Source organism: Stenella coeruleoalba (genome assembly GCF_951394435.1).
Source record: "Stenella coeruleoalba genome assembly, chromosome: 13".
Lineage (NCBI taxonomy): Eukaryota > Metazoa > Chordata > Mammalia > Artiodactyla > Delphinidae > Stenella > Stenella coeruleoalba.
The window spans coordinates 54,788,011-54,909,906 of record NC_137159.1 but is presented as its reverse complement, the minus strand read 5'-3'; the positions used below and the strand labels follow the sequence as shown (position 1 = coordinate 54,909,906).

General features: G+C 42.1%; 4 protein-coding genes across 6 annotated transcripts in view; 2 read left to right on the top strand and 2 right to left on the bottom strand.

Annotated features, from left to right (window-relative positions):
- Positions 1 to 1,220: 1,220 nt before the first annotated feature.
- Positions 1,221 to 46,409, top strand: DYNC2LI1 (dynein cytoplasmic 2 light intermediate chain 1). The gene is made up of 13 exons (XM_079941183.1): positions 1,221 to 1,330; positions 3,212 to 3,329; positions 23,651 to 23,685; positions 25,018 to 25,087; positions 27,235 to 27,323; positions 31,293 to 31,479; positions 32,412 to 32,480; positions 33,069 to 33,146; positions 36,781 to 36,857; positions 37,456 to 37,526; positions 42,717 to 42,814; positions 43,219 to 43,311; positions 46,116 to 46,409. The coding sequence occupies exons 1-13, from the start codon at positions 1,323 to 1,325 to the stop codon at positions 46,176 to 46,178; spliced, it is 1,056 nt and encodes a 351-aa protein (XP_079797309.1). The 5' UTR covers positions 1,221 to 1,322; the 3' UTR covers positions 46,179 to 46,409.
- Positions 46,410 to 56,124: 9,715 nt separating this feature from the next.
- ABCG5 (ATP binding cassette subfamily G member 5) lies at positions 56,125 to 89,079 on the bottom strand. 2 transcript variants are annotated; one of them, XM_079940135.1, is made up of 13 exons: positions 88,804 to 89,079; positions 87,998 to 88,119; positions 82,042 to 82,178; positions 81,860 to 81,958; positions 77,607 to 77,739; positions 75,887 to 76,026; positions 74,999 to 75,128; positions 73,986 to 74,199; positions 73,698 to 73,903; positions 72,745 to 72,883; positions 67,466 to 67,651; positions 57,446 to 57,558; positions 56,125 to 56,173 (listed from the first exon to the last, which is right to left on the bottom strand). In XM_079940135.1, the coding sequence occupies exons 1-13, from the start codon at positions 88,947 to 88,949 to the stop codon at positions 56,160 to 56,162; spliced, it is 1,779 nt and encodes a 592-aa protein (XP_079796261.1). In that variant the 5' UTR covers positions 88,950 to 89,079; the 3' UTR covers positions 56,125 to 56,159. The 2 variants fall into 2 exon arrangements, with proteins under 2 accessions (XP_079796261.1, XP_079796260.1); XM_079940134.1 differs by lacking the exon at positions 56,125 to 56,173 and adding an exon at positions 56,211 to 56,642.
- Positions 89,080 to 89,328: 249 nt separating this feature from the next.
- On the top strand, positions 89,329 to 107,151 carry ABCG8 (ATP binding cassette subfamily G member 8; the record flags this gene model as incomplete). Of its 2 annotated transcripts, XM_079940800.1 has the most annotated exons (13): positions 89,329 to 89,391; positions 93,956 to 94,057; positions 95,643 to 95,793; positions 99,336 to 99,574; positions 100,039 to 100,171; positions 100,262 to 100,531; positions 102,788 to 102,950; positions 103,039 to 103,122; positions 104,004 to 104,203; positions 104,631 to 104,707; positions 105,383 to 105,650; positions 106,625 to 106,752; positions 106,839 to 107,151. In XM_079940800.1, 13 exons carry the CDS (start codon positions 89,329 to 89,331, stop codon positions 106,974 to 106,976), a joined length of 2,016 nt encoding a protein of 671 aa, XP_079796926.1. In that variant the 3' UTR covers positions 106,977 to 107,151. The 2 variants fall into 2 exon arrangements, with proteins under 2 accessions (XP_079796926.1, XP_079796925.1); XM_079940799.1 differs by lacking the exon at positions 89,329 to 89,391 and having other exon boundaries at positions 93,495 to 94,057.
- Positions 107,152 to 116,657: 9,506 nt separating this feature from the next.
- LRPPRC (leucine rich pentatricopeptide repeat containing) overlaps positions 116,658 to 121,896 on the bottom strand; it is a 106,461-nt gene continuing 101,222 nt past the window's right edge. The window contains exons 37-38 of the mRNA XM_079940860.1: positions 121,075 to 121,217; positions 116,658 to 118,954 (exon numbers count right to left, since the gene is read on the bottom strand). Coding sequence (XP_079796986.1) covers positions 118,898 to 118,954; positions 121,075 to 121,217 — 200 coding nt within the window. The 3' untranslated portion in view covers positions 116,658 to 118,897. The remainder of the gene's footprint in view (positions 118,955 to 121,074; positions 121,218 to 121,896) is intronic.

The window sequence follows — 121,896 nt, the reverse complement described above, 5'->3', positions numbered from 1 at the left end:
AATTCATTACAATTTGTCCCACATCAGTTTGTGAGTTTATAGGCAATGCTGATTCAATGATGGATGTATCAGCCTCACTTGCTACCATCCTTTCTCCATTGAAGTCCATTACTTCCCTTCCTATGTGCAACTGTAGTCTCCTATGTCTCCAAAATGCACCTACGTGTTGGGAGAATTTTGTCCCCAAAGATTTTATCTGAAGTGAATGCCTTTTATTTCCTATGAACCATCTGCTTCATTTCCTTGTGTTTGTTTCTTCAAAGTTGGTGATCAGCAGCTTACCTCACCATAATAACAAGTATTAAGCACTTATAATGTTTCAGACACACATAAGTTATGTTTTACATGTATTTATCTCATTTAAAACTCATAATTTTCCCCTGCTTTACAGGATCGGACACTAAGGCTCAGAGAAATTGACTTATTTTCCATTGTGGCAATGTGGCAACTTAGCTAGTTTGACTGAGTCCCGACTTCGATCTAAGTTTGTCTTATTCCAAAGCCCACATTCTTGAACATTACAACATAGAGACTAAGCCAAATGGCAGAACAGTAGAGGAACAGTTTCTCCTTCAGTCAATCAAAACAGATCAAATACTGTCACTGCCATGAATGTTTCACCAACTCCTTGAGGCATAATTAGTCACTTGTTCTAATATAAATTGTTTGTACCTCTCTGCAATAGCTTATATCTCTGGCTTCCTTTGGGTTATTATAATTAGTTGTGTGTGTCATATAGTAATAATGTTTTTTATTGATTTGGAGATAAAGTAAATGAAGTATTATGGAGATGCATTTGCTTTATTAACTTATTAATAAATGATGTGCTATTGCATAAAACCTGAAACAACCAAACAAGCAGAGAGTTGGAAAATACTAAAATCGTAAATATTCTTTGCCTCTAGTAAATCACTAGAAAACAGCTCAGGAGATTGTTTCGTTCTCCATTCTCAATTCACTGCTATTGGGGAGAGAAAAGTAATTGAAGAGAGAGAGACCCCTGGCATATAAATAGTCGGTACTCAGTGGAATACTTTTAAAATAAAAGAACCCTTCCAGCCCAGAGTTTTTAGGTCCCAGATTTATTACCACTTGTCGCCTCTCTCTCCCACCCTAACGGATGAAGCTGAGACGCTCGAAAAGAACGCCGAAAACTACATTTCCCATGATGCCCCTCTTCTATACGCAACCTTTACTGGTGACGTCGCTACCATAGCAACCCACGAGCCAGCACTAAGCCGGCCTCGCGCAGAGCTCGCGGTCCCGCTGATTCTAGGCTGGACCCTACGCGGAGACCACGACAGTGGGGCGGCCGAGCCACGATGCCCAGGTATCCCTGCAACCCTGCTTGCACCTGGCTTATGCTCCCCTCGAGAGCCTCCCTTCTTTCCCAGCCCAGCCAGGAAGGGGTGGAGATGGGGGAGGGGTGGAGGGAGAGGCCGCTGCGGGTATATTTGGGGAGAGGAGATCCTCGCGGGACCCGTTGGTGGAAGAAAATTGTGAGTTCGTCCTCTTTGCAATTCCTGTCTTGTTGGTCAAGGATCCGTAGGCACTATCCTTGAGAGTGTGGATTCTGCCGAAAGCAAGTAGAAAAGTTCCCCAGGTGGAAAAGTTAAGAGATTTTGAAAGATCATTCAACTCCAATTATTCACTTTTTCAATAAGAGTTTCTCGAGGGTTAGGGAATGTTCTAGGAACAGTTTCAGGCGGTGAACCAGACCACAGGCCACTTCCTCAGGGACCTCGGCTCCGGGTGCAGGAGTTCACGACAACAATAAATGAGCCTAACTTGTGAAGGCACTGTGAAGAATGTAAGATCATATATAAACGGGCAGCAGGGGTGGGGGTGGGATTTTAATCACCTATCAAATACATTTTAGCTCTTCAGTTCTATGATGTCTATTTTAGTTGCTGTTCTCAAGGTCATACCTAAACCTTCTCTAAACGACTTATAAGGACATCAGGAGAGATGAGTCCTGGAGTCCATCACAGAGCAGGAAAGTCTGTTTTTCTCACATGGTGGATGGGCGGTGTGACCTCTGTTGAGTTTATGAACCTTAAGCTTCCCATCACGGTTTAATTGGTTACAACACCTCCTTCTCTCTTTTCTGCTGGGAACTTGGAAAGAAGATAATCACAATAATGAAGAAATAGTGTGTAATTGAAGAGCAAACAGGCCCGGACTGAGTTCTTAGGGGCTCACCTGTGAAATAAATGTGTGAATTTTAGTGCAGACATTTAGGGACACCTGTTTTGCTCTTTTCTAACCCCTTTTTTTCATTCCTGGTTCTTGAATAATAATGATTATAAACACTCACTGATTTCAGGTGATTATGTATAGGCCAGGCCCTAACCTAAATGAATTATCACATTTGAACAGTCATGGCAATCCTATGATGTTGGTATTCTTTTTTATCAGCATTTTAGAGGTGAAGAAACAGGTAAGCCTGGGGACTAGCACAGCAGCTTTCATATATTAGGCGCTCAAGAAATACTTGTTGACTTAATAAAGCAATGAAGGATCCAGAGAGGTTAGGTAATTTGCTCAAGTTGCCATACTCTATGTAGAAAGTAGTAGATTCGAGCTTGTAACACATCAAATCTTTCTCATGTATTTTTAGTTCAATACTCCATAATTCATTTAGGCTTTACTTTAAAAAAAAGATATAATCTTATTTGTATAAAATTATATGAGTGTGTAGAGAGGTAAATGAAAAGATGATTTTCAAAAGTGATTTTAGGTGATTTTCCCCCTTTTTTATATTTTAAAAAAGGAATCTTGAGCCAAAAAATATATAATTTAAAAAACAAAGCCAAAAACTTTCAGGGGGCAAAGATTATGTGATACACTGGCTTTACACATTCCCCCTTTTCCTAGATGTTGGTGGTTTTCAAGTTGTGCGTTTCCAAAAGTCATTGTACATTCATGTGTGTCTGAGACGCTAACACACACAGCTTTCAGCCTTGCCCGGAAGCCCCCAAATCAGACAACCTCAAATCCTGGCAATAAAGACTCTGCTTATCATTTTCTGCTTCAATCTAGTACAAAGAGAATGACTAATCCTCCGAAGTTTTACCAGTAAATTGTCCCCCCCAAATGATGTTGATTTGTTTTATAAATCTGACTGAAATAAATTTTCTTTGGGCTGGAAAGAAATTTTTGAAAGGATTCTTTTTTGTCTCTCTGAATTTTGGTTTTCTGCCTCATATAGTGAAACTCTCTGGGAAATCGCAACAGCTGAAGTGGAAAAACGGGGAAGTAATGGAAGTGAAGGCAATGGAGTTGAAACTGGAGAAAAGTCTGTTTTCTTCATTGGCAGTAAAAACGGGGTAATGCATTTTTTCCTACTTTTTTTTTTCCCCAAGTATTGTAATGATTTAACAACCAGTGGTAAAATTTATTGTAATACTTTGATAAAAATTTAGGTACTTCAACCCTTTAACCAGATGACCAATCTCCGGCCTGCTGGTTACATTGGATCTGGTTGGGCCCTCCTCACAGGTGGGTAGGGACTAACACCCAGCCTTTCTCTTCTTTTCAAGCGGTGTGTCCTGACCTGGGCCACAGCAGCCCAGAGGAAGGGGCATGTGTTTCTGACTAGACAGCCCAGAGGAGTTATCTTTTCCCAGTTTGCACAGTCACCATAAATATTGATACTATTCTGATGGTCATATTTATAGGTAACTTGTACAGCTGAAACAAGCATATAGATAATAAAAACATGAACCATATAGAGTATAATATGTTTAACTTTCACTGTCTTAAACTAGTGTCACAGAAATAAAAGGAACCTTGAAGATATCTACTCTTCTTTTTTTTTTTTTTTTTTGGTGGTACGCGGGCCTCTTACCGTTGTGGCCTTTCCCGTTGCGGAGCATAGGCTCCGGATGCGCAGGCTCAGCGGCCATGGCTCACGGGCCCAGCCGCTCCGCGGCATGTGGGATCTTCCTGGACTGGGGCATGAACCTGTGTCCCCTGCATCGGCAGGCAGACTCTCAACCACTGCGCCACCAGGGAAACCCTACTCTTCTTTTTTTTTTAAGGCAATATACTGTTTTTTTTTAAATAAATTTATTTATTTTATTTTTGGCTGCGTTGGGTCTTTGTTGCTGTGTGCGAGCTTTCTTTAGTTGCGGTGAGTGGGGACTACTCTTCATTGTGGTACACGGGCTTCTCCTTGTAGTGCATGGGCTTCCCACTGCAGTGGCTTCTCTTGTTGTGGATCATGGGGCTATAGAGCACAGGCTCAGTAGTTGTGGCACACAGGCTCAGTAGTTGTGGCGCACGGGCTTAACTGCTCCGCGGCATGTGGGATCTTCCTGGACCAGGGCTCAAACCCATGTCCCCTGCATTGGCAGGGGGATTCTTAACCACTGTGCCACCAGGGAAGCCCTAGTCTACTCTTCTGCAATAGGGGTTCTTACTCTGGGATCCATGGAGGTACTTCTTGGGGTCTGTGAACTCCCTAGAAATGTATGCAGAATTGTGTGTGATTGTGCACTGGTGCTTTTTTTTTTTTATGAGAAATTAGATTCCCCCAGGGTTCTAGTCACTGTAAACAGTGGTTGTATGGTCTAGGTTTGAATATTTCCAACAATGGGGGTGTTCTCTTTTACAAGGCAGGCTGTTTCCGTTTTTGTTTCTAGAAAATCCTAGTTACAAAGCCTAGTTGCTGGAAAATTGCAGTCTGTTTCATTGTAACATCCACCCCTTGGTTTGAATTCTGACCTGTAAAAGTATGAGAGTAAGTCTAATTTTACTCTTCTACTTGTTAAACCTTCAGATATTTAAAAATTACCCTTCTAATAGTTCTGGCAACCACCTTGTCTCCCTGAGTCTTTCTCTTTCGGCTTTAACGTTTCTTTCAGCCATGCCTCTGTGTCAGGGACTCTATATCAGTCAGTCATGGATTGTCTTATCTGCGGTGATTCTAATGTGTATTTCTCAGGATGGAACAGAATTTTTGAGGTTTTCCTTAACAACTGTAGAAGGTTTAGACACTGTTCGTGTCATGGACTCTACACGTCATGGATTATCTATCTGTTATAATCCTAGTAACTCAACTGGAATTATTCTAATGTGAAATTCTCAGGATAAAACAGAATTTTTCAGGTTTTGCTTACCTACTGTCAACTAGAGCAGGTCTGCCAGCTTCTCTGTTGCCAGATGCCGTGTTCCTGTTACTATACAGAAAAATATTAGTAATCACATAACCCTGCTCACTAAGTTTGAGCTTGGGGTCTGCAAGCCTTTTTCATTTATGATGTTGTTTTGTCCTTAATTTTATTAGACTGGATCTTTTGTTACAGTCTGTTTTTATTGTTATCTTAAATTACTTTTATTAAAGTAATTCATGTATGTGGTTTAAGAACTTAAAGACTATCAAAAGATAAATGAACTTATTTACAAAACAGAAATAGACTCACAGACATAGAAAACAAACTTGTGCAGACTTCCCTGGCTGTCCAGTGTTTAAGACTTCTCCTTCCAGGGCAGGGGGTGCCGGTTCGATCCCTAATCCGGAACTAAGATCCCACATGCCTCGCGGCCAAAAAACCAAAACATAAAACAGAAGCAATATTGTAACAAATTCAATAAAGACTTTAAAAATGGTCCACATCAAAAAAATCTTTAAAGAAAAACGAAAACAGGGCTTCCCTGGTGGCGCAGTGGTTGAGAGTCCGCCTGCCGATGCAGGGGACATGGGTTCGTGACCCGGTCCAGAAAGATCCCACATGCTGCGGAGCGGCTGGGCCCGTGAGCCATGGCCGCTGAGCCTGCGCTTCCGGAGCCCGTGCACCACAACGGGAGAGGCCACAACAGTGAGAGGCCCGCGTACCGCAAAAAAAAATAAATAAAAAGAAAAGAAAAACTTATGGTTACTAAAGTGGATAGCGGAAGGAGGGGGGATAAATTAGGAGTTTAGGATTAACATACACGTGCTACTATATATAAAATAGATAACCAAGGACCTGTTGAATAGCACAGGGAACTATACTCAATATCTTATAATAACCTATAATGGAAAAGAATCTGGAAAAAAGACATGATTTTCTTCTTTCCTTGATATTTTAATACTGCATTAATTTGTCAGAATCAAAAAAAATCATTTGGTCATCTCAGTAGATTAGAAAAGCAGTCAATAAAATTCAACACCTGGGGCAACTAACTTACTTTTAGCAAACTAGGAATAGAAAAGAAACTTCTTAATCTGATATAGACTATTATTAAAGTACCTCCATCAAATGATGTACCATAATTGATTTAACACAGTTTGCCTACTTTTGGATATTTGGACTCCCTCCTCTGTGTTTATTCAACAATTATAATTTATGCTATGATGAACATCTTTGTGTATGTTGATCAAGTTGCTTAATCTCTCTGTGTCTGTTTCCTCATGTATAAGATGAAAATAAAGTACACCTACCTTAAAAAAAAAAAGATTACCAAAGGTACATAAAGTAAAATAACAAATCTCTCCACATCATTCAGAATCTCTCCTCAAAGCCACAATTTTCATATCTTTTACGTTTCTTCTGTAATTTACTTCTGTATTTCTGAATAATGTGCTTATGGGCTGTTTCCAGACTTTGAATATTATACACTATCTGTTGAATTTCTGATAATAGTAGAAAAGTATTTACTTCCCCATCTCTCTCAAACTCCCACTTCTAGTAATATCATTGCTATTATCACGTTGGGCTGAATGCTATTATCATGTTGGGCTGAATCAATATTCAGTGTTAGTTTATTTTATTATAAGTGTCTAAATCATTTTTGCTGGTGTGCCAAGTGCAAAACTGTGATTATATTTCCTTTCTCAAGTAACTTTTTCCTGAAGTTTAAAACTTCTTTGTTTTTTATTTGCCTAGTTTTTATATGTACCTTAGTTTTTACATGCATTGGTTATCTATTGCTACATAATAAATTACCTCAAAACTTATCAGCTTTTAAAACAACAGTCATTATCTCACCCAGTTTCTGAGGGTCTGGACTCTGAGAGCACCTTAGTTGGGTGGTTCTGCTTAAGAATTTTCATAAAGTTGTAGTCAAGATGTCATCTGGGACTAAAGTTATTTCTCGCCTCGACTGAACTGGAGAATCAGTTTCCAGGCTCCTCAACATGATTGCTGGCAAGAGGCATCAGTTTCTTGCTGGCTGTTGGCCAGAGACTTTAATTCTTTGCCATGTGGACCTCTCAACAAGGCTGCATACAGCATGGCAGCTTGCTTCCTCCAGAGTGAGAGATCAAAAGTGAGAGGTTACCTGAGACAGAGGCTACAGTCTTTTATAACCTAATTTTGGAAGCGACATGCCATCACTTCTGCCATATGCTGTTGGTCAAAAAGAGCAGTGCAGTGTGTGAGGGACTACAGATGGGTGTGACTACCAGGAGGTGGGGCTCATTTGGGACCATCTCTTTTTAAAAATTTTTATTTTATATTGGAGTATAGTTGATTTACAATGTTGTGTTAGTTTCAGGTGTACAGCGAAGTGATTCAGTTGTACATATACATACATCCATTCTTTTTCAGATTCTTTTCCCACATAGGTTATTACAGAATATTGAGTAGAGGTACCTGTGCTATACAGTAGGTCCTTGTTGATTATCTATTTTAAATATAGTAGTGTGTTTATGTTAATCCCAAACTCCTAATTTATCCCTCCTGTCACCTTTCCCCTTTGGTAACAATAAGTTTGTTTTTGAAAACTGTGAATCTGTTTCTGTTTTGTAAATAAGTTCATTTGTATCGTTTTTTTAGATTCCACATATAAATGATAGCATATGATATTTGTCTTTGTCTGACTTACTTCACTTAGTTGAATAATCTCCAGGTCCATCCATGTTGCTGCAAATGGCATTATTTCATTCTTTTTTTATGGCTGAGTAATAGTCCAGTGTGTGTGTGTGTGTGTGTGTGTATATATATATATATATATATACACACACATATATATATATATATACACATACACACCACATCTTCTTTATCCATTCCTGTTGATGGACATTTAGGTTGCTTCCATGTCTTGGCATGAACATCATAAATAGTGTTGCGTGAACATCAGGTTGCATGTATCTTTCCAAATTATGGTTTTCTCCAGATATATGCCCAGGAGTGGGATTGCTAGACTGTATGGTAGCTCTATTTTAGTTTGTTAAGGAACCTCCATACTGTTCTCCATAGTGGTTGTACCAATTTATCTTCCCACCAAGGTGTAGGACGGTTCCCTTTTCTCCACACCCTCTCCAGCACTTATTGTTTGTAGACTTTTTGATGATGGCCATTCTGACCAGAGTGAGGTGATACCTCATTGTAGTTTTGGTTTGCGTTTCTCTAATAATTACTGATGTTGAGCATCTTTTTATGTGCTTTTGGCAATCTGTATGTCTTCTTTGGTGAAATATCTATTTAGGTCTTCTGCCCATTTTTTGATTGGGTTTGTTTGGGTTTTTTTGATATTGAGCTATTTGTATATTTTGGAGATTTATTCCTTGTCAGTCACATCATTTGCAAATATTTTCTCCCATTCTGAGAGTTGCCTTTGTATTTTCTTTAAAGTTTACTTTGCTGTGCAAAAGCTTTTAAGTTTACTTAGTTGCCATTTGTTATTTTCATTACTCTAGGAGGTAGATCTAGAAGTGTTTTGCCTATGTTTCCCTCTAAGAGTTTTATAGTATATAGCCTTACATTTAGGTCTTTAATCCATTTTTAGTTTATTTTTGGTGTGGTGTTAGAGAATGTTTTAATTTCCTTCTTTTATATATAGTTGTCCAGTTTTCCCAGCACCACTTACTGAAGAGACTGTCTTTTCTTCATTGTATGTTTTTGCCTCCTTTGTTGTAGATAATTGACCATAGGTGCGTGCGTTTGTTTCTGGACTTTCTATCCTGTTCCATTGATCTATATTTCTGTAGGAGCCTTATTCCTCCAGCTCTTTTTTTCTTTCTCAGGATTACTTTGGCTATTCGGGGTCTTTTTTATTTCCATACAAATTTTAAATTTTTTTGTTCTAGTTCTGTGAAAAATGCCATTGGTAATTCGATAGGGATTATATTGAGTCTGTAGATTGCCCTGGGTAGTAAAGTCATTTTGACAGTACTGATTCTTCTAGTCCAAGAACATGGTATAATCTCTCCATCTGTTTGTGTCATCTTCAATTTCTTTCATCAGCATCTTACACTTTTCAGAGTACAGGCCTTTTGCCTTCTTAGGTAGGTTTATTCCTAAGTATTTTATTCTTTTTGATGTGATGGTAAATGGGATTGTTTCTTTAATTTCTCTTTCTGATAATTCGTTGTTAGTGTATAGAAATGCAACAGATTTCTGTGTATTAATTTTGTATTCTGCAACTTTACTGAATTCATTGATGAGCTCTAGTAGTTTTCTGGTAGCATCTTTAGGATTTTCTACATGTAGTATCATGTCATCTGCAAACAGTGACAGTTTTATTTCTTCTTTTCCAGTTTGGATTCCTTTTATTTCTTTTTCTTCTCTGATTGTCATGGCTAGGACTTCCAGAACTATGTTGAATAACAGTGGTGGGAGTGGACATCCTAGTCTAGTTCCTGATCTTAGAGGAAATGCTTTCAGCTTTCCACAGTTGAGTACGATGTTAGCTGTGGGTTTGTCATGTATGACCTTTATTATGTTGAGGTAGTTTCCCTCTATGCCCACTTTCTGGAGAGTTTTTATCATAAATGGGTGTTGATTTTTATCAAAAGCTTTTTCTGCATCTATTAAGATGATCATATGGTTTTTATTCTTCAATTTGTTAATTTGGTGTATCACACTGACCAATTTGTGGGTGTTGAAAAATCATTGCATCCCTGGGTTAAATCCTACTTTCATGATCATAGTGTATGATTCTTTTAATGTATTGTTGGATTTGGTTTGAAAGTATTTTGTTGCAGATTTTTGCATCTTTGTTCATCAGTGATATTGGCCTGTAATTTTCTTTTTTGTGTGGTCTGGTTTTGGTATCAGGGTGATGGTGGCCTTGTAGAATGAGTTTAGGAGTTTTCCTTCCTCTGCAATTTTTGGAAGAGTTTCAGAAGGATAGTTGTTAACTCTCCTGTAAATGTTTGATAGAATTTGCCTGTGAAGCCATCTGGTCCTGGACTTCTGTTTGTTGGTAGTTTTTTAAATCACAGTTTCAATTTCAGTACTTGTGATTGGCCTGTTCCTATTTTCTATTTCTTCCTGGTTCAGTCTTGGAAGATTGTACCTTTCTAAGAATTTGTCCATTTCTTCTAGGTTGTCCATTTTATTGGCATATAGTTGCTTGTGGTAGTCTCTTATGATCCTTTGTGGTGTCAGTTGTAACTTCTCCTTTTTCATTTCTTATTTTCTTGATTTGAGCCCTCCCCCTTTTTTTCTTGATAAGTCTGGCTAAAGGTTTATCAATTTGTTTATCTTTTCAAAGAACCAGCTTTTAGTTTTATTGATCTTTTTTATTGTTTTCATCTCTATTTCATTTATTTCTGCTCTGACCTTTATGATTTCTTTCCTTCTACTGACTATGGGTTTTGTTTGTTCTTCTTTCTTTAGTTGCTTTAGGTATAAGGTTAGGTTGTTTGAGAGTTTTCTTGTTCCTGGAGTAAGATTGTATTGCTATAAACGTCCCTCTTAGAACTGCTTTTGCTGCGTCCCATAGATTTTGGTTTTTGTTTGTTTCTTTGTTTTAATTTTATTAATTTTTTACACAGCAGGTCGTTATAAGTCATCAGTTTTATACACAACAGTGTATACATGTCAATCCCAATCGCCCAATTCATCACACCACCACCACCACCACCCGCTGCTTTCCCCCCTTCGTGTCCATACGTTTGTTCTCTACTTCTGTGTCTCAATTTCTGCTCTGCAAACCAGTTCATCTGTACCATTTTCTAGGTTCCACATATATGTGTTAATATACGATATTTTTCTCCTTCTGACTTGCTTCACTCTGTATGACAGTCTCTAGATGCATCCACGTCTCTACAAATGACCCAATTCCTTTCTTTTTTATGGCTGAGTAATATTCCATTGTATATATGTACCACATCTTCTCTATCCATTCATCTGTCGATGGGCATTTAGGTTGCTTCCATGACCTGGCTATTGTAAATAGTGCTGCAGTGAACATTGGGGTGCATGTGTCTTTTTGAATTATGGTTTTCTCTGGTTATATGCCCAGTAGTGGGATTGCTGGATCATATGGTAATTCTATTTTTAGTTTTTTAAGGAACCTCCATACTGTTCTCCATAGTGGCTGTATCAATGTACATTCCTACCAACAGTGCAGGAGGGTTCCCTTTTCTCCACACCCTCTCCAGCATTTGTTGTTTGTAGATTTTCTGATGATACCCATTCTAACTGATGTGAGGTGATACCTCAATTTAGTTTTTTTTTCTTTTTTTTTGTTTTTTTTATTATTATTATTATTATTTTTTAACATCTTTATTGGGGTATAATTGCTTTACAATGGTGTGTTAGTTTCTGCTTTATGACAAAGTGAATCAGTCATACATAAACATATGTTCCCATATGTCTTCCCTCTTGCGTCTCCCTCCCTCCCACCCTCCCTATCCCACCCCTCCAGGCTGTCACAAAGCACCGAGCCAATATCCCTGTGCCATGCGGCTGCTTCCCACTAGCTATCTACCTTACTACGTTTGTTAGTGTGTATATGTCCATGACTCTCTCTCGCCCTGTCACAGCTCACCCTTCCCCCTCCCCATAACCTCAAGTCCGTTCTCTAGGAGGTCTGCGTCTTTATTCCTGCCTTACCCCTCAATTTAGTTTTGATTTGCATTTCTCTAGCAATTAGTGATGTTGAGCAGCTTTTCTTGTGCCTCTTGGCCATCTGTATGTCTTCTTTGGAGAAATGTATATTTAGGTCTTCTGCCCATTTTTGGATTGGGTTGTTTGTTTTTTTAATATTGAGCTGCATGAGCTGTTTATATGTTTTGGAGATTAATCCTTTGTCCATTGATTTGTTTGCAAATATTTTCTCCCGTTCTGAGTGTTGTCTTTTCATCTTGTTTATGGTTTCCCTTGCTGTGCAAAAGCTTTTAAGTTTCATTAGGTCCCATTTGCTTATTTTTGGTTTTACTTCCATTACTCTAGGAGGTGTATCAAAAAAGATCTTGCTGTGATTTATGTCAAAGAGTGTTCTTCCTATGCTTTCCTCTAAGAGTTTTATAGTGCCTGGTCTTACATTTAGGTCTCTAATCTATGTTGAGTTTATTTTTGTGTATGGTGTTAGGGAGTGTTCTAATTTCATTCTTTTACATGGAGCTGTCCAGTTTTCCCAGCACCACTTGTTTAAGAGACTGTCTTTTCTCCATTGTATATCCTTGCCTCCTTTGTCATAGATTAGTTGACCATAGGTGCGTGGGTTTATCTCTGGGCTTTCTATCCTGTTCCACTGATCTATATTTCTGTTTTTTTTGCCAGTACCATACTGTCCTGATTACTGTAGCTTTGTAGTATAGTCTGAAGTCAGGGAGTCTGATTCCTCCAGCTCTGTTTTTTCCCCTCAAGACTGCTTTGGCTATTCAGGGTCCTTTGTGTCTCCATACAAATTTTGAGATTTTTTGTTCTAGTTCTGTAAAAAATGTCATTGGTAATTTGATAGGGATTGCATTGAATCTGTAGATTGCTTTGGGTAGTATAGTCATTTTTCACAGTATTGATTCTTCCAATCCAAGAACATGGTATATCTCTCCATCTGTTTGTATCATCTTTAATTTCTTTCATCAGAGTCTTATAGTTTTCTGCATACAGGTCTTTTGTCTCCCTAGGTAGGTTTATTCCTAAGTATTTTATTCTTTTTGTTGCAATGGTAAATGGGAGTGTTTCCTTAATTTCTCTTTCAGATTTTTCATCATTAGTGTATGGGAATTTGCAAGAGATGCAAGAGATTTCTGTGCATTAATTTTGTATCCTGCAACTTTACCAAATTCATTGATTAGCTCCAGTAGTTTTCTGGTGGCATCTTTAGGATTCTCTATTTATAATATCATGTCATCTGCAAACAGTGACAGTTTTATTTCTTCTTTTCCAGTTTGGATTCCTTTTATTTCTTTTTCTTCTCTGATTGCCATGGCCAGGACTTCCATAACTATGTTGAATAATAGTGGTGAGAGTGGACATCCTTGTCTTTTTCCTGATCTTAGGGGAAATGCTTTCAGTTTTTCACCATTGAGAATGAAGTTTGCTGTGGGTTTGTCATATATGGCCTTTATTATGTTGAGGTAGGTTCCTTCTATGCCCACTTTCTGGAGAGTTTTTATCATAAATGGGTGTGGAATTTTGTCAAAAGCTTTTTCTGCATCTATTGAGATAATCATATGGTTTTTCTTCAGTTTGTTAATATGGTGTATCACATTGATTTGTGTATATTGAAGAATCCTTGCATCCCTGGGATAAATCCCACTTGATCATGGTGTATGATTCTTTTAATGTGTTGTTGGATTCTGTTTGCTAGTATTTTGTTGAGGATTTTTACATCTGTATTCATCAGTTATATTGGTCTATAATTTTCTTTTTTTGTAGTAGCTTTGTCTGGTTTTGGTATCAGGGTGATGGTGGCCTCATAGAATGAGTTCACGGGTTTTCCTTCTTCTGCAATTTTTTGGAAGAGTTTGAGAAGGATGGATGTTAGCTCTTCTCTAAACGTTTGATAGAATTCACCTGTGAAGCCATCTGGTCCTGCATTTTGTTTGTTGGAAGTTTTTTTTCTATAGCTTTTTAATATGATTTTTTAAATTAATTAATTTAATTTATTTATTTTTGGCTGCGTTGGGTCTTCCTTGCTGCGTGCGTGCTTTCTCTAGTTGTGGCGAGTGGGGGCTACTCTTCATTGCCATGCGCGGGCTTCTCATTGCGGTGGATTCTCTTGTTATGGAGCATGGGCTCTAGTCATGCGAGCTTCGGTAGTTGTGGCTCACGGGCTCTAGAGCACAGGCTCAGTAGTTGTGGTGCCTGGACTTTGTTGCTCCGTGGCATGTGGGAACTTCCCACACCAGGGCTCGAACCCGGTCCCCTGCATCGGCAGGTGGATTCTTAACCACTGCACCACCAGGGAAGCCCTTGTTGGAAGCATTTTAATCACAGTTTCAATTTCATTACTTGTGATTGGTCTGTTCATATTTTCTATTTCTTCCTCTTCAGTCTTTGAAGGTTATACCTTTCTAAGAATTTGTCCATTTCTTCCAGGTTGTCCATTTTATTAGCATAGAGTTGCTTGTAGTAGTCTCTTAGGATGCTTTGTATTTCTGTGGTGTCTGTTGTAACTTCTTTTTCATTTCTAATTTTATTGATTTGAGTCCTCTCCCTCTGTTTCTTGGTGAGTCTGGCTAATTGTTTATCCATTTTATTTATCTTCTCAAAGAACCAGCTTTTAGTTTTATTGACCTTTGCTGTTGTTTTCTTTGTTTCTATTTCATTTATTTCTGCTCTGATCTCGATGATTTCTTTCCTTCTGCTAACTTTGGGTTTTGTTTTTTCTTCTTTCTCTAGTTCCTTTAGGTGTAACATTAGATTGTTTATTTGAGATTTTTCTTGTTTCTTGAGGTAGGCTTGTATGGCTGTAAACTTCCCTTTTAGAACTGCTTTTGCTGCATCTCATAGGTTTTGGATTGTCGTGTTTTCATTGTCATTTGTTTCTAGGTATTTTTTGATTTCCTCTTTGATTTCTTCAGTGATCTCTTGGTTATTTAGTAACGTATTGTTTAGCCTCCATGTGTTTGTGTTTTTTACGTTTTTTTCCCTTTAATTGATTTCTAATCTCATAGCATTGTAGTCAGAAAAGATGCTTGATATGATTTCTACTGTCTTAAATTTACTGAGGCTTGATTTGGGACCCAGGATGTGCTCTATCCTGGAGAATATTCCGTGCGCACTTGAGAAGGAAGTGTAATCTGCTGTTTTTGGATGGAATGTCCTATAAATATCAATTAAATCTATTTGGTCTATTGTGTCATTTAAAGCTTCTGTTTCCTTATTTATTTTCATTTTGGATGATCTGTCCATTGGTGTAAGTGAGGCTTTAAAGTTCCCCACTATTATTGTGTTACTGTCGTTTTCCTGTTTTACAGCTGTTAGCAGTTGCCTTATGTATTGAGGTGCTCCTGTGTTGGGTGCATATATATTTATAATTGTTATATATTCTTTTTTGGATTGATTCCTTGATCATTATGTAGTATCCTTTCTTGTCTCTTGTAACATTCTTTATTTTAAAGTCTATTTTATCTGATATGAGTATTGCTACTCCAGCTTTCTTTTGATTTCCATTTGCATGGAATATCTTTTTCCATCCCCTCAGTCTGAAGTGGGTCTCTTGTAGACAGCATATAGATGGGTCTTGTTTTATCCATTCAGCAAGCCTGTGTCTTTTGGCTGAAGCATTTAATCCATTCACGTTTAAGGTAATTATCGATATGTGTGTTCCTATGACCATTTTCTTAATTGTTTTGGGTTTGTTTTTGTAGGTCCTTTTCTTCTCTTGTGTTTCCCACTTAGAGAAGTTCCTTTAGCATTTGTTGTAGAGCTGGTTTGGTGGTGCTGAATTCTCTTAGCTTTTGCTTGTCTGTAAAGCTTCTGATTTCTCCGTCCAATGAATGAGATGCTTTCTGCGTAGAGTAATCTTGGGTGTAGGTTCTTCCCTTTCATCACTTTAAGTATATCGTGCCACTCCCTTATGGCTTGTAGAGTGTCTGCTGAGAAATAAGCTGTTAACCTTATGGGAGTTCCCTTGTGTGTTATTTGTCGTTTTTCCCTTGCTGCTTTCATTAATTTTTCTTTGTCTTTAATTTTTGTCAGTTTGATTAATATGTGTCTTGGCATGTTCCTCCTTGGGTTTATCCTGTATGGGACTCTCTGTGCTTCCTGGACTTGGGTGGCTATTTCCTTTCCCATGTTAGGGAAGTTTTCTGCTATTATCTCTTCAAATATCTTTTCAGGCCCTTTCTCTCTTCTCTTTCTAGGACCCCTATAATGTGAATGTTGGTGCATTTAATGTTGTCCCAGAGGTTTCTTAGACTGTCCTCTTTTCTTTTCATACTTTTTTCTTTTTTCTGCTCTGCAGCAGTGATTTCCACCCATCTGTCTTCCAGCTCACTTATTCGTTCTTCTGCCTCATTTATTCTGCTATTGATTCCTTATAGTGTATTTTTCATTCCAGTTATTGTATTGTTCATCTCTGTTCTTTAAATCTTCTAGCTCTTTGTTAAACATTTCATGTATCTTCTTGGTCTGTGCCTCCATTCTTTTTCCAAGATCTCGGATCATCTTTACTATGGTTACTCTGATTTCTTTTTCAGGAAGATTGCCTATCTCCAATTCACTTGTTGTTCTCCTGGAGTTTAATCTTGTTCATTCATCTGGAACATATTTCTCTACTGTCTCATTTTGTCTAACTTTCTGTGTTTATGGCCTCTGGTCCTCAGGCTGCAGGATTGTAGCTTCTCTTGCTTCTGGTGTCTGCCCCCAAGTGGGTGAGGTTGGTCCAGGGGCTTATGCAGGCTTCCTGGTGGGAGGGACTGGTGCCTGCCCACTGGTGGTTGGAGCTGGGTCTTGTCCCTCTGGTGGGTAGGGCCATGTTAAAGAGTGTGTTTAGAGATGGCTGTGAGATCAGGATGACTTTAGGTAGCCTGTCTGCTGATGGGTGGTGCTGGGTTCCCATCCTGTTGGTTGTTTGGCCTAAGGTGTCCCAGCACTGGAGCCTGCAGGCTGTTGGGTGGGGCCAGGTCTCAGTGCCAAAGTGGTGACCTCCAGGAGAGCTCACGCCAATGAATATTCGCTGGGGCCTCTGCCACCAGTGTTGTTGCCCCCGCAGTGAGCCACAGCTGACCTCTGCCTCCCCAGGAAATCCTCCAGGACCTTCCAGTAGGTCTGGCCCAGGCTCCTGTGGAGTCACTGCCTTGCCCTGGATCCCAGTGTACGTGAAACCTTGTGTGCGCCCTCCAAGAGTGGAGTCTCTGTTTCCCCCAGTCCTGTGGAGCTCCTACACTCAAGCCCCACTGGCCTTCAAAGCCAAATGCTCTTGGGGCTCCTCCTCCTGAAGCCAGACACCCCCAGGCTGGGGAGCCTGACATGGGGCTCAGAACTCTCATTCCTGTGGGAGAACCTCTGAGATATAATTATTTTCCAGTTTGTGGGTCACCCACCCAGTGGGTGTGGGATTTGATTATATTGTGAAAGTGCCCCTCCTACCATCTTCTTCTTTGTCTTTGTATGTAGAATATCTTTTTTGGTAGGTTTGAGTCTTTTTTTGTTGATGGTTGTTCAGCAGTTAGTTGTGATTTTGATGTTTTCATGGGAGGAGGTGAGCTCAAGTCCTTCTTCTCTGCCATCTTGTCTCTGCCTCTCACTGTTGGACCAAAAGAAGATAAAAAGTCACTTCCAGGGTGAGCCTCAGGGGAAGAGGGAACTATCAGTATATCTCAGTGTCCTGGTGCAGCGTTCCACTGGTGGGACTTGAAATTTAATTGGTTTTCCAGTTGGGGAACCATCCTTGAAGCTGGCTCCCCATGTACCTATTGCTAATTTTTTCCACAATCCCCAACAGATGGTCAATGCAAATCTTCATGTGGTCAGTTGTATCAAATCATCTGAAAGTACCCCTCTCCAGCCAGAGTCCTCCCATCTTTGAACCTTCTGTGTAGTCTGTACTGGTTATTCCTGGGGGCAGCTGCATAGCTACTGTCCCTCCCCAACATCTTGGGGACTCCCTTTGCATCTTTCTTGTGTTGGAGCTTCAGTTTCCTGGATCCTGTGTCTTCCGTTTTCTTGATTTACTCACTTATCTTTGTGGAGCACATTCTTTTGTAGTTTCCTGGGAAAGTATACATGGGTAGTAAACTTTTTGAGACCTTGCTTATCTAAAATGTCTTTATTTTACCCTCACTCTGGATTGAAAGTTTACCTAGGTATAGAATTCTAGGTTGGAACAAGTCACTTAACCTCTCTTTGACCCTAGTTTCTGTGTGAGTCTGGATTATTTCCTTTGGGAGTGACAGAAGACTCAATTCAAACTGACTTAGACACTGTCTTGAATAGTTGTTATCCCCTACACTATTATACTTTGTCCATATTCCTCTTGTGATGTGTGTCATGAGATATCCTTTGTATTATTCATGTCACATGGTCAGGCTACAGTCTCTAGTATACGTCCATGAGGTTACATGCATTCTGTTCATTTATTTTCTTTTTTTAAAATTAATTTATTTAATTATTTTTGGCTGTGTTGGGTCTTTGTTGCTGTGCGTAGGCTTCATCCAGCTGTAGCAAGCGGGGGCTACTCCCTGCCACAGCGTGCGGACCTCTCATCACAGCGGACTCCCTTATTGCAGAGCATGGGCTCTAGGCGCACAGGCTTCAGTAGTTGTGGCACATGGGCTCAGTAGTTGTGGCTTGCAGGCTCTAGAGCGCAGGCTCAGTAGTTGTGGCGCACGGGCTTAGTTGCTCCATGGCATGTGGGATCCACCCTGACCAGGGCTTGAACCTGTGTCCCCTGCATTGGCAGGCAGACTCTCAACCACTGTGCCACCAGGGAAGTCCCTGTTCATTTTTTTTCTTTTTTTAAGCTTTTTTTTTTTTAATTTATTTTTGGCTGTGTTGGGTCTTCGTTGCTGCACACAGGTTTTCTCTAGTTGTGGCAGGTGGGGGCTACTCTTTGTTGTGGTGCGTGGGCTTCTCATTGCGGTGGCTTGTTGCAGACCACAGGCTCTAGGTGTGCGGGCTTCAGTAGTTGTGGCACGCAGGCTCAGTAGTTGTGGCTCACGGGCTCTAGAGCGCAGGCTCAGTAGTTGTGGCGCACGGGCTTAGTTGCTCCGCGGCATGTGGGATCCTCACGGACCAGGGCTTAAACTTGTGTCCCCTGTATTGGCAGGCAGACTCTCAACCACTGTGCCACCAGGGAAGTCCCTGTTTATTTATTTTCATGCAAATGCATTTGTTTATGCTGCCACCACCTGCATGTTTGTAAGTTTCCATACAGATACACAAAGTGTGCTGCATTTTTCCTCCTCTTCTGTCTCTTTTTATTCTTCACATTGATATTGCACTCACTCATGCCACAGGTTTTGGTAATATATATAAGGTCATTTTGTTTTCCTGTGATAATACTGAACTTATTACTTGTAGTTTTGCGTCTGTGGCTTTAATATATTATTCTAAGGCATTGTCTCAGCAGTTTTGTCCTATGAATTACATGGACCTTCTTCCATTATTCTCTTTAAAATTTTTTCTTAATATCATACCTAATGACATCTCAATTTATCCAGACCTTTCTCTCTTGTTTTCTGTGCTCTCATTTGATTGTCAAGTTTCTAGGCATGGTCTTCTGATCCTCTTGACATGTTTCCTCTCTTTTCAAGGGATAATCGTTCTGTGTAAACTATTAAATACAGAATGGATAAACAACAAGGTTTTACTGTATAGCTGAGGAACTATATTCAATATCCTGTAATAAACCATAATGGAAAAGGTAAAAAATAAAGCTTGCAGAAAAAATTTTTTTTAAAGGGTTAATCATTCTAGTATTCCTAGAGTGTGGCCCAGAAAACTTTGTCACTGACTAGTCTTTCACTTCCCAGAGCTCACTTTCTCACCCTAAACCTGAATCTCTAGGTGGTAGAAAAGTGGGAAGGAAGCTATCCAGACCTCTACATTTTTACTTTTCCAGTTTCCCATAGTCTAAGATCTGGTTGTCAGAAGGTGCTTTCCAGGGTCCCTTAAAGGATAGCAAACACTAGGCACACATCTTCCACACACATCTTATCAATCGTGGTGCCTTTTTCTGCTGAGCCTGAAGATGACATCTGATCCACAGCATTCTAGGAAAGTGCTGGCGGTTGAGATACAACAATCTGTTTGTCATTTCTGACCCTAGTAATGTCATTTATCTCCACACAGATTAGCAGAAGTCACCCAAAATCCATGGGTTGACAGGTGCACAGGTATAGCATACCCTTTAGATCAACAGAGAGCTAATTTCACATAGAATAATCATTTAAGGGGGCAGTTAATTAAGAAATAATGTTGATGACAGTATTAACATTCTCACTAAGACATGATTGAAAAATACCCAGATGAAAGAATTTTACATGTGAAATGAATTATTTTATTTTTTATCACCTAATATTAGAATAATTACATTTTGAAAACAATATTTAGACATTTTGTGCAAATTCATGGTCATGGAACCATTGAGCTTGAAGTTAATGAACTAATTTTATACTTAGCTAATACCATATTTAGTGTGAGTTAAAAAGTACTTATATTGATCTAGGAAAAATTATAATAGTAAATATAATTTTAAGTATTTTAACTTTTATTTCATAATTTGAAACTATTAAGGTCTTCTACCTCAGTTGAGTATAAAAGCCAGGATCCATTTAAATATCTAAGTCAGCATCTAAGTCAATAAGTCAGTATCTTAAATAATATTCATATTTTATATTCAGTTAGTTCACTTTTAGGAATCTCATTTAAGGAATAATTGAATTGTTACAATGATGTTTGTCAAAGGGCTGTTTATTGTTGTGAAAAGGACAGCATATCCTTTGGAACACTTTAGTAGCAAGAGACCCCTCCCCACTGACTGTAAGTTTCCCTTGTTTAGCCAAGGATAAAAAAGGTTTTGGAAGTGGCCGTACAGAGCAGGAACAGATGCATCCTATCTTCATGCAGCTTTGCTTGGCCCACAGAGTTTCTGCCAGAGACGTAGAACTGCTGGTGACACTGTCTAAAAAAGGTTGAGGCTTGCAGCTGCTGAAATTCATCTTATTTGGGGTTTATATTACAGACCTTCCTCGACTTACAATGGGGTTACATCCCAGTAAGCCTATCATAAGTTGAAAATACCGTCAGTTGAAAATGCATTTAATACATCTAACCTAACCTACATCATAGCTTAGCCTAACCTACCTTAAATGTGCTCAAAACACTTATATTAGCTTACAGTTGAGCAAAGTTATCTAACACAAAGCCTATTTTATAATAAGGTGTTGAATATCTCATGTAACTTATTGAATACTGTATTGAAAGTGAAAAACAGAATGGCTGTGTGCATACAGAATGGTTGTAAGTGTATTGGTTGTTTACCCTCGTGATCGAGGGGCTGACTGGGAGCTGCAGCCCACCATCATGAGAGAGTATATTAGTGCATATCATTAGCCCGGGAAAAGGTCAAAATTTAAAATTCAAAGTGTAGTTTCTACTGAGTCTATATCAATTTCACATCATCATAAAGTCAAAAAATCATAAGTGGAACTGTCCTAAGTTGGGGACTGTCTATTTTATGATATTTTATATATATATAGTGTATATAATACTACTTTATTTCTGTGCTTCATGCTTCTACCTGTTAACAGACATGAGGCTTTCAGGAACTAACTTCTGCATCAGTGAAGCTACATCTTTACCGGGCAGCGTCAGTGCTCAGGTAGCCTGAGCACCCCTCTGTTTCCAGCTGTGTCCCAGAAGGATGGATGGACTTTGGAGGCCTCTCACTAAAGCTAAAGAGTTATTCCTGTGGGAGTGGTTAGAGAATGTGTTGTTTGTGTGATTTTGGAAGTGGTACAATTTCCAGTAGTGAAATGGTTCAAAATAGAACCTTGAAAGTGACATGTAGCAGAAGTAAAGTGAAGGAAAAAGTCTCTTGAGGAGGCAAAGGGGACTGAGAGGTCGGGGTCTTAGGTGGGTTGCCCGTGCCCATGTGGGTGTGAAGTTAACAAGACTAATGACAGTAGCTGAGAGGGAGAGGGAGACTGTAAGCCAGAAGAGATGGCACCCATGAGGGTAGACTGATACAAGCCTCTAAGATTCTTGCCAGAGAAGAGAAGTAGAGTAATTGTTTACTCTACTGCTGTGATTGAAGTAATAGAAGGGAAGATGGGATTCATTTTGATAGTCTTTAAATGAACTTGTACTGTGTCAGTGCTTCTTGGACTAGGAAACCCGGGGGTCTGTGGATGCATTCTCAGAGCGCAACAGTTTACTAGTGAATTTTTTAAATTTGGATCATTATTTTAATGGTAATCTAAAAGTTGACTTCAGTGCCCAGAGTTGAGTTTATTTGGAATTCCACCAAGTAGTCTTATACATTTAAGTGAAATTATAATAAAAATAATTTAAATCAACACTATGGGATCATGAGAACTTGAGAAAATTGGCTAGATATTATCTAAGATTCCTTCCAATTCTAAAATATAGTAATTCTGTATACTTTCTTGTACATAGAATACATTAATTTTTAGGTATTATAGTCCTCATTTATTTAAAACTTTAAAAATATTCTACATGTACACATTCGGTAAGGGATAATTAGAAGATCTTTATTTTCTTAAAAAAAATTAATCACCTACAAAGTTACCACCTGGAAACATTCACTGTTAACATGTGATGTCTCTCTGGATTCATTTTTGTATTTTTTCTCTCTCTCTGTATCTATGCATACTATATATGTATGTGCATCTCAAAGAAGTAGGAAAAGAAGCTTTTTAACTGAAAACAGGGTCATGCATAATCTATTATGCATGTCTTACCATGTCAGTATGTATATTCCTATGTCATCATTCCTGTTAGCTGCATGTTATTCCATTATACGGATTGCCGTTATTAATATAGCCAATCAGTTCCCCATTTGGGACATTTAGATTGTTTCTAGTTTTTCACTCTGATATAACACCTACCAATAAATATCCTTCAATAATATATATTTTTAGTACTATTCCAATTATTTATATATCTCATTACCAAAAAAAGTCATTCAATTTGATCATAGCCCAGATATAATCTGGAGTCATTTATTTATGATTATCTCTTTTTTTTGGTAAATATTATAGCTTTCTTGGCTTAAAAAAACACATGTATAATAAAATAATCTGTGTTTTTGGTAGAGTCCACAGTTTTCCAAACTGCTTTCTTTGGATCCTGAAGGTTTCCTTCGGTAGAGCTTTCCCCTCTGCTTCTCTTTTGTCTATTTTCTTGTAAGAGATTGTTTGTTTAAAAAAAATAGTTTTAAGAAAACAAACACAATGATTTAAACCACTGAGCCAGTCCCTGGTTAAGATGTGAAGTTAAGTTTCATGATTAGTGGCAGAGATGGGATATCCTATATGCCATCCTATATATCCTTACTCCTAAAAAGAAATTTAGAATAAATACATCTCCTAGAAATAAAACAAACCCAAAAAAGTACTCTAACCTGGTATCTGGATTGCTTACTTGGAACATATTTTCAACATGTCCTTTATTTGTATGTTATCTTTTTTTATTTCCACTTCAACAAATTGGAATTAAAACATGTTAGAAGACACTAATCATCAGCTTAACCAGTAATTAGCATTGATGAGTAGAGAGAAAATTTAAGACAGCTGCCAAGTTGACCACTAAAATGAGGTTTGATTTGCTAGTATTTGTCATCTGTGGGACTTTATAATTATAATAATAGCAGTGTAGTTGCACTCTGATGGAAAGTTGACAGTTAACTTTTTCTACTCATCAAACTTAGGAATAATTCTGAAAGTTTCTAGTTTCCAGGTAATTTATCATTCAAGTGATTAAAAGCTATTTTGGGCCACAATTATGAACAATAATAAAATTTTACATGTGGATGACATTAACACAGTATTTCTTTCTTTTTGAATTTCCAGGGAAAGACTACTATTATTCTAAGGTGTCTTGACAGGTAAGTGTTAGGTTAACCTCTAGACTACATTTGCTTTTTCTTGTTGCGTAGGGCAAGTTAGAATCTAAAAGACATACGGAAAGAGAATAATTTTGAGGCCGAAACAATATATTTTAATTCTTAGTGAATCCTTATTATGGCTTTTACAATCTCCTTTAAAGATAAAACCAACAACAAGCAAAAAGAAATTGTACAGGATTAATATTGGATTTCCTTATTTGGGGGGAGAAATTAACATAATTACTCAGTCTACCATAGTACTTGCTTATTTTGGCTCTGCTACTCTGATATTTAAACTTTTTAGTTCTATCTAGTTCATGACTGTTTGAACATTAATTACAATCTTCGAATTGCTCATGGGTATACTTTTTTTTTAATTTATTTTTATTTTTGGCTGCATTGGGTCTTCGTTGCTGCGCGTGGGCTTTCTCTAGTTGCGAGCGAGGGCTGCTCTTCTTTGCGGTGTGTGGGCTTCTCATTGCAGTGGCTTCTCTTGTTGTGGAGCACGGCCTCTAGGCATGTGGGCTTCAGTAGTTGTGTGGCTCTCGGGCTCTACAGCGCAGGCTCAGTAGTTGTGGCGCACGGGCTTAGTTGCTGATCTTCCCAGACCAGGGCTTGAACCCGTGTCCCTTGCATTGGCAGACGGATTCTTAACCACTGTGCCACCAGGGAAGCCCTCTCATGGGTTTACTTTTGAAGCACATTATTGGTCTTTAAACTGTGCATGTTACCATTTGTTTTATATACTTCCTAATCTTCTATACCATAGAAGCATGCCACCAGATTAAGATTTAGGATTATGATTGGTAGGTGTTGCAGGAAGTTGATAAGGAAAGTCTTGTTTGTTTGTAGCTCTCATTAGCTAAATGATGCCTACGTTTGAACTGTGATTTCAGATTGAGAACTGTATAAAAGTCTTTCATTGATGTTGCCGTTAAATTGATAGTCATTAGGTTCCCAGCTCCCCACATCAAGGCTGAGCACAAACCTGCTGTCAGTGCTTCCCACGTGGCCTGCATGCAGAGAGCTTGTGCCCTAACATGGCCACCAACACTGCCAGCACCTTCTCTACTCCCCCAACAGTGTTGCTAGGCGCTGCCACTACATGCAGGTGCCATTATGCTCTGCAGTTGCTACTAAAGATGGTATTTTGAAGGCTTATTTAATTTTTGTATAAATTCTTAATCATTTTTATCTCAATGTGTTATACAAGGTGTAACTTCTCTACTAATCAAAGTTTTTAAGAGGAAGCAAAAATAAATCAGGTAAGATGATAGCGTAAGAAAATAATTCCACCCATGATGGTAATACTACCTGTCTTTTATTGTGCAGGGATGAGCCACCAAAACCAACCTTAGCCTTGGAATATACATATGGAAGGAGAGCAAAAGGACATAACATAGTGAGTGTCTTTTTGGTGATGCTGCGCTACACATACATGGAGAAGTGAGGATACTGACGTATTTTATATTTTCCATCTTACATACAATCATTGCACATATCCAGCTGTACACTTCATAGCTATGTACTTTTTAACTCAAATGCAACTCAGCACATATGAAGCCAACCTAACTGTGGGGAAATATTTTGGCCTTCTCATTTGTTATGTCTTAAAATGTTTGAATTGGATTCCTTTGTAACTTTATTGTACAGTTTTTTGGCATATTTTCTTCTTTCAAATGAGAATAACATCGTGAGTTATCTTCTGTCTCCAAAAAATCTGCTAAAAATATGAATTTGACCTGTGGAATATTTATGAAAAAATACTGGTCAAAATCCAGATTATTAGCATTTTTACAAATACATCTTGAAGTTGGTAATGCTATTTGAGACCACAGGCCCTAATTGGCTATAATCCTGTTTTCACTGTGTTAGTGTATCTACAGAGGAAAATTAGACATTGTTCAGGGTACAGGGAGAACTTATAGTGTATGTTAGAGGAATAAAAATTCCTAAATGGAATTCTCTTTTGGAGTTCTCATATGAAAAAGAGGTCTTTTAAAAATAAAATTAGATGTACGGAAGAACAATCTAGATTACAGTAGAAGGTCCCATATCTCCCATAACAGAGGCAAATTTTTATAGATTGATCCAGTCCAAGTGTTTGATTATTAGACAGTGTATATAAACAGTTAAAATGGGCTGTTGCTGCTTCCTGGATTCACCAATGCCAAGCTGGTTATTAAAACTGTGAAATTAAAAAGAGGAAAGAAAAAAAGTAATATATTGAGATGGGGGAGGACTTTATTTTTGTGACTCACATGAATTTTGCATGAGTGATAAGCCTAGAAATGGAATTATCCTTTTCATGGGAAACTCTGAGACAACTTTCATAAGCTTAACTTTTAAGAGCTCTAAAAACTTTTCTTCATCCAGTTGTGAATCAAGGGAGATTTTCCAATGGAAACTTATTTCCCCCACAAACATTAATGATTCAAATAGCAACTGCAAAACAATTTTAATGGTTGAGATAACTTGTCAAAAATGCAAAATATATATATTCATCTAAAACTGCTTTAATGACCACCTGCCTCTTCCAAGTTCATGGTATTAGACACATAAAAACTCATGTGATTCTTTTTCACCTATTTGTTTCTGTTAAACTTTGTGCTATCAAGTTGGGCTTTTCCATATTCATTCAAAGATGGGCTTCACATCTTTCTCAGATTTAATGTCTCCTAAAACTTCTAAGTGGAAGAGCTTTATCAGCTCCTCACACAATCTTGGTGTCCTGAAGTTTCCTTAGTATCTGGCCAGAGGCAGAGATGCCATCAGCTAGCTGGTGGTGTAGGAGAGCTGTCATGGAATAGATGGTCTTATTTCCAAGCTACCCAGCCCTTTGGCTGCCCAGCCCTTTCAATCCCCTAGTGTTGGAGTCCTCTAAAAAGGGAAACAGTTGTTGAGTCTCTCCTTGTTCCCCCACCTACCGCTTGTATGGCCAGTGCCAACCGGTTACATTCCCCAGGGAAGTCAGGCACAGACCAGCTGCTTATATACTATTGCCCAGGAAATCCCAGTCTGCAGCCCGGACTGCCACCTGTTCTTCCCGTTTCCTCATGTCTTGTCTGTGTGTCTGATTTATTTTGTGAGCTTCTGCCTCCCTCAATTAGGATGTTTTCCTGTTCAACTGTTTTATTTCTATCTAAAATTATAATTGTTTTCAAAAAGATAATTCCAAATGTGTTCAATTTGTTAATTTTATTTCTAATTTGAGTGAGTGTCTGCTACATGTGATATTTACAGAATTGGGGCACAGTTTAATGTCTTCTATTAGGTTAGGGTAGAATTAGGGCATTTAGTACACATGTACATTCTTAATGTTTCATTTTTGTTCTTTGGAATAGAGGTTTTGGTGCATTTTGAGGGATGGAATAGAGAAAGGAAAAAATTTCCTTTCCTTAACTTTCAAAAAATTGCCAAGAAATGGTCTTGAGGACTATAATATCTTGTATCCATAATTATTACTGGCTGGTACTAATGAAACATAAGAACTATTTAAAATGTAAAAATATCAAAGAACATTAATTTGAAAAAACCCTGTTTTTTCAGCCAAAAGATATTGCTCATTTTTGGGAACTAGGTGGAGGAACCTCTTTACTGGATTTAATCAGCATACCAATCACAAGTGACACCTTACGGTAAGTGTGGCCAGCTCCAGGAACAGTTGTTAGAAAGTATCCAGTGGAGACCACAGGATGAATATGAGTAGGCTTTTGTGAACCAGAATTTGCAGGGACGGTTTTATGTTGCCTACAGTTCACTTCCTTTCTATGTGCTTAAACTGTAATGCTGTCAGAGATTTTAAAAGAACCAAGGTTCTGGCCTGTGCTGAAGTGAAATAGTTGGCATTCCAACTAGTAACATATTTTGCAAGCCTGCAAACAAACAAAATACATCAAATAACACTTGGGCAATGAATTCACTTGGCAAAAATAAATTTGAAAACAATTATTTCTAACACCCATCCAAGCGTGAGCTAATTCAGCCCTGAGTTTTTCCTGCAGCTGGACATTATGTCTACTTTGAACTTAATGCTAATTAATACCATTGAAGCTTCATCCAGGGGAAGTCTACGAGTCAGTGGAGGAAGAAAGTCTCTATTTGCTGACCTAAAAGAAACAGAACCTGAGGGAAAACCTCAAACTCTTTGGTGGTGTTCTCCTAACAATGACTCCCACACGTGGCCAAATCAGATGTGGAAAACTGTCATCTTAGCCAAGGAAAACAAAATTTTTAAATCTGAAATATCTTACTCCTGTCAGAGTTTAACACAAACGGTTGCTGCTGCCTGGACCACATACAAAGGGCTTGACAATTATTTGTTAAATTTCAGCCATTAAGATCTTTAGAGTATGGAATTATTTCTTGTTAACAGGATAATTGTTTTTCTATAACTAGCCGGTAATGTTGGCTTTATTTGTCCAGTGATTTTTTTTTCTTTTAAAGAAATATGATTTACTGTCTTTTACTTATTACAAACGTAATGTATGCTCATATGGAAAACTTGGAAAAATACTGAAAGGTACATAGAAAGTAAAAGCATCCTCAATCACATGAAAAAGAACTATCAACATATTGAGGTATTTCTTTCAGTGTTTTCAGTGTTCATAAACATACTTTGTACAGGTATGGGATACTGTATGTATATAGATTTAGATCTTGCTTTTTCACTTATAACCACCGTTTTCCCCTGACATTACTTTTCAGAATCATGGGATTTTACAGGTGCATAGTTTTCATTTGTCCTCCTTTAACAGAGACAAATAATCGAAGCTGCCTGGGAATTCGGGCAGCTCACGGTGGTGTGGTTGTGAAGAGATGGCACGGACGGGGAGGAGCTGAAGGACCCAGAGCTGCCAGCCAGCCTGGCCTGAGGCTGGCAGGACTGAAAAGGCCGGGAGCAGCTCTTACCTGGCCCTGACTTGCACTTCACCTTGCCATACTACCTCACTTCCCTTCTCTAGACCTCACGGGCTTGTAGAAATTCTGGTTTCTGCAGGAAGCCAAACCTCTCCAGTTTCTTTAATGCCTCACTTTGTGAGTCCTTGGTCTTCTTTGCCTGGAACCCCAGGGCAGCTTGAGCCTGCTTTAGGAGAGAAGAGGGGTCAGGGTTATGATGAACAGAGGGCAGGGGCGCCATAGGCCTGGGTCCAGAGTAGCTTGCTGAGTGATGGAAGAATTCATGGAAAGCATTTCACTCCTCATGTAGCTGCAAATCTCAGTGTTTTGTGGCTGGAATTAATTTGACATATAATTTCCTTGTGTTGGACGAAGCCCAGCGACCTCAGCAGCCGTACCAGTGCTCTTAGATACTGTTTATCTTTAAGATGCCTGTTCATAGAATAATTATAGATGCACTGAACATTTCCACAGACCTTAGATAATTTGTAACAGAGCATTTCCTGTGGTCCACTTCCCTGTTTTAAAAGGTCGTGTTTTAAAAAAAATGTTTTTAGCTGTCATTTGCTATGAAGGTAAAAGTAACACAGATATTTCCAGTGCACTGGCAACATAAATCTTACTCTTAGAAAAAAGTTGAATAATCCATTTCTCCTTTGCTTAAAACAAAGTTATTTTCATTTGGGAAAAATGATAAATTTTATGTTATATATATTTTACCACAGTTAAAAAAAGTTCAACCATAGTCCTCTCTTTTTTAAACATTAACCATACTAAAACTGTGAAAATATAGTATCCTCACTTATGTATATTCTGTTACAATTAAGCAAAACTGGTTCTGAGCTTATTAAAATGACATAGATGTAGTTGGCTAGAGAATTTAATGGCTCAATAATTTTATAGAAAATCTTGCTAATTAATGTCTAAAAAGACTACTTTCTGGATTTAGACCTATAGTATAGAATTTAGCTACTGTTCTGCTTTAATTACACAACACAGCTGATTTGCTCAAACTAAGCAAAATAACTTGACTGTATTATAACTAGCATGTATTATAATTCCTTGCTATATCTACTAGCAGAATGTTTGCCCTGTTGATCAAAAATATATTGGCCCATGATTATGGTTCTACATACTTATTATGACCATTTTCTGAAATACTCCTATATTTGTTCGTTTTTTATTGTAAAATATCATAACATAAAATTCACAGTTTTAGCCATTTTTAAATGTACAGTTTAGTAGCATTAAGTATATTCACATTGTTGTGCAGCCATCACCACCATCCATCTCCAGAACATTTCATCTGCCCAAACTGAAACTGTACCCAATAAATAATAACTCCCTATTTCTTCCTTCTCCAACCCCTGGCAACCACCATTCTAGTTTCTGTCTCTATGATTTGACTACTCTAGGTACCTTATGTAAATGAAATCATATAATACTTGTCCTTTTGAGTCTAGCTTATTTCACTTAGCATAATGTCTTTAAGATGCATCCATGTTGTAGCATGTATCAGAATTCCCTTCCTTTTTAAGGCTGAATAATAGTTCATTGTATGTATATACCATGTTTTGTTCATCTCTTAACCCACTGATGGGCATCTGGGTCATTTCCCCCCTTTGGCAATTGTTAGTAATGCTGCTATGGACATTGGTATACAAATATCTATTTGAGTCCCTGATTTCAAAACACCCAGAAGTGGAATTGCAGGATCCTCTAATTTTTTGAGGAACCACTGTACTGCTTTCCACAGTGTCTGCTGTACTATTTTATATTCCCACTGGCAATGCACCAGGGTTCCAATTTCTCTATATCCTTACCAACACTTGTTATTTTCTGGGGGGTTTTGTTTATTTTTACTTTTATTTATCATAGCTATCCTAATGGGTGTGAAGCGGTATCTCATTGTGGTTTTGATTTGGGTTTCTCTAATGATTAGTGATATTGGGCCTCTTTTCATATGTTTATTGGCCATATGTATACCTTTAAATAGAGAAATGTGTATTTGAGTTATTTGCCCTTTTTAAATTGGGTTATTGCTGAGGTTAGATTTACATGAGGTCATGATTTACATGAACATGAGCACACATGCATGTGGTCACAGTGGTGGTGTGTGTGGTGGCCAGGGGTGTGCTTTCAGAGAGGCAGCAAGGTACAGCAGAAAGGCACGTGGCTCTGGATGTAAATACCAGCTCTACAATGTACTAGTTATATGAATCTGTGCCTCAGATTTCTAATCCATAAAATGGCCATCATAACATCTTCTAGGAAGTGTTGTTGTTAAGAGTAAATAAGGTAGGTAGTCCTCCTAGCAAGGACCATCAGTAAATCTGTTTTCTTCTCCTTCACCAGGTTGTTGCATTGTTGCTGCTGCTGTGATTATTATTTTTGCTTCCCTTCTTTGGAGCACACAGCAAAAGTGGATCTAAATATGGCATTGTTGGACCCAATTACTTGCCGATTATTTGAACTGGATTATTACTAGTTCAAACAAAAACTTCAGTTGTGACACTTAAATATCACTAGGGAAAAGCACTAGAATAAATAAGGCTATAATTCTGGCATTTTTTTCTTAGGACATTGCTGGGTTTTTTTTTCTTAAACTATAGTGTTATTTTTAGAAAATAAATTTCGGTATAGTATGGCTTCAAATAGTAATTATTTTGACTCTTTTTTTTTTTTGAAACATGTTTTTATTTCTTTAGGACATTTTCTATTGTTCTTGTTTTGGACCTTTCGAAACCTAATGACCTTTGGCCCACCATGGAAAATCTGTTGCAAGCCACAAAACTTCATGTAGATAAAGTGATGATGAAACTGGGGAAGAAAAATGCTAAAGCAGTTTCTGAAATGAGACAGAAGATATGGAGCAATATGCAGAAGGACCATCCAGTGAGTTACTGTTGGGATTATCCCTAGAATTCTTAGCCCCATATACAGTTAAAGATAACATCACAAACAACTTCTTTAGATTTTTATGCATGAGTTGAAATTCATTTCATGTAGATGAACCTGTTCACTGGAAAATTATAGCAATTTAATAAAACCTCAGTAAGGGCAAAACAAGGAAAAAGATTTCATATGTCTTCTTGTTAGACATCTACTGTGATTGTTATGGCATATTACACCAATCAAAAGGAATAGAGTTTTAAAGTAGTAGTTTGATACTGATTTTATAATCTCTGTAAAATGAAGATAAAAAACCAGGTTGTACAAATGTCACCTGGCAAAGGCTAGATAAGACTACAATTTTAAGCAAGGAATAGAATTTTAACAGCCTTTACCGTCACTATACTTTACATTCATTTAGTGTCTGTCACATAATCAATATCTTTTTATCATCTGATAATTAGTTAAACTATAAACTTGCAATATGATAACACAAGTAAGTCCTTTATATACAATCATGAATGTCATCTTCTAGAAAACCAAGAGCAGTATTTTATATTGCCCAGAGTTTATGTGAGTGCGTTTTACAAAGGTAATATCAGAACAAAACTGATAGTTTATGGTTCCCATGTATAAATGTTATTGTAACAAACAGTTAATACGAAATAATAAAAAAAAAAAACAGGAAGGTGACATATTTAAGAAAATAAAAGGATACAACATGAAGAATAAATATCATAGTTTAGGGAATTGTCATTTCTAGTTTTATGCTTGAGAAATGTATTGATAGTTTAAGAAATTCAATATTGAAACAACCTCTATGTCAAGCAAACAATGTCAACATTATGGGAAGATTTAAAATGATATAAGTGGAAATTGATGACTACATAGTAATAAACAATTATAATGAATCAATGAAATATGTTTGTTAACAGGATCGTGAATTAATTGACCCATTTCCAATTCCTCTGGTCATAATTGGAAGTAAATACGATATTTTTCAGGTAAGCTCTTCCACTTCTAGTTGAGCTTGTTGTACTTGCATGCCTAGGCTTTATAGGAGAGGAACAAAAGTAATAGTGAAATGAGAAAAATGACTCTGGGAGGGAGAGGTCAAGGGGTCACACATCTTAAAGATTTTGGAAAAGAGGATATAGTTGGGAAAGAGAAAAACAGTAAATACAGTGGAATGGGGATATGGCAGAAGATTTAGAAACTGAATCCAGTCCAGTCACCAAGGGACAGGGCCTATGTCCCAACTTTTAAATCTAAGAAAGTAGAAAATTGGTTTCTTCTTATCTTTGCTTGTCAGAGAATCCTTGGGGTATTCCGTACTAGAAAATGTGTACTTATATCTAAATTCTATTGAGCTAAGTGTTTAAACAAGGAAAGATCTGGTAGCTGCAGCTCTAGAAGGCTGCAGCTACTGTTCAGCTCTCTATATAAACAAATGCCAAGGTAATGGAATCCTACTCAAGGTATGTTCCAAAAAATAAATAAGAAAATCTATTTCTGTATTGAATAATTTGCACCTTTCTGCTACAGACACTAGTTGTCTCAACTTTTTTCTTTTTAATAACATATTTCTTCAGGATTTTGACTCTGAGAAGAGGAAGGTAATATGCAAGACACTTCGATTTGTTGCACATTATTACGGAGCATCATTAATGGTTTGTACGTTTCCTATCCTTTAGGTTTGAACGGACAGTAACAAATTTGGAAAGATTAACAGCTTGGTGCACAGTTATGAATGCTAATGCTTTTACTAATGCATGTCATTCTCTCCTTTCCCATTGCCTCAAAACCCTCTTGTTACAGAGTGTTTATAATGTATTTCTAGAACACACTCTGCTAGATGGCCTACCATTTCTTTGAAGCAAAAGTTCTAAATTTCTAATAGCCATAAACCCCCATCAATATTAAAGAGATAAATTGGTTGTTTATTTATTTATGTTTTAGTTTCCCCTTAAAAATTAGAATCTATGTTCTCTTAAAAGAGAAAAAGACTAACAATTTTTTTAAAACTTAAATGCTGTTTGTTGTAGAGGTTAAAAATATGAACTTGGGAGTCATGCTGCCTGGGCAACCATTTACTAGATATGTGGTCTCAGACAAGTCACTTAATCTCACTGAAGCCTCAGTCTCCTGGTAAAATGGACAAAACAATACCTTCTTCATAGGGTTGTTGTGAGGATTAGTAGCCCGAGTACTGTGAAATGCTTAGCACAGGGTCTGACACAAAGTTCAGTAAAGGCTGGTTCTTTGTTTTTGTTTTTGCGGTACGTGGGCCTCTCACTGCTGTGGCCTCTCCCGCCACGGAGCACAAGCTCCGGACGCACAGGCCCAGTGGGCACAGCCCACGGGCCCAGCCGCTCCGCAGCATGCAGGATCCTCCCAGACCGAGGCACGAACCCACATCCCCTGCATTGGCAGGCAGACTCTCAACCACTGCGCCACCAGGGAAGCCCAAGGCTGGTTCTTATAATTACTGTTACATCATCTTCCACAGCAGGACCAAATGTTGCTGGATATCCTCTAACACAACAAAACATAAACGCATTTTTTATTAAAAGAAAAAAAGGAAAAACTTTCTTCCCATTTGAATGGTCTCTTTTTCCCTCTAAATCAGAGTGCTCAGAGGAACCTGTAGAAAACATGGCCTAGTCCCCAGCCTTCGTGGCTAGTATATTAAGATGAAAAGTAATAAATATGATCTGTATTTAAAATTTTTATACTTTTCAGAATGCTCCAAATATATTTTATTATGTATTTTCTTAAAAATCATTACCTTTTATGTTTGTACTGTATCTGCTTACATATTAGATTGACAGAGTACTTTGGAAATATTCTTTTTTTAAAATTCTTTTTCATATTCTTTTCCATTATGGTTTATTATGGGATATTGAATATAGTTCCCTGTGCTGTACAGTAGGACTTTGTTGTTTATCCATTCTGTATATTATAGTTTGCCTCTGCTAATCCCGAACTCCCAATCCAACCTTCCCTCAACAACCCCCCCTTGCTAACCACAAAAATATTCTTTATTGTTTTGAAAAAGATATGACGAATTTAAAGTAAATTACTCATTCAGAGTACAGAAGCAAAGACCATGGATCTTGTAGTTTCTTACTTTCACCACTAGATAAGGCCCCATACTTACTTCTGGTTAGTTCGCTGAGGGAAATCCCTGTCTTTCTTTAGGAACAGATCACATTTGATGATCCATCAGGGCCAGTCTGGTCTTACGGATACAAATTTAGGTGAAGTCAGGTCAACCCAGGCCACAGCAGGCCTGCAGTTAACCATGGTTCAAAAGACCCTAGAAGGTCAGGGACTAGGGAAAGGATTTGAGACTCCTTCATCTCAGCTTTCAGTAAGCCAGAGGGTTCAGAGGTTGGGGTTATAAGAGCACTCTGGACCACCAGGGGAACCATAAAGCTTTTCTAGCTTCCCACACCAGCAAGAAAGCAGCCAGAGTTATCAAAGCCCCACCTTTCAGTTTCACTTCCACTCTTACCCTACAGCCCAGACTTGGGTACTGCTTTACAAGGTTCAATGATACTCAGCAGTCTTTTTTTTTTTTAACACTATAGTTTATCCTTTATAATTCAGTCAAGAATACTGGTTTGATAGTATGAGCAATCTAATCAAGTTAACAAAAACAAACAAACAAAAACATTGGTAAGTAGAACCACATTCAGTGGAGAGCCAACAGGATGTTAGGGGACTTAGAATTAAGATGTATGAGGAACAGTATAAACATATATTCTGGCATCGGGATTGTGATAACACTCTTTAAACATTCGAAGGACTGATCCACGGAAGAGGGATTAAATATATTCTTTGCTTTCTTAGAGTCAATAACAAGGAATCAATAGAGCTTAGTTCAAATTAAGAAAGAAATTTCTAATGCTACCATTATCTGAAAATGGAATGAGTTGCTTTTGGAGATTATGAGTTCCCAGGCATTGAGTTCATAAGTAAAAGCTCTACAGCTATTTCTGGAGGATGTTTTCAAGGCAGTTGATGCAGTAGATGGGGGTGGGGTTGAGTTAGAAAACTTCCCACGTCCTGTGAAAGACATTTGTGACGAGGTTTTTTTCCTCATCATATAGGGAACATAATAGATAATATAATAATGATGATGATGAAAACTTGTGTTTTTAAAATTCAACTAAAGTTTTCATATTAGAAAATTGTCTCAGTGGAAGCCTAAAATTTTTCAATTTTTAAAAATAAATGTATCAGGGGCTTCCCTGGTGGCACAGTGGTTGAGAGTCCGCCTGCCGATGCAGGGGACGCGGGTTTGTGCCCCGGTCCGGGAAGATCCCACATGCCGTGGAGCGGCTGGGCCCGTGAGCCATGGCTGCTGAGCCTGCGCGTCCGGAGCCTGTGCTCCGCAACGGGAGAGGCCACAACAGTGAGAGGCCCACGTACCACATGCATGCATGCATAAATAAATAAATAAAATCTTACATATTCACATGAATGTTCTCCTTTGAATGTTTTCCCTGGAGCCTGTTCTTAATCCAGAATGAATATTATCCTGAAAATTGAACTCTGTACATTATAATTACATCTCATTTTGGTTCAAGATTGTTTTTCCCACTTTCATACATCTTGGTCATTCTTATTTGGCTGGGTGACTTTGGTATTTCCAAAAATCAGACTAGTCTTAAAAGATTTGTAGGGTAACCATATGTCCTAGTTTCACCTGATTTCTCAGATTAATGATTAATAGTAGCCACCCCGTTTCGTTCTCTAAAATGTTCTGGTTATGATCATTCTAGTTATAGACCACCACTGAGAATATTCAGTAGCTTATTTTGCAGGTTCCGAAGGCAATTCAGAAGAGAAGTTAAAAAATGGTTTTAGTGAGTATCAGTATCTGTTGGACTAATCTGCAACTCCCACATTAACTGCTTTGAAGACAGTCATATGCCCTTAGATGAAAAAGTTATTTATGATGCATACCTCCTACTTTTTTAACCAACCAGATTGCATTTTGGCAATGATTACGATCCATTTGTGGGAGTAGCGGAAATGATCAGTGCATAAAAACAAGTCCATTCAATATCATGCACTCATGAAGTTTGAAGAGTAAGTTAAAACAAATTTACTGAGCTTTTTCTTTCCCTTTATTCAAAGGTTTTGTTTTGCTTACTGAAACACAAGTATTGTTGGACAAATAGATAGTATTTCTCTCTGTAGTCTGTACTTGTTCAAAGCCATATTTATTTTACCTCTTTCTGTGATTTGAAAGCAGAGCATGTAATTTATTCTCCTGATTTATTTTCTTTCTAGTTTACCAGTAAATCAGAAGCTCTATTACTAAAAATACGTGGAGTTATTAACCAGTTGGCATTTGGCATTGACAAAAGGTACTGTTAAAATATTTTTTAAATATCTTTTTTTTTTGCTGCTGTTATTGTCTCATCTGATTATTGTTCTCACAAGTCTTTTGCTTCTTGACCAGGAAAGTGCCTCAGATGACTGTCCTTAGAGATAATTTCATATTGTCTCCTGCTTCTTATATTGTTTAAATATTTATCAAATTTTACAACTAAAATGTTACATAATACTTAGTTTGAGACTAGACAAAACAATGATACTATTATACTTGTTTCCCTGATTTCTTTTACTTCTTTTCCCTCATTTCAGTAGCCTTCCCGCTATTATCACTTTTTTATATTGATTAGAAGTGGAATCAATCATTTTAGTGTGTATTTTTCTTAACCTTGCTACTTTCCTTGGTTTTGATTTGAGGTAATTTGGGTCTGTCATTTTTTTCCTCCTATAATACATTTATTAGTGCTCTACTTTAATTTTTGGAATCATATTAATATTCATTCATTCATTTTGAGCAATGCTGTCACCAGTGGCTAGATATAAAACTTGGCTCTTGTATTTACCGTAGAGAGTGGCAGGATATTTGATTGCTAAACTTAATTGGATTCTTTTTTCTTCTCATCCATGTAGCAAATCAACATGTGTGGATCAGAATAAACCACTGTTTGTCACAGCAGGATTGGATTCTTTAAGTCAAATAGGTTGGTGAACTTATTAAGATTGTTCAATGGTTTTTTAATTGCTTATTGATTTTGTCCTACTCCCTGTTCACTTCATCTCCAACATCTCCTAACTCTAACCATCATTTCCGGTTTCATTATTGTTGCTGTTATTCTTTGTATACACAGTATTGATGCAAAATGCATCACATTGACATATTTGTGATAGAAGGGATGTTGTCACATAAGAGACTGATTTCTAATCTATATTCCACTATATCTATATAGATCTATATATAGATCTATATATAGAAATCTATATATAGATTTCTAATCTATATTCCACTAAAAATTTTGCATGTATTTTCTTTCCCTCACTGATTTCCAGATACTTTTAAATTTTAGCTCCTTGCGTTTAGAAGAAAACCAGAAGCATAGAGTGGTCAGGAAATTCAAAGCTATATATTATGGGCAATGATGAAAAATCTGAGATTCAAGTGTTGGAATAAATCAAAAAGAACACAGTTGTACTAACTAGGTATGCCTTAATTTTTCATTATGAAAAATTGCCTCTCATCCAATGGGATGTGTTTCCTAAACTTACAGATGTCCTAGACTCATGAAGCAAAAGAAATTTCAAGCGTTTATGTAGGCAAGCTCCTTATCTTCTCACAGAAGCTATTTTCATTGTGGAGATTCTCAGGCCTAGCAACTCTATATGCTGGGGTTGGCATAGTTTGGTTTTAACACTCTAATAGACAATAATTTTCTTTTTTATTTCCCATCCCCCGTTACTCTTACAAGCTAAAGTTGACTTGACTTCGAATGTAGAGATCTTTGTCATGAGATTGTAGATTGAATTGGAATGAAAAGAATAGAGGTATTAATGAGTGATTATAAATACTGATTTTTATAATACTTATTATTACCAACTTAATTTCATTAGCAGTGAGAATCACTGTAATGATAGATAATGCTGATGGAAATCTTTTGCCCATGTAAGTAGTTGGAGGTCAGAAAAGGGTTGAAAAATACTGAATTTAAAAAATCATGGAGGGACTTCCCTGGTGGCACAGTGGTTAAGACTCCACGCTCCCGATGCAGGGGGCCAGGGTTTGATCCCTGGTCAGGGAACTAGATCCCACATGCATGCAGCAACTAAGAGTTCACATACCAGAACTAAGGAGCCCGCCTGCTGCAACTAAGACCCAGTGCTATCAAATAAATACAATAAATTTTTTAAAAATCATGGAGCTCGGACCCCATCAAAATTAAAAACTTTTGCTCTTAAAAGCCCATGTGATGCCGCGGAGCGGCTAGGCCCGTGAGCCATGGCCGCTGAGCCTGCGCGTCCAGAGCCTGTGCTCCGCAATGGGAGAGGCCACAACAGTGACAGGCCCGTGTACCGCAAAAAAAAGCCCATGTGAAAAGGATAAAAAGACATGCTACAATCTGGGAGAAAATATTTTCAAACTACATATTTTACAAAGGACTAGTATCTAGAATATATAAATAACAGTAAAAAAAAATCCAATTAGAAAATATGCAAAAGAGGACTTCCCCAGTGGGGAAGACTCCACGCTCCCAATGCAGGGGGCCCAGGTTCAATCCCTGGTCAGGGAACTAGATCCCGCGTGCATGCATCAACTAAGAGTTCACATGCCGCAAGTAACAAGTCCACATGGGGCTTCCCTGGTGGGGCAGTGGTTAAGAATCCTCCTGCCAGTGCCCGGAACATGGGTTTGAGCCCTGGTCCGGGAAGATTCCACATGCTGCGGAGCAACTAAGGCCATGCGCCACAACTACTGAGCCTGCACTCTAGAGCCCGTGAGCCACAAGTACTGAGCCCATGTACCTAGAGCCCATGCTCTGCAACAAGAGAGGCCACCACAATGAGAAGCCCATGCACCACAACCAAGAGTAGCCCCCGCTCGCTGCAACTAGAGAAAGCCCATGCACAGCAATGAAGACCCAATGCAGCCAAAAAAAAAAAAAAGTCCACATGGTGCAACTAAGAAGTCTGCCTGCCGCAACTAAAGATCCCATGTGCCACAATTAAGACTTGGTGCAGCCTAGATAGATAGATAGATAGAAAGAAAATATGCAAAAGACATGCCCAGATATTTCACTAAAAAGGATATACAAATGGCAAATAAGCACATGAAAAGATGTTTAATATCATTAATCATTAAGGAAATGCAAATGAGATATCGCCGCACACTTAATAGAATAGGTAAAATAAAATATAGTGATAACACCAGATGCTTGTGAGGGGATGTGAGGAAACTGGATCACTCATACATTGCTGGTGGGGATGTAAAATGGTACAGCCACTCTTGAAAACAGTTTGATGGTTTCTTATAAAACTAAACTTGCAGCTACCAAATGACCTAGAAATTGCAGTGTTGGGCATTTATGTGGGAGAAATGAAAACTTATCTTCACATAAAAATCTGTACACAAATGTTCATGACAGCTTTATTTGTAATAGCCCAAAAGTGGAAACAACCCAGATGATATCATTCAACAGGTAAGTGGATAAACTGTGGTATATCCCTACCATGGAACACTACTCAGCAATAAAAAAGAACAAACTATTGATACATACAGCAACTTGGGTGAATCTTCAGGGAATTATACTAAATTTTAAAAGCCAATGAGAAAAGATTACGTACAATATAATTCTATTTATATAAAATTTTGGAATGAAAAAATTTTAGAAATGGAGGAAAGATTAATAGTTGTCAGAGGTTAGGGACAGAACTGTAGGTAGGGAGGTAGGGGGAGGAATCGAGGAGGTAGGTGTGGTTATAAAAGGGCAACATAAGGGATCCTTCTGAGAACGGAACTGTTCAGTATCTTGACTGTGGTAGTGAATATATGAACCTACAAAGGTGATAAAATTCTGTACAATACACACACACACACACACACACACACAAATGAGGACAAGGAAGAGATTTGGGAAATCTAAGTAAGATCGGTGGGTTATATCAGTGTCTTACTCACCGAAGTGGTAAGGAGGCCCTGAAAGATCAAGAGTGAAACAGTCTTAGTGAACAATGTAGATGCTAGAATAGAAAGAATGACAAATCTCAGACTGTGGGTTGAAAATTGCCAAGAAGTGGCAGCATATTTTCAAATTTTTCATATTAACTTAATTTTTTTTAAACACTGTAATTGTTTTATTTTTCAGGTTCATTTTGAAAGGCAGTATTCATTAGGGTGTATATTTTGGCAGTTTTTTAAGAGGGACTTTTTAAAAATTTATGTATATTTATTTTTGGCTGTGTTGGGTCTTTGTTTCTGTGCGAGGGCTTTCTCTAGTTGTGGCAAGCAGGGGCCACTCTTCATCACAGTATGCGGGCCTCTCACTATCGCAGCCTCTCTTGTTGTGGAGCACAGGCTCCAGACGCGCAGGCTCAGTAGTTGTGGCTCACGGGCCTAGTTGCTCCGCGGCATGTGGGATCTTCCCAGACCAGGGCTCAAACTTGTGTCCCCTGCATCGGCAGGCGGATTCTCAACCACTGCGCCACCAGGGAAGCCCTAACTTAATTTTAAATTAACTTAAATTATACAAGCAATACCTAAAGACATTCTCCATGTAAAATCTTGAAATAGTATATATTAGGATCAAGTTTAATATTCCAGACCATTTTCTATATATGTGAATGTGGTATAGAAAAAAGTTTTTTTGTTTTTTAATGTAATTTTTATTTTACATTGGAGTATAGTTGATTTACAATGTTGTGTTAGTTTCAGGTATACAGCAAAGTGATTCAGTTATACATATATCCATTCTTTTTTCAGATTCTTTTCCCATATAGGTTATTACAGAATATTGAGTAGATTTCCCTGTGCTATACAGTAGGTCCTTGTTGACTGTCTATTTTATATATAGTAGTGTGTATATGTTAATCCCAAATTCCAAATTTATCCCTCCCCCACCTTACCCCTTTGGTAATCCTAAGTTTGTTTTTGAAGTCTGTGAGTCTATTTCTGTGTTGTAAATAAGTTCATTTGCCTCATTTTTTTAGATTCCACATATGATATCATATATTTGTCTTTCTCTGACTGACTTACTTCACTTAGTATGATAATCTCTAGGTCCATCTACATTGCTGCAAATGGCATTATTTCACTCTTTTTTATGGCTGAGTAATATTCCATTGTATATATGTACCATATCTTTTTTTTTATTGGAATATAATTGCTTTACCATGTTGTGTTAGTTTCTGCTGTAGAACAAAGTGAATCAGCTATATGTATACATATATCCCCTCCCTCTTGAGCCTCCCTCCCACCCGCCCCCATCCCATGTGATGACCCCATGCTCTAGGTCATCACAGAGTGCCGAGCTGAGCTCCCTGTGCTATACAGCAGCTTCCCACTAGCTGTCTATTTTACACATGGTAGTGTGTATATATCAGTGCTACTCTCTCAATTCATCCCACACTCCCCTTTCCCCACTGCGTCCACAAGTCCATTCTCTACGTCTGCATCTCTTTTCCTGCCCTGCAAATAGGTTCATCAGTACCATTAGAAACAACTATTTGTTTTAATATAATTGTATCATTCTGTATCATTTTGAAGTTTTCCTTTTTCCATATTAATGCTACATGTAAGTCTATTTGGTACTTTGACTGCTGGGTAGTGTTATAGAGCATGGCTGTGCATAGTAATTTAGTTCACTATACCTCTATTGATGGACATTTCAGTTGTGGCCAATTTTTCACTAATACAAGTGATGCAGCCATGTGAAATCCTTAATACATGTATGTAGGTGTTTCTAGGGTAAACACCCAAAACTGGAATTGCTGGTTAATAGAGTGTGACCTTTTTTAGTATTTTCATAGTATTCACTAGTGCCTTATTACTCTCTGCTTTAGCTGTCCCAATTTGCATTCTACTCATTAGCACATAAGAATAACTGTTTCCTTACACATTCATGAGCACATGAGAATATCAAACTTTATATTTTTGCCAAGCAGCAATTTAAATGTGGGGAAAGAGAATTATAGTTTACTCATTACTCTATCTCCTCTTCCTCTGGTACTAGAATCTGCCCCAGTGGCCTTGCTACACTGGGTTGGGGTAAACTTTAATAGTGACTACAGGAAAGGAGAAATGAGTGATCTAAGATTTATATTTTTATAAGTATCATCTGTTTTATTGATAGAGTTTGTAATGTTTTAGTCAATGCAGTCATTTGGAGTAAAACTTCCAATTTTAGGATCTCCTCCCGTTCCTGACAATGACATTGGAAAGTTTCATGCCCATTCACCAATGGAATTGTGGAAAAAAGTGTATGAAAAGCTCTTTCCACCAAAGGTATATATTTCTAATTCTTTTAAAGCAAGAATTTTCAGCACTATTCAACAGTTATTGGGAAATGTTTCAGCAGGCCTATTATAGTAACTTTGTTTTCTACTCACATGCTCAAAAATCAATTAAACATTTGCTAAAAATCTACTGTATATGAGGCACTGTGGGGTTTAAAAGATGCGTAAGACACAGTTCTCACTCTGCTTCCAAACAGAGCTCTCGCTGGTTGTTAGAGAAGGGAGAGGCAACATCTGAAAGACGAGGGAGAGAGGACCTGGGGGAATTTGAACTGACGCTCAGCAGCGAGGGCCAGCTGAGGAACGAGAACTTGGCTTGCAGGGTAGTTGATAACCCTGCATTGAAGGTTTTGGACTATGGGCATGAAATGATTTGAAGAATTGTGATTTCAGAGTGTCAACACATTAAAAGATGTCAAGGACCCTGCAAGAGACCCTCAGTATGCTGAAAGCGAAGTTGATGAAATGAGAATTCAGAAGGATCAGGTATTATCCTAAACATTTATTTTATTTCATCTTAAGTTTTATCACAGAAATATCCTTAGAATTCCATAAATTTTTCTCAATTTAATTTTTTACTTTTAAAATTATTTAAATAGTACATCTTCACTATATATTAAAAAATTTTGATATGCATCAAGAAGGAACTAAAAATCACCTATCATTCTACCAGCCAGAGATGACTTGGTGTTCACATATCCTTTTTGGACTTTCCAGTTTACTTTATGTTGAAGATGGGTAGTGATTCTTACCTCACTGTTGGGGAGACACTTCCATAATATTCTTTTGTTTGTGGGATTATTTAAAAGGTTTTGTTTTTTTATTAGGACATTTAGATGTATCTATACTTTTCTTGTATCAGAAAAATTAAGGACTGAAAGCACACAAACGCAGTTGACAAAACCCAGAGTCTCTCAGGAAAGTGATTAAAAGTGGAGACTGCTTTCCATATATGCCAGATAGCACCATTTGTGATACACAGTCTAATGTAAGAATGCAAAAGTTGGTAAACTCATCATGGTCCAATATTTAGATTTTCCCAGATCTCCTTTTAGTTTGATAAAATGAGTCACTGTACAGGACATGCCCTTACTATAAGCACAGTAAATTGAATGCCCTGACCACCTCTCAGGTGGGATTTACAGAGCTGTGTAACTTGGGCAGTCACATTGTTGCAAGGATAACCTGAAAGCAACCACCCACTGCAAGCGGGGACCAGCGTCTTTTTCTCAGCACTAGCCTTTCACCTTCAGGGGCTCTAGAATAAGTAAGCAAAACGTTTAAGTACAGAAGACTTTTGAAAAATATGTCATGAATATTTAGAGGGTGTTTTAGCTGTAGCAAAGTAAGAGGCACGTTGTAGGGACACTAAAATGACCTCATGTAACCCTTATTATGTGTGCAGGTTGGCTATAGAGATTAGTTGGAAGTCATCTCTGAATTAATATTTATCTAGGAGTTAATGACTAACTGCCATTGTTGATAAGAGTTATCTGTTTATATTAGATAGTGAGCCCTTTTTTTTTACACACACACACACACACACATTGTTAAAGCCCTAGAGTATTTCTGAGCATCATGAGTTTTCACATTCAAATACATCTTCCCTAACTGACCTAAAACCATATGAATTTTGAGTGGAACTGGAAAGCAGCCCCACAATATCTTTCTTTACTCAACCCTTGTACCTCACTAATTCTACATTCTCTTGACTGAGAGATTTTTTTTTTTTTTAACTCACCTGAAAAGTTATAATATCCTAATTTTGCCTCTTTCATAGTATTTTATTCATGGTATCTTAGTAGATGAATTGATTTTCGTTTGCACGTGTAGTACCTTAACATAATTTTATGCTTCTGCTTTAAAAGTCATGCTAATGATTACCAGTTGATGCTCAATTATTGTATTGATGTCCATTTCCAAATTTTGACATTCTAATATCCAAAACTTTAAATTTATATCTTCTCTCAGTTTGCTGTCTGTAGAAGAGAGAAACTACTAGCACAGAATCTCAAAGCAATGCCCTCACCATTAGCATTGGTAAAAATAATTCAATTAAAGAAAGTCTGTGATAACTGATTACTGTTTATTCTTTATGAGCTAACAATCTTTGAAACCATAAGTTGCTGGTAAGATAACTGGTGAACTGAGCTAACTTCATTAGAAGAAATAAACGAAGCTATAAAGACTGCTTCAGAGTTAATACTATAAAAAATCCTTCTGAAGTCTTTATACAGTTTTGAAACTTTCAACATTTAAATTTTAATAACTTAGAGTATAGGTATGAAAGAGACAATCTGCAATTTTTTTCTGAAAATGAGAATCTAATTTTCTTTTCCTAGCGAAAATGAACTTGTTATGTTAGCCAAAGGGCAGTGATTGCCTTATCTTGCAGAGTAACCACTTTTTGCTTATCTGAAATAATAATATACTTTGTACACTTAGACATTGAACAACATGTAAGAGGCCAGGAGGCAATCCCCTTAGATGATCCCTTTTGCAGGTCAGTCATCTCATGCAGGATATTCACCCCCACTAAAAGTTATCTCTGTTTTATGAATTGTGAAAGGAACATATACTCATTGTGAAAAAAGTCAAGACATGGAAGTGTATAACAGAAAATGGAAGTGTCCTGCCCTCTCTCCACCTATTTCCCTTTTCATGTGGCACATAAGACCACTGTTGTTTTTGCTGGCTGCCTATGAAGTCAAGTGTGAATGAGCACTGATGTATTTAATCAGTCCTTACTGGGAGATGTCTAAGCCATTTCCAATTGTGTGCCACTATACACAGCTCAGTGAATATCCTTCTATTGCTATTCTTCTGCTCTTCTCTATTATACTTATTGATAAAATTCTAAAGGTACAATCACTGGGTCAAACGATATGTACATTTTAAACATTGATACCTTGCTGACTTCAACCACAATTTGACAGGAGTTGAACAGCAAACATTTAAAAATAAGATCACTTTTATATACTTAAAGTATGCCAAATGCTTAATTTTGTTAGTTGAAAAACAACTTGTATATACTATATAGTGTATATTTTGTCTGAAACTTTAATAAATTCATCTCCAAGTGCTGCTTTGGTGACACGGAAACTCTGAAGATTGCATTTCTAGAAAATAAATCCTAAGTATAATTATTTATAAAACAGTTGGCAAGAAATTTGGAGAATGATGATGTTATAAAGGATACACTGTTAACCCAAAAAAATGCTAAGGCAGTTTTAAGGTGCCTAGTTTTAAAATTTTAAGTTTTTTGCAAGTAATACATATTTTTGTTTTAGGAACTGGAACAGTACAAAAGAAGTTCTTCCAAGTCTTGGAAACAAATTGAGCTTGATTCCTGAACCTAATGCAACTAGAGGGTATTTATTTCTTCTTTTCCAAATACAAGTAAGATTATTTTATTACTTAATATTATATTAATAAGTGAGGAAAGTCTAGATGTGTAATTTGTTAAAGGAAAAGTGGAATTTCTTGTATTAGTGCAACTCCCTGCATACTTTTAGCTCTCTTAAAAGGGAAAAATTTGTATAATTACATGCAATATTTTTTTAAAAATAAAAAATCTTGCAGGACCTACCTTTAACATGTTTAAGTAGTGTATACTTGGTTCAGCGTCTGTAAGTTTCTGCTTATGTTTTCAGGAATATGAAAGCAAGAGCATTTAGTAACAGTTGTGAGTATAAGGTTAAGCATTTATATTAGACACATTCCTTCTCTAAGGAGTTCTCAGCTGTGTCTGGTAAGAAAAGTAGAATTGGGGTCACTTTCACAGGTGTCATCATTTTACTCTAATTAATGGTAAGGCACAAGAAGCATCGGAAGTACTTTTTTAAAATGCACATTTCTGAGCAGCAATCAAGATGGTGGAATAGTAGGAAGTGAAGCTCACCTTCTCCCACAAATACATCAAAAACACATCTACATGTGGAACGATTCTCACAGAATATCTACTGAACACCGGCAGAAGACCTCAGACTGTTGAAAGGGCAAGAAAATCTCCAGGTAACCTCCAGGTAGGAAAAAATAAAATGAGAAAGGAATCTAGATGGGACCTGCACCCCTGGGAGGGAGCTATGAAAGAGGAAAGGTTCCTGCACCCGGGAAAGCCCCTTCACTGGTGGGGAGATCTGCTGGGACAGAAGGGGAGCTTCAGAGACTCAGAGGAGAATGCAGCAGCCGGTTTGTGGCAGCCAGAGCAGAGGGAAAACTGCACAGATGGTCTGTTCAGTGCTGCCGCCCTGCACTCACCAGCCTGAGATGCAGGTCCACTGGTGCGGGTGGGGACTGGGTGCCGGAACTCGGGCTTTGGAGATCAGACCCAGGGAGAGGACTGGGGTTGGCTGTGCAGAAACAGCCTGGGGCGGCTGGAATCTAGTGCGACTGCAACAGATGGTGTATGGGGAGGAAGCCTGGGCTGCCTTAGAGGCCAGGCGCCATTGTTTGGGGGTGCACGAGGGAAGGGGTGGGACCGCCATTGTAGCCTTTTTCTCTGTGTGCACTCACAGAGGGCAGGACACCACATGCACGGGCTCCAGGAGCCGCCTGGAGGGAGGCAAGCCACCGCCTCCCTCACAGACTCTAGGAGCAGTCTCCAGCCACCTCTGCTCCTATCACATGCTCTGGGGGCACACCAGAGCCACCACTGCTGCCAAGAACCCCAAGACCAGGCACCAGCCGCCGCATCTGCACACCCCTATCAATAAAGGGGATAACAACCAGCACACACTGAGGAAAGAGTCAACAGGCATCCATAATAAAAACAGGCCTTGCACCCAATATATTAAACTCACACAAGCTACACAGGACATCCCCACATATAAATAGCTCTCCAAGATCACAGTAGATAATTGTTTCTCCTAAACTCACAGAGTAAGAGAAATATAAGTAAAATGAAGAAGCAGAGAAACCACTCCCAGTTAAAAGACCAAGAGAATTCCCCTGAAAGAACAAATAATGAAACAGACCTCTTTAGTCTAATAGACGTCAATTTCAAAAAGGAGATAATGAAAATAAATACTGAAGGAATTAAGAAAGGCTATCAACAGAAATGCAGAGTACTGTAAAAAGGAACTAGAAACTATAAAAAGGAACCCAGAAAAATTAGAAAACTCGTTTGCAGAGATGAAAGCTGAGCTAAAGGCGATGAATAGCAAAATGAATAATGCAGAAGAATGAATAAGTGATCTGGAAGATAGATAGAATAATGGAAATCACCCAATCAGGGCAGCAGACAAAGCCAAATGAAAAAAAAAAAAAGCAATATGAGAGACCTATAGGATAGTATAAAGCATGCCAATCAATGCATAATAGGGATTCCAGAACGGGAAGACAGAGAAAAGGGGACCGAAAATGTATTTGAAGAAATTATGGCTGAAAATTTCCCAAACATAAAGAAGGAAACAGATATCCAGGTACAGGAAGCACAGAGGGTCCCAAACAAGATAAACCCAAACAGACCTACACCAAGACATATTATAATAAAAATGGCAAAAGTTAAAGAGAGGATTCTAAAGGCAGCAAGAGAAAAACTAAAGAGTTAATTACAAGGGAACCCCCATAAGGCTGTTACCATCTGGCCTCTACAGAAACGTTTGCAGGCCAGAAGGGAGTGGCAAGATACATTCAAAGTCCTGAAAGGAAAAACTCTGCAACCTAGGATACTCTACCCAGCAAGATTATTATTTAGAATAGAAGGAGAAATAATTTCTCAGACGAGCAAAAACTCAAAGAATACAATGATACTAAACAATATATCCTAAAGGAAATATTGAAAGGTCTTCTCTAAGTAGAAAAAAAGAATCTATAGGAAAGAGAAAATTACAATTGAAAAGTAAATCACTTAAGTAAGCCAGTACACAGATTTAAAAAAACATCAAAAAATTTCTGTGAAAGTGATGATAACCACAATGAACAGCAAAAGGATAGAGATGTAAGAGGACATCAAAATCATAAAATGTGGAGAAGGAGAGTAAGAAAATGTAGGGGTTTTTTTCTTTCTCCTAGAATGTGTTTGAGCCTATATGACTACCAGTCTAAGGCAAATAGATATAGGAAAGGGTTAACATACTTGAAAAACAGGGTAACCACAAATCAAAAACATACAACAGACTCACAAAAACCAAAAAGAAGAGAACATAAGTATAATACAAAAGAAAGTCATCAAACCACAGAAGGAAAAAAAAAAAGGGACAAAGAAGAAATATAAAATTAATGAGAAAACGAGTTTTAAAATGGCAATAATTACCTTAAATGTCAATGGAGTAAATACTCCGGTCCAAAGACAGAGTGGCAGGTTGGATAAAAAACACAAGCCTACGATATGCTGCCTACAAGACACCCACTTTAGGGCAAAGGACACACAAAGACTGAATGTGAGGGGACGGAAAAAGATATTTCATGCAAACGGAAATGACAAGAGAGCAGGGGTTGCAATGCTCAGACAAAATAGACTTTAAAAGGCCATAAAGAAAGATAAAGAGGGATACTATACAATGATAAAAGGTTCAATACAAGAGGAGGATTTTACACTCATCAACATATATGCACCTAATATAGGAGCACCCAAATACATAAAACAAATACTGATGTAAAGGGAGAAATAGACAGGAATACAGTAATAATAGGAGATTTTAACACGCATTCACATCAATGGACAGATCTTCTAAGACAGAGATTAAGGCAACAGAGATCCTAAATGATACAATAGAACAGTTAGACTTAATTGATGTTTTCAGGACATTACATCCAAAAAACCTAGAACACACCTTCTTTTCAAGTGCACATGGAACATTCTCTAGGATTAACCACATACTAGGGCACAAGACAAGCCTCAAAAAATTTAAGAGTATAGAAATTATTTCAAGCATCTTTTCTGACCACAACAGCATAAACCTAGAAAGTATCCACAGAAAAAGTGGGAAAAAATGATTACATGGAGATTAAACAACATGCTTCTAAAAAACAGATGGGTCATCGATGAAATCTAAGAGGAAATTTTAAAAATACCTTGAGACAGGGCTTCCCTGGTGGCGCAGTGGTTGAGAGTCCACCTGCTGATGCAGGGGACATGGGTTCGTGCCCCAGTCTGGGAGGATCCCACATGCCGCGGAGTCCAGAGCCTGTGCTCCTCAGCAGGAAAGGCCACAGCAGTGAGAGGCCCGTGTACCGCAAAAAAAAACAAAAAAACCTTGAGACAAATGACAATGAAAACACAACCATACAAAATCTATGGGATGCAGCAAAAGCAATTCTTAGAGGGACATTCAGAGCAATACAGGCCTTCCTCAAAAAAACAAGAAAAATCTCAAACAACCCCACCTACCACTTAAAAAAATCAGAAAAAGGAGAACAAACAAAACCTAAAGTCAGCAGAAGGAAAGAAATAATAAAGATCAGAGAGGAAATAAAAGAGATTTAAAAAAATAGAAAAAAAATCAATAAAACCAAGAGCTGGTTCTTTTAAAGAATAAACAAGATTGACAAACTTCTGGCCAGGCTCACCAAGAAGAAAAGAGAAAGAACCCAAATAAGATATGAACAAGGATACATAACAACTGATACTGCAAAAATACAAAAAACCATAAGGTAATACTATGAACAATTATATGCCAACAAATTCAACAACCTAGAAGAAATGGACAAGTTTCTAGAAACATACAGCCCACCAAAATTAAATCAAGAAGAAATAGATAATGTGAACCACTGATCACAAGAAGTGAAATAGAATCTGTAATTTTAAAACTCCCTACAGGGACTTCCTTGGTGGTCCAGTGGTCAAGAATCCACCTTCCAATGCAGGGGATGTGGGTTGGATCCCTGGTCAGGGAACTATGATCCCATATGCCGTGGGGCAACTAAGCTTGTGCACTCTAGAGCCCATGAGCCACACCTAGACAGCCCACATGCCACAACTACTGAGCCTGTGTGCTCTGGAGCCCGTGCACAACTAGAAAACCCTGCATGCCACAATGACTGAGCCCATGCACTCTAGTGCCCGTGCGCCACAACTAGAGAAGCCCATGTACCACAACAAAGAACCCAAGTGCTGCAAAGAAAGATCCTGCATGCCACAACTAAGACCCAACGCAGCCAAATAAATATAATTTAAAATAAAAATAAAAGCTCCCTACAAACAGAAGTCCAGGACCAAATGGCTTCACAGGCCAATTCTACCAAACATACAAATAAGAACTTGTACCGATCCTTCTTAAACTCTTCCAAAAAATTGAAGAGGAACACCCCAAAATACATTCTATGAAGCCACCATCAACCTGATACCAAAACCAAAGACACCACCAAAAAAGAAAATTAAGGCCAATATAGATGAAAAAAATCTCAACAAATGTTAGCAAACCGAATCCTACAACGCATTAAAAAAGATCATATACCACGACCAAGTGGGATTCGTCCCAAGTTCACAAGGATGGCTCAACATATGCAAATCAATCAATGTGATACACCACATAAATGAAAGAAAAGACAAAAACTACATGATTATCTCAGTAGACGCAGAAAAAACATTTGACAAAATTCAACATCCATTCACGATAAAAACTTACCAAAGTGGGTATAGAGGGAACATAATCTCAACATAATAAAAACCATTTATGATAAACACACAGCCAATATAATACTCAATGGTGAAAAGCTGAAAGCCTTCCCACTAAAATCTGGAACAAGACAAGGATGCCCACTCTCACCTCTTCTATTCAGTATAGTACTGGAAGTCCTAGCCACAGCAATCAGACAAGAAAAAGAAATAAAAGGTATCCAAATTGGAAGGGAAAAGGTAAAATTGTCATTTTATGCAGATGATATGATGCTATATATAGAAAACCCTAAAGACTCCACACAAAAACTACTAGAACTGATAAACAAATTCAGCCTGTAGCAGGATACAAGATTGACATACATAAATTGGTTGCATTTCTTTACACCAACAATGAAATATCAAAAAGGGAATGTAAAAAAAAAATACCTTTTAAAATTGCACCCCCCCCCAAAATAAAATGCTTAGGAATAAACCTGACCAGAGGTAAAAGACTTATATGCTGAGAACTATAAAGCATTAATAAAGAAGCCTGAAGATGATTCAAAGAAAGGTAAAGATATCCCATGCTCTTGGATTGAAATAATTAATATTGTTAAAATGGCCATACTACCCAAAGCAATCTACAGATTTAATGTAATCCCTATCAAATTACCCATGACATTTTTCACAGAACTAGAATAATCCTAAAGTTCATATGGAACCATAAAAGACCCAGAATTGCCAAAGCAATCCTGATGAAAAAGGACAAAGCAGGAAACATAACCCTCCCAGCCTTCAGACAATACTACAAAGCTACAGTAATTGAAACAGCATGGTACTGGCACAGAAACAGACATATGGATCAATGGAACAGAATAGAGAGCCCAGAAACAAACCCACACACCTATGGTCAATTAATCTTCAACAAAGGAGGCAAGAACACACAGTGGGTAAAAGACAGTCTCTTCAGCAAGTGGTGCTGGTAAAGTTGGACAGCCACATGTAAATCAATGAAGTTAGAACACACCCTCTCACCATACACAAAAATAAACTCAAAATGACTTAAAGACTTAAACATAAGACATGACGCCATAAAACTCCTAGAAGAGATCATAGGCAAAACATTCTCTGATATAAATTGTACCAATGTTTTCTTAGGTCAGTCTCCCAAGGCAGTAAAAACAAAAATAAACAAATGGGACCTAATCAAACTTACAAGCTTTTGCACAGCAAAGGAAACCATAAACAAAACAAAAAGACAACCTATGGAATGGGAGAAAAATTTGCAAACAACACGACCAACAAGGGCTAAATTTCCAAAATATACAAACAACTCATACAACTGACCAACAAAAAAAACCAAACCACCCAATTGAAAAATGGGCAGAAGACCTAAATAGACATTTCTCCAAAGAAGAAATACAGATGACCAATAGGCACATGAAAAGATGCTCAACATCGCTAATTTTTAAAGATATGCAAATCAAAACTACAATGAAATACCACCTCACACTGGTCAGAATGGCCATCATTTAAAAGTCTACAAATAACAAATGCTGGAGTGGGGGTGGAAAAAAGAGAACCCTCCTACACTGTTGGTGAGAATGTAAGTTGGTGCAGCCACTGTGGAAAACAGTATGGAGGTCCCTCAGAAAACTGAAAATAGAATTACCATATGATCCAGCAATCCCACTCCTGGGCATATATCCAGACAAAACTATAATTCAAAAAGATACATGCACCCATATGTTCATAGCAGCACTGTTCACAATAGCCAAGACATGGAAACAACCTAAATGTCCATCAACAGATAAACTGATAAAGATGTGGTACATATATACAATGGAATACTACTCAGCCATAAAAAAGAATGAAATAATACCATTTGCAGAGATTATCATACTAAGTGAAGTCAGAAAGAGAAAGACAAATATATGATATCATATATATGTAGAATCTAAAATATGACACAAATGAACCTATCTATGAAATAGAAACAGAATCAGGGACATAGAGAATAGACTGGTGGTTGCCAAGGAGGAGGGGCTGAGAGAGGGTTGGATTGGAAGTTTGGGATTAGCAGATGAAAACTGGTATATACAAAATGGATAAACAACAAGGTCCTACTGTATAGCACAGGGAACTATATTCAATATCCTGTGATAAACCATAATGCAAAAGAATATGAAAAAGAATGTATATATATATATATAACTGAGTCACTTTGCTCTTCAGCAGTAGTTAACACAACATTGTAATTCAACTATACTTCAATAAAAAATAAATTAAAAAAAATAAAATATGACACAAATGAACCTATCTATGAAATAGAAAGAGAATCACAGACAGAGGGCACTGGTGGTTGCCAAGGGGTAGGGGTTGGGGAGGGATGGAGTGGGAAGTTGGCGTTAGTAGATGTAAGCTTTTATATACAGAATGGATAAACAACAAGGTTCTACTGTATAGCACAGAGAACTATATTCAGTATCTGTGATAAACCATAATGGAAAAGAATATAAAAAAGAATGTATATATATGTATAACTGAATCACTTTGCTGTACAGCAGAAGTTAACACTGTAAATCAACTATATTTCAATTTTTAAAAAAAGAAAAAAAAGAAAATACACATTCCTGAGTCCCCACACCCAGAGATCCTGAATCAGTGGGTCTGGAATGGGGCTCAGTAATCTGCATTTTTCATCAGCACCTCTGGTGATTCTGACATACTTACTTTGAGTATAACTTTTTGAAGAATAGGCAAATTTAAGGAAATAGTCTATCAACAAGCAGGCCAAGACTGCATGAGTTAGTAATAACTAAGATCATTTCCAAGGTGGAATAGCTTTTAAGAAGCCTTCAGACTCCTGGAGACTTGTGTATCTGCTAGGCAAGTTCAGTTGGAGTAAGCATAATTGCTGTCATTAAACAGGAAAGTAATTTATTCTGTTCTTCCATTTCCACTATAAAATATGTTGACTCTAATATGCCATGCACCCAGCTTCAAATAAGCACACTTACTAACCTCAAGAACACCAAGATTGATGAGTGGTATCCAAGTGGATAGCAAACTACCTGGTTATTGTAGTGAAATACGACTTCCTAAACTAGTTACAATGCATGTGGTTCCAGCACTCTGGAAAACAATTTCACCATGTCTACAAGGAACTGCAGTCTTAGGAGCAGACAGGCACCCTGCTTGAGTGCTGTGGAGAAAGAACTCCCTTCAAATCAACAGGGAACGTTTTGATCTCAGAAGTTTCACTGACTTGGTGGGAATAGGAATTTTTATTATATATTTTGATTTTCTTATACATCACTGTCCTTTTTTTTTTTTTTTTTTTTTTTTTTTGTGGTACGCAGGCCTCTCACTGTTGTGGCCTCTCCCGTTGCGGAGCACGGGCTCCGAACACGCAGGCTCAGTGGCCATGGCTCACGGGCCCAGCCGCTCCGCGGCATGTGGGATCTTCCCGGACCGGGGCACAAACCCGTATCCCCTGCATCGGCAGGTGGACTCTCAACCACTGCGCCACCAGGGAAGCCCCACTGTCCATTTTTGACTGAGACAAACTGTCACATGTTGAAAGTCATTGTGTTTTTCTAAGATTACGGTATCACTAACATTTAATAGCTTGAAGTCACGTGCTATGTCAATTTTCCAAGTGTTTCTGAGCTAGAATGAAATTCATCTGCATATGAATAGTAGAAAGTGTTTCCACTTACATTGTACACCCATATCTTTAGTAAGTTGAAATCAGTGATTTCAAAAGAGGTTCCTGTGGGACTCTCTTTGAACTACTTTAATAGATTATCATCTCCAGAATTGTCTGTAACTGATGTGACATATATAATCTGTAAGACATTATGTAACTATTATACCATAATCATCAGTGTCAAAGACCTTTTATAAAAATTGACAATACTATTCTGGTACTTTACCAATGTCTGCAGATCCTTAAATACTGTTCTAAGAAATAGGATTTTACTGTGGTTTCCTTAATGAAATGATCTTTCCCACTATAATGTGAGATCTTTCAAATACTATAATTTATCATTCATTACACGTTAGGTCACAGTAACTGAACAAGTTCATGTATTATCTAAGATATTCTCACTCAAAGTTACCATGGTAACATGAAGACAGTTTCACTTCAGACTTGTACATGAATTACTTGGAGATCAGAAAGATCATTTAGTCCAGAACCCACTTTTAATAATCTATATACATAATTTAATCCCTAAAAATATACATTTATCAGCATTCTTTCTCTTTACAATTCAAGAACATGAATTCCTAGTGTGTGATTCTGTTCTTAGTGTAAATGTTGTGTCAATTGAGCATCTTTTCTATGTGGACTTTAAATAACAGCTGCTCTCCAACCTTAAAAATGTCATTTCTCAGTGCATATACTTTAGTAACATTTACTTTTAATTTTATAAGTAAACTAAGCAGAAAGTGAAAACTAGCAAACTAATCTTTTTGTCTAGTGTGCTGTTCTCAGTTCAGCCCACTTCTGCCATTTTTCATTTTAACCATCAGTAAAATGAGTGGCTGCTCTGTGTCAGGGGTCTTTATCCAACATCTGTCCAACATCCTCTCCATGTGATCAGTTAACTTATGTAGACATGTGCACGTAAATAGGGTTTTTAAATGAAAATGAAAGCATTCTTACCTAATTCTGCGTGATGCTTTGCTTCAATCAAACCACAACTTTTTCTGTTACTTACAATCATTCAAATGTTTTCTTTTTTACCAAAGCCTTTATCAAATGTAAGCATAAGCTTTAACTGACCTATTTTTCTGTCTCTAGAACAAAGAAAACAAATAGTCACATTAGTCTCCCATAACTTTATGAATTATTATGAACATCTTTGGACCAGCTCAGTCACAATTTCCAAATACCACATGTCCCTCCTGGAATAGCATTCAAGGCCTGCATGGATCCAAGGGGCACAGGGAGTCTTAATGGTTAAAAGTCTTACGAGGTACTACTAAGAATCACGTAACATTCTTATTTCAGAAATTCAAAGCAGTCATGTACATCTAGGAGCTTAAGTTCCATTTCGCAGCAATGTTCTTTACTATCTGCTAATGAGATAATCCCTGATTTTAAAAACAATTATTCCTAGGATGACAAGAACTGGGATAAATGAATACAAAATCAGAAAGTTGGCTGTGAATCTGGACGTTGCACCTGGGCAGGTTCTCTCAATGAACTGAATTCCTTGACTGAAGGCACACATTGGATTAGTTGACATAGAACCATTTGAGTTGCCTGCCAGGGAAAAGATTGACAATGTCAAATATGGTACTTGCAAGGTAATTTAATCAACACGTATTTATCAGATGCCCACTAAATGCTCAGCAGTCTGCTAAGTACTCTTCTTCATGAAGATACAGGAAATTTTAGAGAGCCCAGAATTCATTATTAGATGAAGCAATAGTGAGTGTTGGGGGCCTTGAAGATGGAAATGGGTTTGTTTCCATTTTGGGTGTATATTCAGTACCATAGTACTAATAAAAATTATGATCACTTAGCACTGCATATCCCAAGGTTACTAATGTTATCACCTAAAGATAGATAAAACGACTACTAAATTCTGCCCTGTTCTTTAGGTGTCTTCACAGAGTGGCCTGGGATTTCCAATGGCCAGGAGGGCCTTGCTGTGCTCCCACTGCCCTCTTGTGGGATTAGGGAACAGATTTTTGCCAAAAATGGCTTCACTCAGCTACATACTCTGTACATTTGGGGGAAGAAGAAGCCACTGCAGCCTGCTTCAACCTGTTCAGTAGGTATAGGAACTGATCCATCCAGAATATACTAGAGTTTACCTCAGTATACATTAAGTCTATCATTTTCTAAAAACATCAGAGTGCCCTTAAGCTACTGACCTTTGACAACTGACTAACTTGACTACTGCTTATTATTTTCAAAATCAGAGAAAATGTTAGACTCTTCAAAACAAAGTTTTAAATCTCTTTTACAATATAGCATTTACTTAAAAAAATACATTTCCCTCAAGGAATTGTTTTTTTCAAACTAATATGTAAAAATAAATTCCAAAATTGAGTACTTACCACAAGTGAAATTCTGGCCATAGAACTCATTGACTACAAGAATCTCACAGCAATATTTTTGGAATGTAAAATAACTGAAGATTTTAAAAGGAAGGGGCATTTCTTCTGTGTTTCTTAAGAAAAAGCAAAAAGAAAGAAAGATGAACTTCAATAGGCTCTGGTAGCAGTCCTACCAAATGAAAAGAAAGGCAACCCTTATGTTTCCCAACAGGAATATACATAGTTTTTCATCTCTCATTATAAAAATATGTTCATTAGAAAAACTTCAAACTACACTGAGAAGTATAAAGAAATACCACTGCCCAGAAATAACTATTGTTAACATTTTGGTGATATATGTAATGTGTATTTATAACATTTTACATAAATGGAATTAAACTCCTCATCCTCTTTCCTAACCTGCTTTTTCAAACAAACGTATGCCTCAGACATCCTTTCAAGTCAGTAAGCATAACACACCATCATTTTTAATCACAACTTGGTGATCCATTATAGTAGGAACCTTAATTTAACACACCCCTAATGATGGATTGGTGTCTAATTTTATTGGTAAGCACCATTGATATAAAAGAAAACAAATAACACACCACATTAGAGGAGGACGTTTGTGATTAAACAGATTTGAGGTGCTAATGTATGAAGTGAGAACTAAACTATAATACAAGGGGAAAAGGATGGTGAGAAAAGCAGACATTCGTTGTGAAACCTGTTTCAGGAGAAACTTCACGCTGACCCTGTGGCCTTCTTAGTTCACTCAATAGCTTTTATCAACCAACAAATATGTATTACATTCTATTTGTGAGGCACTAGTTCTAGGTGCTTACGGAATTCGAAAGAAGTATCCTACCCCTAAAGACTCATAATGTAGTTGGGAGACATAAACTATACATTCTCAAGGCTATAAAAATACAGTAGTGAACAATTTGTGCTTAGAAAGTACAGAAAACCAGTACTACATGTCCGTGACATTCTTGTATTTAGTATTTATGGTTTCACCAAGTGATCCCCAAACTCCATGACTTTCAGTTATTGGCAATTTTCTGAGGCACAAAATTGAATTAGCCACATTGAGAGGCTGCTAACTGGAAAGGACAGATCGGAGTCTGGGGAGGATGTAGGGGCAGAGGAAGGACACTCTAGGAAGGCAGAATGGTATGAGCACAGGCATGTGGGACTGGATGGACTAGAAAGGCAGAGGATCCGAAGTGGGAGCGGTGGGAGGTGAGTTTGGAATGGTAGCCATGAACCGGCTACTTCAGGGCCTTGCAGGCAGTTGACATTGAAGGACCATGATAAAAGTCACATTGCAATCAGTGATTTAAGAAAATTAAAGTGGCACCAGCAAGTAGGATGGACCAGAATAAGAGTAGAGTAGGAACAGCAAAAAACAAAGCAGCCTACAGCAGAAGTTCAAGGATGAGATGACAAAGGCTTGTAAGAGGATGATGGCCATGAGAAGATGGCTGCCCAGATGGCTAGAGTGTGAGGTGGGAACCATGTGTCTTCATCTTGTACCATACCACACAAGGCAAACTCAAAAGCTCCACGTGCATCTGTGATTTGACATCAGAGAAGAAAACCGTGATTTGGTGACTGATCCAGTGTGTAGGCAGTCCAAGAAGAGAGAGTAGTCATTCATTTATTCACTCAATCCAAATATTTTTGGCAAACCTAATTGGTTAAAGGCCTTGGGCCAGCCACTGAGAAGAGCTATAACTATGAATGAGACACAGCTGCTGCCCTCAAGAGGCTGACTGCAACTGAGCAGCATGTGATGGGCTGTGAGACCCAACAAAGGGGGCTTTCAGAGAGAGCTCGCCCTGCCAAGGGAACAACAGCCAGGCTTTGTGCAGGCGGCAGAGGGGGGACAAATGGATCTGTGAAAGACACAGGAGGAGAGCTAGGCTGTGTCACAGCAATCCTTGCAGTACATCCAAGAGGGAGGAACCACAGATCTAAATTTACTGATGTGGGACCATCTACATTATATTGTTAAAAGGGGGGAAAAGCATGCATACCTTACTCCTTCACAATAGTATGAGCTCATTTTAATTAAAGATTATATAAAAGTCTAGCAAAATACACAACAAAATTTAACTCTGGGTTGTGATACTTCAGGTAACTTTTACTTAACTTCCTTATACATTTCTGTATTGTGTGCATTTCTCCCCCTAAGAACTTGCATTATTTTGTAAGCAGAAAGAACAACAAAGCTATTTCCACTTGTGTTTAAAGGAAGAGACAGCCAAAAGTGCACATGTTGCAGGCACTCAGTCAGGAAAGACGATGACTTGAGGGAAAATACATAAACTCAATGACTAGGAGGTTGATGTGGGGCCTTCAGGAGCGCAGTTTCACCCCAGTGATGGAGCAGAACCCAGGCGAAGCCTTGGGATGTTGAGATCTTGCAAAGAACCCAACAGCATTTTGATAATGTTGGCCACTGCCCCCCTCTCAAGAATAATGAATCCCCTTTCCTATAAACCAAATACGTGAAATAGTGCCAGACTGATTGGAGCACATAATGTTTCAAATATGAAAGAGGAGATGCTGCTGAAGATTGGGTCTGTCATTTGCTGGCTTGATCCCATGCCATTGGGGTGATCTTATCTGTGCATTTTTCATAGATGCTAACAAGCCAATTAAGCAACATAGACAAATACAATGTAATGGTGTCACTGTAAAAAAATATCCTCCCTGACTGTTCAAAACGAACTCACTTGGCTTTATAATAACTCACTACAGTTCATGAAGTGTTTCCACGTTGCTGATCTCATTCCAGTCTCATGATCCCTTGAGGCAGGTGGGGCTGAGATCATTATCTCCATTTTATAAATGAGGAAACTAATTTAGGTAGAAAAGTAACTTGCCAATGGTCACTTGGCAACTAAGTGGTAGGAGAAAGACTCTGACTCCAGGGTCGGTGCTGTCTCCAGGGAGCCACATGCCTCCCCGGAGAGTCTTCACAGCGTGTGATCAGAACAAAGTCAAGTCTGAGCTTAGTTTTCTTAACTGAACGTGGATTGCTCTGAGAGTTAATTAAACAAATATGATTACATACAGTAGCTGCTCAATAGCTTTTTTCTTTGATTTTTTAAAACATCTTTATTGGAGTATAATTGCTTTACAATGGTGGGTTAGTTTCTGCTGTATAACAAAGTGAATCAGCTATACATGTACATAAAACCCCATATCTCCTTGCTCTTGTGTCTCCCTCCCACCCTCCCTATCCCACCCCTCTAGGTGGTCACAAAGGACCGAGCTGATCACCCTGTGCTATGCAGCTGCTTCCCACTAGCTATCTGTTTTACATTTGGTTGTGTATATATGTCCATGCCACTCTCACTTCGTCCCAGCTTACCCTTCCCCCTCCCCATGTCCTCAAGTCCATTCTCTATGCGTCTTTATTCCTGTCCTGCCCTTAGGTTCTTCAGAACCTTTTTTTTTAGATTCCGTATATATGTGTTAGCATACGGTATTTGTTTTTCTCTTTCTGAATTACTTCACTCTGTATGACAAGACTCTAGGTCCATCCACCTCACTACAAATAACTCATTTTCGTTTCTTTTTATGGCTGAGTAATATTCCATTGTATATATGTGCCACATCTTTATCCATTCATCTGTCGATGGACACTTAGGTTGCTTCCATGTCCTGGCTATTGTAATAGAGCTACAATGAACATTGTGGTACATGACTCTTTTTGAATTATGGTTTTCTCAGGGTATATGCCCAGTAGTGGGATTGCTGGGTCCTATGGTAGTTCTATTTTTAGTTTTTTAAGGAACCTCCATACTGTTCTCCATAGTGATTGTATAAATTTATATTCTCACCAACAGTGCAAGAGGGTTCCCTTTTCTCCACACCCTCTCCTGCATTTATTGTTTGTAGATTTTTTGATGGTGGCCATTCTGACTGGTGTGAGGTGATACCTCATTATAGTTTTGATTTGCATTTCTCTAATGATTAGTGATGTTGAGCACCCTTTCATGTGTGTTGGCAATCTGTATATCTTTGGAGAAATGTCTAGGTCTTTTGCCCATTTTTGGATTGGTTTATTTTTTTGATATTGAGCTGCATGAGCTGCTTGTAAAATTTGGAGATTAATCCTTTGTCCGTTGATTCATTTGCAAATATTTTCTCTCATTCTGAGGGTTGTCTTTTTGTCTTGTTTATGGTTTCCTTTGCTGTGCAAAGGCTTTTAAGTTTCTTTAGGTCCCATTTGTTTATTTTTGTTTTTATTTCCATTCTCTAGGAGGTGGGTCAAAAAGGATCTTGCTGAGGGCTTCCCTGGTGGCGCAGTGGTTGAGAGTCCGCCTGCCAATGCAGGGGACAAGGGTTCATGCCCCGGTCCGGGAGGATCCCACATGCTACGGAGCGGCTGGGCCCGTGAGCCATGGCCGCTGAGCCTGCTCGTCCGGAGTCTGTGCTCCGCAACGGGAGAGGCCACAACAGTGAGAGGCCCGTGTACCGCAAAAAAAAAAAAAAAAAAAAGATCTTGCTGGGATTTATGTCATAGAGTGTTCTGCCTATGTTTTCCTCTAAGAGTTTGATAGTGTCTGGCCTTACATTTAGGTCTTTAATCCACTTTGAGTTTATTTTTGTGTATGGTGTTAGGGAGTGTTCTAATTTCATTCTTTTACATGGAGCTGTCCAGTTTCCCAGCAGCACTTATTGAAGAGGCTGTCTTTTCTGCATTGTATATTCTTGCCTCCTTTATCAAAAATAAGGTGACCATATGTGCGTGGGTTTATCTCTGGGCTTTCTATCCTGTTCCATTGATCTATCTTTCTGCTTTTGTGCCAGTACCATACTGTCTTGATTACTGTAGCTTTGTAGTATAGTCTGAAGTCAGGGAACCTGATTCCTCCAGCTTCATTTTTCGTTCTCAAGATTGCTTTGGCTATTTGGGGTCTCTTTGTGTTTCTATCCTGTTCCATTGAGATATATATATATATATATTTTTTTTTTTTTCCACCAGTACCATACTGTCTTGATTACTGTAGCTTTGTACTATAGTCTGAAGTCCGGGATCCTGATTCCTCCAGCTCCGTTTTTTTCCCTCAAGACTACTTTGGCTATTCGGGGTCTTTTCTGTTTCCATACAAATTATGAAATTTTTTATTCTAGTTCTGTGAAAAATGCCACTGGCAATTTGATAGGGATTTCATTGAATCTGTAGATTGCTTTGGGTAGTATAGTCATTTTCACAATATTGATTCTTTCAATCCAAAAACATGGTATATCTCTCCCTCTGTTGGTATCATCTTTGATTTCTTTCATCAGTGTCTTATACTTTTCTACATACAGGTCTTTTGTCTCCTTAGGTAGGTTTATTCCTAGGTATTTTATTCTTTCCGTTGCAGCAGTAAATGGGACTGTTTCCTTAAATTCTCTTTCAGATATTTCATCATTAGTGTATAGGAATGCAAGAGATTTCTGTGCATTAATTTTGTATCCTGCTACTTTACCAAATTCATGATTAGCTCTAGTAGTTTTCTGGTAGCATCTTTAGGATTCTCTATGTATAGGATCATGTCATCTGCAAACAGTGACTGCTTTACTTCTTCTTTTCCTATTTGGATTCCTTTTATTTCTTTTTCTTCTCTGATTACTGTAGCTAAAACTTCCAAAACTATGTTGAATAATAGTGGTGAGAGTGGACAACCTTGTCTTGTTCCTGATCTTAGAGGAAATGGTTTCAGTTTTTCACCATTGAGAACTATGTTGGCTGTGGGTTTATCAAATATGACCTTTATTATGTTGAGGTAAGTTCCCTCTATGCCTACTTTCTGGAGGGTTTTTTATCATAAATGGGTGTTGGATTTTGTCAAAAGCTTTTTCTGCATCTATTGAGATGATGGGTTTTTCTCCTTCAGTTTGTCAATATGGTTTATCACATTGATTTATTTGCGTATATTGAAGATTCCTTGCATTCCTGTGATAAACCCCACTTGATCATGGTGCATGATCCTTTTAATGCGCTGTTGGAGTCTGTTTGCTAGTATTTTGTTGAGGATTTTTGCATCTATGTTCATCTATGTGATATTGGCCTGTAGTTTTCTTTCTTTGTGACACCTTTGTCTGGTTTTGGTATCGGGGTGATGGTGGCCTCATAGAATGAATTTGGGAGTGTTCCTCCTTCTGCCACATTTTGGAAGGGTTTGAGAAGGATAGGTGTTAGCTCTTCTCTAAATGTTTGATAGAATTCGCCTGTGAAGCCATCTGGTCCTGGGCTTTTGTTTGTTGGAAGATTTTTAATCACAGTTTCGATTTCAGTGCTTGTGATTGGTCTGTTTATATTTTCTATTTCTTCCTGGTTCAGTCTCGGGAGGTTGTGCTTTTCTAAGAATTTGTCCATTTCTTCCAGGTTGTCCATTTTATTGGCATAGAGTTGCTTGTAGTAATCTCTCATGATCCTTTGTATTTCTGCAGTGTCAGGTGTTACTTCTCCTTTTTCATTTCTAATTCTGTTGATTTCAGTCTTCTCCCTTTTTTTCTTGATGAGTCTGGCTAATGGTTTATCAATTTTGTTTATCTTCTCAAAGAACCAGCTTTTAGTTTTATTGATCTTTGCTATCGTTTCCTTCATTTCTTTTTCATTTATTTCTGATCTGATCTTTATGATTTCTTTCCTCTGCTAACCTTGGGGTTTTCTTGTTCTTCTTTCTCTAATTGCTTTAGTTGTAAGGTTAAGTTGTTTATTTGAGAGTTTCTTATTTCTTGAGGTAGGATTGTATTGCTATCAACTTCCCTCTTAGAACTGCTTTTGCTGCATTCTCATAGGTTTTGGGTTGTCGTGTTTTCATTGTCATTTGTTTCTAGGTATTTTTTGATTTCCTCTTTGATTTCTTCAGTGATCTCTTGGCTATTTAGTAGCGTATTGTTTAGCCTCCAAGTGTTTGTATTTTTTACAGTTTTTTTCCTGTAATTGATATCTAGTCTCATAGCGTTGTGGCCGGAAAAGATACCTGATACGATTTCAAATTTCTTAAATTTACCAAGGCTTGATTTGTGACCCAAGATATGATATATCCTGGAGAATGTTCCATGAGCACTTGAGAAGAAAGTGTATTCTGTTGTTTTTGGATGGAATGTCCTATAAATATCAATTAAGTCCATCTTGTTTAATGTATCATTTAAAGCTTGTGTTTCCTTATTTATTTTCATTTTGGATGATCTGTCCATTGGTGAAAGTGGGGTGTTAAAGTCCCCTACTATGATTGTGTTACTGTCAATTTCCCCTTTTATGGCTGTTAGCATTTGCCTTATTTACTGAGGTGCTCCTATGTTGGGTGCGTAAATTTTTACAATTGTTATATCTTCTTCTTGGATTGATCCCTTGATCATTATGTAGTGTCCTTCTTTGTCTCTTCTAATAGTCTTTATTTTAAAGTCTATTTTGTCTGATATGAGAATTGCTACTCCAGCTTTCTTCTGATTTCCATTTGTATGGAATATCTTTTTCCATCCCCTCACTTTCAGTCTGTATGTGTCCCTAGGTCTGAAGTGCGTCTCTTGTAGACAGCATATATACGGGTCTTGTTTTTGTATCCATTCAGCCAGTCTGTGTCTTTTGGTGGGAGCATTTAATCCAGTTACATTTAAGGTAGTTATTTATATGTATGTTCCTTTTACCATTTTCTTAATTGTTTTGGGTTTGTTATTGTAAGTCTTTTCCTTCTCTTGTGTTCCCTGCATAGAGAAGTTCCTTTAGCATTTGTTGTAGAGCTGGTTTGGTGGTGCTGAATTCTTTTAGCTTTTGCTTGTCTGTGAAGGTTTTAATCTCTCCATTGAATCTGAGTGGGATCCTTGCTGGGTAGAGTATTCTGGGTTGTAGGTTTTTCCCTTTCATCACTTTATATATGTCCTGCCACTCCCTTCTGGCTTTCAGAGTTTCTGCTGAAAGATCAGCTGTTAACCTTATGGGGATTCCCTTGTATGTTATTTGTTGCTTCTCCCTTGCTGCTTTTAATATTCTTTCTTTGTATTTAATTTTTGATAGTTTGATTAATATTTTTCTTGGTGTGCTTCTCCATGGATTTATCCTGTATGGGACTCTGCACTTCCTGGACTTGACTATTTCCTTTCCCATATTAGGGAAGTTTTCAACTATAATCTCTTCAAATATTTTCTCAGACCCTTTCTTTTTCTCTTCTTCTGGGACCCATATAATTCGAATGTTGGTGTGTTTAATGTTGTCCCAGAGGTCCCTGAGACTGTCCTCAGTTCTTTTCATTGTTTTTTCTTTATTCTGCTCTGCGGTAGTTATTTCCACTATTTTATCTTCCAGGTCACTTATCCGTTCTTCTGCCTCAGTTATTCTGCTATTGATTCCTTCTTGAGAATTTTTAATTTCATTTATTGTGTTGTTCACCATTGTTTGTTTGCTCTTTAGTTCTTCTAGGTCCTTGTTAAACGTTTCTTATATTTTCTCCATTCTATTTCCAAGACTTTGGATCATCTTTACTATCATTACTCTGAATTCTTTTTCAGGTAGACTGCCTAGTTCCTCTTCATTTGTTCCGTCTGGTGGGTTTTTACCTTGCTCCTTCATCTGCTGTGTGTTTCTCATTTTGCTTAACTTACTGTGTTTGGGGTCTCCTTTTCACAGGCTGCAGGATGCAGCTTTGTAGTTTCCGTTGTTTTTGGTGTCTGTCCCCAGTGGCTAAGGTTGGTTCAGTGGGTTGTGGAGGCTTCCTGGTGGAGGAGACTGATGCCTGTGTTCTGGTGGATGAGGATCGTCTTTCTGGTGGGCAGGAACGTGTCCAGTGGTGTGTTTTGGGGTGTCTGTGACATTATCATGATTTTAGGCAGCCTCTCTGCTAAAGGGTGGGGCTGTATTCCTGTCTTGCTAGTTGTTTGGCATAGGGTATCCAAAACTGTAGCTTGCTGGTTGTTGAGTGGAGCTGGGTCTTAGCACTGAGATGGAGATCTCTGAGAGAGTTTTCACTGTTTGACATTACGTGGAGCCGGGAGGTCTCTGGTGGACCAGTGTCCTGAACTCGGCTCTCCCACCTCAGAGGCACAGGCCTGACACCTGGCCAGAGCACCAAGACCCTGTCAGCCACATGGCCAGGTACATGGGAAGTTCCTTGCCTTTTGGGAAGTCTGAGGTCTCCTGCCAGCATTCAGTAGGTGTTCTGTAGGAGTTGTTCCACATGTAGATGTATTTCTGATGTATTTGTGGGGAGGAGGGTGATCTCCACGTCTTACTCTTCTGCCATCTTGAAGGTCTCCGGGCCCTTTTCTTTGATTTTTAAGTCAAAGAAACAGAGCTGTCTTCACATTTTCTCAGGGACCCATAGTTTACTTACTGGATCCCACTCACATCACCCACCTGAAACCACTTTCACCCTTCTAAAATTTTCTGCCGTTCCTGCTACTTTAAAAAAATATACAATATGTATGTATGTGTACATATATTTTTTCTTGGTTATAAAGTAATGCTTGTCCATTATAGAAGATTCACAAAATATAGGAAAATATCAAGAAAATTAAAATAAGTATCACCCAGAGATAACTGCTGTTTACATTTGGTGTGTGTCCTTCTAGTCCTGATGCTTTCTTGAGCAGTCTTTTATCCTGCAGCCTCTTTTCTTACCTGACTATTCTTACTTTCTTAAAGTAACTGAGAATTGAGAGCTGGAATAGAAACTCAACAGTGCCAGGGAAGAAATGAACCAAATGCATGCTATTTAGCCTGTAATAGGCTGTGAGTATTTCTGGAGGACAGCTTGGTTTTCCTCCTCTTGTTATAATGGCTTATGACATGTGATAACATGCTTCAATCATCATTTCCTGATTCTCATTCTGACGACGTTTTATTTAACAAATAATGAACAGTTCAAAGTCTAAGCAATACTGACTAGGAAGCACTATGAGTACTCCGGACTGTAAGGTGATAGAGTATCACAGTATCACACAGCGCTTCTCTGTAACGCCTTATAATAATCATTATGAGGTGATCATTAACATCAAATCATGCCAGTCTAAATCATTTGAATTATTAGATCTTACCTCAGGAATCCAGAGCCCACAAGCACCCCAGCAATGCAGAGCAGGGCCACCATGCTGTTGACCACATTTGGGTTTTGGACCACACCAAGTAGCACAAGAGTTAGCAATTCACCAATTAAGTGGGGGGCCAAGATAGCAGCAGAGAAATATCCAAATCTTGCAGCCTCAGGGTATAAGGCCAGAGTCCTAAAAAAACATAAGGTCTTTAGTTCCTCTCCAAGGGTTATCATTTAAGAAAAATTCCACACTTGACTTCTGTGGATAAATCCATGGTGGTTAAGTGGGTGGGGAGAGTCTGCAGGGCAGGCCAAACTCCCCTTTGAAAGGCCTTTTCGGAACAGGGCCAACATTTGAGGCCATTTAGTCCCTCAAATTGTTTCTGTTGGCCCCAAGTCAATGGAGCCACCTTTTCCTTTTTACAGCCCCTCAGCTCTCATAGAAAAATACTAACACTCAGAGGATGGTCACAACCAACTGCAGTAAGTAGGGCTGAACTGTCCAGGCTTCTCCATAAGCAACCACATTCTGCCTGGCTGGCACTGCTCCCACCCTAGCTAGCCTACTACCCTAATGCTAAGGACTCACCCAACCTGCTTCTCAGCCTCTCCTTCCCTGAACCTCACCCTTGTTACATGGGGTTACTGCCAGCGTGAAAACCCTTCACTGCTTTCATCCTCCAGTGGATTAGCCCTCCCCAGGCCTGTTCCATTCCATTCTTGTCTTTTATTCTACCAACCCCTTCCACTGATTTGACCTTCATGTTCTTGTAAACAAGCTACTCTATATCCATGCCCCTTAACCTCTTACATTCCTTTCACCACATAACATTTCCCTGGTGATAGCACGTCCTCAACAACCCTTAGACGTGGCTACTCTTTCTTCCATTTGTAGAGTAAGTAAGAGAAGTTGGCATGTCTTACCCTCACCCCTCCCTACCACTCTTCAAGGCCATCTGCCTTTCCTCCTATACAAATCAGGAAGTTGGCTTATACTACTAATTCTCTGCCTCAAGGCAGTCCTCTGTGACTTTTAAGACATTTTCTCACCTTTGATGATTTTGTGGCTTTTAGACCAGGGTCAGTTTTGCACTCCCGTCCACCATCATTATCCTCAAGGTTTTTAACCTTCATAATCCATCAACACCAGTGCCTCCTAATTAGGTCACCTGATCAATTCCAGTGGCTCCACCCACCTAATCTTGATCACTCACTATGTCTGGGATTTAAATGTTACTTGTTACTCAAAACTGTTGCATGTCCAAGATTTCACATTCTGGAAATGCCCCTTCTGATCATGGCCTCCTCCCGTCTCCCATTTCCCCAAAGCCCTCAATGCCTCAGATCCTCATCCCTTCTGCTATTCTTTGCCTTACCAATTCCCCACCTGGGGACCTTGCTCTCTCAATTAAGCTGTGCTAATTGGATCCATTCTGCCACTTTGCCTCAGCTGATTCCTGGACCCCTAATTCTTCCTCATTGCTTATTGGGTTCCAATGTCATGTCCCATCATGGCTAATAAAAACTTCTACTTTAAACTATGCTCTCTTCCCAGGGAACTTCAAACTCTCTCCCCAGTGCTCAACAGATGGATTTACCTCCCATTTTGTGAATTTCTATCTTTATCTTCCCTACTTTGCATCTCCTCTCTTTCTCCCTGTCTCTATCTCTTCCCCCATCTTTGCCAAGCTTTATCCTGTCTACTTGCATCCTTGATACTATGTTAATCTGATTTTCCTATTTTTGCCTTGGTCTAATCTGGAAACTTGATCTGCGACTTACCCAACTTTTCTGTAGTTTCATCTACTCTCAATCTAATGGTTTTCCCTAATGGTCTTACTTACCGTATTGTAAAATAACCACTCCTTGAGTCTGGTAACCTTTTAAGCAACTGCCCCCTCTTTATCCTCTCCTGTACCACCAAGCTTCTCAAACAGCACCTGCTTCTCCCATCTCACTCCTTGTTCCCTGGTAAACCTGACTGGCACCCCCACCACTCTACTGAACCTCTTTTATGGAAGAGCACCAGTGACCTCCTAAACCTATGCCTCACCTCCTTGAACCTCTGCAGTACTGAACGGGTTCACTACACCGTCGTGAAACTCCCTCCTCTCTTGCCTTCTCTGACACTGCCCGATCCTGCTTCTCTTTCCACCACTCTAACCACCTCTCTGCCTCTCTCGCCGGATTGCTTCCCTCTTCCCACCCTCTGAATGTGCCTCTTAAGATATCACCCTCAGACCGCTTCCTCCCTGACATTCTCGCCTATAGAATCCATTCCCAGGCCTCTCCTCTCACTCCTCTTGCCTTTTCTTTCTACACCAACCTATTGTGCCTCTGATTGACATCTCCTGTTGGGTGTCCTGTAGCATCCCAGATGCAACATATTCAAAACCAAATCCATTCTCTTTCCTCGCAAACTTGATAAGGATACTGTCCCCTTCCCATCCTCCCAGGCTGAAAACTCAGGCATCATCCGTGACTCTCTTTACCCCCCAGCAAATCCATTCCATTTCTAAGTCCGTTCGATTCTACTTTCCCAGCATCTCAAAGTGAAACCCCCTTTCTGTTGCCACTGCTGCTCTCTTCACCAGAGCCTCTGCCTTTCCCAGACTGTTACCAAGGCTCCTCACTGGGCTGTTCAGCCTCTCTGCCCTAACTCTCCAGTCTGAGACGAAAGTGATGCCAGCCTCACCCCCCAGAGTCCAACACAGATGGGTCACTCTCTGGGGATCAAAATCCTCTACTAGGTACCGGTATCTAATCCACTTCAGCCCCTTAGCCTGGCATTCAGCACCTCACCTACCAGGCTCCAAGGCTGTCAGTCATATTTTCCATTATTCCTTCCAATCCTCCTTTCCCCACGGCACAACTGAACTTTTTCTCTGGAAAGGTCTTGTGTGTTTTTGCTTCTGAACCTATGCTCCTTCTCTTTCTTCCCCTGAAACACCCTTGCTCCTTTTCCATCTATTCAAATGTTGCTCATCTCTCAAGTTCTCCTTTATAAAGCCTCCAAGAGTCCCTCTCCCCATCCAGCCAAATGGACCCTTGGTCTCCTTTGTAATTCACTGTGATAATGAATGTGAGATGGGGAAGAGACATTCCCCATGGTGCCTCAGCTTCCTCGTCTTCAAACAAGGATAATTAATAATGCCGCCTTTATAGAATGGTGCCAAGGATTACATGAATTGATATATTTAAACCTTTTAGTGCCTGACATAAAGGCAAGTGCTCACGTGTGTCAGCCGTCTTTGTTATCATATTGCTCCGCACCGTGTTTGTGCTTCTTTATAATATTAATCTTACACTTTCTTGAATTAAAGTCATCTGGAGATTTATGTCCACAATCCATCATCTGAAATACTTTAGGGCCAGATGTGTTTTGGAATGTGGCAATTTACAGATTTGGGAAAGACTTCATTCACACTGTGTAGACCATGCTTGCTGCAGTGGGGTCTGGGACTCCACCTGTAACGTATCTACTAAACAGGAATGTTGCTGTGGGAAAAGTACAATGAACCTCACCTTGGTTCAGATCGGATTTTGCTACTGAGTGAGTTCAAGTCTGATGTGCTGCTAAGAGTCAGAAAACACTCCGGCTTTCAGGGCCGTCTCAGTTCAGAACTGCAAGCTTGAGGGCAGCCCCTTCAGTTTACTCCCCTTTAAATCCGCAGCTGCACCTGGCACTGTGCCTGGCACCTAGTAGGCATTCAACAAACTTTTGTATCATTGAATCAAAGTATTTGCTACATTGCTAACAGCTGTGCTGCCACCACTAGAAATGATTATGCTTTTGTCAAAAAGAGTCATGACAATACTGAACCTAGTTTAAAACCGCCCTGTTTTCTAAAATCGTACAGAACTCTTTCTCATGGGCAGTTTTACAAATATCATATGGTCTTCAAAATCAGTGCTTTGCGAATTCTAAAGTGCATATAAATCACCTGGGGGATCATGTAAAATGTGGAAACCAATTCAGCAGGGCTGGGCATGAGATTTTGCAGGTTAAACAAGCCCCAAGGTAACACTGACACCGTGCTTCGTGGGCCACATTGAGGAGCAGGGTTCTAAATTAACAAGGTTCTGAATTTCCAACCAACCTTGGCTTACTCAGAAACGGTCACTTAAAAAAAATCTGCTCCTGGATCATTTCGCCTAAACTAGATGGGCCTGTGGTTTATGTACATCACAGATCAGAGATTCGGCACATTCCTGAGTGTCGGAGGATAAGAGGCTTCATCAAGGCCAGCAAGGAGGGCCGTGTGGTCCCTGCCATCGCCCTTGGTTGCGAGCGTCCGCCCTCTTGCTAACCAGAGCGAGCAGCTTTGCCTCTGTCGCTCCCCAGGGTGACAACAATGTCTAAGAGTCTGCACAATAAGACCCCCTAACTCTTCATCTTGGAGCTCAAGCCAGGCCCTCACTTATCTTCTACTTGTATTTCCCTTGATTCATAATAATTATTCACATCGCATACCATGGGGTCTTTATACTCGTTATGGGTAGAAGCACCTGCACGTGAATCCAGTGCCCTGAAGAAAGACAGTATCTCCAGAACCGCCTAAAGTCCTCTCTTGGAACGACAAGCTGGGCACCTTTCACTACTGGAATCACAGAATGCCGGATGATTCCCCCCATCTCTTCTTAAGGGAAAGCCAGAGGGATTAGGGAAGATACATCTCCCTATGACAACAAATAACTCTACACACTTTCAGATTTGCATCTGTAAAATGTTCTATGCAATAAAAAGCACTGTCTACAAACCATCAATCAAAACCCAGCATCAGGGGTGCTTCATGGTTCTCCAAAGCCCTCTTCCCATAGTCACTCGTGATTCCTCCACACCCCGTCACCCCAGCCCAACCACGATGCCCCAGGTCGGTCAAATGAAACCTCAGGCAGCGTTGCCGCTCCAGCTCACAGCAGCCTGGGAGCCACGCTGAGCTGGGTGGACAGCCTCGCTGCCTCTGCACCTGGTCCCAGCTACTCCAGAGCCCTCCCCTCAGGCCAGGCCCCGCAGTGAATGCGGGACAGGTTATTCCCTGGTGCGTGTAGTCTTGCTGGTCTGCTCTCAGGTCCCGTGTGGCCCACAGTGAGGGTTCCTCTCTTTGTCCTGAAGGACAGGACACTGTACTGGACATTGGTGGGCAAAGACAGACCCTCCAGAGCAGGGAGCTGTTTACCCTGGGGCTCTCCCTCCACAGGTCCCACTGGCCATCTGGGATCCCACCATCTGGGAAGCATGGCCCGGGAAAACTGAAGGCCTCTGGACACCCTCTTCCTTACCAGTAGCACACGCTGCAGAAGGTGATGGTGGCAATGACACTGAAGGGGAGCACATGCAGCACGTAGGCTAGCAGCATCTGCCACTTCTGGTACAGGCCATCCTCGCTCTCCTGATCGCTGACGGCTCGCAACGCAGGAACTGGGCATGGGAGGCAGGTTGCAGAACAGCCGGTCACCACACAGCTGGACGGGGAGGGGTGCTAGCCCAGGCTGAACTTGAGACCTATCAGCACTGGATGGTGAGGACCAGCTGGGGCCCCCTAGTCATGGAGAAAAGGAACCTGACATCCATAGAACTATAAATGCCCCCACCCCAGAAATCCACACTCTACCTGAATTACAATAGGATTACAAAAGCTGTCACAATTTATTTCCGTCTCTCTAAAGTGGGGGGGAGGGGTGTCACCACTTCAAGAACACACATGCAAAAGGGACACAAATGAGTGACGTGAGGCACTCTGTCCTCTTTTCTTGCAGGGTGTTGGCACAGAACATCAGGCAACTAGGTATTGCTTCTGGACTCCCACTGAGTTTGAAAACCAGGCGTTGGCTGTCCTAAAATAGGCTCCAAAAAGGACGTTAACAGTGCAAAGTTGACCAGGCATCCGGGCCCCCATGGGCTGTGCCTCCTAATGGATAAGAGAAGATACCAGGGCTGATCTTCTAAAAACCCTGCCCAAACTCTGCTGCATCATCTCCTCATAACTTCATGCTTCCCTGGATCCTCAGAGACCCTCAGGGAGATCCACTTGGAGAGCTAATTCCCACTAAGGTGTTACTAATTCACGAGTTACCTTGTCCCAGAGAGAGAACCCGGAGGGGGCCAGGCTGAGCTCAGAGAAGTACCCCTATAATGGTGGAGTCTCGCAAGGCGTCGGCTGGAGAAAGGAGATATTCAGGGAGAGAGAAGCTCCCGCGACCCCGGGGGCCCACCTCCGGGGCAGGGCACTCACACAAGTTCACAGCGTTGAGCATGCCCGTGTACGGGACGGCGCCCACAAACTGGTACAGGAGACCCACACGGTCCTGGATGGCGCCCTTTAGCACGTCGTTCTGGACCCGTAGAAGGAAGAAAACGATGAACAAACCCACGATCAGATTCTGAGTGAGACGCATAGTCACCGCCAGCTTGTTTCTCATTAAGTTTCTCATCACTCTCCTGAAAGCCAAACAACCCCGTTTTCATTGCTTTTTTTTAATGGGTGGATGTCTACCTATCTAAAATGGGGTGAGGCTCTTACCTCAAGAGAACACACAGTTTAGAAAGGGCTCCAGGAGAATCTTTGGTTTTGAAAGGAATCACTGGTAATGTTTTCAGGTGTTTTGTTCTTCCAATATCCTCCAAGGTTTTACGATACATTGCTGATTCTTTGTAGGCAGATTCAATCATCTGGACTCTCTTGTAGGTTTCTATTTCCCGTTCTTTGTTTTGGGTATCCACTGATGTCAGGTCCACTGAAATTTTTTTCCCACAAAAAAATGACCCATGTGTTTTTAAATGCCCATATATACACAGTGACTAATAATATATGTTCCATCATTGATTTAGGAGTGCTAACCATAATACCTCATCTCATCAAAATAATACCTGTTGTTAATCCCCACCTATAAAATCAGAATATTTTAAAGCTACCACAGCAGGGCCATGAAGATCCTGATAGGCCTGTCTGGGAGAATTCAGAAGTTCAGCTAATTTTTCTCTGACAAAGTAGAAGTGCACCATTTCAAGAGAGATCCCCGGGACTTTCCTTGTGGCACAATGGTTATGAATCCACCTGCCAGTGCAGGGGACACGGGTTCAAGGCCTAGTCCAGGAAGATCCCACATGCCGCAGAGCAACTAAGCCCGTGTACCACAACTACTGAGCCCGTGTGCCACAACTACTGAAGCCCATGTGCCTAGAGCCTGTGCTCCACAACAAGAGAAGCCACCGCAATGAGAAGCCCGCGCACCGCAACTAGGGAAAGCCCGTGCACAGCAACTAAGACCCAACACAGCCAAAAATAAATTTATTTTTTTTTAAAGTGAAGAGTAGTGGTAAAATGTTTAAAAAAAAAAAAGAGATCCCCCACCTCATTCTGATAGGTCATCTATGGCAAGTTAATTGGCTCGGCCAAATTAATTTTTTGAAGAGTAAAAACACCAAAACAAAAGGAGAAATAAAACCCACGTGTGCCGGTGTCATCTAGGCAGAAATCTGAGATGATAAAGTTTAGAAAACATATATGATGGGGACTGTGAAAGAAAAACTTACCATAAAAATCAAAAGGGTTTGAATGTTCGGGACAAGGGTAACCGCAGCCACTGAAGAAATGAAGCATCTCCACCGGAGTCCCGCAGAAAACCAGCTCTCCGCAGCTCAGAATGGCAATTTTATCAAAGAGCTGATTGAACGACAGACAGTGTTAGTGTGTAATCAGGTCACCACCTCCTTATGGAAAAGAAGTCTCAAGTGGTCAGTCCTTTGACTGTCTCAGCCATACATCAGTACTCTCACTGCGGCCATCAGAACCTCTCAAAATGCATCCCTCTTCCTTCCAGCCTGGGTTGCCACTGTGGGTCCTGCTGCCTCCCACCCTGCACCCAGCATCATGTCTAGGATAGAGGACAGCTCATGGAACGGGTCAGAGGACCTATAGGTTTGAGGCCCCACCGGGCCCCGGAATGAGTGACTTTGGACCGAAAAAATTTTTTAAAATCTCAGATCCTCATCTATAAAAGGCAAATAATAGCTCCCTAAAAGGATCCTAGGAGATTAAGGTGAGATTTTTGGGAAGGAACTCTATATGATTTAGTGGAAAAGCACAGACTTGAAAGCCAACTGGAATATGAATGCCAATTCCAGCTTTTTATTAACTGTGATATTGGCTCAATTTTGGATCATTTCTAAGTCTCACTCCTCCCCTCTGTAAAGTGAAAATGCTGGTACCCACCTCATAGGGTTGTTGTGTGGATTAAAAGAGCTAGTGTATAGAAGGTATTTGGTACGTGATAGGTGCTAAAAGAACTGAGTTTCCATCCTTGGCCCTTCCCATCAGGATTGCTCTGGTTTAAGTACTAACCTCTACTCCGAGATCCCCAGCCTGGCACACCTATACCCACCCTGGAAGAGCTGAGCTGGAACAACAGACGTCCCCCTCACCTGGAAGAGCTCGGAGCGGGGCTGGTGGATGGTAAGGATCACGATGCGGCCCCTGCGAGCCAGCTCTGCTATGAGGACAACGATCTGATTTGCAGTCACGCAGTCCAGGCCTGTGGTTGGCTCATCAAAAAGCATGACCTCTGCGGCAAAGGAAGGTCAGACATCTGAGTCACTGCCGAGCCTGGGCTCTGTGCTCTAGCCTCAGAAATTTGAACAGTTCCTTGTTGAGCTGTCTTATCCCATCCAAACAGTGTGCAGTGAGCAGTACTTTAGCCTGAGCCCAGGAGAAAGCACCTGACCTGGAAGGGCCCAACTCCCAGCTCCAGAGCACATCCCAGCCTGAATCCTTGAAGGGACAAGGCAGCAACCACGTCAGGCCTCTCGTGTGGCACTATAGACTGTTTGGGCTCCATCCAGGGGACCCTAACAGGGAACGAGGGCTGGCAGGCTGGCACCCAGGTGTTTCTAAAAGGCTGAGAGGAGGCTGGTTAAAAAGGCAAAATCTCACAACATGGATAGACCTAGAGATGATCACAGTAAGAGAAGTAAGTCCAACAGAGAAAGACAAATATGATATCACTTATATGTGGAATCTAAAATATGACATAAATGAACTTATCTACGAAACAGACTCACAGACACAGAGAACAGACTCGTGGTTGTCAAGGGAGAGGGGGAGTAGGGGAGGGTGGATCGGGAATTTGGGATTAGCAGATGCAAACTATTATACATAGGATGGATAAACAACAAGGTCCTACTGTATAGCACAGGGAACTATATTCAGTATCCTGTGATAAACCATAATGGAAAAGAATATGAAAAACAATGTGTGTATATGTGTGTGTGTGTGTGTGTGTGTGTGTGTATAACTGAATCACTTTGCTGTATAGCAGAAATTAAAACATTGTAAATCAACTATACTTGAATAAATCTTTTAAAAAGACATAATGTCACTTCATGTCTAGCACTTTGCAACACCAACTGCATCTTTGCACTGCAGAAAACTCTGACCTGTGAAACAAAGTCCGAGATGGGACAGGCATTTGGATTCTTTAGCGGGTTTAACTGTAGCTTATTTCTACCCAAAAGGTACAGGGTACTTTTTGTACCCTGTTCTTAAGAACATCCCTCTTATTTGTTCTGAAGAGCAGGCAGTCTTGGTCTACCCCAATGTGAAGAAAGTATCCAAATGTATCATGTCATCTTCCAAGTGTATGTAAGTGGCAAGGTTTCCCCAGACAGTGGGGAGAATGAAGCCAGGCAGGAGAGGCAGGTGACTGGCTACCCCATCTTGACAGCCCCTCCTTCCAATATATATACTTTCTCATGTATCACTTAAAATCCTATTTTAATTCCTGCCGTTTCATAAATACTTCTAGTCACAGCAAAACTCACTGGCTTTCCAGAGTAGACACAGTGGTGCTGCTCTAGTAAGAAGTAAGGAGGGACAGGACATTCATGGAAGACCCTAACTGAACATGAACACAAACGCAGTGCTTCCAAGTCCAACAGCTTTTTTGTACCTGGGTGATGGAATCGCATCAGGAACTACTTAGATTTCCAAAGAAACTGGGTCCCCAGTTTGAGAAACCTCAGTGACTTCAGTTCCCAACCAACCAAGCCCTTTCCAAATGGAGACTGTGAAGAAAGGGCTGAAAATGTCTGCAGACACATGGAAGATGACAGGCAGCAGCCAGTAGCAGTTCTGGGTCCCACTTACTGGGATCCTGGAGGAGCTGGGCTGCGATGGAGACCCGGCGCCTCTCACCATGGGAAATTCCCCCGAAGTTGTAGTTGCCAATCAGCCGATCTGCCACGTGGCTCAGACTCAGCTCTGCCATGACTGCCTCCACCTGTAAGAGACACAATGTCCAGGAAGGCTGGTCACTGCTGGGCTGTGTCCCGATTCATGGGCTGAGGATGGCAGGGGAGAGGCAACACACTTCCCTTGAGCGCTTGGGCCACTTCCAGACTCACCACATCCTAGGGAAAGCACGCCTATTACAAGAGAATCCAATTTGGTTTAAATCACAATATATGTATCAGATTAAAATAAATAATATTGACATGAATTTTTTTTCAGAAGTCCTTACGGCAACAAAAAACTGTTTCAACTTGCTTCAGGGAAAGTCAGCAGGAAACTATGCAGATTTTGTTGGACTCCTGTTTTCAGATGCTACAGTCAGTCCAGCCCATAGAGAAACCGCCCCCTAAGGCATAGTTACAATATAACTTATTTTTTTAGTCTTTGGTTTTTGAAACTTTATTATAATAAATGTTTTACGTGTAAAAAAAATCAATTTGGTTTGAACTAAACCTGGCTTCCCCTATGTAACCCAAATAAGTCCTGGAGTCCCATGTGGCCCAATCTCACTGTGGTTTTGCATCAAATATAATCCAGCTATCAAAAGTAATTAAAAATAAAGCCAATCTTTATTGGAATCTCTTTAAGGACTTTAAAAGGAACCCAGTTTATAACTTACAGACACACTTTTAAAAATTTCCTTTTCCCTAATTCTCCTCACTCTGCTTATCTTATACCCTTCAGCTCCCTGAAATCCTCTGCTTACTACTCAACTCCCCAAAACAATCATCACTAAAAAAAAAATTCTTTACTGACTCTCTAATCAAGAAGGTTGGCCTTTTCCCTCCCTCTCCCTCTTTCCTTCCTTAGCTTATCTCCCCACCAGAGACCCTTTCAAAAATCTCTATTTCTGGTCCTCCCCTGACTGAGTACCCCTATCTGCATTAGGCCCTGGGGAAAGCAGAGAGAAAGAGACTGGGAATACTTATATATATGATAATGAGTTTTGTTCCCATACATCTCTAATGAGATTGTGTTTCTTTTATAATGAAAAAAAGAGGACTTCCCTGGTGGTGCAGTGGTTAAGAATCCGCCTGCCAATGCAGGGGACACGGGTTCGAGCCCTGGTCTAGGAAGATCCCACATGCCGTGGAGCAACTAAGCCCGTGCGCTACAACTGCTGAGCCTGTGCTCTAGAGCCCGTGAGCCACAACTACTGAGCCTGCGAGCCACAACTACTGAAGCCCGTGCACCTAGAGCCCGTGCTCCACAAGAGAAGCCACCACAATGAGAAGCCCGCACACCGCAACAAAGAGTAGCCCCTGCTCACCGCAACTAGAGAAAGCCCACGTGCAGCAACGAAGACCCAATGCAGCCAAAAATAAATAAATAAATAATTTATTTTTTTAAATACCCTATTAAAAAATAACAACAGCAAACTAAACTGGAGTAGAGGGGATGATTTATGGAACAAAGTTCCAGAGGAGACAGGGAGTGGGATCAATAGATGATGCTTTGACCAAAAGAAAGGGATACACCTGAAATAGATACAAAGGAATAAGGAGGAGGTTAGAAATGCATATGTGAACCAGTATGATTGTCTCTTCTTGCCATCAGAGTGGAAGGATTCTGGAATTGAGCTTCACTTGACATGGCAAGGTTTATGTGTTCACCAGTCAGGGTAGATTCCTGAGTGTCCCTTTCATCTGCTCTGCAACAGCAAGAAAGGAGTAAAGCTTGCCCCTCCTGGCTCAGAAGCAATGGACAGGGGAGACATTTACTTCATCTGTTTCAGATGTCTCTGGCTAGAAGCCTCTCCCATGTTTTGCAAACACTGCTGGGAATAGAATTCAGAGTCTTGGAAGGGACCACTGGGATCATCAATCCTCTCCATGCTATGTGATTTCACATAAACTGATTCATTCCTCACATCAGCTCCAGGAGAGATGCATTATTACTCTATCTATTATAGAACAGAAAACAGATCCTCAGACAGGTTCATAGATTACCCAAGGTCACACCACTAGCAAATGGCAGAGCTGGGACTGAGAGTAAACTGTGCGGGTTCTCGAGTGGTCCAAGAAGCACAAGGGTGGACAAAGCCTGCCACATCAATCATGGCTTTACGTTCAGGTTCGCAGAGGACAAAAGCAGATCTGCTGCACTCTCTGCTCTGTTATCACAGGCACTTCCTTCTCCCTAAACTACTTTGTCGGGATTTTACATCCTGTGGACTGGATTTGCTCAGAAAGTACTCTCAAGCAGGGAGAACTTTATGATAGGAAACTCTGCAGGACACTTAGGGGTTGCCAGTGCCAGGGAGAGGGACCATTCACTGGGGGCAAATTTGCCATCAACCAACTTCAGGTACCTTGAATTTTCTAAATATTTATGCAAATGTGTGCATTTTCAGGGGAAAAGGTTCGGTGGCTTTCTCGGATTCTCTCCCTGGGGTATGGGATGTAAATGGATCACTCTCTCAAAAGAATCTGCTTATGACTTCATTTCTCCAACTCAAATACCAATGAGATCCTCTCCTACCCATTTTAGACACAAAAATACTAAAGCAGGCAGACAGGAAGCCTACATAGGGGCTCACCTGTCACTCACTGTCAGGGCAGCTAAGTCATGTGAAGATGCCTGTGCCTCCCCGTGGGCCAAATTCCGACCTCTGTCTTCTCAGACCACAGTGAGGCCCAGGGAGGCATGATGGAGCCAGAGGACCTGGGTCCATGTCCCAGCTCTGCCAGTCCGAGGTGTGGGATCTTAATATCCTTGGGGGTCAGTTTCTTGATCTGAAAGTTGGAGATAACGCCTCCCTCATAGAGCTGATGCCAGAATGAAATGAGATGTGTGTGAACAAGGCCTGATGGAGGCCAGCCACATACGAGAGCCCAGAGAATAAGCTGGTAGAATAGCAAGAACCTCGCAATGCCTTCTGAGCACTCTAAGGTAACCTCCAGGTAGGAACAGGGCTCTGTGAGGCTAATGGTCTTTCTTGAAGGTTCCTCTGGAGTGAAAGCTATGCTCCAACACGTCCAGGACTCTGAATCAGAAGAATGCCCTTTCCTGACTTGGCATGACAACAAACAAGCCTGCTGGTACTCTGGGCACAGTTCAGACCTGGCTGCACTGGCCAAGCCCTGTCTGAGAGTCCAGCACCAGGGACAAAGAGGAGTAACTCCCTGGTGACAGGCTCAGAGGTGCCTGATAAAAAGGGAGTAACCTACTGCCCCTTCAGCTGAGATGGAGGATTCCCTTGGATCCTCAAAGGCATTAAAGGAAGGCTAGCTTTGAAGCCTGAAGTGCAGGTGTAATCTGTGTGCCCAGGAGGAACCTTCACTGAGGCCTCAGAGTGGTGAAGCCTCTGAGGCAGACGTCACCAGTGATCTCCGGCACCTCTGAGAGCCAGTTTCCCAGAGAACTGTGCCTGCTTCGCAGGTGTTACGTTGACCTGTCCTTGGTCGTATGTTTCCAGCCCAGACAGAAACGAGGCAATGTTTCCAGGTAAGGCCCCTGTGAGTTTACTCGCAGCCTCTTCCAAATCAGGTCCACTTAAAGAAATAGATTGGAACTTAGAGTTGACAATTCAATAGTTCCTCCTTCACCAACTGAATCCAGTTTGGATGAGGCACATTCAAGACGCCTCAAAGAAAGTTGAGAAAAATCTCAACAGGGCTGCAGGGCGACACACAGTGAGGAAAATAGCCATATCTGTTCAAACACAGAGCTCTCAGGACAGCGCCACCCAACAGAAATATCACGCAAGCCACATTTAGAATCTAAATACTTCAGTGGCCACATTTTAGAGAGTGGAAAGAAACAGATGAAATGAATTTTAGTGGTATAATTTCTTTAACCCAATACAACCAAAATATTTCCATTTTGACCAATAATCAATATCTTAAAAATTGTTAATGAGACGTTTCCCATTCTGCGGTTCCAGACTAAGTTCCTGAAATCTGGTGTGTATTTTACCCTCACAGCACATCTCAAGTAGGTCTAGTCAGTTTCAAGTGCCCCAAAGCCACCTGGGACTAGCGGCTGCCAGCGCAGCCCTTGACTCTTAAAGGGTGGAGAGCGAAGGGGAGGAAGGGGCAAGCGGAGGGACGAGGGGGTGCAAAGCCACAGCGGGGTGATCCCTTGGGTGGCCCCGGGGCGGTACCCACCTTCTTCTGGAAGAAGCCCTGGGAGCCGCCGCGGATGGCCAGCAGCGCCGTGTAGCACAGCGTCTCGCGGACCGTGAGGCTGCTCAGCAGAGTGTCGCTCTGCAGGGGAGGGATGTGTCAGCAGCCCCCTCGCTGGCTGCGGAGCCAGCGGGCAGCCGGGCAGGCGCCGGGGACGCGCGCACCTGCAGGACGTAGGAGAAGCAGTCCTGGAACTGCTCCCTGCGCAGCGCCCGGCCGTTCACGAACACGTCCCCGAGCAGGGTCCCCGTGCGCCGCAGCCTCCCGGACATGGCGTCCAGCAGGGTGGTTTTCCCCGAGCCTGGGAGGAGACAAGAGAAGGTCCTGGAGGAGGCCCTGCACGAGGCCTCGCGGGAACTTCCCGAGACCCTCGGTGAACCCGCGGTCCAGCCCTGACTTGTTCTCTCTTTGGCCTCATGGGACAAGCTCATGGCTGGAATGAGTCCTTCCAGCTTGTCTCCTCAATGAGAGGGGACAAGCTGTTTCTCTCCTCCACGTCAGGACTGGAGGAGCTTTGTCCTCCTGTTTGTTTGTTTTTAAAGCTGCTTGAGGCTGAAAAAGAAAATACAGGATCAGAATAAAAGGAAAACCAGGGTTCTTGGAAACGTTTGGATCCTAGGACATCTGAATTTGTTTCTGTGACCCCCTGGGATCCTCTGGTGGTTCCTGAATGTAGGCGACACCGCCCAGAGCCTCGCTGACTTAATCAAGTGTGGTCTGAGGCCGAACAGCCTCAGCTCCACCTGAGAGCTTTTGCTAGAAATGCAGAATCTCAGGCCCCAACTCCTAACCCGGATTCTGCTTTTTACAAGATCCCTGGGTAGTTCTCCTGCATGTTAGAGTTTGAGAAGCACTAGCTTAGCGAGTCCTTTGGTTAAAACCAAGTTGGCCTCAGCCTACACTGAGAGCCTTGGGCATAATAACCCAGCTGGCTGTTGCTAAGGACTTGCCCACAGAGGAGGTGGGATGAACTAACTACCCTGTGCTGAGGTGACTGGAGGGTGAGGTTTCTCCTGGTTTGCTTTTTCTAGGGTTACAGTGATCCTTCAGGGTAGGACACCAGCTGGCCCTTCCCATACACAAGCTTACATGGGCCCAGAGAGTTAATGGAGACAGGAAGAGGAGTCACCAGGCCTTTCCTGACCAAGGCTTTTAAGCAGTTAGAATGAGTAACAGGAAACAGGCAGGAGGTTCTGGGCTGTCTGAGAAGATGGCAATAGAATTCTACTGAGGATGTGATGACTTGCGCAAAACCAAAGAAAAGACCTTTTGTTCAAATATTTTAAAGAAACCGCTGGTTGCTCTGAGGGGTGCAAAGATGTATAAGCCAAGCTCCTGGAGCAGTGGTTTTCTTATCTAACCCACGACTGACACAGCTCAGAGTCAGCCCCACTATGTTCAGGTAGAGGTCAGCGTGGGGAAGGGGACAGAGTTTTTGTAAAGAAACAAAATGTGACTTCACTGGGGTTGTCTTTCAAAATGTGCTCTGCAGTGTCCCAGTCACGATATTAAGCCTTGTCTGTGGTTCTTCTAACTTCTAATGTAGCCTCCCTAGCCTTACATTTCTGGGATCCAATCTCAACTCTGACAGACCTTCCAAAGAGCCTGTCACCTGGATTCCAGTTCCACCACTATCTCAAAACTAGCCTCCTTCTTTGTTGCCAAATCCAGTAGATGCTTCTCTGTATGTTGTCTGACTTCCCAGCAGCAGCTGATACTGTTGCTTGCCCTTCTCTGTCAATCTCTCTCCCTTGGCCTTGAGGCCACCTCATCCTCTTGGTTTAATCCTGCTGGTCTGGCTGCTCCTTCTCAGCCTCTTGTGGGTGACCCTCAGGGTTCCTCTCATGTCACACATCCTCACTGCGCAACAGTGAGCACCAACTTGCTAGACAGCATGTGAGGGAGCCACTTCGGAAGTAGCTTCTCCAGTCCCATTCAAGCCTTCAGATGACTGCAGCCCCAGCTGACATCTGACTACCACCTCATGAGGGACCCCACACAGAAGCATCCAACCAAGGCACTTCCAAATTTCTGACTTGTAGAAACTCTGAGAGATAATTAATGATTTTTATGAAGTCACTTAGTTTGGGGATCCTTTTTTAAACATAGAAAAAGGTAACTAATATTATCCTTTTTTGAACATGTGTCAAATACCTATTAACTCATTAATGAGGGTACCAGCAGGATGACCAAAAAGGATTCATATCCTCATTCAAAAAAGGATATAAGGGACTTCCCTAGTGGCGCAGTGGTTAAGAATCCACCTGCCAATGCAGGGGACATGGGTTCAATCCCTGATCCAGGAAGATCCCACATGCCGCAGAGCAACTAAGCCTGTGTGCCACAACTACTGAGCCCACACACTGCAACTACTGAAGCCCACACGCTCTAGGGCCCACATGCCACAACTACTGAGCCTGCATGCCTACAGCCCGTGCTCCACAACAAGAGAAGCCACTGCAATGAGAAGCCCATGTGCCGCAACAAAGAGTAGCCCCCGCTCACCACAACTAGAGAAAGCCCACACGCAGCAACAAATATCCAATGCAGCCAAAAAAAAGAATGCTTTTAGTTTTACAAGATGAAAGGTTGTGGGGATGGATGGTGGTGATGGTTGCACAACTGTGTGACTGTATTTAATACCACTGAACTGTACAGTTTAAAATGGTTAAGAAGGTACACAAAAATATACTCAAAATAGCTTAAAGCCTTAAATACAAGACAAGACACCATAAAACTCCTAGAAGAGAACACAGGTAAAATGTTCTCTGACATAAATCGCAGCAATGTTTTCTTAGGTCAGTCTCCCAAGGCAAAAGAAGTAAAAGCAAAAGTAAACAAATGGAACCTAATCAAACTTATAAGCTTTTGCACAGCAAAGGAAACCATCAACAAAACAAAAAGACAACCTACAGACTGGGAGAGAATATTTGCAAACGATTCAACCAACAAGAGCTTAATTTCCAATATATACAAACAGCTCATACAGCTCAATATCAAAAAACAAACAACAATCAAAAAATGGGCAGAAGACCTAAACAGATATTTCTCCAAAGAAGACATACAGATGGCCAACAGGGACATGAAAAGATGCTCAACACAGCTAATTTTTAGAGAAATGCAAATCAGAACTACAATGAGGTATCGCCTCACGCCAGTCAGAATGGCCATCATTAAAAAGCCTACAAATAACAAATGCTGCAGAGGGTGTGGAGAAAGGAAACCCTCCGACACTGTTGATGGGAATGTAAATTGGTGTAACCACTATGGAAAACAGTATGGAGGTTCCTTAAAAAACTAAAAATAGACAACCTAAGTGTCCATCAACAGATGAATGGATAAAGATGTGAGATATATATATATATAAAATATAAATATAAAAATACTCATACATACACACACACACACACACACACACACACATGACATAATGGAATATTACTCAGCCATAAAAAAGAGTGAAATAATGCCATTTGCAGCAACATGGACAGACCTCGAGACTATCATACTAAGTAGGACAGAGAAAGACAAAAATCATGATATCACATATGTGGAATCTAAAAGATGACACAAATGAACTTATTTACAAAACAGAAACAGACTCACAGACATAGAAACAAACTTATGGTTTCCAAAGGGGAAAGGGGAAAGGGGAAAGGGGAAAGGGGAAAGGGGAAAGGGGAAAGGGGGAGGGATAAATTAGGAGCTTGGGATTAACAGATACACACCACTATATATAAAATAAACAAGGGGACTTCCCTGGCAGTCCAGTGGTTAAGACTCCACGCTTCCACTGCAGGGGGTACAGGGTCGAACCCTGATCAGCTAACTAAGACTCTGCATGCCTCATGGCGTGGCCAAAAAAAATAATAAAGTAGATAAAATAAACAACAAGGACCTACTGTATAGCACAGGGAACTATATTCAATATCTTATAATAACCTATAATGAAAAAGAATCTGAAAAAGAACATATATATAACTGAATCACTTTGCTGTACACTTGAAACACGTTATAAATAAACTATACTTCAATAAAAAATAAATTAAATAGTTAAGATGGCAAATTTTACATTATGTATATTTTACCTCAATTAAAAAAAAAAGGAAAAAAGGGTTAACGCCCTACAGGGCCATAAAACTGACCTTTGGGTTTATCCTCTCTAAATGGACAGAAATCACCTGTAACTAAACAGTCTTCTGCAAGGGAGCATGCAGCCTAGAGTCTAGGTCCTAAATGATCAAAAATAATGAGTCAAATAAAATTACCTTCCCCTGGAGTGTTGGTTGACTGTAGACAGGCTTACATTATGCAGACCATTCTCTAGTGAGACTTTGAACACCTAAGTCATCTTTTGCCTCACTAGTAAAGATTTGATAAACAATACTGCTTTAGATGAGACACCAATGAAATCATGTTATTTTCTGAAAAACTAAGAGTAATTCATAGAATTAATTCATTTGCTTAATCATTTATTCAGCAAATACTTATTAAGCACCAACGATGTGGCCAGCCCTCTCCTAACTGTTGAGGATACAGCAGGAAAAAAAAAAAAAGACCAAGCTCCCACCCTCAGGGAACTTGCAGTCTACCTTGAATTCATGTTCAGTATAAAAGGATGGACAGTCATAAAAGCATGATAAGGTATCATCAGACACCAGCCCATGAGGCCCTAGAACAGGGGGCTCCACCCACTGTTCTGCTGAGATGTGCATGAAGATGTACATTGGCCTGTGGGACACACTTCTGAGAAGTGGGTTCAATTCCTTGTTGTGCTGCATGCCACCCTTTTTTATCCTACACAAGGAAGGAAACAAGTGACACATTATTATAGGAATAACTCAGCTTTTCTTTTTAAAGAAGTATAATTACCAAAAGGAAAATTAGGATGACCCTGGATGTTATGGTACATGCATACAATTAGAAATGGTTAAAAATTGTACAAAGAAAATAAAAGGAGGGACTTCCCTGGGCCCAGGTTCAATCCCTGATCAGGGAACTAAGATCCCGCAAGCCGCGTGGCGTAGCCAAAATAGGAAAAAAAAAAAAAAAAGGAAATCTCAGGGAAGTGTAACCATTCTCGCCAGTGAATTCCTTTTCATTTCATCTTAACAACACTACTGTTACCATCCAGCTGTCCCCCCACTGCAGCAGGGGAGTGGCTGTGGATTTAACTCCCCAGGTCGAAAGAGGCTAACCATGCTGAACTTTTATCACAGACTTACATTGCACACCTCTGTTAAAGAGAGCAATGCAAGTGAAGACTGGCAGGAAGTGTCAACAATTGGCAAGCAAGAACTCCATCAAGAGGCTCCTGGGAAGCCAATTTGTCCGAATCTTTCAACCTTAAAACGTGCAGGATAGCCTAGTGTAGTGGACCCTGTGATGTGCCACACAGATTCATTCCCTCTTCAGGGCCAATGCACCCATCCCCCCATAGCTGTGCATCCTCAGCTGTGACCTTCACAGGGCATTGCCCCAGCCTCAAGGGGCTGCCTCCCCGGAGGCTCCACCCTCCCCAGCAATGACTTGCTGATGCAGGGAAACAGGAGGGGAAGAATGAGGTGGGAAACGGGCACATAGATAGCCTCAGTGGAATCTGTGATATTTAACTCCTTTAAAAAAACAAAAAAGGATCTTAAGTAAATACGGTATAATGTTAAGATTTGATAAAGCAGAGGTTAAGACACGAACATTCTTTATTTACTCTCTATCTTGCCTGTGTGTTTGAAACATATCATAATTTTTAAAAGACCAATGAATATGGGGATAAATGGGCATCTTTGTGCTTATTTAATTCCTTTTCCCATCTCCAGGCAGGAAAATTGTGTTTACTGAGCACCCCTATATGCCAGGCACTGTGTTAGGTGCTTTCCAAACTGAAATATGAATTAACTTACATGTTCGGCAGGACTTCGTTTTTTTCAAGGATCTTCCTAAAGATTACACGTTAGCACCAGGTTCTATTCACAGTCACACAGGCCATCAGATTTCATTCTAATATCAGACCTGTGGCCTCCTTGGTACAACGTGAACCTGTTTCCTCAATGTGGTGTTCAAATCAAGCCACAGACTCTTTCGAGTCCTCGTGGAGGATTTAGGGGACCCCCCCCAGCTTACCTGAGCTCCCCAAGATGCACATGATCTGCCCACTCTCGACGTACAAGGAGACATCCTTGAGGATCTGCCTGGTCCACTTCTGTCGACGAGACGCGATGTCCCACCAGGGCCCCACGCGCTGGCTTTAAAGGAAACCCCGTGAGGGAAAGGCAGCATGGGGTTCTGGAAGGGTCCAGCCCCTTGTCCCCCAGCACCGATCCCAGCTCTGCCCAGCCCAGGTTGTCTCTGGACAGGCTCCTAAGTGTGTTTTAGCCTCAGTGTCCTCCTCTGTAGACCCTGGCAGGTAGTGACAGAAGATCATCTCTATAAAGCACCTGTCTAGCAGCTGCTCTGAACACCAGCTCTCTCTGGCTGGCTGGCAGATGGCAAACAGGACACTGTTAATTCCTTCGGTTGACGCTGCGTTCCTTCACCCGGTTTCATTACACCTCATGCTCCCAGCACCCCCGTTCCCCAAGCGCTCGCCATCCAAGTAGGGAAGGCCATCAACAAGGGAGACACGGGGGGAAGGGGCATAAAGCAGGGGAGGGGGGCAGAGCACAGTTGCTGCATCTGTCGTTTGTCATAGCTTCCAGTCCTGCTGTGGACAGAGGGGCTGTTCACCATGGCCCCTCACTTCCCTCTGGCAGCCCTTCCCCTCTCCTCTCTCTACCTCCACCCACTAGAGAAGGAGCCCAAGCCTCCATGCATGCCCCCCCTTAGTGAGGAAAGCCAGCAGAGGGCAGGGAGGCCCACTCACCTCAGGCCATGCCTGTCCCTGACCACAGCTCAAAGCTCCCAGCAGATGAAAGAGGCACTGGCCTTACCTGACACTGTAGGAGGCATGGAGAATGCCCAGGCTGTGTCGAGGCTTAGAAGCAGCTGCAGGAACCTCCTCTAGGGAGCACTGAGAGCTTCTGTTTACCTGGAGTTCCGAGGACCCCGCAGGGGTCAAAAAGTGGAGTTCACTCATGGCTAACGGGCCGCAGAGACAGGGGAATTCTCTCGCCTGACCCTCCCTGGGGCGGCTTCAGCCGAGGAGCCAGAGGCAGACAGTCCCGCCTGCCCCTCACCTGGCCCTGGAGCCCCTCCTCAGGCCTTCCCCGTGGCGGGCCTGGGCTTTGGCCGTGGATGCCATTATCTGATGTACCTTTAGCCAGAGTGTGTCTGCGTGTTATCTCGGCAGCGGGCAGAGCACACAGCCCGTGTTTGTGGCAGGGCTGGCCAGAGAGGAATGCTGGGAGCCAGACCAGAGGTTGCCTAGCTCTGGGAGACAGAGAACATTGGCCCTGGCCGGCAGTGGTTAAGTCCAAAGGAAGCTGCAGAGACAGGCGCAGACACCACTGGGCCCCATGGCTGAGGAGGCCCCACAGGAGACAGGGCTGGGGGACAGGGCTGCTCCCCAGGATGACTCGGTGAGTGATGGGGAGTCACCACAGTCCTGGTGGGAGGGGGCACATTGGACCTTTCTCTCCCTCAGGAACTTTCGGTCCTAAGTCACCAGCAGGACCACAAGCAGAGCGAGGACGTGACAGCAGGACTCCACTTCCTGGGCATCAGAAGGCTGAGGGGAGCAGACTCAGGGGCCAGGGGTTGGTGGGGGGCCTCTGAGGTCCCTTCCTGTCCTAAGACGTGCTCCTACAGGGAAATGATGTTCTTGTTTGCGACCTGAGCCGATCTGGCTTCTTTCCAAATGAGACTCCATCACGGAAATGCGCTCGCACCTCGCGGGGATGTTGCAGTGTCTCCTCTGTCCGTGTGGCTGTCAAGTTCAGAGCCTCAGTGGCAGCAAACTGATGAGACAGGATGGCAGAGGACTCTGTGGGAACATCAGAATTTATGCTCCAAATACAGCAGGCGGTCGTAAGATCCCGGAGAGAGCTGGAAGGAATACACGACGCGAGGGGGCCAAGAGGTACAGGGTCTCCGCCGTCATTTTACATGAGAAATGTTTGCCTGAAAAATGGCCTTTGACTGAAATCAGGATGTGGGTGGGGTTTGAAGCAAGAAGTGAAATCAGAAGACAGAAAGGAAGCAGATGCCCACCTTCCACGCCCACCTCATGCCACTGTCCCATCTGTCTTCTCTGGCTGTGGGTGGGCTGAGGGGTGGGGACAGAAAGACATGAAGGGCCACAGGCCACCTGGACTGGCCTTGAGTGGCTAGGACCTGACTTCAGCCAGGGCTCGGGAACCCACCACTCCCAGTCAGCTCTGCAGACACAGCAGGTGACAAGCTGTGCTCTGGGAACACCCCCCGGGGCCGACCCTGCCGGGAAAGGATTCCTAAGAGCCGTGGCTGCAGTGCTTGCTCTCAGCCTGAACAGGAGACAAAGTCCCCCGTGGCTTTGGGGACACTTTCTAGAAGGTCTGACAATTCAGCCACCACCGCTTGGGATGCAAAGAACTGCCCGAATCTGACATCCAGGAATGTGTGCGGGCCCTGCCATTTCCAATTGCCTTTTCTCCACTCCCGTTATTCAAGGTGCCAAGCGACAGTTTGCCCCTAACATTTATGGAGCCTGGAATAAGAGGCTGAGGGCTATGTACCCTATGTCTAGATATTTAAAAGTTACCAGTCAAGTTAAAAGCTATTAAATAAAATAGTTTTTAATCCCCTTAGCTTGACATACCTTCTTCACAATGTGCAAGGCCAGGTGTAAATTGAAAAATTCTAGGATTTGTGGCTTCCAGCCCAAGCCACAGCCTGTCTCCCTTATCTGCCCACACCCAACGCCACACATGACCACACACACCCCTACGTGGTCACCCCATCCTGCCCACCCACATTCCATCCATACCCTCCACAAACAAATGCCCCTCTGGCCTGGGGTGCCCAGGAGGATAGGCCTGAGACGAAGTTCATGCAGCCCTGGGAGTGGGCTTGTGGCCACCTGCACAGGGAATTCTGGGGTCGCAGGTACGTAGAATGGCAGGCGCCCTCGGCCCATAGGCTCTTCAGTCTGTGGGCAAAAGCCCGTCCAGAAGAGGACAAGAGGGACTGAGGCCTGTGTGTGGAGTCCTCAGCATGACACTACTTTTCCAGGGCACGGGTTCCTCATCTCAGAGCAAGGAACTTGGGTTCTGCGCTCCCCGAGTTTCCTTCTCTATGCTCCTGACTCAGGAATCTGATCAGAAGTTAATACAAGGAGAAATTACAATGTAGCCCAGCAGCAGCCGAGCTGGTTACCTACAAATAAACCTGCTTTTGCTTTTCTGGGTGTCACCTGTCAGAAATTCAAGTGATGTTCTGACAGTCATACTGATTAAGATGTCAGCTGAACAGATATTTAAGCATTTGAAAAATACAGAGAGTTTGTCAAAACCTCAGGAAGCCTCTAACAAATCCTTCCTGGGAGCCAAGGAAAATATTTCAAAATGGAACAGAGGTGGTCCCCAGCCTAGCCACGAATTCTCTTCTTCTGAAAGTTGAGTGTTCTACGCAGCTCTGGATAGCACAGGCCCTTGCTGGTGGCCGGGGCCCCTGGCTGGCCTGCGCCTGCCGACTTAGCCCAGGAGCAGGGAGCATGCACCTCTCTCCTTTCTTTCATCTGTCTTCCCATCTGACACCTCTTTCCCCAGGGCCCCAGCATCCTCCACCTCCTCCAAGCTCCCACCTGGAGAGTAGAAGCCTCTAGGCTTAAGGTCACCACCACACACTGCTCCAGACTCCAAAGTGTCCAGCCCTCCTTTCTCAGCAGCACCTCTACCTCCAAATCTAACCTGGGGAGATTCTGGCCCAGCTGTTTGTTGCAGAAGCAAATTCTGAGCTAATTCATACCTTCTACAATTGACTAATGTTCCTCCTGCAGATATTTACCTTTTAAGAACAAACAAGCAGGATGCATGTTAGCCCAAATGAGTCTCTCAGCAATGGACAGACTTTCTGATGGTTTAAGCAAATACAATAGGAAAACTAGGCAGTGGGAATGCCCGTTGTGCAGGTGGTGACTGAGGGGCAGGGCTGCAGGGCTGACCCGCCGGAATCCAGAGCTACCCATGACCTCCCCACCAGCTTCATTCTCCATCTCTGAGGGCGTGACCCTCTCGCCTCCTGCAGCTGGGGGTCGAGGTGAGAGCGGAACTCTGGACTTCTCCTCAAGGACACACTCTCTCAACTTGACAACATATTTTGAAATATTTCAGACAAAGCAGTTTAAAGAATGGTGAACTAGGGCTTCCCTGGTGGCGCAGTGGTTGAGAGTCCGCCTGCCGATGCAGGGGACGCGGGCTCGTGCCCTGGTCTGAGAAGATCCCATGCCGCGGAGCGGCTGGACCCATGAGCCATGGCCGCTGAGCCTGCGCGTCCGGAGCCTGTGCTCCGCAACGGGAGAGGCCACAACAGTGAGAGGCCCATGTACCGCCAAAAAACAAAAACAAAAACAAGAATGGTGAACTCCCATACCCATCACAAATTACCAATAGCTTTGAAGCCCATCCACTCCCCCTACCCACCGTGGACCCTTCCCTCCTGTAACCCTTCCTATACCCCAAAGACAGTCCTTCTGCTGACTTAGCTGTTGATCTTTCCTATGTTTTTCTATATAATATAGGATCTTTACTGTACTAGTTTAAACATTAAACAAAGTAAGGAGCTACGGTCTGCTGTTTCCACACTCTCCCAGAACTCTGGGGGCTCCTCACAGTGAGCCTGCAGCAGACTGTCCCCCGGATTTACTTCCCTCCACTTCCATTGGTCTCAATGTCCTTTTCAAGGACCTTTTACCTCCAACATTGCAGGGATGCTTTGACAAAGACTGCTGGATGTTATTTTCACAGAAGTCACAAGCCATGTTGTTGCCACATAAAGCACACGGACGCTGTGGAGACAGTGAAAATATAGCCTGATTGGGTGCTCAAGGTCAGCCTGCCTCTACGTCTGCCTGTCTTGCTCCATCCTCATCACCTGTCTCATCCACTGAAATCTAAGCTTCTCAAAGACTGTTCTTTTCACAGTCACACCCCAAACTCAAGACTAAAGCATGATGTGGGCCCCCATAAGTATTTGTTGGATGCTTGATTGATTGATTGAAGGAACACATCAGTGGGGGAATGGCAGCTCTGAGGGGAGATCGGAATCAACAGGAACTTATCAACAGGAACTTATTAATGAATGTGTACTTTCCCCTGCACTGCTGCAATGAAAGAAAAATTGAATATGTTAAAAAAAAATAACAGAAATCTTATGAGGCAGGTTCTTCCTTGCTTGGGCCTCAGTGATTTAAATGATTGAATTAATAAAACAGAAGGAACTCAGATCTGCAGATGGTTAATATCATTCGAAGTTATCAGCTGATACCATGAAGCATTGATTTGTTTGATGTACATTCAAATAAAGCAGCACTCCAAAAACAGCAACAAGATGGTGATGAGGAGGAGGATGACAACGATGGTGATGACAGGGACTTCCTCTAAAATCTCCCAACAGCATTTTGAAGAGCTTTGTTGTGAAAAATCGTTACCAAGATAAGATGCAACTCCTCTAATGGTAGTGTCTTCACAAGTACCGAGCACTAGCTTGTTGACAGCGGTCTTCCTCTCACATGCTGGGTATGGAAAGTCTGTTTGGCATCAGGAGATACTAAGCCAGATGCAGGGAAGAGAGAGTTAAAGGCCAGCCCCCAGCCCAGGTCTTCTCTGAGCACAGAGGCTCACGAAGCTCTCTCCAGTCCAGGGTCTGGGTCTCTTCCAAGAGAGATCTGCGTTCAGCTTCCAGCAGCCTGCGGTTGAGCTTCTCTGGGGCCAGAGGCTGTGCTGGAGGGAAGCCCCAAAGCTCTCTCTGCAGGGAAGCGGAGCCCTGCCCTCATGGATGCTCCTGTTTTCTCAGAGCCCTTGGGTTCCTCCTGCAAATCCATCTCTTGTCCACTCGGAGCTCACCCACGCTAGCTCCTGCTCTCACCTCTCTGGGTCTCCTCTCTCTGTTTTCTCCTATGTCCTCCTCCTTCTGAAGGAGCCCCTCACCTGTCATGTCTCCCGGCAGGGCCTCCAGGACAGCGTGTTCTCCTCTGAAAGTGACAACAGCCTGTACTTCACCTACAGTGGCCAGTCCAATACCTTGGAGGTCCGAGATCTCAGCTACCAGGTAGAGGCACACCTGAGTGCAGGTGGGAGGAGCAGGCAGGGAGGGCCAAACAATTCCCCAAGTGGAAGGGAAGGGTGAACCCAGCTGGGGGCCCTCTGCCCTAAGGACGGAGTCCAGGCCACAGTGATACCTCACGTTTTGGCTGCAAGCACCACGGAGACGTCCGTCAACTACACATATTGGAGCTGGGGGTTGACAGACATGAAAAAGACAATGAGACCTTTGTTAAAACATAAAGCCAACCATGTGAGCCCGTGGGGGAAAATCTCTAAAACTCATTTTTAACTTTATATTTTGAAATAATTTTAGACTTTTGAAAAAGTTGCAAAAACAGTGCAGAGTTCCCATATACACTTTGCCCACCCTCCCCTAATTTTAACATCTTGCTTACCCGTAGCACAGTGATCAAAACTAAGAAATTAACCATGATATAATACGATTAACCAAACTACAGACTTTATTCAGATCTCATCAGTTTTACATACATATATACACATATGTGTGTGTGTGTGTGTGTGTGTATATATTTTTTCTTTTTGTAAAATGTACTTCCCTGGAGCTAATAAAATATCAGAGTGCAAGGACTGCTGCCCTTTCAGAGGCTGTCAGGAATCTCCTGGTCAGATTCTAGGACCCCTATTTCCCATGCCTCCCCAGGGCCAGATACGAGGTGGCCCAGGCAGAACATGCTGAGACCTGGGGTGGTAAACCTCAGAGGCCCAAGTCTGGCTTCCTGGGGAAGTGAGTTAGAACAAGCTGACAAGCCCCACCATAACCTTTCTCTGCTCTGCCACTTACTAGCTGTGTGAACTTGAGCAAGCTACTTCACTGCTCTGAGCCTCATCTGTAAACAGGGATTATAACAGTACATACGTTATAGTAGGTTTGCAATGAGGACTGAATGATAATGGATATAATAAGCAGATGAATACAATGCCTTGCACACAGTAAATGCCCGGTAAGTTATTAGTAAATTACTATTAAATAAAAACATTGTTTTGCTCCACGTTGTGTTTTTTTTTAAATTTTTTTATGTTGTGTATTTTTTTTTAGGCTGCATTGGGTCTTTGTTGCTGCACGCAGGCTTTCTCTAGTTGCGGCGAGCAGGGGCTACTCTTTGTTGTGGTGCGCGGGCTTCTCACTGCGGTGGCTTTTCTTGTTGCAGCGCATGGGCTCTAGGTGTGCGGGCTTCCGTAGTTGTGGCTTGCGGGCTCTAGAATGCAGGCTCAGTAGTTGTGGCTCACGGGCTTTGCTGCTCTGGGCGGCATGTGGGATCTTCCCAGACCAGGGATCGAACCCATGTCCCCTGCATTGGCAGGAGGATTCTTAACCACTGGGCCACCAAGGAAGTCCCTCCATGTTTGTATTTATTTCTGTTCTGCTATTACACATGCTTCCCAAGTCTTCTCTTCAGACTTGGAAATGGCAGCTTCAGGTTCTCAGCATGGTGGGGTCCACCTCCATGTTTGGTAGAACCTGAGTGGGGGACCCCTCAGTCCTGTTGTGCATCAGCAGGAGGATGTCTCCTGGAGGGAGCTGAACAGAAGTGAAGCTCTCTGAGGAACCTTTTCATGTCTCCCCACAGGTGGACATAGCCTCCCAGGTGCCTTGGTTTAAGCAGCTGTCTCACTTCAGGATGCCCTGGACATCTCACAAGGACTCTTGTGAGCTAGGCATTCAGAATCTGAGCTTCAAAGTGAGGAGTGGACAGATGCTGGCCGTCATAGGGAGCTCAGGTACCAATAAGGGCAAATAGCTGGGCAATGGGTTCTCTCTCTCCTGGGATGCAGAGTGGTCCCTCAAACAAACAGATGCTCTTTACAGAACGCTTTGCTGACCAGTAGAATAATATAGCAGAGTGATAAGAGCACAAGTTCTGGGTCTGACAGCTGGGTTCAAATCTCAGCTCCTCCATTTACTTGCTCTCAGGCAGTCACTGCCCTTATGAATCATGAGTGGGCCTCTTACAGCTACAGTCAGAGTTTTGGTCCTTCATTAATATCAAGGTAAGGCCTTTCCAAAAGCATCATGCAGCTTTGGAATTGAATATTCTTTCCAGGGTACTCCTCCACCACAGGAAGCACTCATTGATTGCTCCCCCTGAATCAGATCCCTGTTTTGGTCAAACAGTGGGTAGGCACAGCCTCTGCCACAATTCACTTCTCAGATACCCCAAGTCTTAGCTCAACCTTCAACCATCTGCAAAGATCCAGATTTTTGGAGTGCTTCAAAAAGTCACTTCTGGGCTTCCCTGGTGGCGCAGTGGTTGAGAGTCTGCCTGCCGATGCAGGGGACACGGGTTCGTGCCCCGGTCCGGGAAGATCCCACATGCCGCGGAGCAGCTAGGCCCATGAGCCATGGCCGCTGAGCCTGCGCATCCGGAGCCTGTGCTCCGCAACGGGAGAGGCCACAACAGTGAGAGGCCTGCGTACCGCAAAAAAAAAAAAAAAAAAAAAAAAAAAAAAAAGTCACTTCTGCAGGCCAAACTTAAAAGTGTAGAATGCCAGAACTGGAAGGGGGCTTGGAGAACAGAGTTCTTTCCCTTGCACTGTATTCTACCTTTCTTTCTCCTGACCAGCCTGGAAGCATCTTTAGAGGAGGGTTTTCAAACTACCTAGTTCTCAATATTGCTAGAGTATCTTCCTGCCCCATACCACTCCCCCTTCATCTGACAGATGAGAAGACCAAAGTTTAGAAAAGAGGAATGATGTCTAAGGACATACATTTAATGCAGAGCAAGAACTAGAACTCTGGTTTCCTGGTTCTCAGATGATGAAACAAATTCAACTGATTAAATTTTAAAGATCTTACTGACTTTATTCAACGAGTCATGAATTGGGCAGCAATCCAACTGGCAGACAGAAAGTAGCACTGGAGAGCTGTACAAAATGAAAGACTTTTATAGGCAGAAGGAGGGAGGACAAGGAAGTTATTCTAGCAAAGGGCTGATTGTTTTAGGCAAGGTCACCTTCCTTTGGGGGACAGTAGGGGTCCGTCAGTGCTTACCAGGTAATGTCAGATGGGCTGGTTTAAGATTCCACTCCCGGGAGAGATTGAAACTGTAATTAAGTTAGGTATTAAGTCTCAGTCCGGTGGTGTGGGGCTTAGGACAGGTGACTCCATTTGGGGTTTGCTGTTTCTTTCTTTCTTTCTTTTTAAACACAGATCAAGGCATTTCTCCCTTACACAGTGTTAGAGGGAGCACTTTATACCTTTCAATTAATCATTTCCAGAAGTAGAGATTACCCAACTTTTTGACCATTTTAGTCTTTAGTCTTCTGATGCGGAAAAGTTCTGTTATTGTCTAACCGAAGATCAAATGCGACGATGTGTGCAAATGCACTTTGTAACCGAAACAACTCCCACAGATCAAATCCCGCCAACTTCTGGTCCTGCCCCTGCAATTCGGATCTAAACGAGAAAAATGTGGAAACTTCACAGGCCAATTTTGGTTTTGTCTGTAACACCTGGTGGCTTTTCTGGTTATACCTGCTTTTCCTCATGAACTGAGAGTCGAGGGGGCATACGGGCCTTACTAGGCACTTCCACAAAGCTGAGAGTCATGATTGTTAATCCTGGCCACACACAGTCCTGCAGCTGTTAGCAACCCTGATTTGCGGCTGAAGAAAAGGGCAGTGGGGAGAGGCCAAGCAGGAATCACACTGAGCATCTCCAGAACTTTCGACTCTAGGCTCAGTGTGGTTTAGCTGCAGGTTTACTTGGCTGAAATTATTTAAATGATTTCTTAGAAAGGTTTACCAATTATACCACCTGTGATCAATACTCCGCGCACCAAAATTATAACAGTAAAGTGAAATTAATTAAAACAGCCCCCCAGGCATTTTAGCTTCTTCTATAGAATCAGCAGTAGTGCCAAAGGCGAATTAATTTACTGATTTGGAGATTCCAGCCATTTTATAAGGGTCTTGAATGCCTGTGGGTGTTTTCTCCTGGTTCACGGAGGATCTCCCCAAATATACTTGGCAACCTCCCCTGGAAAGGCTGCCCACACCTCCCACGGTTTTGTTTAGGAAATGTAGTCACCCTGCTCCCTGACTGGGAATCCTAAGGTCCCTGTAAATGTTAGCAAAGTCCCCTGCGCTCCCAGAGCCTGGACCCTATGATGTCCGAGGCTGAGCCAGGAGCAGGGCCAGAGCCCTCCCCTCTGGTTTCTCTCCTGGCTATTTTGTGCCACCTAAGTTCTCAGGGACCTTGAATGAGGTACACCCAGGAGGCAGCGTACAGGTCCCCTTCCACCCTGAGAACCTCCAGTAGGTAAGCAGCCGGATCACCGGGAAGGCCTCTGGAACTTTGTTTGTTGCACTGGGGGCAGGGGGCTGCCTGCGGAAGGCCTGGACTTGTGGTAAGGAAGCGCTGTTACACTGTGTATTGGAGTTTTCCCTGTTTAAAACTACTTGAAAAATTCGCCCTCCAAAAGGAGTTTGCAGTAAGGAAACCAAAACCCCACCTGGGGGAATTGGACTGCGCTATTCCCAGCACCTTTGCAAGAAGGCCTTCTCAGAGCCTGAACCCTATCTGCATTTACAGTTCAAATGGCTGCCAGAGAAAGAGTCTCGTGGAATCTCATGGAAGCTGATCCAATCTGACACTTACTTCTCCAAATTGATAGCAATCACTATGTCATTCAGAAGTGGATGGTGTTAATTTGCGTGTCATGGATCCTTTTTTTTTTAAGAGTGGAAGGTACTACTGAGAAAAATGAGTGCAGAGGGTGTAGAGAAATTCAGAACCCATAGGCACACTGTACTGTCGTTTTAAAATCATTTCCACATTTATTACTTCTCTGTTTTTCTCCCTTTCTGAAAATACGTTCCAATTTTGCATTTTTAAAAGACACCCTATTAATTCTCCAAAATTAGTTCTTCCCACAATGCCAGCTTCTGAGCCAAATGATGTTTGAATGATGAAATGTTGCCGGCATGTTTGCCAGGCAAAAGTAGTTAAGCTTCACAGTGCAATTAACACCAGCCTTGCTTGGAGGAGGGGGGGGCATCGCTCCAGGCACAGGCAGTCATGCGGCAACTAGGACTCTAGCCTTCTGTCACGCAGCCACAGGCCGACGTGGCCTGAACACCCCGCACCCCCCAGAATGTTCAAGTTGGCTGCCCTAGGCAGGTCTGAGAGCTGTGCCACCTTCCCTGAGGGCTGGTTACATCTGCAAGGACAGAGCAGTCTGGAGAGCGCACAGGCGGCAGTGGCTTCCAGGCTGGCCCCCACAGAAGCTCCGCTCTCAGGGATACTTCTGGTGGCTTCTCAGGCTGTGGGAGAGCCTCTTTGCTGGATGTGATCACCGGGCGAGGCCACGGCGGCAAGATTAAGTCAGGCCAAATCTGGATCAACGGGCAGCGCAGCACGCCCCAGCTGGTCAGGAAGTGCGTGGCCCACGTGCGACAGCACGATCAGCTGCTCCCCAACTTGACCGTCCGCGAGACCCTGGCTTTTGTTGCCCAGCTGCGCCTGCCCAGAGACTTCTCCCAGGCCCAGCGTGACAAAAGGGTAACTAACAGACCCCAGTGACCCCCAAGGAGCCAAAACACCCTTCCCCTCCCCGTCCCTCACTTCCTGCCTCAGGGTCCGGCCACAGGTCAAGTTTGAGCGACCCAGCTCACCATCTGTCCGTCCGAAACGTCCACCGTGCGCTCAGCCCTGCCCCTCCATCCCCCGTTTTCCTTGAAAGTCCCATCTCAGCCCCAAATGTGTGATGAATATTTGCTCACTTGTTTTCCGGTTCTCCGTGCGGGCAGAAAGCCGGGGCATGGCCACGTTCCCAGTAAGTGGTGCTGTGCTCGGCACGTGGGAGCTGCTCTGGATGTGTGGAAAGAATCAGGGAACAAACGTTGAATCGGGGAAATGAAGGCTGGCGCCGTAAACCCAGGCGTCTTTCCACTGTGGGTCGCCACAGGCCAGGCCGCGAGCAGGCCGGCGCAGCCCTCCTAAACCCGCAGGCCCCTGCCTCCCAGGTGGATGACGTGATCGCGGAGCTGCGGCTGCGCCAATGCGCCAACACGCTCATGGGTAACTCCTACGTGCGGGGCGTGTCCGGGGGCGAGCGGCGCAGAGTCAGTATCGCAGTGCAGCTGCTGTGGAACCCAGGTGAGGCAGGAGGGGCCTGCACCGCCCGCCTGGCTTAATCCGGTCCAGCCGGAGCCCTGCCCCTTAACCAGGCTTCTCTTTGTTGGGAAGGAATCCTCATCCTGGACGAACCCACCTCTGGGCTCGACAGCTTCACGGCCCACAACCTGGTGAAAACCCTGTCCAGGCTGGCCAAAGGCAACAGGCTGGTGCTCCTCTCCATCCACCAGCCTCGCTCCGACATCTTCAGGCTGTTTGATTTGGTCCTCCTGATGACGTCTGGGACCACCATCTACTTGGGGGCAGCCGAGCACATGGTCCAGTATTTCACGGCAGCCGGCCACCCCTGTCCCCGCTACAGCAACCCTGCCGACTACTATGGTGAGCCAGCCAGGCCAGAGGCAAGGAACAGGGCTCCCCTACACCCCGAACCCTGCCAGGAGAGAAACTCTCAGAAGCTTCAGGAGAACAGGACCGAGCATGGAGATGGGGGGCAGATGGGGTGTATTACAGGCTTCAGCTTGCCAAGCATCAAATGCTAGGAATGGGGGCCTGAAGAAAGCAGCTTCTGACATAGCCACCCTTGTGTGCATGACAGATAAGAACCTTCGGAGAGCTCCAAACCGGAGGAGATATAATCCAAGAGAGTTTGGATCCATTTCTGGAACTGTGGTCTTCATTCAGATTCTGTAGGGAAACAGGATATTAGAGGTCGGAAACCACCAGGAAATCTTAAAGCCGTGCCCTGGTTCCCCCACAAAGGCAGGGAGCCCAGAGGCTCTGGGTGGTGGAGGGGGACCCAGGGCCCAGGCCAGCTCAGGGCTTTTTGGTGGTCTTGGCCAATGAATCTCTAGGTATGAAAATTGCGGTCAGCACCAGAGATGCCTTTCTGCTTGGGGTCCTGAGGCCTCAGCATATGGCCCTCAATTCTTGTGGGGACAGTTGCCTTTCCAGGTGCCCACCCTGAAAGCAGGTGCCTGGATCCTGAGTGCTGAGGAATGCTGTGGCTGCCGGACAGGCTGCGTGGTTGTACCAGGGCTGGGGAAGCAGCAGCTGGGGCTTGTCCCAAACATAGGTCACCTGGAGCCCAGCCTTCCTCCCAGGATGGCCTGGTGTAGCAAGGGCCTCCCCAGTAAACATGATGACAAGGACCAGCTCCTTGAGGGCAGACACTGTGCCCACAGGTGCCAAGCACCAGAGGGTGTCCCTTTGACCCTCACAGCCCTGCCAGGCCACGGTCATCTTCGTCCTTATAGATGAGAAAACTGGAGTCCTTATAATCAGGCGGCAGAACTGGGCCTCCCACCTCCCAGCCCAGCCCCTCCCAGACTCCAGGCCCTGCTGCCCACACCTTCCTCCCGGCATCTACCCTCCAACTCTCCCCTAGGAGGACAGGCCACTCTCTCTGGCCCACCAGCCCTCGCGCTCTGCACTCACTGCCACTGTGTGAACTCACCTAGAGGTCACCCTCCCTCCCTGTGCCCACGTGCCAGTTTGGCTTCCTGCCAGTGTGTCATCCTCTGGCCGGTCACCCCCAGATAAGGGGGTAGAGGGCACCTGCCAGCCTGGCCTTTGGGAACAATATGCTGTAGCCCTAGAGAGAAGTTACCAGAAGTCAGGTGCCCAGATCTGAAAAAACAAATTTTCTTTTTCTTAATTTTATATTATTATCATTTTTGGGTGGCGGGGGGAGCTCTTGCCCACAAACCCTGGGGCAGATAGCCCTCACGGATCCGGGCCCCACGGTCTGGCAGAGAATCTGGCGTTTGAAGCTAGGGCCCCACACACTGAAGGGACCTTTCATGGTTTACAAGGCCTCTCCGAGACGTTATCCCGCCTTGAGATGCGTCATGAAAATGGGAGGAGGGAAGGGGCAGAGAGGTTAAGAGGGATCCCCTGACCAAGGGAGGGATGGAGGGAGGAGAGGCCTAGGAAGGCCCTGGCTGTGACTGGCGGGTGTGCCCTTCTGGCATTTCAGGGGCCCCGGGAGAGGAGGGCTGTGGTCTGGGGCTACCAGGTGCTACCAGCGGGGGTGACATGGAGGTGCGTGCGGCCCAGCCTGTTCTCCAGCTGGTCGTGCTGGCTCCCTCCTCCCGGGGCACTGAGAATTACACTTAATATTTGGCCAGACCCTGGCACCCTCCAGCCAAAACATTCTTCCCTTTTGGGCAGGCTGCTTGGGAAGCCAAAATGACTAATTTGCATTGAGAACTAGAGCTGCTGGGAGCCAGACTGCTCAGCCTCCCCGTGGCCAGCCCGCCTTCTCCCCATGGTGGGCACGCCCGGGAGGCTGAGTCTTCATCACAAGCTTCTTGGACGGCTGGAGTTAGAGCCAGGGCATAACTGTGCTGTGGCCTTGGGCTCCAAAAGCCCAAAGCCTCCTTCTCTGTCCTGGGGATGTCCCCATAATAAGCCTGCTTGGTGGGACCAGTGCCAGTGTTCACTGGCCCTTCTCCCGAGGAAGGCTCTCTGTAGACATCGGGGACAGTCCTGGGCAGCTCTCTGCCTCTCTCTGCTCTGACCGTCACTTCATGGTCCACTCTCAGAAGGTGGGGATCATGTCCCGGGGGCCCCGGGGGCTGACCAGTGTCATGGGCTGTGAGCACCTGCGGGGCCCGGGTCGCCCTCTGCTTACAGTGGACTTGACCAGCATCGACAGGCGAAGCCAAGAGCAGGAAGTGGCCACCAGGGAGAAGGCTCAGTCCCTTGCAGCCTTGTTTCAAGAAAGAATACGTGGCTTCGATGACTTTCTGTGGACAGTGGAGTCAAGGGAGCAGGGTGTGGGCACTTACGTGCAGAGGTAAGGCAGCCAGGTGGCCCTGCGTGAAGAGCGCCCTGCAAAAGGTGGCCGCCCCCAAGCCCCCATGACACTCTCTGTCTCCTGACAGCCCAGCTTCCCCGAGGGACACCAACCCCTTACAGCCTCCCACTAAGCTGCCTGGCCCCCTACAGCAGTTTGACACGCTGATCCGGTAATTGCCATTTCATCACACACACACACACACACACACACACACTCCCCAAAAGTCTTTGTTGTATCAAATTAAGCCCTTTGGATCTAAAGTGAATTTGAAAGAGGAATTTGAATTTGAAGAGGCAGAATCATTTGAAAAAAACCAGCACCAGCCCTCCATGTGCTACAGAGCATTCCTCTTACTTTGATTATTTAAACAAAATCAAAATTTCCTTGATAGCCAGATGCTCGTAGAAATCACCCAGAATGACTATGAAAAATTCAGTTGACACAGGAGACTCTCAAGTAGAAAGGGAAGGTTCCTTGATCCACCGGCCCTCAGAGAAAACCAGACCTGAGTGTTTGGTGTGAGTCTAAGATGTTTCCATGCACATAACCATTTTAATACATAAATGGGATCACACGTGTTGTTCCGTAACCTTTTCCCCCCCCCCCGCCTTAGAATAGCGCCTCTGCCTCTCATCTGGTTAGGTCTTCCTCAGGGTTTCCAAATCTAGCCGTAATTCATTTACCCATTAAGTCCATATTGATGGTCAGATTACCTTCAGTCATTTGCTATTACAAGTAACTCTATGACAAACATCCTTGTACATACACCTTTACGCTCTTGATTGGTTATTTCCTCGGGATAACTCTTTAAATAAAATAGCAAGGTGATACAGTGGTGATAAAAGTCACAATCATTGACTGAGTACCTACTGTGAGACAGATGCGTTCATCGATTTTCTCGTTTGATCCCTCACAGTAACTGTGAGGTGGGCACTGCCCTCCCCACTGTACAGAGGAGAAAAATGAGCCTTACGGAGATTCAAGGACATTGCCAAGGTCACAGTGCTGGTGCCTATTGTCCCTTGGCACATCTTTATTCTGTTTTTTAAGTCGTCAGATTTCCAATGACTTCCGAGACCTGCCAGCCCTCCTCATCCACGGGGCAGAGGCCTGCTTGATGTCCCTGATCATCGGGTTCCTCTACTATGGCCATGGAGCCGTCAAGCTCTCCTTCATGGACACGGTGGCCGTCTTGTTCATGATCGGAGCTCTCGTCCCTTTCAACGTGATCCTGGATGTCATTGCCAAATGTGAGTGTGGCCTGCTCTCCATGACCCACACCTGGAGCAGCGTCAGCCATGCAATGAGCTGGTCCAGGGCCGGCCTGAGTTCCTCTGAGCTCCTGGAGAAGACGGGTTTACTGAATAATTTCACCCTGACTGTGAAATAAAAGATGATGGTTGTTTTTCAAGTTCGAACATTAGTATTAGTATGCAAATGAGAACAAATTACCAAGGAGTCTGAGGCATTCCTGTCCTGGCAGGAGTTATACTGACAGCAATGCAGAACTCACAGAATTACAAACATCTAAATTAGGATCTAAAATTGCCTGTTTTTTAAAAAAAATACATGACATTGAGGCAGTAAAACTATTTTTAATTGTACTAAGAGAGACTCAGAAACAGAGACACTGTAAATTAATTTCACTTTTTCATTCTCCTTTTCTCCCCTTTCTAGGTCACTCAGAGAGGGCGCTGCTTTACTATGAACTAGAAGATGGGCTGTACACTGCGGAGCCGTATTTCTTTGCCAAGGTGACTGGTCAGGCCTGAGAGTGAGTGGCCACCCTGGGTAGGAGGAGGAGCAGAAAAAGCTGCTCCACGTTGTACAGAAGTTACAGGGAAGCGTTTTGCTGAACTGTGGGGCCATGCATCATCTGTGGTTACAAATGCCACGTTGCTCTGGGGAGTTTCAGAGACTTGATATTGTTTAAACATTTACTACAAGGCCAGGACTATGGACCAGGAATGACGTTTTTCTGGTCCTCAGAAACCTAACAAAGAAGAGGTGGGAAACACCTAGCATACTTCACCTCTCCAGTCTCACCACTTCCCACAACCCTGGGAAGTGGGTCAAGCAGGTGTGACTGTCCTCATTTCAAGGAAGCAGAGGCTCAGAGAGGTTATGTGGCTGTCTCAAGGCCACACAGCTATCAGGTCTGGGCAGGCAGGGTGGGGACTTGAAACCAGGTCTTAGGAGCTCTGAACTGCCCCAGAGGGAGCACATGACATCTGCAGGGGGAAGCCAGCAGTGAGCTCATGCTTGAGAGTCCCACACACCCACGCCCACCAGCCCTCCGTGCTGCAACCCCGATCAAACCACCAGGAGGGAAGGTTGGTGTCACTGGGGGCTGCTACTTTTGAACATTTAAAGAACAGTAGCAGATGAAGGCATTGGCTCCACATCCTTGCAAGGTCTGTCCTTCGCAGATCCTAGGGGAGCTTCCCGAGCACTGTATCTACATCATCATCTATGGGATGCCTACCTACTGGCTGGCCAACCTGCGCCCGGGCCCCGAGCCCTTCCTGCTGCACTTCCTGCTGGTGTGGCTGGTGGTCTTCTGCTGCAGAACCATGGCCATGGCCACCGCCGCCCTGTTCCCCACCTTCCACATGTCCTCCTTCTTCGGCAACGCTCTCTACAACTCCTTCTACCTCACTGGGGGCTTCATGATAAGCTTGGACAACCTGTGGACAGGTGAGGCCTGCTCCCCTCACCTGGTCAAGCTTCTTGAGGCCTTCTGTGGCTGGATTGGCCTGCTTTCCCCTGGAGATGAGAGCTCAACCCTTAGGTCCGACTTCTGGGAGCAGGTGCCAAGGGAGTGGCTCCACACAGGGGGAGTGGGGCGTGGTGCAGATGACACCTTCTCATACAGCCCGGCTGACACCCAGGGCCCACCCTTGACTCTCCCTCACCCTCCACGTCACCAGTGAGCCAAGTCAGTTCTGCCTCCTGTGTCTTTCTGAAGTGTCCTCTTGCCTTACCCCCCAACCCTGGCCCCATCAGCCCATCGTGGGCCACTGTGATAGGCCGGTATCTGTGACCCTGGTTCCTCCATGTCCCCTCTCAACCCTCATCCATGCAGCGCGAGCTTCCTAAGGTGCAGATCCAGCCACTGCTTTCCCCGAGTGTTCCTGGGGCTGCTCATTCCCTGCTGCCTCCCCCAGCTATTCTGAAGCCCCCAGGACACTCCATGCTCTCACGATGGAGCCTGTGCATCCCTTCTCTATAGGAATGCCACCCGCTCCCATCCACAGGCCTTTCCTGTCCTGTGCGATCAGGGTTCCTTCCTCCTCCTCCTCCCTGAACCGTGATGCCTCCGCAGGGTCAGGGTGCAGACTCAGTAATCTCTGGCTTGGGGCTGCTGAGTCTCCCCCGTCCGTAAGCTGTGTGAAGCTGAGCACATGCTGGACACCTGACACCTGACACTCTCTGGGGTTATTATGGGTCAAACGTGCGGTGATCCTGCAGCCACTAGGTCCCTCTGCCCCAGTCCATGTCCCGAGCTTCCCCTCTGCCCGTTCACCCTTTTGTTCTCACCCCCACCCCTCCTTGCTCCCTCAGGGGACTTGCTGTCCTTGGGTCAGAGCCACCATGGCCACTCTCCAGGCTTACTTCCCAGGGAGCAGATGATTAGACTGTGTGAGTAATGTGACTCTCACCGCCTCCAGTGCCCGCGTGGATTTCCAAGATGTCCTTCCTCCGATGGTGTTTTGAAGGGCTGATGCAGATCCAGTTTGGTGGGCACACGTATCACCTGGCAGCTGGCAACATCACCATCCCTATCCCGGGAGACATGGTAAGGAGCCAAGGCTTTGGACGCTAAAGAGATGGCAGCCGTCTGAGCATGTTCTTAATGAGCTCACTGATGTCTCTTGTCCCCAGATCCTCAATGCCATGGGCCTGGGCTCATACCCTCTCTACGCCATCTACCTCTTCATCATAGGCATCAGTGGTGGCTTCATGGTCCTGTACTATATGTCCTTAAAGTTCATCAAACAGAAGTCAAGTCAGGACTGGTGATTCACGCCCAGACTCCTGCCCGCCGGTGGGGGACTCGAGAAGGCCCTTCCACTGCACTTTCTCCCAAGGAGACCCTTCCCAGGCACAAAGAGGACCGTGAGAACACAAAGCTCAGCTACATCCTGTCCACAGTGCTGCAGTGGCACAGGCTGGCCACAGGATGGCAGTAGAATAAAGACAGTCGAAAGATATTTCTGATCCCCGGCCAGAGCTTGCGATTTACTGGGAATGTGAAAACCATACTTGGGGACACCTACAGTGTCGCTAATTTATTTCCTTTTGATATGTATTTGCATAGGCAACTAATACAAGACAGGAGCAAATTAGGTATGAATCGAGTAGTTAGGCTATGCGGAAACAACAACATAATAGTTAGTGGAATATTTGGCTTCATCTTCCAGGGTCCTCAAACTCTGTTGAGCCATTCTCAGTATAGAAAAGGACCTAAAACATACCAGCGAGGTACCATCCCTTCTTTCTGGGTGAGGTAATGGGCTCCAAAAGCCAAACTGAACAATTAAATATTTACTGAGCAATTGCTCCACACCAGGTTCAGGGCAAAACACTTTATTTATTTGGATCACGTCATTAATTTCTCTGTTAAAACAACCCTTTGTGGTGGACAGTATCCTGTTTTATAGATGAAGAAAGAGAGGCACAGAGTAATTGTCTGCTAAGTAAGGTCACAGGGCTACTATGTGGTGGAGTCATGTGGGGTCAGAAAAGCCTTCGAGGCCTTTAGGAGTTAGTGGGCAGAAGGCAAGTCTGAGCCACTGTGAGGCTTGGAAGCCAAGGAAGGCTCCAGAAGATGAAGAGGTTTATAGACACTGTGCCAGCTCAGCCAGGACTCTTACAGTTGCATCTCACTGGCCCTGGCTGAGTCTCAGAACCAACCTGGAACCTTCCACAGTGGCTCAGTACGGGATGGAGCAGGCCCAGGTCACATGCTTCATGCCTGAGCCTTGAGGACAAGCTGACCCAAAACAGGTGCACAGAAAGCAGGCAGGGAATGATCCCCAAAGGAAAACCAGAGTCTGGAACCAAAAGAAGGGGGAAGGTGGATGTTTAAGAGGCAAAGAGTGAATGTCCTCCATGGGTTTCCTAGGCCCTTGCTACTTTGAGTGCGGTCGCTGGGCCAGCAGCATGGGTGTCGCCTGGGAGCTAGTTAGACTGACAGAATCTCAGGCCCCACTGAGACCCGCTGAATCAGAATCTGCATTTTAAAAAGATCCCCAGGAGATTTGAATATACATTCAGACTTGAAGAGCAGTGCTAGCACACTTCCCTTATACAATACAACCATCAAACTTGGGATATTCATGTAGTGAAACTGTAACACTGCACGTGTGTCACTTTTATATCGCCACCATCCAAAGGGCAGACATCATTCAAGACTCACTTACTTTGGCTATTTTGGCTATTGTGAGTCTTGAATGATGTCTGCCCTTTGGATGGTGGTGATGTAAAAGTGACACATGTGCAGTGTTACAGTGCCAAAGCAATCTTGAAAAAGAAAAACAGAGCTGGAGGAATCAGGCTCCCTGACTTCAAACTATACTACAAAGCTACAGTAATCAAGACAGTATAGTACTGGCACAAAAACAGAAATATAGATCAATGGTTCAGGATAGAAAGCCCAGAGATAAACGCACACATATATAGTCACCTAATTTATGACAAAGGAGGCAAGAACATACAATGGAAAAAAGACAGCCTCTTCAGTAAATGGTGCTGGGAAAACTGGACAACTACATGTAACAGCATACACAAAAATAAACTCCAAATGGATGAAAGACCTAAATGTAAGATCAGACACTGTAAAACTCTTAGAGGAAAACATAGGAAAAACACTCTTTGACATAAACCACAGCAAGATCTTTTTTGACCCACCTCCTAGAGTAATGAAAATAAAAACAAAAATAAACAAATGGGACCTAATGAAGTAAAAGCTTTTGCACAGCAAAGGAAACCATAAATGAGACAAAAAGACAACCCTCAGAATGGGAGAAAATATTTGCAAATGAAACAACAGAGAAAGCATTAATCTCCAAAATATACAAACAGCTCATGGAGCTCAATATCAAAAAAATAAACAACCCAGTTAAAAAATGGGCTGAAGACCTAAATAGACATCTCACCAAAGAAGACATACAGATGGCCAAGAAGCACATGGAAAGATGCTCAACATCATGAATTCTTAGAGAAATGCAAATCAAAACTACAGTGAGGGGGGCTTCCCTGGTGGCACAGTGGTTGAGAGTCCGCCTGCCAATGCAGGGGACGCGGGTTTGTGCCCTGGTCCGGGAGGATCCCGCGTGCCGCGGAGCTGTTGGGCCCGTAAGCCATGGCCGCTGAGCCTGCGCGTCCGGAGCCTGTGTTCCGCAGCGGGAGATGCCGCGACGGTGAGAGGCCCGCGTACCACACACACACACACACAAGAACTACAGTGAGGTATCACCTCACACCAGTCAGAATGGCCACCATCAAAAAATCTACAAACACACACCTGGAGAGGGTGTGGAGAAAAGGGAACCCTTTTGCACTGTTGGTGGGAATGTAAATTGATACAGCCACTATGGAGAACAGTATGGAAGTTCCTTAAAAAACTAAAAATAGAACTACCATATGATCCAGCAATCCCACTACTGGGCGTATACCCTGAGAAAACCATAATTCAAAAAGAGACATGTACCACAATGTTCATTGCAACACTGTTTATAATAGCCAGGACATGGAAGCAACCTAAGTGTCCACCAACAGACGAATGGATAAAGAAGATGTGGCACATATATACAATGGACTATTAGCCATAAAGAGAAACGAAATGGAGTTATTTGTAGTGAGGTGGATGGACCTAGAGTCTGTCATACAGAGTGAAGTAAGTCAGAAAGAGAAAAACAAATACTGTATGCTAACACATACATATGGAATCTAAAAAAAATTAAAAAGGTACTGATGAGCCTAGTGGCAGGGCAGGAATAAAGACACAGACATAGAGAACAGAGTTGAGGACATGGTGGGGAGGGGGAAGCTGGAGCAAAGTGAGAATAGCATCGACATATATACACTACCAAATGTAAAATGGCTAGTGGGAAGCAGCGACAGCACAGGGACATCAGCTCAGTGCTTTGCAATGACCTAGAGGGGTGGGAGAGGGAGGGTGAGAGGGAGGCTCAAGGGGGAGGGGATATGGGGATATATGTATGCATACGGCTGATTCACTTTGTTGTACAACAGAAACTAACACAGTATTGTGAAGCAATTATACTCCAATCAAGATGTATTAAAAAAAAAAAAAAGAAAGACTCACTGTTCTGACAATGTCCTTCATAGCAAAAGGATCCAGATCAGGATCAAGCATTGGATCTAGTCATCAATTCTCTTTGGTCTCTTTTAGTTTAGAATAATCATCAGCTTTCCTTAACTCCCATGACCTTGACACATGAAGATTTTGTAGAATATATCTAGATTTGGTTTGTCTGATATATTTTCATGATTAAATTCAGGTCACGCACCTTTGGCAGGAATATCACAGAAGAGATGTGCTTTTCTCATTACATCCTATCAGTGGCGCTTGATTTCGATTTGTCCCAAACTGATGTTGTTCACTTTGATCACTTGATCAAAGGAGTAGTTGCCAGGCTTCACCACAGTCAACCATTTGCCCTCCTTTTGTAATTAATAAGCATTTGTAGGCAGGTATTTAGAAACTGTGTAAATGGCCTATTCTTCATCACTTTCCAGTAATTCATTTTTAAATTTATATCAATATCAACTTGTGGTTTCCTGGTTTATTCAATGGTTGTAATCTTTTACCATCAGTATTAACTTGGATGTTCAGATTGTCCCTGATGTGGCAATGGGAGCCCATTCAAGCTGGCTTCTGCCTCCTTTGACAGGTCCCCATCATTCTCTGAACACTTTCACAACAAAGTGTTTCAGGCTCATCATGTACTTTCCCAACCCCTAGTCATGGAAGCAGACATTTCTCTAAAGAATCTTGGTTCCTTTCAGTGGAAAATGGTATTTAGAAGCCAAGATCTGAGTGATAAGTATGCTCATTGGTACTGGGGCATTACTGTTCCCAGGCCCTCTCAGTGGACAAAGCTAGGGACTATATGTATGCATATATATGTTTATGTGTATACATGTGTATGTATGTGTGTACAGACATACACACACAGACACATCTGTCCAAATTTTTATATATATATTTTTTCCCCACATTGATACATCCAATTCCAATCTACCACCACAGAGTTGAGTCTAGTTTTTGTCCCTTTTTGCAATTATAACTCCCTCCTCCAATTGTAAGAAACCTGGCTTCCACTAGCCTTAATATTTTCACTCATTTAATTAACCTCCAATACGTAACCAATCTCCCAACTCCACTGCATGTCTTCCCCTGTGTGGACACCTTGCTAAGGCCCTAACTCCCAAATCAAGTTGTCCCTAAGTCTGCAGAGGTGTCCTTCTCACCCTACTCTGGCCCACCACAGTTCTCCCACCCCAACACACACCCCACAGCCACTCCCAACCACAGTGTGGTCAGCTAGTGGCTTTAGGCCTGAATGGAGAATGGAGAAGGAGGAAGAAGACTGGGTTTTTTCTTTAACTCTCCAGTGATTCCAGAGTGAAGTGAGGGTTGACAGGCACTGAGGTACATCATGGTGACGTCATGAGCGTTAGAACCATTCAGTCTTTTCTTCCTTTCTTTCTTTGTCTCTCCCTCTCTCCCTCCCTCCCTCTCTTTTTTCCCTAGAGCAGTGGTTCTCTACCTTGGAGCTTTAACAGATGCCAATATGGACCCACGCCCAGAGACTGGCTCCACTGGTCTGTTTTAAAAAAAAATGCTCCTCAGGGCATGTGAGGCCAAGGAGAAGAACCACTGTTCTAGAGGCGTGCACACAGTTCAGTGAGCCCTCCCTGCATTAGAAGGGTAGAGATCTGCTTCTGTGTAATTACCACAAACAGGGGTTGTGAAGAGAACATAGGAAAAACATCCTTGGACATAAATCATAGCAGTATTTTCTTAGATCAGTCTCTCAAGGCAAAAGAAATAAAAAGAAAAATAAACCAATGGGACCCAATCTTTTGCACAACAAAGGAAACCATCAATAGAATGAAAAGACAACCTACAGAATGGGAGAGAATATTTGCAAATGATGCAACTGACAATGTGTTAATATCCAAAATATACAATCAGCTCATACAACTCAACGACAACAAGAAACCCAATCAAAAAAATGGGCAGAATAGTTATTTATTTCGTAAATAATGGACATTATTTACGAAAACAGGGAGCATGCTGGCTTTGGCCTGAGGCTGTAGTTTTCAGACCCTTGGTCAACAGGCACATGAAAATATGCTCAACGTCGCTAATTTTTAGAAAAATTCATAGCAAAACTACAATGAGGCAGCACCTCACACCAGTCAGAATGGCTATTATCAAAAAGTCTACAAATAATAAATGCTGAAGTGGATGTGCAGAAAAGGGAACCCTCCTGCACTGTTGGTGGGGATGTAAATCGGTGCAGCCACTATGGAAAACAGTATGGAGGTTTCTCAAAAAACTAAAAATAGAGCTTATTTTGATCCAGCAATCCCACTCCTGGGCATATACCCAGAAAAGATAAAAACTCTAATTTGAAAAGATACATCCACTCCAACATTCATAGCAGCACTATTTACAATAGTCAAGACATGGAAATAACCCAAGCGCCCATCAACAGACGATTGGTTTAAGAATATGTGGTGTATATGTATACACAACAGAATACTACTCAGCCATAAAAAAGAATGAAATATTGCCATTTGTGTTAGGAAACTGTTGACTGAAACCACCCACCTTGGCCAGGCACAATAATAACTGCTCTATGAGTTGTCTCACAACAGGAGGTCCTGATAAAGAACTCGGTGCTGCCCCCAAAAACTAACCAGAAGAATTCAGGAGGGGCCAATAGGAGGGAGGAGATGCCAGTCCATAATATGTCCTGCCAAATTCCTAGAAACCCTCACGATGGAATCCATCTTGGCTGAGAGATGCACATGCCACCAGGAAGGACCTTGAGTCAGACCACATATGGGCACGAGGAAGATGATTGGCTAGAAACAACCCAGAAACTAACCCCATTACCATAAAACCTGAGACTACAAGTCACATGGCAGAGCAGTTCTCCTGGGTTTCCTTACCCTGCTGTTCTTCACCCAGGCGGCCCTTCTCAATAAAGTCTTTTGCTTTGTCAGTCCGTGTGTCTCCTCTGACAATTCACTTCCTAGTGTTATACGAGAGCACACTCTCGGGCCTCAGAAGGGGGTCCCACTCTGGTAACATTTGCAGCAGCCCAGATGGACCTAGAGAATAGCATACTGAGCCAAGTAAGTCAGACAGAGAAAGACAAACATTACATGATATCACTTACATGTGGAATCTAAAAAATAATACAAATGAACCTATATACAAAACAGAAAGACTCATAGACATAGAAAAACTTACGGTTACCAAAGGGGAAGGGGAGGGGGTATAAATGAGGAGTACGGGATTAGCAGATACAAACTACTACACATAAAATAGATAAGCAACAAGGATTTACTAATATAGCACAGAAAACTATATGCAATATCTTGTAATAACCTATGACGGAAAATAACCTTAAAATATATAAATGAATCACTTTGCTGTACACCAAAAACTAACACAATATTGTAAATCAACTATATTTCAATTTAAAAAAAAAAAGGCAGGGGTTGCAAGTTTTTCCCATTAAGGGTGAGACAGTAAGTATTTCCTTTGCAGGCCATACAGTCTGTCGCAAATACCCAAGTTGGCTGTCGTAGTGTGAAGGCGCCACACACAACTCTGAAGTATGGGTGGTGTGGCTGTGTCCCAGTGAAACATTATCTATGAAAACAGGGAGCATGCTGGACTTGGCCCGAGGCTGTAGTTTGCAGGCCCTTGGTCAACAGGTAAAGGTTTTGAAATTGGCATTTTAAGCCCTCCAATTGCAAGTTGTGCTGACGGGGAAATTTTAATCAAGCAGAAAATAATTACCTATATTAACTCAAATATTTCCTGAAGTGATTTTTTTAAACGGCTTCCGTTCCTATAAAGATTATTTAAGACACAATCATGCCCTTGGTCAAGCTGATCTCCCTGGTCAGGCTCACAGAAGTAGATCTTGCATTTGTTTTCTTCTTTTCTTCCACTCTCTTGTTTTGATCCCAGATGAAACAGCTAGCAGCAGTGCTCTTTAAAGCTACACCAATCCAAGTGTTAACTACAGACCTGGGGCTATAGGGGTTTCTACTGAGATGCACATTAGTCACTTGGCAGAGTTTAGCACAGCTGCCCTGAGCCACTCTCCTTTGGGTCCAGTCATGGATCTGGAGCACCGAGCAGACTCCGAGGAAGAGAGCGAGGGAATGGGATGCTAGGATGCAGGAGTGAGGAAGCATCTTACTGGTGGATCTGTGCTTATTTGGAAAATACATCCCATGCTCGTGCCTGAAAGAAGGCATCCTTATTTGCAGATAGTCTAAACTAGGTAATTCAAATCTCATCTGTCATTTGTTTTTGATAAAATGATTGGTTCTTCTAAAGTGGCCAGGCGATAGAGCAATATCCTGTCTTTATTCCATGGTCTGCCTGAGACAGCCTGGGCGGAGGTAGGCAGATGGAGCACAGCCCATTTTCTGGTGGCGGCCCGGGAACAGCCATGCATGTGGTGTTAGCAGCTTAACAGTTAAAACAATGATGTTTTAAGCGGTGGGTTAAGATTTTAATACACCAATTCAAAGGATGGATAACACTTCGCAGCTTTTCATGTAATAGTCCTCACAGTTACCGTTCGTGCGGTGGTCTTGTCTTTTCGTGAAATTGGAGGTGTTCCTTTTTCCCCCAAACTCTAAAAAGCTCTATGGCCCCATGTTAAAAACAAAGCTTTGTTTTTGTTGATTCCACTCTTGCACTGTACTTGTACTCAGCTTGAGTTGTCTGATTTCATCCCACATTTGAGAGCCCTCTTCCTCCTGGCAGCAAATCCAGAAATGCTAACATGTGGGCACACAGAGTTTGAAAGACTTCTCAACTCTCAACCCCAGTATCCTAGATCTGAGGTAAAAAGTGGCACCTCTATCTCCTATAATTTGTGTGAGGAAGAAACCCCCCAATGCACACAAACCATACGTCTCAGAAACAACATGCCTTGGAAAGGGGGACAGGTGATGTGCCCACTGATTCAATCAGTGATGCTTATTGGGCACCTACCAGTGCCAGGCTGTTCTAACTGGTGGGGCTGCAGAGCACTGGGAGAGCTCAAGTTCTTGGGGGAGGAAACTACAAAAAGAAGTAAATAATTAAGAGAATCTCAGCAAGTGCACACAGGGGGCAGGGTTGGTGAGATCTATTCTCTAGTGAACTCTTGAAACATGGATCCCAAGAGCCAACCGTTGTCCAAATGAATGTGCAGAGGTGGTAGATCTTAAGTTGGTTAAGTGTTTTTTGCTCTACCTGGACCTGATGTTTATTTCATGCAAAAAAAAAAAAACAAGAAGTGCCTATTTTGAATTTGCTAATGCAGCTATCTTATTTGTACCAAGGCTGCATAACGTGGACTTTGTAGAGTCCACAAGCCTGAAAGGATACGTTTCTGTTGGAAACTCAAGCTCATGATGTCCAACAGCAAAGTGGTAAGTTACCATGATTTTGCACCCCCTACGCTACTATTTTGACCATACTTCAGGAATGTTGCTTTCACTTACAGAAACTCTACAAATATTGGTTTTTCAAAAAGGCAAATACTAAATGAATATTGTTTGCTCGAAGACATGAGGAAAAATGTGCACAGCACACACACTGCAGACAGACTGGAGAAATAAATTGTACCGGGAAGCACAATTTGCAATATAAAGCTCGCTTAATAATTTATTGGAACTTGAAAACTCAGTGATTATGCCAGGCACTGGGTATTTTGATTAACTGGTAGAAAATACAGTGCTAGCTGTCCAGAGACTGCAAACACTTGTATTAATGTGAAAGGTTTTTAAAAAATATTCCTATAGTTTAGAGATTCCAATTTGATTAACTGGATTTTTAACTGAGTTTAGGCTGGATTCCATCGGGTTTTTTGTAACCTCAGAGTAAGTACATGACTCTCAAAGTCCTGGCCATGTGATATTATCGCTGTGATTCTGTGCAAATTAACTTCCCTAAGTTTCCTCACTGTGAACATCAGGCAAGAGGGGCACCTGACACACGGTAGAACCCACAGAACTGACCACTGACAACTCATGAATGTGCTAAGCTGGGGACACACAGACAGGAGACAAAGAACTGATCCTCAGTGAGTTTACCACCTGTGTGGTCGGTACCTGCTGCGTTTTCAAGTGGCTTCAGGGGGGCCCTGGAGAGAGAATTAATACTCCTGGTAGGAGAGGGGACACTGAAGCGGCCTCAGTGAGCATTCACAAGCGAGGAACAGGAGGAAGAGGGGAGTGTGCTGAAGACAGCCCTGGTGGAGTGGAGCCCAGTCATCCGTGCAGCTGTAAAATGCTCCCTCTGTCTGACACTTAGAGCAAGATAAAACCCCCTCTGTTGTAAGTGTCATTCACCACACACCCAACTCTAATTCTTGCCAACTTTGTACCTCAGAGATCTCAGACTGAATATCTGTTTGTCCTTAAAGCAGATAAGCAGTGACTTCCCTGGTTCCCCACTCACAACCTGTACACCATTTAAAACAAGGAAATTCCGGCCACAACAGAGGCCACCACACAATTTTTAATTAAAAATTTTAAGACTCAAGTCCTTGAAATGGCTTAAAGTGGTTATATAAAAACATAGTAAGATAAAAATGAAGAAGCCCACAGGTTGCTGGAATACAATTTATTCAAAGCATTTCACATTAAAATTATATTAGGTTTAAATACACGAACATACAATTACATATAAAACACTATACTTTCCCAAAGTTTATGACATTTACTTTTTAGAATTAGCTGTTTGCTTATAATTTGAATCTAAAAGGTACCATTGAGTGCTGCTATAATTGTGTTTATATTTCTATTTATTTCAATTTTGCTATTAGATATTTAGAAAGCATTCATAAGCTCACCTAGAATATACAATGATTACATGTTAAATATTTACATTCAAAACAGGAAGCCAATACAGTGCTACAGATGCATGACTTGATAGTTCTTTAATGTATGTAATATATTGAATGGTCCAGCCTGCTGTTCAGAATGCTAGAGATGTTATTAAGCAGTAGAAAGCTCATTGAGGGATTTATATCTATTTCCTCTGCACTAGACCCACATTTTACCAGAGTCCATATACAAGGCTGGCTTGGAGTCACTTCATGCAAATGAGATTGTACTCTGAGCTTCCCTAAAGATAACTGGGAGGTCCAGATTATGCCCCAAGGTCGTTCCAATTTAGCTCAACTATCTTATGGTTGGCATTAACTACAAAATATAAACCTGCTTCAGTGGAATCCCTAATAGAGTGAGGCTCATGGCAAATCAGTAGTGTCAAAACAACACGTACAGGTCCTGCACCTGAGGAGTACACAGAGGAAAGCTTTACTAAGTCCTCTAGGCTGGGACTCGGCACTGGCCGAGCCCGATTCCTTAGGTCTAACTCTACAAAACAGAGATGAAGCATGGTTGATGCCACGATGACATTTATTTTTTGGCTTCCCTCCATCTACCCTCCCTCTCACGCCATCTGCAGGCTGTAGATGCAGAATGGTTGATCCCACAAGACACAGGTTAGCAGCATAAACAGTGTGAGGCTGGCTTACTCCCCAAGGCAAGGTCTCCCTTCACGTAAACGGTGGGAACCAAGTAACCTCACTGAAACCAAAACAGTAGCTAATCACCAATTTCAAATGAACAAGGGATACACCAAAGTGGGGATAACTCTCACACAAAGCATTTTCAACTTTTTAAATAATATAATCCCCAAATAGATTAACATTATATTAAGATGGTAAACTGTCTTGACTACCTATCTTAAATTCTTTTATAGTAACTATTTACAGTATAGATATTAACAGGCATGAAGGCCAATTTGAGGATAACTTTGATAAAACTGAATACAAACAGAGGTTTCACTCCTTCATATACTTACTCACATATTCACTGATATGCAGTATGAAGTAACAAGTCCAGTGTAGGGTGTAGCTTGTGCTGATGAAGACCTGAAACCAAGATGAAGGAAATGCATTGCTCTTACTTCATGATCAAACTCACACTCAGATGCAGTTTTGGAGACTTCAGTGAACAGAGGTTTGTGGGAGCCTCTGTGGTAGAAGGGAAGGCATGGAGGGAGCACCCTGACCAAACAAGTCTCTTTGGGTCTTAGCTTCTCACTGGGAAATGAAGAGTGCTGGATTTGATGACTCCTGAGATGCCTTCTGGCGCCAACATTTTACAAAACTGGAAAAGTACGCAGGGCTTTACACTAATAAAGAATTGTTACTTCATAGAATATTAAGCATTAGAAAGCCCACTAAGCATCATTTTGTCCAGCTCCAAAATTTTTCAGATAAACAATATTGACAAGCAAGTCTTAACTAAAGGAACAATCTTTTTATGAAAATAATAAATGAAATAGAGCCGGGAATCTGAAAAGTCAAATGGGAGAAGAACCCTGAAAAACTATGGCTTCTTACACCAGGAGCCTCAAGGAAAATGCCATTGATTTACATTGTAGGCAAAACCCAAAGAAGTCTAGTGACTTAGTATACACAGTTACTGTCAATAAGATGTTGAATATTATCATATATTACGAATAAATAAAAGTACATAAACAAAGTAACTTTTCATTTGTTTATTTTGTCCTCTCAAATACATTTAAAAAGTAACATTTTAGACACAGAATCACAAATACACACAAAACAAAGTAGTGCCGGCTTGCTTCACAAAGGGTTTTCCTTTGACTCTTTTAGCTGCTTTGCATAAAATTCAAAGCTTTCCTGTAGAGGAAAAAAAAAGGGAGGAAAGTTACAGATAAAAGTTACCAGCGGGGCTCCCCGGGTGGTGCAGTGGTTGAGAGTCCGCCTGCCGATGCAGGGGACACGGGTTTGTGCCCCAGTCCGGGAGGATCCCACATGCCGCAGAGCGGCTGGGCCCGTGGGCCATGGCCTGCGCGTCCGGAGCCTGTGCTCTGCTACGGGAGAGGCCACAGCAGTGAGAGGCCCGCGTATCGCAAAAAAAAAAAAAAAAAAAAAGTTACCAGCAAGAGGTGATGGTACAAAACTTAAAAACATAAAGTACTGCAAACTGGTAGCAAAGACTGCTGGGCCCACAGCGGCTGCAGTCTCCTCAAGCTTCAGCACTCTTCTCTATTTCATGAAATCACCAGTTCAAGGGCCCCCAACTGAGAATTAAGGCACCAGGAGCCTCTCCTGTGTGTGTGCATGGGCAAGTGCATGCAGGTATTTACACCTGGGTATGGAAGGTTGAGGGGTTTGAAATAAACATGTTTTAGGTGACTTTCAGTTCAATGAAACAATAAAAAGGAATTTTGCACTCATGATTTCTCTTATTAAACAAAGCAAAGTAAATAAAACAAAATTTCCTAGGCAACCTACTGAATGGGAGAAAATATTTGTAAACATATATAGCTGATATGGGGTTAATAGTCAAAATATACAAAGAATTTATATAACTCAATAGCAACAGGGGAACTGAACAGACATGTGGCCAAAGAAGAACTACAGATGGCCAACTGGTACACGAAAAGTTGCTCAACATCACTGATAATCAGGGAAATACAATTAAAAAACACAGTGAGATATCACTTCACACCTGTTAGAATATCTATTATCAAAAAGACTAGGAATAACAAATGTTAGCGAAGATTTGGAGAAAAAGGAGCCCTTGTGCACTGTTGGTGGGAATGTAAATGGTGCAGCCACTACAGAGAACAGTATGGAGGTTCCTCGAAAAATTAAAAATAAAACTAACATATGATCTAGCAATTCCACTTTTGGGTATTCATCCAAAGAAAATGCAAACACTAATTCAAAAAAGATATATGCTCCCTCAGGTTCACTGCAGCATTTACAATAGCCAAGACATGGAAACAATCTAAGTGTCCATCAATGGATGAAGGATAAAGAAAATGTCACACACTCTCACACACACACACACACACACACAGAGGAATATTATCCAGCCGTAAAAAGAATGAAATCTTGTCATGTGCAACATGGATGGACCTTGATGGTATTATGCTAAGTGAAATATGTCAGACAGAAAAAGATAAATACTGTATGATTTCACTTATATCTGGAATCTGAAAAACACAAACAAACAGAACCGAGCTCATGGATACAGAGAACAGATCAGTGGTTGCCTGAGGCTGGTGGAGGCAGGTTTGAGGAGGAGGAAGATGGGTAAAGAGGTTCAAACAGCACAAATTTCCAGTTATACAATGGGTAACTCAAGGGGATACAATGTACAGCACAGTGACTATGGTTAATACTGGATTGCATATTTGAAAACAGCTGGGAGAGCAGATCTTGAAAGTTTTCATCACAAGAAAAAAATTTTTCTTTTGTGACTATGTATGGTGGCAGATGTTAACTGGGCTTATTGTGGTGATCATTCTGCTATATATACAAATATTGAGTTATTATGTTGTATAGCTGTAACTAATATAATGTTGTCAATTATATTTCAATTTAAAAAAATCCTAGATAAAGAGAGAAAATCCAACTCACTTAAACTGGAAATGAACAAGTAATTAACAGTGACATAATATGCTTAGCTATTGAAATACAGGCCATTAAACCCTATTTCAAGTTGAAATGAAGAGGGAACTGCCCCAAGGACATTTGATAAATTCATACCTACAGTTGAAGGTCTCAGACTGACCTTGTATTTTAAACCTCAGCCCCAGAGGGCTATGTTCTCCTGCAGCCAAACCCATGGCATGACTGTTCAGTTCCCAAAGCCCTCTCTGGAGGATCCTTCACAGAGATCTAATCCTCATGTAATTAAGTATTCAACTTATTCTTTACACATTATTATGAAGCACACACAAATCTTTAGAGGTATTTTTTTTCCCTCTTAATTAAGAAATACTCACAGGGGGTTCAGTGAAAGGGACAGACTCTCCAGCATTCTTCAGCAAAACTGCATAACGCTTTAGAAACAGATCATTCAATTTTACATCCTTCGCAGTCAAATTTTCATATAGTGCTTTAGCAGATGCAACATCACTGTCCAAGACTAGAGAAAAAGATATTAATCACAGATAAAGCCAATTTATCTTCTTCTTTTCCCAAAACACTTAGCCATTCAGGGACTCCTGGATCCCTTTATCCCAAAGCAAAGGAATACTTAACTACCTTCAGCATTCATAATCTACAAGCTCCGCCCTTCCTTCCCCACACCTCTCATTCAGCATCACCCGCTATGAAAGAGAAGGAAAATGACAAATAGCTATTTTAAAGACCCATGCTAGTTAAAGTGACCACAAACTGAAGTCTTCAATCATAAAGTAAGCATACACCATTCAATCTTCTGCTTAAAACCACACTTTGAAATTAAGCTAATCCAGGGACTTCTGTGGTGAGGAGTGTGTAAAATAAATTATGTGGAAGTCTGTATCTACATCAACATCAAGATCAGCAGCTAAACACCACCAAAAGACTTTCAATAAGGGAGGGTGGGAGGGAGGGACACGCAAGAGGGAAGAGATATGGGAACATATGTATAACTGATTCACTTTGTTATAAAGCAGAAAGTAACACACCATTGTAAAGCAGTTATACTCCAATAAAGATGTTAAAAAAAAAAGACTTTCAATATACTCTCCTATCCTAAAATAAGCAAATGAGGAATACAGTTAGCTGCAATGACCAAAAAAAATTTTATATACATTATTAATATACATTAAAAAATCTAC

Bases quoted from the DNA above. Each gene is read 5' to 3' on its own strand.
- DYNC2LI1 (XM_079941183.1), top strand. The intron at 31,480-32,411 runs GTGAGTTACTGT...GTTTGTTAACAG, and splicing joins ATATGCAGAAGGACCATCCA to GATCGTGAATTAATTGACCC. The intron at 43,312-46,115 runs GTATTATCCTAA...TTTTTGTTTTAG, and splicing joins TGAGAATTCAGAAGGATCAG to GAACTGGAACAGTACAAAAG.
- ABCG5 (XM_079940134.1), bottom strand. From the start codon at position 88,949: ATGAGTGAACTCCACTTTTTGACCCCTGCGGGGTCCTCGGAACTCCAG. The intron at 75,129-75,886 runs GTGAGGGGGACG...TCGTTCAATCAG, and splicing joins CCCGCTCCGAGCTCTTCCAG to CTCTTTGATAAAATTGCCAT. The intron at 56,643-57,445 runs GTAAGTACTCAA...TTTCCCTGGCAG, and splicing joins TGGCCAGAATTTCACTTGTG to GCAACTCAAATGGTTCTATG.